We start from the raw sequence: 144,179 nt of genomic DNA on the forward strand, positions 1-144,179 counted from the left end.
TGGCTCTGTGCTCAGTTGGGAGTCCACTTGTCCCTTTCCCTTTGCTCCTCCTCCCGCTGGTGCTGTCTCTCAAATATATAAATTCTTTTAAAAAATGTATATACCTTAATTAAAAAAATACTTTACTGGGGATCCCTGGGTGGCTAAGTGGTTTAGCGCCTGTCTTTGGCCCCAGGGCGTGATCCTGGAGACCTGGGATCGAGTCCCACATCGGGTTCCTTGAGTGGAACCTGCTTCTCCCTCTGCCTATGTCTCTGCCTCTCTCTTTCTCTGTTTCTCATTAATAAATAAATAAAATCTTTAAAAAATACTTTATTGCTCAAAAATCCTAACCATTAACTTAAGCTTTCAGTAAATCATCTTTTTTGCTGGTGGAGTCTTGCTGCAATGTCAATGACAACTGACTGATCAGAGTGTTGGTTGCTGAAGGCTGGGCCGCTGAGGCAATTTTTTTTTTTAAAGATTTTTTATTTATTCATAGAGACACACACACAGAGAACACAAGCAGAGAGAGAAGGAGGCACCATGCAGAGAGCCCATTGTGGGACTCAATCCAGGGTCTCCAGGATCACGCCCTAGGCCACAGGCGGCGCTAAACCGGGGCTGCGCCACCGGGGCTGCCCTGCTGAGGCAATTTTTAAAAATAAGACAATGGGGTGCCTGCCTGGCTGGCTCCGTCAGAAGAGCATGCAACTCTTGACCTGGAGGTTTTAAGTTCAAGCCCCACGTTGGGTGTAGAGATTACCTAAAACATTTTTTAAAAACTTAGATAAAAAAGACAAAGTTTTTTTTTTTTTTTAAGACAACAAAGTTTGCCACATTGACTGACTTCTCCTTTCACAAATGATTTCTCTAGCATGTGATTCTATTTGATAGCATTTTATCCACAGTAGAACTTTCAAAACTGGAGTCAATCTTCTCAAATTCTGTTGCTTATAAACTACAGTTATGTAATATTCCAAGTCCTTTGTTGTCATTTCAACAATCTTCACAGCATCTTCATCAGGAATGGACTCCATCTCTAGAAACCTTTCTTTGGTCATCCCCGAAGAAGCAGCTCCTCATTCCTTCAAGTTTGATCATGAGATTGCAGCAATTCAATCACATCTTCAGGCTGTACTTCTAATTCTTGTTCTCTTGCTGTTTCCACCACCCTGCAATCATTTCCGCTTCTGGTCTTGAACTCCTCAAGGTCATCCATGAAGGTTGGAGTCAGTTTCTTCCAAACTCTTGTTAATGTTAATTTTTGACCTCTTCCCATGAATTATGAATAGTCCTATGGCATCTAGAATAGTGAATCCTTTCCAGGCAGCTTTCAATTTATTTTGTCCAGCTCCATCACAGGAATCACTATGGCAGTAATATCCTTATGGAATGTATTTCTTTGTTTAAAAAGATTTTATTTATTCATGAGAGACATAGAAAGAGAGGCAGAGACATAGGTAGAGGGAGAAGCAGGCTCCCTGAGAGGCGCCTGATGAGGGACTCAATCCCGGGACCCTGGGATCATGCCCTGAGCTGAAGGCAGACACTAAACTGCTGAGCCACCCAGGCATCCTGTATTCCTTAAATAATAAGATTTGAAAGTTGAAATGACTCCTTGATCCATGAGCTACATACAGAATGGATGTTGTGTTAGCAGGCATGAAGACAATATTAATCTCATTGTACATCTCCATCAAAGCTCTTGGGTGAGCAGGAGCATTTTCAATGAGCAGTAATATTTGAAAGGAATCCATTTTATGACCGGTAGTTCTCAAAAGGTGGGCTTTGTTTCATTCTAGAGGATGGGCAGAGTAGATTTAGCATAATCCTTAAAGTTCTAGGATTTTCAGAATTGGTAAATGAGCATCGGCTTCAACTGTAAGTCACCAACTGTATTCGCCTCTAACAAGAGAGTCAGCTTATCTTTGGAAGCTTTGAAGCCTTGATGGCTTCTGCTTGCAGTGACTTCTGCTTTCTAGCTATGAAAGATCTAGGTGAAGTCTTCTAACACAAGGCTGTTCCATCTACATTGAAAACCTGTTTAGTGTAGCCACCTTCATTGATGATCTTAGCTAGATCATCTGGATAACTTTGCAGCTTTGACATCAGCACTTCCTACTTTATCTTACACTTTTATGTTATGGAAACAGCTTCTTTCCTTAAATCTCATGAACCAACGTCTGCTAGCTTTAAACTCTTTGGCAGCTTCCTCACCTCTCTCAGACTTCACAGGAATGAATAGAGTTAGGGCTTCGCTCTGGATCAGGCTTTGGTTTAAGGGAATATTGTGGCTGGTTTGATCTATCCAGACTACAGACAGACTACCACTTTGTCCATATCAACAAATAGGCAGTTTTGCTTTTTTATCATTCATGTGCTCACTGCAGTAGCACTTTTAATTTTCTTCAAGAACTTTTTTTTTTTTTTAAAGATTTTATTTATTCATGAGAGACACAGAGAGAGGCAGAGATGTAGGCAGAGGAAGAAGCAGGCTCCATGCAGGGAGCCTGATGTGGGATTTGATCCTAGGACCCCAGAATCACGACCTGAGCTGAAGGCAGGTGCTCAACCACTGAGCCAGCCAGGCATCCTTGCAGACAAATTCTTTTTTTTTTTTTTTTTTTTTTTTGCTGACAAATTCTTAAAGGAATTCCAAAGGCAGAAGACGCTCAACCACTGAGCCACCCAGGCGTCCCTCCTTCAAGAACTTTTCCTTTGCATTCACAACTTGGCTAACTAACTTGGCTCTAGAGACTTAGCTTCTGGCCTATCTTGGCTTTTGCTATGCCTTCCTTACTAAGTTCACTCATTTCTAGCTTTTGATTTAGAGTGAGAGACATGTGACTCTTCCTTTCTTATAAGTACTGAGGGGCCATCGAAGAGTTATTGATTGGTCTAGTTTTAATTTTATTGTGTCTCAGGGAATGGGGAGGTCCAATGAGAGGGAGAGAGGCAGGTGGATGGTTGGTCAGTGGAGTGGTCAGAACACCTGCAACATTTATAATTAGGTTTGCCATCTTACATGGGCATGGCTTATGGCACCCTAAAACAATTACAATAGTAACATCACAGATCACTATAAGAAAAATAATAATACCGAAAAAGTTTGAAACATTGTGTGAATTGCCAAAATATGACAGAGATACGAAGTGAGCAAATGCTGTTGAGAAAATGATGCCAATAGACTTGTTCAATGTAGAGTTGCCACAAATTCTACGATTGTAAAAAATAAAGTATCTTTGAAGCTTCATAAAGTGAAGTGCAATAAAAATGAGGTATGCTGGAATTTGATGCTTCAGTGGCCATCATTTTTCATATTCAGGATTATTTTTTCTATTTCTTTTTTGGGGGGTTCTATGCTCTATTTTTTTTAATAAAAATATTCGATTTCATTTTAGAAATTCTAGTTAGTTAATATATATGGTAAAAGTGTTTTCAGGTGTAGAATTTGGTGATTCATCATTCACATATAACACCCCAGTGCTCATCACAAGTGCCCTCCTTAATATCCATCACCAATTTAGCCCACCTCCCTCCATCAACCCTCGGTTGTCTATAGTGAAGAGTTTCTTATGGTTTGCTTTTCTCTTTCTTTCTTCCCTTCCCCTATGTTCTTCTGTTTATTTTTTTCCCCCTTAAATTCCACATGAGTGACATTGTATGATATTTGTCTTTCTCTGGCTGACTTATTTCACTTAGCATAATAATAATACACTCTAGCTCTATCCACATCATTGCAAATGGCAAGGTTTCTTTTTTTTTTTTTTTAAGATTTATTTATTTATTCATGAGAGACACACACACACAGAGGCAGAGAGACACAGGCAGAGGGAGAAGCAGGCTCCTGGCAAGGAGCCCAATGTGGGACTAGACCCTAGGACTCCACGATCACACCCAGAGCCGAAGGCAGACACTCAACCATTGAGCCACCCAGGTGCCCAAGGGTTTATTTTGATGGCTGAGTAATATTCTTGTGTGTGTGTATACCACATCCTTTTTTTTTTTTTACAATTATTATTTATTTATTTTAGACCTAGTGTGGGGAGGGGGAGGGAAGAAGCAGAGGGAGAGAGATAAGCACACTCCACATTGAGTGCAGAGCCAACATGAGACTTGATCCCACCACCTCAGAACATGACCTGAGCCCAAATCCAAAGTCTGCTGCTCAACCAGTTGAGTCACCCAGGTGCCCCTATACCACCTCTTCTTGATCCATTCATCAATCGATGGACATTTACGCTCTTTCCATAATTTGACTGTTATTGTTAGTGCTGCTATAAACATTGGATGCATGTGCCCCTTTGAATCAGTGTTTTTGTGTTCTTTGGGTAAATACCTAGTAAGTAGTGCAATTGCTGGATGGTAGGGTAGTTCTGTTTTTAACTTTTTTGAGGAACCTCTACAATGTTTTCCAGAGCAAGATTATTTTCTTTAGATTGAGTTCCTGCAAATGGAACTGCCATTCTGAAGAATACAAACATTTTTAAGGTTCCTGATATATTTTGACAAATTGCATACTAGAAGGGTTTGTCCCATTTACAATTCATCGTATGTGAAAGGGCCCATTTCATGACAGTCACCAGCACTGAAGTACTCTTTTTTTTTTTTTCTAAATTGAGGGACAAAATGTTATTGTTTTAATATCAATTCTTTGGTCACTATTATTCAGTATGAACATTTCCTGATATTTATGGCTATTTTCTATTTATATTATAATTTACTTTGCTATTTTCTTGGGTTTTTCTTTTTTTTTCTTTTTTTTCAGGTTTTTCTTATCAGTTTGAGTTCTTATGTATTAAGTAAGACATTGTTAATTTTATTTATTTATTTATTTATTTATTTATTTTCATTGTTAATTTTTTAAATGAATAGTGTTGATAGTTCCTTTAATATTCCTTTAAACACCAATTTTCAACATTAAGGTTTTTTAAAAAATATTATTTGAAGAAAACATTTAGTTTAAATGCTTTTATTTTTTATTTTTTTAATAATAAATTTATTTTTTATTGGTGTTCAATTTGCAAAATACAGAATAACACCCAGTGCTCATCTGTCAAGTGCCCCCCCCAGTGCCCATCACCCATTCACCCCCCCCCCCCATCCTCCCCCTTCCACCACCCCTAGTTCGTTTCCCAGAGTTAGGAGTCTTCATGTTCTGTCTCCCTTTCTGATATTTCCTACCCATTTCAGTGCTTTTAGGTGCTCTTTTGAACTGCTTTCTTATATGGTCAATGGATGTGGGCCCAATTTCTACAAAAAAATGTAGGAAAAAATGCTTTTGGAAAAAAAATGCATTTGGGAATATTTACTTTGGGTTATCTTCAACTCTTCAGAGTTGGTTGCATGTGAAGATTTTTAAAAAATTAATTTATTGAGATGCAATTTACATATGAAAAGATTTTTAGATTCAAATTTTGGAAAGTTGTATTGTTTGATTTGGAAAGGATGGATGGGCTATGCACCTTTTTTTTTTTGTTTTGTTTTTGTATCTCAAAACCTGAAGAGTGCTTTATTGTTAATTCCCAGTGCTCAGGGACTGACTTTCTTTCTTTCTTTTTTAATTAGTGCTGGTTTTAATTAGTGGGTTGCAGACTTTTCTCCAATAGCTGAAAACAGAGACTTCTGGGTACTTTTTCATTTCTTCTTTCTTCACAGTTTTTAAAGAGCCCCTTGCCTCCACTGTTTGTCATTATGTGTCCTGAAGTACAGAATAGAAAATGCAAAACAAGACAGCTGTACAGGAGGTTTTTCTTTTTAAAGAAGTTGATGGACAAATAGCACAAGGTTCACTGTTCTCGCCAGCTGAGAGCTGAGCTTCCAGAAAGCGCTACTTTAGGGGAACAAGTGAAGTAGTGTGGAAGGTCTGAAAGGCTTCATTGACACAACAGCCGGGAGTCTCTTGTACCATATTGTCTGGTATTCACTGCCCTTCGGAAACCAGCTCTTGAGACTTCCACGCCTCCAACATCTCCCAAAGCTTAAAAAATTAGGTGTTTTTTTTTTTTCTGTTTTTTTGTGTATGGGTATTTTTCTTTCTTTCTTTTTCTTTTTTTTTTTGCCATTGTAAGTGGTTTTCTAGGTGAAATTCCTGAAAACGTGTTTGTTTTTGTTTATCTTTGACCTTTGGGTGTTGTCAATGATTTACATAATCATGTGGCTTACCTGGTGAGAACAGTGGGAGTCTGGGCAGTAAGGCATGTCTCTGACAAATCAGTGGTCTAGTATTTGTTTTCTGAGCCAGAGTCTAAGGGCTGCAAGCAAAAAGTAGTACCACAGTGCGGGGGACATAAGGCAAATCTGAAGGTGATGATTAAACCATTATTGATAGTTTCTCAGTTCCCTTGAAGGTTGATGTGGAGAGATTTAAGTTTGTTTTAAGAAATAACTTTCCAGTGGAACAAGATACTAAGAGTTATTAGGTTTGTATCAGTGAAGCTGTACTCATTTGTAAACGTAGACAGCCCTTCAAGGAAGATACAGTCATCTGTAGCATGTTGGTTTGGTATCGAAGGGCTGGGGCCAGGCAATCTCTTCATCAATGGCTTTCATTCAAGTCTTAATAGAGCTTCCATTATGTGTCTTGGGAAAGGATGTGGCCTGTGCTCCTGAACTTTGAGGAGCTCAGTCATAGACCCACAGACTGGAAGATCCTCAGAGATCAGTACTCCACCCTTATTCTGCAGGGATTACTGAGGCCCAGAAAGGTGATTTGCTCTTGATTACACGGAGAGTTCGTGGCAGATTCTTGACTCTCTGGAAGCTAAATCTTTTTACTCCCAGCTTGGTATTTTTCCATTCACCTTTTGTTTAAAGTGCTTTGTAGCTGTTAGAGAACAATTCAGAGAATAATTAGCTGTAAAATTTTAAGATTTTATTTATTTATTCATGAGAGACATGGAGAGAGAGGCAGAGACATTAGGCAGAGGGAGAAGCAGGCTCCCCGTGGGGAGCCTAATGCGGGACTCAATCCCCGGACCCAGGGATCATGACCTGAGCCAAAGGCAGATGCTCAAACACTGAGCCACCCAGGTGTCCCTAATTAAGCATCAATTGAATAATCAGTTGCCATCGCATATGGGGAGAGTTCATTGTTAATTGGAGTTATCTGGACGGATGACAGATTTTGAGGAATGGGTGTGGTGTGGACATTACAAAAGAACCAGAGAAATCTGGTCTCTGTTCTGTGCTGCTGGGGGACATACATGAAGAAATGTATATCCTTAAGTATGATTCTGAAGCCTTTGCAAATAAAGAGAAATAAAAAAGAAAAAAAAGAAAAGAAAGGAAAAGAAAGTAGATTTTACCTCAAGGGCAATGGAGAATATTAGTATCATTTAAATTTTAGAATGTTCAGGGACACCTGGGTGGCTCAGCAGTTTAATGCCTGCCTTTGGCCCAGGGCATGTTCCTGGAGTCCCAGGATCGAGTCCCCACATCGGGCTCCCTGTATGGAGCCTGCTTCTCCCTCTGCCTGTCTGTCTATCTGTCTCTCTGTGTCTCTCATGAATAAATAAATAAATCTTAAAAAACAAACAAACTAGGGGACAGAATATTTACTACTTGGAGTGGGAAGCAGGGGTTTTCTGTCATAGCATCTGCCATCATGGGCCTGTTTTGATTCAGCTGTTGGATGCTGCCAGGACAGGCCTCTCACCTTCCTGATAGCTGCCCATGATTTCCTCATTGCTGACTTCCAGGCATCCTGTTACAACCTAACTAGCTGGCTACTCTAATACAGGCATACTTCAGAGATATTGTGGGTTTGGTTCCAGGTCACTGCAATGAAGCAAATCAAATGAATTTTTTGGTTTCCCAGTGCATCTAAAAATTATGTTTACACTAAACTGTAATCTATTAAATGTGCAATAGCATTGTGTCTAATATAAATTGTACATGTTTTAATTAAGAAATACTTTCCTGCTAAAAAAATGCTATCTGAGCTTTCAGAAAATTGTAATCACTGAACACAGATCACCATAATAAATAGAATAATAATGAAAAAGTTTGAAATATTATGAGGATTACCAAAGTGTGATAGAGATGTAAAGTGAGCAATGCTGCTGGAATGATGGTGCCTATAGACTTGCTTGATGCAGGGTTGCCACAAACCTTCAATTTGTAAAACAGGCAATATTTGCAAAGCACAATAAAACGAGGTATGCCTGTTATTTCTAGTATTTTTGCAAAAATAATATTTATTCATATTAAAATGAATATTAAAACATTTAATATTTCTCTTTTTATAAAATGGGAACATACTATGCACCTTGCTCTTCCCTTTACGAATTCACCCAAGCATTATATTGTGGCAGTTTTGCCACATCTACTTTATTCTTTTGAATGATTCCTTAATGGTCCATTGAATTAATGTGTTATCATAATTTACTTATATTGGACTCCAAACTTATGGACTTCAGGGCGGTTTCCAATTTTTAATATTTGAATTAGATTTTAAATAAGAGCAGACACATAATGAAGGAAGAATTCATAGTGAAAAGAGGTTTATACATAAACAGGGACCTCCTAGCATTTTTGTGACCAAGGAGCTGTTCTTGACTTGCCTAAGCCTTAAGATGACAGATTTATGAGGGTGGAGGTGGGAGTGCAGTGGTGTTTATGCAGACCTTCAAGTCTATGTGTAGAATTGGAATGTGACTTAAGAGCTGGGCATTCTAACAGTACGCACTTCTTCACCAGTTAAAGGTCTTTCAGGGGAGGAGGTGTGAACACTGACTGTATTCCCCTCCTGTAGAAATGCCTTGTTGCCCATCCTTAGCTGTCACCTCATTGCATTCTAAATCTGCCTGGTATCATAATTGTTTCTCTGGGCACCCCAGCCATAGTGAGAAACACGAAGTATTTGTAAAAGACAGAAAATAGGCTTGATGGCGTGAATAGAAAGTTATGTCAGGGAAGAATGACAAATGGGCCATTTGTGTGAGGCCACCTCCTTTCATCTAAGCACATTTGTCCTCTCCCACTGCTGTGGGAAGAGTCCATTCCAGATGCACTCATTTACCAGTTGCATGATTCTGGGGATGTGCCAACATCTCTAAGCTTCAGTTCCCCTATCAATAAAATGGGCATAATAATTCCTGATTGGCACAAGTACTGGGAAGGTTGAATAAGCTAATGGATATGGAAGGGCTTATTTTATTTTTCCCAAGGCCTTCACAGAATGGAATTTGTAAGGCAATATGTGATCCAATCCAAGACAGCAAGGCATAATCTGTTCTTTTCTGGGATGTGCCTGCCAGGGGCCAGTGTAATCCTCTCATACCCTCACCTTGTGTACTTTATTTAAACTACTCCTGAAAATTCACTGCCTTTAGGAAAATATTACCAAATTTCTTTATAATTGCATATCACTTTGTGACTGGCAAAAAGACCTTAGCAACAGTGATCTAATATAAGCCTCCCAGCAAACTGTCCAGGGTAAGTAAGACGTGTATAAGTCCCAGGTAACAGGTGGTATAATAGGCTCAGAGAGGTTGATACAAAGAAACTGAGACTCAGAGAAGACAGAAATAATAAACAGCAGAGAGCAGGAATAGGTCCTCTCTAGACTACTTACAGGACTGATGAGGTGAGAGATAACTGCCCTGCTCTCAATCTGCCTAGGCTAGCAATGCTAGTGTCTGCTTCCCCAATTTTCTCCAATCATATTTTACATCCTAGTAAAATGCCTATCACTTAAAAAAAAGATTTTATTTATTTGACAGAAGGAGAGAGAGCGAGCATACAAGCAGTGGGGAGCAGCAGGCAGAGGGAGAAGGAGAAGCCTCCTCTGCAGGGAGCCTGATGTGGGGCTCAGTCCCAGGAGACTGGGATCATGACCTGAGCCACAGGCAGATGCTCAACTGACTGAGCCATCCAGGTACCCCTGCATGTTACTTTCAAAACAAATTTTCATTGAAAAAATAAATACTATTGGCAAGATATTTTACAGTTTGCAAAACACCTTAAAATCCATGGACTCGGGATCCCTGGGTGGCGCAGCGGTTTGGCGCCTGCCTTTGGCCCAGGGCGCGATCCTGGAGACCCGGGATCGAATCCCACGTCGGGCTCCCGGTGCATGGAGTCTGCTTTTCCCTCTGCCTGTGTCTCTGCCTCTCTCTCTCTCTCTCTGTATGACTATCATAAAAAAAAAAAAAAAAATCCATGGACTCGTTTGATTCTTGACAATAATGCTGTGAGGTAAGCAGAGCAAATAGGAGTAATTCCACTTTGCGGATGAGGAAATAGATTTAGGAAATGAGACCTTCCGAAGGTTAAACACCCAGTAAGGAACAGAGCCAGAACAGGAACCTGGCTTTTTGGTCAACGGTATCAATGCCTTTTTTTATACTTTCATTATTGTTATTAGGCTTTTATTATGCCTTTGTGACTATCTTTTTCTGAAATTCAAATTAGATAACCTTGTGTAGACATTTATTACAAAACATTTATTGAGCACTTTTGTAAACTACTCAGCAAGTTGGGAAAAAAGTAAATAAACAGTTACAATCAAAGATAAAACATATTTTGAAATTTGGAGATTTAATAAATGGTTTTTAATGATACATGGTGATAGTTTTTTCTCAAAAGGTAATAATCACAATTGACTTTTGTAAAAAGTGGGAGAAAGGGGCAGCCCAGTGGCTCAGTGGTTTAGTGCCGCTGCCTTCAGCCCAGGGTGTAATCCTGGAGACCCGAGATGGAGTCCCATGTTGGGCTCCCTGCATGGAGCCTGCTTCTCCCTCTGCTTGTGTCTCTGCCTCTCTCTCTCTCTCTGTGTCTCTCATGAATAAATAAATAAAATCTTAAAAAAAAGAAAAAAATAAGTGTGAGAAAGAAGCCACACACATACATACTCATGTGTGTGATGCATAGCCCCCTGCCCCATCAGTGAAAATCATCTGAATTTTACATTCCAGTAAGTAACTGGCATTTTCTTGGCATGTTAATCTGTAGGAGATTTTTATTTTTATTTTTTTATTTATGATAGTCACACAGAGAGAGAGAGAGAGAGAGAGGCAGAGGGAGAAGCAGGTTCCATGCACCGGGAGCCCGACGTGGGATTCGATCCTGGGTCTCCAGGATCGCGCCCTGGGCCCAAGGCAGGCGCTAAACCGCTGCACCACCCAGGGATCCCCTGTAGGAGATTTTAGACTGCAGTGCTGTAGCGTATCATCAGAGAATGTCAAGTAGATTACAGTATTATGTTACTTTGATGTCACTGCCCAGCATTGTTTTGGTCTTATCCTTGCTAACAGATATCACAACATCATGTGATAAAAGAGAATTTGTAATAATTTCCTTTGTAAACAGCATATTTCTTGCTTGATAATAAAGACTTACTTGGGCAGCCCCGTTGGCTTAGTGGTTTAGCGCCGCCTTCAGCCCAGGGCGTGATCCTGGAGACCCAGGATGGAGTCCCACATTGGGCTCCCTGCATGGAGCCTGCTTCTCCCTCTGCCTGTGTCTCTGCCTCTGTCTCTCTCTGTGTCTCTCATGGATAAACAAAATCTTAAAAAAAAAAAAAAAAAAGATTAGACAGAACAGTACCTTTAGTGCACTAGATTTGGAATTTTAAAAAAGAAGAGCAAAACTCCCCTGTATAGTGAAGAATTAACTTTACCCAAAGTAAAGGGAAGAGTTGAAGCAGAGGTATGGCTTTTGCCTTCTGCTACTGGGAGGTGATCTCTAGGCACCTAGAATGTCCTACTTCATAAGGGTGTCTTTGTTTGCTCTTGGGGTGGGATTGGCCACTGGACAGTGTGATTTGTGATGGCTCTGGAATAGAGGAGCTGGAGACTATGGGTCAGCAGTGTGGGCGGTGCGAGATAGAGCCCCAATAAAAACTTTGGACACCAAAGACTTGGATAAGTGTCACTGGTTGGCAACACTTGAGTATTGCCACACATTGTAACCAGGAGGAGGTAATGCCATCCAGGACTCCAAAGGAGGTGATGAGAAGCTTTGTGTTTGGGCCCCTCCCAGATTTCACCTCATCTGTCTTTTCTTTTGGCTGGTTCTGATTTATATTTTTTGTTATAATAAAACTTTAACTATGGGACGCCTGGGTGGCTCAGTTGGTTAAGCATCTGCCTTCGGCTCAGGTCATGATCTCAGGGTCCCCGGATGGAGCCCTGTGTTGGGCTCCCTGCTCAGTGGGGCTCCACTGCTTCTTCTTCTCCCTCTCCTTCTGCCCCTCCCCCTACTCATGCACGCACACATGCTCTCTCTCTCTCAAATAAATAAATAAAGTCTTACACCCCCCCCCCCCCTAATTGTAAGTAGAATGCTTTCCTGGGTTCTATGAATAGTTTTGGCAAATTATCAAACTTCAGGAGGCAGTGGGACCCCTGAACTTGTGACTGAAGTGAGGGCAGCCTTGTGGGGACTGTGCCCTTAACCTATGAATTTTAGTCTACCTGTGGTAACTGGTGTCAGACATCATGGCGTTTCCCAAAACCTGATTTTAAATTTAGATTCGGGCACTCTCTAGCTTGATTACTTCTGTCAGCTTCAGGGTGGTTTTTTTTTTTTTTTTTTTTTTTTTTTTTAACCCTTCTGTTTTCCTCACGGGGTTAATTCTTAATGTGAGTAAAATAATATGCTATTTAAATATCATGATGGGCCATCAAGATCTATTAATATTACTACAATGGAAGTAAATGGTGGGGATGACTGTAGCAGAGGTGTGGGTGGGATAGGAAGACTATTCAATCATTCATTCCACACGGATAATCATTGTGTTTGTATATTGTGTGCAGAATGCTAGGGAGACAACTGTGAGTGAGTCAAGGCCCTGCCCCTGTGGTTCCCATATTCTACTCAGGCAGAGGGAGAGAAGGAAAAGGCAAAAGTGGAAAATGATTAGACTGTGGTAACTGTTGGAAGGACTTGAAGGAGGCAAATAGTGATATGTCAGGAAGGAATCGGAAGGGGTGCTTCCACTGGAAGAGACAGAGTGACCAGTAAAGAGCTCTCAGAGGAACTGACATTTGAATAAAGATTTTCAGGAAGAGAACTAGAGTGTTGTTCGGGCAGAAAAATAGCAAGGGCAAAGGGCCTGAGGTGGGATTTTTATTTTATTTAAAAGTGATGAAGCTTAGACGATTTTAAGTAGGCAAGTTACATGAATTGCTTTAAGAAGACATTCCAGCTGCTGAATGGGGAGGAGTTGAAGCAAAGAAGAGAGGATGCAGTTATTCAGGTGAGGGTCTGGCAGAGGAGAGCTAGAGAAATGGTCAGATATTAGATATGCTTTTAAGTAGAGCCAAACACCTTGCCGATGGAGTAGATGGTGGTGCTGGGGAGGGCAGGAGGACACAAGGTGTGCTGGTTGCATCCTCTGAGAAGCAGATGTTGAGGAGTCTCACTCAGTCCCCACTCGAAGCTGCAACTTTGTGTGTCACCCAGGATATGGGCCACGATGAACATGTCATTTCCAGAACAAAGAAGTCCACGAGGTATTGTGTTTCCTTTGTGGATGCAATATACAGCAGTTTGTCTTTTCTTCCTAGGAGGTATCCTAGCATGCCTCTGACTGCTGGATCCCCCAAACTACTGACAGGAGGAGGTCCTTAGAATCTTCGTAGAGTTTATTTTATTTTATTTTATTTATTTTTTTTCGTAGAGTTTATACAGCACCGTCTTGAGTGAGTGTGTCTTACCACGGCTTTCAGATGCTAGCCACCTCTTGCTTGTTCTCGCCAATCAGCATAATGTCATTGATGCAGTGGATCAATACAGAGTTCTCTGGGATGTCCACATGGGCTAGATCTTTTCTGAATATATCATGACATAGATTGGGAGAGGTGTAATAGCCTGGGGGAAAAGGTAAATAAATGCTGTTCAGTCCATGTGAATGCTGCTTCTGTTTCCTGATTGGGAAAAAGAAGAATGCATATATGAAATCATTGGCCACTTGGGCACCTGGGTGGCTTAGCCGGTTAAGCAACTCAGGCCATGGTCCCAGGGTCTTGGGATCAAGCTCCCCATCAGGCTCCCTGCTCAGTGGGAAGTCTGCTTCTTCTCCCTCTGTCCCTCCCCGCTGCCTGTACTAGCTCTCTCTCTCACTCTCAAATAAAATTTTAAAAATCTTAAAAAAAAAAATCTATGGCCACATGTCATGTACTTGAAGCCATATTTATATGCTGTAGCCATGAGACCACATCCTGTATGGTGGCTGCAATCAAGGCTTGAATGGAGCTGGCTGTAGTCTACCATTCTCCAGGATCTATCTGTTTTTTGTAGGAACCAGACTGGATAATCAAACAGAGGTATGATAGAGACCACTATCCCTTGAGATCCTTAAAGGTAGTCCTGATTTCTGTCTTCCCTCCAAAATTAAATATATATTTTAAATTGAAGTACATTTGACACCAGTGTTTCAGTATACAACATAGTGATTCCACAACTCTATATGTATGTTATGCTCGTCGCAAGTGTAGCTACCATCTGTCACCATAAAACACAATACCATTGACTATATTCTCTATGCTGTACCTTTCAGCCCCATGACTTACTCATTCCATAATTGGAAGCCTATACCAACCCTCCCCCACACAACTCCCCTTCACTCTTTTTGCCCATCCCTCCCACTCTCCTCCTCTCTGGCAACCACCAGTTTATTCTGGGATATTGCCTTTTTTTTTTTTTTTTTTTAAGATTTTATTTGTTCATGAGAGAGAGAGGCAGAGACACAGGCAGAGGGAGAGGCAGGCTCCATGCAGGGAGCCTGACATGGGAGTCGATCCTCCGTCTCCAGGATCACATCCTTGGCTGAAGGTGGCGCTAAACTGCTGAGCCCCCCGGGGCTGCCCTGGGATGTTGCTTTTTATTTTCCATCTTGCCTTAGAGATGTGACAGTGCAGGGGAGAGGCACAATTTCAGAAGCTTCCCCACTGTGACAGCTCTTATCAGATAAACCAATGATCCAATGTAGGGGCTTTCCTAACAGCCAGCTATATCGTCAGTTCCAGTTACACATTCACATTCAGGAATTGGGGCAGTGACCACCAGGTGGGGCCATGGGCCCGTGGAGCACCTTAGGATGGACTTCAGCCAGGACTCCATTTTGATGGGCCGGTAGTCCATCAACTCTAATCCACAGAGTAGTCCATGTCCACGATGACATTTCAGGTCTCAGTATCAGTATCATTTCAGGCTCCATGTCACACAGGATACCTGCCCTCCTCTAGCTTACAGGTATTCAAGTAAATGGCTATAAGTCCCTTTGGGAGAAGGACTGGAGGAATTCCTCTTGGTGTCTCACCCCCTTTTTCATTCAATAGATTTCAGGTCTGAAAACAATTTCGGGTGTAGGAACTGGGCGAGGGATCATGACATTTTTTAAGTGTCTTTAAAAAATTTAGGGACATCTGGGTGGGTGGCTCAGTGGCTGGGCGGCTGCCTTCGGCTCAGGTCATGATCCTGGGATCCAGAATCGAGTCCCACATCAGGCTCCTGCTGCTGAATGGGGGCTCCTGCAAGGAGTCTGTTTCTTCCTCTGCCTGTGTCTCTGCCTGTCTCTTTCTCTGTGTCTTTCATGAATAAATAAATAAGTCTTTAAAAATTTTTTTATATTTAACTGTGGTTAAAAGACCTATAATGGAATTTGTCGTGTTACTCATTTTTAAGTGTGCAGCTTAGTAGCGTCAAGTATAGCCACAATGTTGTGCAGCCCAGCTCTAAAACTTTCTCATCTTGTAATAGCGAAACTCTGTACCCATTAAACAACAACCCCCCTTTTCCCCCTTCTCCCAGGCCCTGGAAACCACCATTATGCTTTCTGTTTCTATGAATTTAACTACTTTAGATACTTCATATAAGTGGAATCATATGGGGCAGCCTGGGTGGCTCAGCGGTTTAGCGCCTGCCTTTGGCCCAGGGCGTGATCCTGGAGACCTGGGATTGAGTCCCACGTCGGGCTCCCTGCATGGAGCCTGCTTCTCCCTCTGCCTCTCTCTATCCTCTCTGTGTCTCTCATGAATAAATAAATAAAATCTTAAAAAAAATAAGTGGAATCATATGGTAGTTGACTTAACATAATGTCCTCAAGTCAAGGTTCCTGTGATGGGCTCCATACTAGGTGTGCAGTCTACTTAAAAAAAAAAGTAAAATAAAATGTCCTTAAGGTTCATTCATGTTGTGATATGTGACAGATTTCCTTCTGTTTTTAGGCTGAATACTGTTTCATCATATGTATATAGTACATTTTGTTTATCCGTTTATCCTTTGATGGACACTTGAGTTACTTCCATCCCTGGCTCATTGTGAATAATGCTGTTATGGACCTGGGTGAGCAGTTATCTCAAGATCTTGCTTTCAATTCTTTTGACTGTATACTGGGAGTAGGACTGCTGAATCATGTGGTGATCCTACTTTTATTTTTTGGAGGAACCACCATGTTGTTTTCCATAGTGGATACACCATTTTACATTCCTACCAACCGTGCACAGGGGTTTCAATTTCCCCAGTGTCTTCTGGATGGAGACTGTTCCTCTTTATTATTTTTTCCTCAAATGTTGCTTGCAAACTGATTCCTTCTTTAGTTCCTTTCTTTTTCAATACCTTAATATTTACAGCTAAGAAACACATTGATATTGTTAGCATTCTGTTTGGAATTCCCCTAAGCCACCTCCAATAAGTTTGTTACGTACATTTTCTATTTTCCAAGTACCACAGGTAATGGTTTCATAAATGATTCCACTGCTGTATAACACAGATGACGCTATTCTGTAAGCATCCAAAAGTGGTTTTCTCCCTGCTCAACCAACTTGTACTAATAGTCTTCTTGTTACCTGCCTTTTTCGTCTCTGTTTGCTCCCAGGTCCCAGGGCCATTGCCATGTGTTTTAGGTTTTAATTATGGCAGTGTCCCACTTCCACATACCAATTTCTGCTCAGTATGTATTGCTGAATGGCAAATCACCCCAGAACTTAGCGGCTTAGGACAACAATAATTTATGAATTTCTCACAATTCTGTGGGTTGACCAGACAGTTGGCCTTCGGGTCTTGCATGGTGTCCTACGTTTAGCCAGTGTTTGTGTGGAGGCTTGGATGCTGGGAAGATTCTGTGTGGTTTCAGGACCTCTTTCCCCATGTGGTCTCACATCCTCAAGAATGCTAGTCCAAGCTTCTTGTATATAACTGAATTTGAAGAAGCGTGGGCTTCTTACATGCGGTGACGGGACTGCAGGACCTTTTAGGGTCTAAGCTCTGCAACTTACACAACAGCACATCATATCGATCAAAGCAAGTTACGAGGCAAACCGAGATTCAAATGGCAGTTGGAGATACAGAGATGCCTCTTGAGTGGAGGAACAGTAAACTCACCTTGCAAAGGAGCTTGCGGGGAGGCTGAGAGATTGAGGACCGTTACTTAAGGATTTTCCACATTTATCTAAGATGCCTCTTAGACACTGAAGTACAGCCACATGCTGTAAGTGCCTTGATCTCAGAGGTGGGTTGGGGCTGGAAAGTACATTTGGGAGTCCTCGCCGGGTTGCTGTGATGCTTCTTGAGTTGTCCTGTCCACCAGGCTCCTGGCTACTGCGTGTCTGGGCTGTGGTGGGGGCAGGGTGCCAGCAGGGTGCAGCCCACCATAGCCAGGAGGCTGGAGGCTGGGGGAGGAGAGACCTTCCTTCTTGGTCTTGCAGCGGCTCCAGGTCGTGTTCCCCGCCAGGGCAGAGAGCACTTCGCCAGCCTTCTCCTTCCCTTCCCACCTCAACAGTGTCACAAGTGCTAGGGATGAGGTTAGGACAACTGGCCTGCATGTCGGGGGATGTAGGACAGGAAACCATTCTAGAATCTGCCTTGTTTTGCCACCTAAAGACGGGAACTCCGGAAAATGAGAAGCACGCTGCCCTGCTCCATCTTCTTTCTGTTGTGTTGCAGTTGCTGCCAGGTAGGAAAGCTGCAAAAGCAACCAGCTGCTACCACTTCTATTTCTTCTTAGTCTTCATCTAGAAGACAGTCATGTGGGCATCATTGCAATACTTGGTTAACCCACACCTGATCACCTTTATTCTACACTTTTTTGTGTTTCTTGGGAAGAAGGATCTGTTCCCTCTCATTGTTTTAATATCTGGAAGAAGGAAAAGCAAGAAATGAGGCTGAAGCTAGCATTTCTGAAAGAAAGAAGTGATTTCAGAGTTATTCCAAACCATCAGGAAAGACAACCCCAACTTGTCCAAAGCAGGAGGCAAAGAGGAAGAGGCATTAAGAGTTGGAGACTGAGGTGCAGATCCAGATTCTAGTGCTGCCCCCTCTTCCACGAGTTACTCTTCTCCATTTTGTCCTTGAGAAAAGGAAAACTGCCTTATGTCCCTCATTTCTGTTACTGCACCAGCCCCTACCCAACTGATAACTTAGGAGATGCTGTATTCTTTCCAACCTTAACGCAGTTTTCCACACATTTGTTAACTCTCCAAGATCCTATTTTTAAACTGGTTCTGCTAATTTTTGCATTCTCCCCCTGCCTGCTTCCAGGACCAGGGTTGGGTTGGGGTTGGGGTGAGGCAAGTACAAGAGTTTCTGGCTCATCTCTCACTTCCTGAGCTGAGCTGGGTTGTACTAATTGACCTCAAGGGTCTCAGCTGTTCTAAGTTGGGTGTTTGTTAGATCTCGTTAGGCTTGTAATTAGTGCAGAAAATCTGGGTCAGAGGCAACTGGTTGGGAGTGATGGTCTCAGGGGGCGTGAATAAAGGCGAGGAAGAGCAAACAGGTTCCTGGTTCTGTGGGTGGGGTGAGCCTGGGACAGGGAATGGTGGGACTGGTGTCATACACATGGTCGAACAGACACAGGGTCATGTGCAGAGAGGTGCTCAAACTCTTGGGTGTGTGCGCATGCGAGAGAGAGAGAGAGAGAGAGAGAGAGAGAGAGAGAGAGAGAGAGAGAGTGTGTGTTTGCTCTCGCTTTTACTCCGGTTTCTTTCCAACCTCTCCTTATATGGTGTGGCTCCAGAGCAGGCTGGGGATTGGCTGCTGCGGTTGGGAGACTGGGAGCTTGGAAGAAAGGAGGAAGGGAAACGAACCACGCAGGGGCTGGGGGTGAGAAGGGGAGGAGGCTGGAGCTGGGCTTCTAGGGCTGTGCTACAGGGCTGCGTCCACTTGCCTGGGCGGGGTAGAGGAGGAGTGATGGGGGGTGGGGCTGGTTTCTGGGGAGAATATGGTAAAATATACGTTGACAGAGGGGCTGGGACTAGGGTCAGAGCTCCAGGCTCAGCATGGCAATGCTTTTGGAAGGCTGGAGCCGGAGTCAGAGAAACTCGTGGGCTTCTCCTCTTCTCACCCTAAACCGCCTACCGGCTGTGCGGAACAGCATGCCTAGGAAGCCGTCAGCACTTCAGGTCAACACTTCAGACATTGGCCTCCTGTTCCCCAAACCCCTACTTACCGAGTGGGTGGGGAAGAACAGGCAAAGTGGGTAAAAATGTCACTGAAATATGGAATTTCAGGCATTGAGTTCTTCACCTGTCTCCACTCCTGACCCTTTCAACTGCGGTCCTGGAGCTCCTCATCTCCCCATCCTAGGGCCTCCCCAAAGATTCTCCCTTCTCCAGTGCATTTGTGTAAGAAAAGAAGATAGCACAATTGATGGGAGAGACCAAGGGAGGAGGAAAACACACACAGATACAGGTGTACTGGCAACGGGGTAGTAAGCAAGTTGGCTCCTGTCCCCCTACTCGAGCTACCTGTTTACCCCAGAACCCAGCAACTGGGCAGGAGTGGAGGCAATATGGCAGGTAGAGAAACTGGGATGCTGGAAGGAGGGGAGAGATCTGGGAGAGGGGAGGCTAGGCTCCCATGCTGTGGGTCCCTGCCTGCCTCCCATCCTGCTGCTGCCTGGGGTGGGGCCCCCTCCTTTCCTGAGCCGTGCTGGCCACACACCTTTGGGGTAAGCTTGCAGCTGGTGTCCTTGGCTGGTGTCCTCGAGGGAAGACTGCAGCTCCCGGAGACAGGAGACCTTGTGCTGCTCCTCTGTCCCGGGCCTCAGCGCATCCCTGGTGCCCGCTGTCCTCAGAGCAAGGGTGTGGGCCCTGCGTGTGGGGTGTGGTCGCGGCTCCCACACTGGAGCATGGTGGTGGGGACCCCGGCCTGGTTCCGGAGGCCTCACTGCCCCGGCCTGCCGCTGATCACAGCGGCCGCAGCCACGTGGCCAGGCCCCGGGAAGTGCCAGCAGCCCTTTACTGATCTCCTGGCCTTCAGGCATCTGTCTGTCGTCTGCCCAAGGAGAACTCTCCATTTTGCAGATGAGAAAACCAACGCGCAGAAAGCTGGTGCCTCGCCCAGGGCCTCGAAAGTAAATCTGAACCCGCATCTGTCTGGTTCCAAAGTGGGGCTCATTTACTGCCCTGTGGCCTGCTTCTGGTGCCCAGGAGGCCGCAGGAGCCCAGTGCCTGGTCCTCCATCTCCCAGGGGCCTGATCTTTCTTTTCTGCTCCCCTCACCCACCTCTCCTCCCAGCGTCTCCCTCTGTCCTCTAGCTCCCCTGGCAGCCACAGATACTTGGCACGTTGGGATATATGTGTCCTTAAACTTTTGTCTTTTATCACGTGGAGCAGAAAGGAATAAAAAGAGGGAAAATGCTGGTAAAATAAAATACAAAGATGGGGACTTCTACAAAGAAAGTAACTATTTTAACCTGGATTTTCATGATTTGGCAATGGGTGGGTGTGCTGACCATGCTGAACGCAGGAGAGGAGAAGTCTGCAGACCCAGATTTCTTCACCTGCCACCCCAGGAAACCCTGGGAGGACACTCAGGTGGCCTCTCCCTCTTGAGTGGGGTACTGGGGTATGTATTCCTCAGGGAGGAGAGTTGTTTAGAGAACTACGGGCTAGCTCTAGGGACAATCCTCAGGGCTGCATGCAGGGCTACAGAAAACGCAGCACCTCCCTTCCATGCAGACCCTTTAACGTGGAGACATTGCCCATCTCGCTTATTTGGGATGTGGAAGTAACAGCAGAGCAGAAGAATGGGAGGTGAAGGGTCGGCGCTTCACCCAGAGGATTTCCCTTCTCTCCCTCCTACTGAATCTTCCTGAATGTCCCATGAGGGCAGCCTCACTGCCAGTGCCCACACAGTCTGTCCCCATGGTCTCCCCCATCTCCCCTCTCACCCCAAGAGAAGTGCCAGGGCTTGGCTATTGGAGGCAAGTGGAGAGCTAGGGAAGGGGCCAAGGGGTGGGAAGAGGTGCATATACTTCCAAGTGGTTTCTAACCCTGTTAGTTGACATAAGACTCTGTCTCCTTGTCAAAACCTACTCTGCTCTTGCCTTCACAACTTTTCTCTGGACCATGTCACTGTTGCTAACCTGTTCTCAGGAAGTTCAGAGGGAAGACGCCAACAAAATAGTGTGAGATCTGCCATTGACAAGAATGCAAGGGAACCTGGCCAGGAGGGTGGTGGTTCGAGCATAAAGATGTTTTGCTTAAGTTGGGGCTTGATGAGTATTGGGAGAGGTCTGAGGAAGGAGAGGGAGAGGCTACAGGAAACCCTAGCTTGGCCAAAAGAAGAACCTGGGCACATGTTTGGTTTCCCCCCAATCTTGCCCAGCTTGCATTGCAAATTAGTTTCGTTCTTAGTAAGTATGCCCGAAGTTCCCCTGCACCGGGCCCCCTCACCTAGGGACCAGGCCAACCCCAACTGTCCAGCACCATATCTCTGAGTCAGGGTTGGGAGAGATGTGGGAAACGAGGGATGAAACGCGGCAAGTAAGAAATCCAGGCCGCTCAATGTCATTCAGAGGATGAGCAAGAAGCTGGTGCACCTTGTGGGATCCCACAACTCCCACTCTGGGCCGGGATGGATGTCACTTCTGTGTACACAGGCAAGTGGCTATGGTTTCTATATCCCTAGGACTAGAGCTGGGCAGCTGAAATTGCACCCTCAGACTGAAAACCTGGACTGGGACCTCAGAGCAAAAGCCTTCTCCCCAAACTTAGCTTATCCACGTCCTTGGGTCCTGGGGAACAGCAGGACATTCCCTGCCATGTCTAAATGGCTAGACTATGCCTTTATTCCCTTCTCTCTTCATCTAGGTGAAAGCTTCTTACCACCACTATAGGGGTCACCTCCCCAAATCTGAGGCAATTTAGGCGTCAGAGAGACAGACCCAGAAAAGGGAGGCGAGGAGGGCAGGAAAGGAGGATGGGAGGAGGATTGGGGAGCAGCAAGAGCAACAAGTTGTGTGTTTTTCCTTTTTTTGACTGAGGTAAATAAAAAAGCTTTATCCTGCAACACTTGGAGGTAAGAGTCCGAGCCCCCCGAGTTCCAGATGCCAGCCCCTTCCTTCACATGAGGCTCTTGCGGTACTGACTGTGCTGAGCAGCTGGTCTGAGGTGGGAGTCGGGGCTGTGCAGGTCCATCTGTCTGTACAGGTCCCTCAGCTCCCGGACCTCCTGCAGCACCCTCTTCGCCTGGCTCCAGTTCGACGACGCCTCTCCCAGCAGCCGCTCTGTCTCTAGCAGCAGCTGTTCCGACTCGGAATCAGGGGGAGACCAAGGGGGGTCCTTGGCCTTCCGCTTCCCGTCTCCCAGGCCCTGAACCTCTGCCAGCAGCTCCTGAGTCTTTTCCAGTTTCCTGGCTACCAGGTCCTGGATCCGGGACAGCTGGGCCGGATGGGGCGGGAGGTGGGTGGGGGGGTCCTCGGGCAGCGGGAGGGTGCAGGGGGGGACAGCGTCCCGCCGGGACAGGATCTCCTCCAGGGAGGCACAGCGGCCTTTCTCTGTAGGGGTCAGCTTCTTGGGTGCCTGAGGGGTATAGGTGGCCCCTTTGTCTGGCTTCTCCCAAGACCGGGGAAGGCCGCCAGCCCGCTCCGAGGAGGGCTGGACGTGGTCCGAGTCTGCTCTCCGCCGGCTGCCCGCTAGCTGGGCCGCTGACTTGTCCAGGTCCACCCTGAAGCTGTCGGCGCAGGAGGTGCGCTCCTCGGGGGAAGGCTCCTCCTCCTGGATCAAGTCCAAGGTCAGCATCCCATCCGAGGTAGAGGTGGAGGCCTAGAGGGGGAAGAGGATGGGATTGAAGGGGGTGGACTGCCATAGGGGGCCTCTTGGGAGTGACTGCCAGAGAGAGAGAGAGAGAGAGACACACACACACACACACACACACAAACACACACGCACGCGCACAAACTGGCCATTTCCCCCTCAACGCGCTTCCCCTAAATGAGAATTGCTCCATCCTAATAACTTTCTGACTTGTTTTTATGATTTCTTATTCCTTTGATAGTGATTTGAACTTTTCTCTTATTCTTCTGTGTCTTAAAGTAACTTCTGCTTGTTTCCCATGTTCTCCACTTTCCTACAGACCTCCCCAAGAGTGCCTTTCTCCTCCATCTCGTGGACTCTGAGCATCTTTTGGGGTCTGGCACACACGGGATGCTCCACAGCACACAGTAATCGGTGCCCTCCCAGCCACACACCTCAACCGCCTCTGCTCTAAAGAGCCACAACCCCTTGCCTTACATGAAAACTTGTTCTACTTCCAGAATACCGTAATAAAAAAAATAATACGGGTATTATTCAGCCCCTCATGCATCCTCGTACATATGTGGCTTGAGTCGTTCATTCCTCCCAGCAGCCCTTCAAGGTGGGCATGATGACTGCTCTACTCTACTGCTGAAGACATAGAGCCTCAGGGAATCACAGGGAGAAGAGATTGCAAAGCTGGGTTCCAACCTGGTTCTGTCTGTTTCCAAAGCCTATATTCTTTCCACTCTACCCATCTGCCTGCCTCCCTAGAGACTGAGCGCTTGGACAGTGAAAGGGACCAGCACTTGGCTTGTCACGGGGCTGCATGGTGCAGAGCCTCGTGCTGTTCCCCCTCAGGACAGCCGGCCAATGCACAGTAACAGGCCCCACGGCACCGCAATCACTGCTGCTATTTTTCACTTTCCTTGTGGGTAGATCTCATTTCCCACAGGGGATGATAAACTGATAGAGGGCAAGGACTTTTGAACTCATAGTAGGTACTAAATAAATATTTCTGCTTGGAGGAATTGGGCTGGGGGACGGGGTGAAGGGGCTTCCCTAGCCTTTGACCTTGGTATGGCAAATGCCTCTGGTGGGCCGTCTCAGATAGTCTTGTGTGAGACAGACTAATGTGGAGTTGGCCCTTCAATAAGTTTTACACCCTTACAATCTTACATACCACGGCCATCAGGTGTCCTCGAGTTGGGGGGCGGCGTGAGTGTTGGATTTTTGCCCTGTCTCGAGTGGGGTGGACGAGATAGCTATCCTCCTCCACGGTGACCTGAAGAGATGCACTGTGATGAGTCATGGGTGTTCTTCACAGACCCATGTGAAGCAGCCCCTGAGTCCTCGACTGGGAAATAAACCCACCCATTAACTGCTTCTGAGAAAATTCAAAGACAAAGCCTTTATGGCGCCTGTGAGGGGCAGTGGGGTGTGTGTGTGTGTGGTGTGGGGGGGTTCCAAGGCTGGCCCCATGCATCCAAAGCACAGAAAGAGTTGGCAGAAAGACGTAAAAGGTGGGAGAATGGGGTTTGCAAAGGGAGCTAAAGAAGTGTAGCTCGTGGGGGTAGCAGGTTAAGTGTGGTCCACCCATAATCTGTCCCTTTAGTGAGTCATGGTTACTGCCTCTGCCCTGCTGTTCCTCCTCCCCAAATGAGCCCCCCTGACCTCATCCAAGATGCGGTTCTTGGCTCGGGTGATAGCAGAGTTGAGGGCATTGATCCATGATTCCTTCTCTTCTGGACTCACTGCTAGGAAGATCAGGTTGGGAGCCTGTGAGGGGAAGATTCTTGGTTCAGCCAGGGTTTTAGGGTGGGTGCCTCACTAGGACAGTAAAGAAATAAGGAATTATCATCTCATTCTCTTAGACTCAGCTCGTAGGAGAGTTTCTGCTTCCAGAGTCACCCACAGAACTAAGAAAACTGGCCCCTATTCCTAGAAGATGCCACAGCTTAGAGGTTCCTTTAGAAATGACCAAGGACGAGCTAAGAAGGGTAATGGATATACATCTGTCACTGGAGATAATTATAAGGAGGTTTGATAAATAATAAAGGACAGAGACTAAAATAAAGATCTTTAATGTCTCAGTAAACAGAATGTAACAGGATCTTCCCCTGAATTCTCTCAGACAAGAGAAACTGGGTTCAGAACTTCAACCATCTATCAGGTACAGGGAAAAGTGATTTTCTTCCAAGAGATGTGTGATGTATATGTGCGTGTATGTGAGAGAGCGAGCGAGAGAGATGATCTTTGTGACTGGACAGTTTAAAAGCTGCTTTGCCTGCAGGGAAGGAAATGGCCACAATATTCTCAGGTTAAATAACAAAAGCTGGTAGAAGAGCAAGGCCATCTGAGCCAGGAATGGGGGATGGAACCCACAGGGGGACGGTGTTCTTCACCCCCAGCACTCCCCCAACCCATGCAAGCGGCAATGTTCTAGTGGCCAAGGAGGCAGGACAAACCTACCGTGTTGCCGGGCTGTTTGGAGTGGGCAAGAGTAAACTTGCTATGATTTTTCTTGCTCCTGCTTTTGGATTTCCGGAGCTCTTCACACTTCTCATAGTCACTCAGGTCAAACACCTCTTGAATATTTTTCTCATCTTTTACCTAAGGGAGGGTTAGACGTGAGGTGCTGAGGATAAAATTACTTCATGCCTTCCCTCAGACTGTTGATTTGGACCGGTCTTGGGAAGCAGGATAAGCCTAAGAAGAGGGGAGGGAGAACAGGATAGGAGAGCTGTCTCACCCAAGGCCCACACAGGCCGGACAGGGACACAGCCCTGGGGCAGCCCTCAAACCCCGGACTCCTCAAGTGGGCTTCCACGTAAACCCTATCCACATGCTCTCCAGCTAAGCTACTGTTTCCAGAGCCCCAGGATGTCTCTCTTCCTTATGACCCCCATTATGTCCTTCAAAAGACAAGGCTTACATGGCTAACAGGTTAATCCTATCATCATCCCTGGACTGCTGTTGATCTCCCAAGGGAGGAAATAAAAGCACCGTCAGTACTGGGGGATGTCTTGAGGCAAAGGTCTCCCCCATCTTATTAAACGTGTTGGTTATTTATTTATTATTTTTTAAAGTAATCTCTACACCCAATGTGGGGCTCGAACTTAGAACCCCAAGATGAAGCGTTGCCTACTCCACTGGCTGGGCCAGCTGGGCTTTCTTACCTGACCTGACTCCCTCCTCAAATATATACTATCAAAAAGAGTCATCTACCTCCTTCATTTCAGGAACTTCAGCATCACAAAAACAGCAGTTCCCTGGATCCATGTGTTGAATTTGTTCAGAAAAGGCCGAGAAACATGCCTGTACTTCTTACTCTCCTTCCTCCCTCCCAGGAACTGGGACAACCCAGCCTCGCCTCTGCAGGCCTCGAAGGCCACTGAGGGCATCCATCCACCTCTCCCTTGACAAAGATGCACTTATTCTGTCCCTGGAGGACGGAGGATCAGATCTGCGCCCTGCTACTTCCTTGCCCGGTTCCAGTGAGAGCCGAAGCCCCTTCCTGCTTGAAGTTTGTCTAAGCGTGGCCCTCCCCTGCCCTGGTGCCTCCCCCGCACCTGGTGCTGCCCTTCCCAGCTTCAGCCGGCACTTGGGCCCTCACCCTCTTGCTCAGTGTCTCACCGGAGACCCTGATTCTGTCTACATCCCCTGACGCCCACCAGCCTATGCTGAGCGCCGCAAAGCCAATTCCAGTAAGATTTCTGCCGAGGTCTTTTTGAAATCTCTCAGTTGTTTGTCCTCCCCACAAAGGTGACCCCCCGCCATCCCCGGACTGGGACTGGGGGTGTTGGGAGGCTGTGACACCCGGACTGTGCTGGCTCACAGGAAGAGAGGGCCTCAGACACCAGCAGCCTGACATCCGCAAGCCCTCTGGCCCTCTGCCGCCTCCAAGGACCCTGGGAACGCGCTGCTTGTGCTTTCCTGGGACGAGTGATGAAAAGCACCAGTGCCTGTCTTGTTAAAGCTAAACAAGCAGATAAAAGTAGTCTCGTGTCTACTTGGAAGTCACCCACCCTCCCCGACTGGAATTACTTCCCAAGCGCCACAGCGGGAACTGGGTGCCCAGGTGGCTTCATCTATTCTCTTGGCTCTCCCCAGCTGTGAAGTAGAGGAGCGCTTTTCTCTTCCACCCCCAGCCCATCTCTGGTCTGGCGTCTCTCTGTTCTTCGGACGGGCTGCTGGGCCCAGAGGCAGACACAGAGGAGGAAGGCTGATCACACAGCCTCGTGTGGGTCGATGGCTGCCCATCCATCTGCCCATCTGCCCATCTGCTCTGGCACGACCGGCCTCCTCCAGGGCCCTCCCCCTTCCAGGGCTCCCCGGCTCTGGGCCAGGCAGGACTGGGGATGGAAGCAGAGAAGATGTCGGCAAGGGGTATCTGAGGACAATTCCCAGAAGCATGGGGGCAGGGAGGGAGGATGATGTGCTGTATCCTCCCGTCCTCCTTCCTCAGGCTTGAGACTATCAGCAGATGCCAGAACTCTTAAGAGAGGAAAGTGCTGGGTGTGTGTGCGCGGCCAGGGGAGGAGAGGTCCTTGTTCTGTTTTCCTTACAGGAAGGGAAGTGAAGGGAGGGGGCATTCTGCCCTGGACACGGGTGACAAGGAAGGAGGAGGCAGGGACAGAGGTTAGGCCTTGATAGGGCAGGGGCAAGACAGGCAGCAGGACTGGTAGATTCCAATTCCCACGGAAGGTACACAACTCTGAGACCTTTGCTCTCCACTGTATGGTTTTTCCTCCACCAAATTCCCAAAGCCTCATTTATAACTACCCATTTTCCAAAGCTAACCCCACCCTCTGCTGGCCCACAGACAGAGCTTTTCCCTTGCCAAGAAAGATGCCCAATTTCCTCTACCAGATCTCCAGAAGATCAAGTTTCTGTTCCAACACATCAACCTCATGATCATAAGGTACCCTTTGAGAATGAGGAAAATGATTAATAACAAAAAATACAGGAGGATTTCTTTGATGGGTGGGAGAGCCTGGCTTTATATGGAGAAGCAACAAAGAAAATTTGAGGGGAGAGGGTTACGAATATTCTTTTTTTTAAAGATTTTATTTGTTTATTCATAAGAGACACACAGAGAGAGGCAGAGACACAGGTAGAGGGAGAAGCAGGCTCCCCATAGGGAGCCCGATGTAGGACTCGATCCTGGGACCCCAAGATCATGCCCTGAGCCAAAGGCAGATGCTCAACCGCTGAGCCATCCAGGCGTCCCATGGGTTAGGGATGTTCTTGCATTACTACATAAATTACAAACATCATACTTTGCATTAAAAAAATATCTTGAGGGACGCCTGGGCGGCTCAGTGGCTGAGCATTTGCCTTCAGCTCAGGGTGTGATCCCTGGGTCCTGGGATCGAGTCCTGCATTGGGCTCCCTGTGGGGAGCCTGCTTCTCCCTTTGCCTGCATCTCTCATGAATAAATAAATAAAAACTTAAAAAAATTAAATTAAATTAAAAAAATTTTGAATCTGTTAGCTCTAGAGCTTGTGGGAAGTGAAGAGAATAGAGCATAGAGTCCTCCAGTAGCTTCATCCTTAGTCCAGGGCTGCCTGAGCAGGGGGACGGGCTCCAAAGAAGAGAAGTAAGGGTAGGCCTGTGCCCACTGCTCCTGCACCCCTCTCAGCAGGGGGCAGCGGGCCCCATGACTGGTCAGATGCTCCTGACTCATAGGACACCAGGCCTCGGAGGCTGAGGTCATTCATCCTTCCCCCAGTCTCTGTACTCTCTCCTCCACAAACAAGGAGCAAGCACACTTTTGCTCCAGACTCTGTTCTCTGGACAAATACAAATGAGAAAAGATCTCTTGTTCCTTCTACCCTTTCACTGTTGACATATGGGAAGTTCTCTCCAATTGCTCACCAGAGTTTCCTGCCATTATGAAGTTCGGGGAAGACAGGAGATACACTTTGACACTTGCTTGTTGTTATTATTATTATTTTTAAATTGGAAAGCCAGAAAATTGGAAAACCTTCTACAGGATTTGGGGTTGGGTGGAGGTAGCCCTTAAAAATGAATCCCATCAAAGGCTTCTCTCACCACCTACCATCACCAAGTTCCCGCCTGGTGTCAACAGTCAGGTCGAAACACCCCGAAGACGGATTGCTCTGGCCCTGGCATGGCTTAGTTCTTACCTACTTGCCTAGCTACATGTTCTCTTGAGATGATTACTTTCTCTAGGGCTGTGTCTGTGTCTGTTTCAATACCATAAAAGGATTTATTTACCTCAATATAGTCTATTGCAGAAAGCAGAAGAGGTTAGAGCTCAGGGTGGACTTCCCAGTTAGCTCTGGGGTGAGGGAACACGGGGCAGGAGGGGCCGTGCCACCTGGGGAGCACAGGACAGTCTCCAAGCTAGTGTTGACAGCATCTCAGAAAGAGGGACTGAATGTCTTTCACCTCATGGAGGCCAATGTCAGTTTCTCAAGTGTTAAACGAGCTCCAGAAATAAGAGAGAAAAGGGAGAAGAGTGTGGATTCAACGATCTGGGCTTAGGTTCTGAATGTAGACTGTGGTTTTCATTTTAATTACCCAGAGACAGATAAGGGGTTGGTGACTCCATTTGTCTCCTTTCTGATACAAATGGGAGAAGTTATGAAGAGGGTGGTGAATGAGTTCCTTGCTTCTCCTTCTTCTTCTTTTAATGGAGTGGGAAGCGTACTGGTTAGGATCATTGGCTTCAACAGAAATAACTGCCACTCACAGACACTCTGCCTGAGGCCATAGGAGACTGACCCAGGGCTGTGTATGTGTTTTCTGTGATTGGGGCAGCTGTACTTGCAATATGACCTGCATCTGCCCCGGGCTAGAGACAGGAAAGAGGTTAGCTGGCTTGGGGTAGGGGAGCGGGAAGAGGTGGAGAAGAAACCCAATAGAGTTTTTCAGCAGCTCTGGCAAAGAAAAAAAAAAACAAAAAACCCCTACCTCCAGCTAGCTTGCCAGGATAGAGTAGGGGGCAGCAGGGGACACTTAGAACTTTTGGGACATCCTGGGAGGGGGGTTATCATCCTTGTCAGAAAGGTGTTGGCCGAGAAAAATCATTAAATAAGATGGACACTCAACTTGGAATTCTGGATAAAGGGTGACCTTTCTCTGCAGATGCGACAGGGGCCGAGACCAGCTGAACTGCTGAACTTGCTTCTGCACAAAATGGGGGAGGGGTGAGGGCAGGGGGACACGGAGGCAGGCAGGTCCCCTGTGGAGGGACAGCACGGGAACAGGAGGAAACAGAGACGGGAGGCGAAGGGCACCTACCTCCTTCTCCGAGATGTACAGCTGGTCCCCCTTCAGCACCACATAACGGTTTTTCCAAATCTCCCTGAAAATCCCTTTCCCGCAGAATTTCCGGACCCAGCCGACCTTCTCCGGCGGAGCGCACGGGTGGCTGCCATCCTGAAGCCCCTGCCCCGGGCGAGAGCACAACCGGCCGTCAGCGGCTGCCGCTATCCGCCCGCGTCGATCCGGCCCTCACGACCCCCCTCGGCGGCCCGGTCCCCGCGGTCCTCGTGACCGTCCCCCCGAGCGAGGCTGCGCTCCCGGCGCCCCGGCGTCCGCTGCCCGCGCCCCCGAGGTTGCCACCCCGGGCCCCCTGCCCCGCCGGCCTCGCCCTCCGCACGACCGACGGGTCCCGGCCGCGGCCCGGGCGCGGCGGCCTCGCCCGCCCGGCCCCCGCCCCCTCCCGCGGCCCCGGTCCCGCCGCGCCGGCATCCGAGGCAGCTCCCTGGATTCCTCATTGTCTCCCGGCCGCTGCAGCGCGCCCGCAGGCGGCCGGGGCCGGGGCCGGGGCCGGGGCCGGGGCCGGGGCCGGGGCCGGGGGGAGGCAGCAAACTCAGCCAAGTGCGAGCCCCCGGCCCGAGGCGACGCACAACAGCTCGAGGGGCCGGCCCGGGGTCCCGGGCGCGGCGGGCACACTCACCCTCTTGGTGGGATGGTTCTTCTTCATCGTTCCCGGAGGCGCGGGCGCGGGCGCGGGGAAGGGGCCCGGCCGGCGGAGCTGCCCCCGCCGCCGCCGCCGCCGCCGCTCCGCCCTCCCTCGCCCGGACTCTCCCCTTCTTTGTAGCTCCGGTTACACTAAAGGCCTCCCTCCCTCCCTCCACTCGCACTCGCACTCGCACTCACTCGCACTCGCACGCACGCCCGCTCCCCGCCCCTCGGCGCCCTCCATGCCGGCGCCCACGCGGCCCCGGCCCCCGCGCGCCCCCGCCGCCGCCTCCCGGCCCGCGCCCCGCGCCTCCATCCACGGCCCGCTGACGTTGCGAGTTCAGAATAAAGGGCGAATCGCGGAGCCGGAGATGGTGCGCTCCCCCACCCCCTCCTTTGTTTCCGACTCGAGGAGGGTGAGGGAGACAGACCTAACGCCCGCCGGAGAGCGGCTCCCCGGGGCGGGGGCGCGGGGCGCGGGGCGCTGGGCCCGCGCTCGCACCTGCGGCCGGAGCCGGGGGCGGAGCCCGCGACCCAGACGGCCGGCGGAGGCGGCGGGAGCGGATAGCGGAGAGAGATTGCGGAAGACCGAGATCACCTAGATCGAGATCGGCTCCCTCCCAAACAAACAAAAACAAGAGCGGGAGGTGGGAGGGCGCCCGCCTCACCGACAGCGGGCATCTGGGACGCACACGCCCCGGGTGGTAGAGACCGTGGCCTGGGTGGGTCGTGTTGGAGAAAAGTTTTAGGTGTGTGCAGGGGGTCGCGGGGGACGTGGAGTTAATGATAATACACGTTTCTACCCATTTACAAAGCCTCGGGCCTTCTTGGAGCCTCCTAAGTACGAGGTGGGTAGTGTGCTCTCTCCATTGCACAGAGAAAAGTGAGACTCAGGATGGCTGAGAGATAAACAGACACACACGGTAAGTACTGGCAGGAGTGGATTTCTCTGTCGCCAGAGGCCTTGTCCAGAGGACCATGTGGCTTTAAATAGAAGCTTCAGGTGAGGCTTAAACTTCCTCTTACCTGCGTGGCTCTTCCTGCTGCATGGAGGTGGAAACATCCGATCCGTGGAAACATCTGATTCGAGTCCAGTGAAGGGAAGGGGTCAATGGCTGGGGGTTGCCCTGACCCGAGGAACCTCTGCTCATGCCTCCTACACCAGATCCGCCTCACAGCTTGCAGACCAACATTTTAGTGACTTCATTTTTTCCCCAGTACATATTTAACGGGAGGAGGGGAGTCAGGAAACCTAGATTGGGGGAATAGTTTCATCATCACTACCTTGTGGCCTTTGGTCAAGTCACTGAATTTCTTTTTCTTTCTCTCTCTCTTTTCTAGATATTATTTATTTGAGAGAGGGAGGAGCAGAGGGAAAGGGAAAGCAGACTCTACACTGAATGTAGAGCCCAGGTGGGGCTCCATCTTACGACCATGGCATCATGACCTGAGATGAAACCCAGAGTCCAGGTGGGCACTTAACAGACTGAGCCACTCAGGCGCCCCAAGTCACTGAATTTCTTTAGGACTCTGTTTCTCCACATACATATTAAACGGTGAGGGATGAACTGCCGATTCCATCAACGAGGAAGGTTAGCAGAATACAGGAGATGACCTATGAAAGTCCTATGAAAATACACAAGTATTACCTTCCAGTGCTAATTATTGAACAGTAATAAGCTAACAAACACATTGCCTAGCATATGATAGACATGCAATAGCCACATAATGAATACAAATTCCTGGCACACGAGCAGGAAAAGAGAACTCTTTTTTCTGGAGACGTCTTAAGATAGAGTATTCCCCAATTTTGTGGTTTCAGGAATAGGGTGGTCTTGGCTTTTTCTGGCATCTGTCAAATGGCAGAGGGGCTTTTCTCCTTCTTTCCCAGACACCCCCTTTCCTCCTAATTCAACAATACTACTTTTAACCTCTTTTCATTTACTATAGTAATTAATTCCCCTATTATAGAAATTTATCCTTTCAAAATGCTCTTGTATATCATTTCTTGAAATCTTTAGTGCCACCTTGTGAGGTGTATATAATATTATTCCCACTTGGAAAATGAGTAAACTTTATGGCAAATCAATTGACTTGTCCAAGTTTACACAGCAAGTTACTGGCTAAATGGCTTAGAATCCAGGTGTTCTGACTCCAGTCTACTGTTTAGGCTTTGCGTACACACACACACACACACACACACACACACACACACACCTCTCTTTCTCACTTTCTGCTTAAAAGGTGCTTTAAAAAGAAGTAAAAATCGAAGGTATCTTCATAAATGAGGAAGCAGAATGTCCCAGTATACTGGGGAGGAAAAATTAGCCTGCATGATCTGCTGGCCAGGCAGATCAGAGTGGTTTGGAGTCATAGTTTAAATAGATTATGGTTTATGGGAAACAATTTATGATCTGCCTCATCTTTCTTTCCCCTCCTCTTAAAAGTCAACAAATATTTGAGTGTCTTCTGTATGCAAGGTAGTGGGGTCCTTGCACAGGAGCTTTGTGGAACATCAGGCAGAGGGACTGCTAAAAAATCAAAACCCTCCAAAGTAATTTTCAGATTCCAGAACAGATGCATGTGGGCTGGAGAACCTTTCCTGCCTATTTGCTCCTTAAGATGTTATATAAATCTCTGGGCTTTTCTCTTTCACTAACCTGCACCCTTCTACTGCCTTATCTTACTATCTTGCCCCTACCTTCCCTCACTTTGCCTCCCTTTGTCTGTTACATCTCTGCCTGTGCCATACTCTTCTTGGGCCTATTCTTCAACTGATTTCTCTCTCACCAGGTGAACTTCATGGCACCTGAATTGGGATCTTTGACTTAGGACTGTTTCCAAAGACCAATTCTTTTTTTTCTTTTTTTTTTTTTTTAAGATTTTATTTATTCATAGAGACAGAGAGAGAGAGAGAGAGAGAGAGAGAGAGAGAGAGACAGAGACACGAGACACAGGCAGAGGGAGAAGCAGGCTCCATGCAGGGAGCCTGACGTGGGACTCGATCCCGGGTCTCCAAGATCACACTCCAGGTTGCAGGGCAGTGCTAAACCACTGCGCCACTGGGGCTGCCCCAAAGACCAATTCTTAAGTGAGAAATCTCAGTGAGAATTTATGGGTTCTCTTACACGTTTCACAGCACTGTCTCCTGAGTGAGCTTGACACCACTATTCACACAAATCACAAAAATGACTCAAGCCAATTCCTCTCTTTGGTGGAGATAAGATACTGGGAGGACTTGTGATGGGGTTACCTCCCTAACAGCATCACCATGGATAAGACACAACTGCCAGTAACTTTATTCTTCAGCTGTTTTATAAGCCACTAAACTTGAGGAAGAAAGGAGCTATCAGCGATAAGGACTGAGTTGCTGCCTGCAAGTTTACTGAGGTCAAACAGTTGTTTTGGTAAAAAAGTGCCTCGGCTTTTGTAGAGTAAATGGGACATTTGACTAGGACATTTTAATCTATGGAAGAGAGGTCATTAAAACCACATGAAACTTTAACTAAAATACTGTTTTTAAAGGGTAAAAATTGGGCACCCTGGGTGGCTCAGCGGTTTAGCGCCGCCTTCAGCCCAGGACGTGATCTTGGAGACCTGGGATCGAGTCCCACGTCAGGTTCCCTGCATGGAGCCTGCTTCTCCCTCTGCCTGTGTCTCTGTCTCTCTCTCACTCTCATGAATAAATAAATAAAATCTTTGGGGGAATAAAGGGTAAAAATAAAGGGCCACTAATAATGTAATCAGCTCTGCAAGTCCTAAATAAAAATGCCAGTCTTGAGGCATCTGGGTGGCTCAGTTGGTTAAATGTTGGACTCTTGACTTCAGGTCAGGTTGAGACCTGTGTCATGAAATTGCGCCCTGACTGGGCTCTGTGCTGGGCATGGAGCCTACCTGGGATGCTGTCTCTCCCTCTCCCTCTGCCCCTCCTCCCAACTCACTCGCATGTGCATATGTTCTCTCTGTAAAAAAATTTTTTTAAATTATAAAAAATATATGTAAGGCTTTGATCCTTAATAAAGAAAGGCCAGCTTCTGGCATCACACACTGAGGGTAAGGCTCATTTTTTAGACTTCTTGGTATTGTTAGTTGAAGAGGCTTAATGGAAGCAGGCAAATAATAGGAGAAATGTAAGAAAAGTCTCTTCCTTTTTGTTAAAAAATATTTATTTATTTTAGATAGAGAAAGAGAGTGCATGCAGGAGGAGAGTAGAGGCAGAGGGAGAAGCAGAGACTCTCAAACAGACTCCCAGAGTGCGAGGAGTCCCAACTCTGGGTTCAATGCCTCAACCCTGAGATCATGACCTAAGCTGAAATCAAGAGTTGGTCACTTAACGGACTTAGCCACCCAGGCGACCTGAAAGTCTCTGTTTTTATTTTTTTAAGATTTTGTTTTGAGAGAAAGAGCAAGTGTGATAATACAAGCTGGGGGGAGAAGGGGTGTAGAAGGAGGAGAGTCCCCCTGAGCAGGGAGCCTGATATAGGGCTCGATCTCAGGACCCTGAGATCATGACCTGAGCCAAAATCAAGAGTTCGATGCTTAACTAACTGAGCCACCCAGGCAACCCTATAACTCTTATTTTACAGATGAGAACACTGAGCCACAAAGAGACTAAGTAACATTCCCAGAGCCTAATAACTGTGACAGATTTGAGCCTAGGCTATAGGCTAGAGAATATTTTATGTTCAACATAAAAGGAAGGTTAAAAAATATATAAAGGGCTTACAAAGAACCACAGAGGGATGGTGCTGTGGTGTTTTTGCTATGATTTGAGGATGCCATAACTTCCTGGCATTAGTGATATCACCACTTTCCACTGCTTTTAAGAGAATAGAAATTGACACCAGAATCTATTGTTTGCCTTGACATACTTTAAATATCCTTTGGATAGAAGCAATGCCTTCTCTACATTTGGTGTAAAGCCAGCTCATGCTTGCCTCATGAATTCCCATAAATAGTTATTAACCCCAAAGAAATACAAACTTGTGTCTTTTCACAAAATGGATTTTTATTGTAGTCATACATGGTTTCTCAGTGCCACAGAAAAGTGCAATGTAGGAACAATTTTTGGATGGTTCCTTAATTACAGAAACATGATGAGTTCTCAAAAATGAGGTGTTCAGGAATGTGGTTAATGAAAAGTAAAAGTGGTCAAGAGAAGAGAGGATGTGTAGCATGTGTATCAAATGATTACTTTTTAAACTTCTCTGAGCTCTGATAACTCTTTTCTCAAGTAAGATCCCAACAAAATTCATCAGAAACTAAAGTGATTGTGCTGCCAAGTACAAGGAATACAAGGTTTATCTGATAAGGAAACCATGAGAAAAGTGGATTGGGATGGGCACAGACTTATTCTCAACTCATCATTGCTCAGAGTCTTGGTGTCTGTGCCAACAGTTTGGGAATTAGCAGGCTACTTGGAGATGGGTTATATAAAACAAGCACAAAACCCAAGGCTCTTCTCCAGTACCTCTGGTCAGCGGGGAAGCCCACAGCAAGGCTAGAAGGGAAGCTGAGCCATTCTCTTCGCCTTGCCATCACCATTTCATCTTCTGCTTGCTGGCTTTGATGTAACTTGAGAGCTCTCCTTGCTTCGGCTGTGTAGTCCAGAGGCCAGAACTTCCTCTAGGAAACTGAATAGATTTGAGGTTACTCAAAGGAAAAAAAAAAAAAAAAAAAGACCATCTCCAAAAATAGAATATCTTGCCCATGACATTTAACTGGATAAAGGGTATCATGATTAGTATGCAAGAACTACTGGTCTGATATTTGGGTGCAGCAGAGAAGCATCAGTTGAACCCTCAAACATCTGGACTAGGAGCACCCCTTCGTGATCTTCCCGGGGTTCTCACTGTGGTTTTTAGCACTAAACCTGTAAGATCAGTCAAGACTCAGATTTCCAATTTGAAATTTTTAGTTCAGAACCCAGAATTTAAAAAAATTATCTATTTTATTTTATTATTATTTTTAAAGATTTTATTTGTGTGTGAGAAAGCATGAGTTGGGGGAGGGGCAGAGGAAGAGGGAGAAGCAGACTCCTGGCTGAGCAGGGAGCCCTACGTGGGGCTCCATCCCAGGACCCCAAGATCATGACCTGAGCTGAAGGTAGACACTTAACCAACTGAGCCATCCAGGTGCCCCTATCTATTTTATTTATTTATTTTAAAGATTTTATCCATTTATTCATGAGAGACACAGAGAGGCAGAGACACAGGCAGAGGGAGAAGCAGGCTCCCTGCGGATCCCGATGTGGGACTCGATCCCAGGACCATGACCTGAGCCAAAGGCAGCCACTCAACTGCTGAGCCAGCCAGGTGCCCCGCCCCTATCTATTTTGGAGAGAGAGAGAGAACATGAACAGCAGGCAGAGGAGGAGAGGGAAGGGGAAAAGTCTCAAGCTGACTCCATGCTGAGTGTGGAGCCCAATGTGAGGCTTGATCTCATGACCTTGAGGTCATGACCTGAGCTGAAATCAAGAGTCCAATGCTTAACGGACTGAGCCACCGAGGTTACCTGGAACCTAGAATGCAAGGCTACTGCATTAACTGAACCAGGTTACATCAGTACCTCTTATTTGTACTCTTGAAATGGCCTCAGAACTTGGACTGTGCCTCTAGTCTCCTCTTTAGCCAGGGAACTTTTGCAAAGTGGCACCAGAGTTGATTTTCTATAACACAGATGATACCCTATTGCATACTTTTGCCTCTTCTACTTTAAAGCCTTTCTTATGCTTATAGAACAACGTATAGATTAAAATTCAAGGCCTTCATAATGTATTCTCATAGTAACTAATACTTGTATTTATTTTGTTCTGAGAACTGTTTTAAGCTACATGTTTATGTATATATATGTGAGATAGATGCTATTATCCTCATTTGAAAGATGATGAAACCAAGCTACAGAGGTCAAGTGACTTGCTAAGTTCACTACAGCCAATAATCGGCTTAGCTGGGATTCAAACCCAGGCTCTGGAACCTGCACCCCTGGGCACCACACAGAGTGCTCTGGCTCCACCTCCCACCATGCCACCTAGCAGTGTCCAGCCCCTTGCTCTCCCCTGAACACCTCCTGAGCTTTCCCACCTGTATGCTTTTGTTCTTATGTCCTGTGTCTGAAATGACAAACAGCCCTTCTCTGTCTGATGAAATCCTTTTTATTCCTTAAGGCTGAGGATTAAAAATCACCTTTTCTGTGAAGCCTTCTCAAACTCCTTCAGGTTGGACAGATCCCTCCCATGGCTATAAATCTCTTTGTTCTAGTGCTATTTTAGCTCTATTATTATTATTATTCATTAGGTACTCTCCATTTTATTGCTGCCACACTAGACTGTGAACTACTTAGGGCAGGTCTAGGACTTTTCAGCTTGGATTTCTAGGGCTTATAGAACCTAGGCTGGTATCTGGTAGGGACCCAGTGAAGGTATACTGAATAAATGAACTCACTAAAAGAGCTACACTTTGGGGCACCTGGGTGGCTCAGTCGGTTAAGTATCCAATTCTTGGTTTTGGCTCAGGTCATGATCTTGCAATCATGGGATCAAGCCCCAAGCCAGGCTCTGTGCTCAGCTCAGAGTCTGCTTCAGATTCTCTCTCATTCTCCCTCCCTCAAATAAAATAAAATCTTAAAAAGAAAAAAAAAGATGAAATAGTTACATGTTGGCAAGGGGGATAGTCTTTGCTATCACACAGGAGTTCTGGGACAGTATTTGTTAAGTGTGCTACCCTCTCTCAGGAGACGGGTCTGTAGCAGAGGGCTGGAGGGATGACCAGGCACCCTAGTATCACCATTGTTTTACAGCTTTAGACCTTGCCAATTCTAGACTCAGAGGATTTAAATTCCAAATTCCTTTGCAAAAGAAACAAAATGAAGTAGAAGGAGAGGAGTAGAAGCTAAATTTATTTATTCTCCTACTAAAAGACAGGCACCTCTGTCTGGCCTTGTTTCTTGGCCAGTTGGACTGGAAACACTCAGAGGGCAGAGAACAAGTGTCAGGAAATGAGGTAGCATTGCTTTTTTGAAAGATAACACAAGAACTCCTTGATTAGTGACTTACAGTAAGAATGAAACAGATGTGCTGGGAAAGCCTACAGGAATTTATCAGGTGATCTCTGCTTCACTTCAGACTCTGCTACCAGTGCAAAGAAAAGAAGTAACTTAACTGAAATTATACTTAAAGATCCTCCTCTGTGTATCAACAGGACCCCACATTCTTAACTGAAAAGAGAAAATACTATTTATATTTGCCAAGTCTAATTTTGTTTCCTAGGGCTATTGTGACTTTTAAAAAGGATCTATTTGAGGACTTTGATGAGTCACTGCAGAATGCTTTAAAAATTATGGGTGATGAACATATTGGTATCTATACCCCAAATTTAGACTATGTATAAAAACAATAACAAAATAATGATTTTTCTTTTCTAGCTTTGTTTTAGATCAATTTCACTTGAAAAGCAAACTCAAAAATTCCCTTCTCCTGTGATATCATAATCTAATTCAATTCAGTTCACTTCAATTCAACTTAACAAGTGTTTTACTGAGCATCGATTACCAAGCAGACACTGAGCTAGGTGCACTTATTATGATTCCTACCTGTAAGGGACTCTTAGGAGCAGATACACAGTTACAACTCAGTGTGAGACAAGATGTAAACAAAGATGGTAGGAGGAACTAACCTAGGGGATGTGTGCTGTCATCATTCCTAACTTTATGAAGAGAAGCAAAGTGGGCAGGAATAAAGCCCCGATTTTATTAATTAATTAATTTAGAGATGGGGAAGGGCAGAAGGAAAGGGAGAGAGAGAGAATCTTAAGCAGGTACCCAGCACAGAACCCGACATGGGGTTTGATCTCACAACCCTGTGATCATGACCTAAGCCGAAATCAAGAGTCAGCTGCTGCTTCACCAACTGGGCCACCCAGGAACCACCAAAGCCCTGAATTTAAAAAGTCAACCTCAAGGGGTGCCTGGGTGGCTCAGTTGGTGAAGCATCTGACTCATGGTTTTGGCTCAGGTCATGATCTTATGGGTCATGAGATTGAGCCTTGGTCTAGCTGTGCACTCAGCAGGAGTCCGCTTGAGATTCTTTCCTCCTTCCACTGCCCTTCCCCCAACTTGCGCCCACGCACACACATTCTCACTCTCTCAAATATATAAATAAATCTTAAAAAAAAAAAGTCAACCTCAAAAACTCTTACATCACACATTGAAAAAAAAACTTTTCAGTCTTTGGTAAGGAAGTAGAGACTAACACTTAAAGGATTTTAGATTTTAATTAATAAAGTCATTGAGTTGAACAACTGTGCTCCTAAACAAAGCTATATAACAAGACTATTTATCTAGTATCTATGTCTTCCTCCTTTTAAAAAACTTCTTTTTAAAAGATTTTGAGAGACACAGTGAGAGAGAAAGAGCAAGAGCAGTGGGGAGGGGGAGAGGGAAAGGGAAAGGCAGACTACCCACTGAGCAGAGTGCCCGACACAGGGACTCGATCCCAGGACTCCGGGATCACAACCCGAGCCGAAGGCAGATACTCAACAGACCAAGCCACCCAGGTGCCCTAACTTCCTTTTTTTTTTTTGTAATTCCACAAATAGAAGTTATATGTGAGTTTCTTCATAACAAAAAAGCAAAGACACAAAAGCAAGCCAGAATCAAATGTGAAGTGGCATAATGAAACAAAATGAATGGAATTTATGGAAAGCAGGAACCTAGAAGAAGACTTTCTGGAAAATAATGAGAAAAAAACCCCACAAACATTTGCCTTAATGGAGTAATAATCTTCTAATTACAGCCAAACACTTAGCTGAATATGCTGGAATAGAGGAGTGGGTGAGATAAAAGGATGATGGAGCAGTTACTAGCCTAGAACACTGACAAGTCCTCTCAATTTCCACTGCTTAAATCTGTCAGAGCTGCTATTCTGTTTCAGACCTCTTTGCTTTTGCACATACTATTCCCTCTGCCTGTAAGACTGTCCCATCCCTCTTGTACTTTATCTGAACTGTGCATCTGTTACAATTCAATCTCACATCAATCCTTTAGGAATTCATTTGTCTACATGTCTTTTTTCCACATAAGCCTATAAGCTTTTTGAGGACACAAGTAAATCATGAATACATTCTTTCGGTAAAAGTTTTAAATAGTACACACAGAACTGTAGTCCTTCTGGATCCTTCTTTTCCTCATTACTCTTTCCAGAGGTTAACAATGTGATTAACAGATTATTTATTAATTGCCTACTATGTGCCAGGCACTGTTCTAGAAGCTGAAGACAGAGCAATAAGCAAAGTAAAAAAACAAAACAAAAAACTTCCCTTATGAGGTTTACATTCCAATGGGAGAAGGAGAAGATAAATGAAATTCATAAATAAAATATAATAACACAACAGTAATAATAATGAACTATCACTGTACATGAGAGTCTCATGAGGTAAAAACGACTCCACTTTATAAAGAAATTGAGGCACAGAGAAGCCAAGGCCTTATATGTTGAAAGTGAAAGAGTTAGGATACAAACCCAGGCAATCTGCCTTTAGAGTTTGTCCTAAGCATGATGCAGCACTGCCTCTCTACCATCTGTAATATGAAGAAAGTGCTGTGGAGAAAAAATGCAGCAGGTTTGAAAAAGAGTTGGAAGTGGTGGTGGTGGTCTCAGACTTTAAATCCTGTGGCCAAGGAAGGCCTCACTGAGAAACTGACATCTAAGCCAAGACCTGAACGAGGCCAGGGGAACATATCTGGGGGAAGGGCAAAGACAAAGGGACCAAAGCCTGGTGTGCTCAGGGAACAGAGAGGAGGCTGGTGCAGCTGGAGTGAAGTAAATAAGGTACTGGTAATAAGAGATAAGACTGGAGATGTTAAGAAAGGGGAGGGAGGGGAATATGAAGATGAGATCACAGGAGGCCTGGTAGCTTACTATAAGGATTTTGATTTTTACTTTGAGTGAGATGAGTAACAGCTGGAGGTTTTTGTGCAGAGATGAGACACGCCCTGAATTATGAATTTTCATAGGGTTACTCTAGTGATGTAGAGAAGACTGTAGGGTTAAGGGTGAGGCAGTTGTAACAATCCAGGTAGGAAATGATGGGTTTCAGATTCTAAACATATTTTGAAGGAAAGGATCATAAGATTTACTGATGAATTGGATGTAGGTTTGAGAGAAAGAGGGGAGTCAAGAAACCACCAACATTTTTGGCCAAAGCAACTAGAAGGATAATATGCAATTAATTGAGATGGAAAGTCTGAGGGAGGATTGTGTTTAGAAAGATATATCAGAAGCTTGGTCCTGATCATATTAAATATGGAGAGACATTCAAATAGAAGTGTCAATTAGCTGAATATACAAATCTGGAGTTTGGGGGAGAAGTTCAGGCTAGAAACAGTGGTTCTTAATGGGGAGGGGTGTGAGAGAGATGTGATATTGTCTGCAGGGGACATCTGGCAATGTCTGGAACATTTCTGGTTGTCATAGCTGATGGAATGCCACTGGCGTCCAGTGTGTAAAGGCCAGGGATGTTGCTGAACATCCTATAACACACAGGACAGTTCACCCAACAAAGAATTATCTGGTCCTAAACACTAATAGCGCTGACATTGAAAAACTTTGGATGAGAGATATAAATTTAGGAGTCAGTAGCAGACAGATTTTAAAGCCATGAGCCTGAATGAGATTGCCAAGGAAGTGAATATAGACAGAGAAGAGAGGTGGTCTAAGGACAGAGTTCCAGGGATTCCAGAAATAGGAGAAATGAACAAAAGTGACAGAGAAGAAATGGCCAATAAGGTAGGAAGACTGGGAGACTATAGTTCCTGGAAGCTAAGAGAAAAAGGTGCTTCCAGATGAAGGGACTGATCAACTGTGTCGAAAGCTGCTGATAGGTTAAATAAAATGAGCGCTAAAAGTTGACTCTGGATTTAGCATGTGGAGGTCCCTGGGGACCATAGTAAGAACAATTCCAGGGTGATGGGGGTGAAAGCCTGAATACAGTGAGTTTTAAGAGTATGTGGATTTAAGAGAATATGTAGGAAGAAGAATCAGAGACAATAATTAGAAATGGTTCTTGAAGAATTTTTGCTATAAAAAAGAACAAGGGGAATGACAGAATGATACAGAACCTGGAAAGAGATAGGCTAATAGAGGGTTTTAAAGGTGGGGGGAAAGTATGTTTCTATGCTTCTATGAATGATCCACTAGCATGGGTAAAACTGAATGAGGAGAGAGGAATCAGTTTGAAGGGATATCCTGGAGTAGGTGAGGGATAAGAATTGGTGCCCACATGGGGGCTGAGCTAGGCTATGAACACTGGTCACAGCGGATGGGACAGATAGCAGAAGGGGTGGTGGCTGTGAGAGTTTGGGGGAGTTCTAATGGTTTCTGTTACCAGTTAATGTACATCTTGACTAATATCTTTTTGATCTGTGTATCCGCAGTAAAAAATAGCTGAATTAAGAGTTTGCTGAGTAAATACCTGAATCAGATTCATTTTTATTTGAGAGAGAGAAAAAGAGAGCGAGAGAGAGAAAGCACAAGTGAGAGAGCACAGGCAGGGGGAGTGGCAGAGGGAGAGGGAGAAACAGGCTTTCCACTGAGCAGGGAACCCAAGGTGGGACTCAGAGATCATGACCTGAGCCGAATGTAGACGCTTAAGTGTGACTCACCCAGGTACCCCTGATTCATATTTTTTAAAAAAGTTAAGACTTCATCTTAAATATTACCTGTCATGCTAAACATTTCCTAAATATCCAACAGCAATTTTATCAGGAGCAAGGAAAACCACATGACATTCAGCACCGATGTCTGAAAATCATAGGAATCTTATATACAGCTCTTCAATGCATATATAATTTACCCATAAAGAACTTATTATTTCTTGAATGTGGCATTCCTTTTTTTTTTTTAAGTTCCTGTCTTTAACTATGCTGTTCCCTCTGTCCTGACTGCTCTTCCTATGGAAATCAACTTATTTCTTAACGTCTAGCTCAAATGCTATCTTCTTGGGATACCTGGGTGGCTCAGTTGGTTAGGTGTCTGCCTTCAGCTTGGGTCGAGTCCCACATCAGGCTCCTTGCTTGGCAGGGAGCCTGCTTCTCCCTCTGCCTGCCCCTCTCCCTGCTTGTGTGTGTGCTCTCTTTCTTTCTCTGACAAATGAAAAAAAAATGCTATCTCTTCTGTGAAGCATTTCCTGATTACTTTGCCTGAATTAATCATTTCTATTTAGGGCACATTTTACTTAAGTTACATACATGAACACTTCTCACATTTTTGTGCCTGAAAACCTCTAACAACAGAAGATAATGAATTTATTATTATTATTATTTTTTAAAGTAGGCTCCACGCTCAGTGTGGGGCTTGAACTCATGATCCTGAGTTCAAGAGCTACATGCTCTACCAACTGAGCCAGCCAGGCACCCCTGAATTTAGTAGGTCTTGAGGGTATAGTCCAAATTGGTTTACCACCTTACAGCTTTCATTGAGGTCCGATATGTTGTTTGAAAACTCCATAAAAATTTTATTTTTCATAAAAGGACCTTTTAAATTTTGGTGTAAACATATTTTAAGGTGCTTCTCAGTTATTTAATTCTACCTCTGAACATCTCCTCAAATTATAAGAAAATCCAAAATATATATCATTTATTTTGTGCCTTTTTGTGTCCCAGGATTAATTATATCCTGATTTGAGAAATACAAATTTTTTTGATCTCCAGTCACTGGACCATACAATCATTGAAGATAAGGACATCTTATCTTATTTATATTTTATTTTTATTTATTTACTTTTTAAAAAGATTACTTATTTATTCCTGAGAGACAGAGAGAGAGAGAGGCAGAGACATGGGAAGAGGGAGGAGAAGCAGGCTCCATGCAGGGAGCCCAATGTGGGACTCGATACCAGGACTCTGGGATCACAGCCTGAGCCAAAGGCAGATGCTCAACTGCTGAGCCACCCAGGCGTCCCATGTTTGTATTTTATTTTTTTTAAATATTTTATTTATTTATTCATGAGAGATACAGAGAGAGAGGCAGAGACACAGGCAGAGAGAGAGAGAGAGAAGCAGGCTCCATGCAGGGAACCTGACATGGGACTCGATCCTGGGCCAAAGGCAGGCGCCAAACCGCTGAGCCACCCAGGTGTGTCCCTCTTGTTTGTATTTTAGACTTTGACTTGAGTCAAAGTCTATCTTTTTTTTTTTTTTTAAATTTATGATAGTCACACAGAGAGAGAGAGAGGTAGAGACACAGGCAGAGGGAGAAGCAGGCTCCATGCACCAGGAGCCCGACGTGGGATTCGATCCCGGGTCTCCAGGATCACGCCAAAGGCAGGCGCCAAACCACTGCGCCACCCAGGGATCCCCTTGAGTAGTATCTTGTATAAAGCAGTGACTGAGTACATATTTTCTCTCTTGTTCCAAAACAATATAATCATAACATCTGTCAGTATCTTTGACTCACATTTCTTCTTGCTGCTCTTAGACAGAAGCAATAATAGTAAACAGGACAACACTAGCCTAAACAAAAAGCCAACTCAAATGTAGATGGACAGGTGAATGGAGAAGTAAACTGTGGTATATTCATGCAATAAAATGTTACCCAGCACTGAAAAAGGAGTGAACAAAGGTTACATGGTACAATAAAGATGAATCTTAGAAGCAGTGTTCAATGAAAAAAGTATGAAACCATTTTTTATAAAGCCCAAAAACAAGCAAGGCTAAATAGTGCATTGTTTAGAAATATATGGATCAGTGATAAAAATCTCTCACCAAAGGAAGAGAACTTAACACAAAATGTAATATAGTGCTTACCTGTTGTAGGGAGGTAAGGGATAAAATTGGAGAGGAACAAACAGACCTCTGTTATTGGCAATTTTCTAGTCTTTGGGTTAGGGGAAGGATTCAAGGGTGTTCATTATATTATACTTTCTAATTTGTATGTTACATATATTCATTTATAAATTTAAAAAATTATATTAAAATACAATAAAGGGGGAAAAAGCTGAATGGGTTTCTTTACTCTGGAGTTTCTCAGAATCTTTAACATACTAATGTAAATTGTGACTTTTCAAGAAAAGGATGCAGTACTTTCTAAATTTAGGCAGCTATAGAACCTTTTTTTATCAGACTATCTATCAGTACCTAACAAATACCAAGCCAAATACATTTTCTATAGGACAGACTTGGGAAACACTGAATTAAGACATAAAATATTTCCTTGATTATAACCAATTCCACTGAGGCTACTTTATCCTATAACACTTTCTTACAAACAGTATAACTGTCTATTAAAAAATGTAGCTACTTTCCCAATTCCCACCTTACCACTGGACACCTGACATATGAAAACAAAATAAAACAAGAAGCAAAGCAAAAAAACAAATAAAAAGGAGCCCTCAGCATAGGATTACCCTCTTAGTCCATGAGATGAAAGATGGACTTCTCAGGGACAGAACTGCTTGTAATATCAGTTATACAGAGGTCTGAAAGGAAGTTATCATCTGAAAACAAAGAGAGCTAGATATGTATTTTCTCAGCACTGAGAACATTCAAGATGATATAACTTGTTAGAGAGACCACAATTACAGGAGTAGAATGGTGACCACCATAAAAAAATACAAGAAACAAAGCCCCAAATAACCTACCTGTAGCAAGCGTGGCCGCTGAAGACTCTGCAGGCTGATTAATTACAGAGATGCTGACTCTGGAAGCTTCAAAGGGGACATCTGAAGTGCGCACAAATGGAACTTGAGCTACTAAACATTTTTGTCCTCATAGACCACAAAGATCGTCCGGCATTGGTTACCTTCATAGTAAACTGTATCACTGCCCCACTATATTCCTCCTTGGGATAATAATATAATTCTGCTCTTGAATTATGTTGATCATTTTCAAAACAAGTGACTTGTAAGTGTGGGTTACGACAGAGGTGGTGATGATGAATAATATCCAAGGTCCCTTTCACTTTGTCCCCCAAATATAACAGCAGTAAATAGTACCAGTGGCAGCAATAGAATGCTTACCCTGTGCCAGATTCTCCTCCAAGCATTTTATATATATTCTATTATCCAGTCACCACAACAATGATATGAAAGAGCTATTATGACCTGTATTTTACAGTTGAGAAACTGAGGTGCAAAAAGTTAAATGGTTTGCGTGAAGTCATACAAGTGGACACATGGCAAAGGTGGAATTTAAAAAAGGTAGGCTGAAAAAAAATAAAAATAAAAATAAATAAAAAAGGTAGTCTGGCGCTGGAACCCATGCTTTTAACCGCTATACTACACTGCCTTTTAAAAGACCAAAGAGGGCAGCTCGAGTGGCTCAGTGCCGCCTTTGGCCCGGGGCGTGGTCCTGGGGACCTGGGGTCAAGTACTGCATCGGGCTCCCTGCGTGGAGCCTGCTTCTCCCTCTGCCTGTGTCTCTGCCTCTCTTTCTCGGTCTCTCATAAATAAATAAATAAAATATTAAAAAAAAAATACCAAAGAGTATCATGTCATCTGTGAAGAGAGTGAAAGTTTGACTTCTTTGCTGATACAGCAGCAATGTCCACAATAGCCAAACTATGGAAAGAGCACAGATGTCCATTGACAAATAAATGGATAAAGATGTGGTATATAATGCATAATGGAATATTATTCAGCCATAAAAAATATGGAATCTTATCATTTACAACTACATGGATGGAACTAGAGGGTATTATGCTAAGTGAAATGAGTTAATCAGAGAAAGATAATTATATGATTTCACTCATATGTGAAGTTAAGAAACAAGACAGAGGATCATAGGACAAGGGAGGGAAGAATAAAATCAGACAAAATTAGAGGGAGAAAAACCATATGAGACTCCTAACTCTAGGAAACAAACTGAGGGTTGCTAGAGGGAAGGTGGGTGGGGGGATGGGGTACTTGGGTGATGAGCATTAAGGAGGGCATGTGACGTGATAAACACTGGGAGTCATATGCAACTGATGAATTACTGAGTTCTACCTCTGAAGCTAATAATACACTATGTGTTAATTAATTAAATTTAAATTTTAAAAAATATATTAAAAAAAAAGAAAGACCAAAGGGTACCAAAAGGTGATTTGTAAGTTACAGGTCCCACTCAAGCCCAGAAGTTCTCATGATAATCCTAGTGAATGAACAGCTGTCCTGATGGATATATCACTCAGTTGGGGAAGGTAATACAGTTTTGGTGGAGAAATGACAACTCAGGATTGTGCTGAGGATAACCAAATACTTTAGTACTTAATAATCCCAATGACATCAAATTGGTGACTTTTAAAAATCTGTAGAACATTTTAGTATTTTTTATCATGAGAAACAGAAATGTAGCTAATATAGGAAGTAAACAAGTCACTCTTATGTCACTCACAGAGTTATTTTGAATTTTTCCTTCCACTTTTAACCTTTTCTTGTTTAACCTAACAAAGCCTGAAATAAATATGCAAATATGTATTGAGTCTTACATACTACACAAAAAGGCACATCCTATAAACCTATAAGAGGTTGAGAACATTTTCCTAAAATGCAACCTTCTAGCTACAAGAAACAAACTATTTAACCAAGTTCATGCAAAGGAAAAAGGTGTACTGGGGCCTGGGTGTGAACTAAAGCAACATGGGAAGGAGAGGAGTACTGCTGTGTGACCAGACAATATCTACCTCTGACTTCTCTTGTCTCTGTGTCTATTTACTTGTCTCTCAGCTTCACACTGCTTCTTTCTTTTTTCTCTGCATTTGAATTGAAATAAAATGTTCTTTTTTTTTGTTGTTATCAACCTTTTCCATATACATTGATGATTTTTTAAGTTTTTAGGTTTATTTTTAAGAATCAGGAGCAGCTGACCTCAGTGTTGTAAGGGTATGGTGTAAAGGTTGAAACTGGTAAAACTTTTCTGGCTGGCAAATTAGTAATTCAGCATCTTAAAAATGTTTATTATCTGTAATTCTTGATCTTGGGTTGTGAGTTAAAGCCCCACATTGGGTTGAACCTACTTAAAAAAAAGATCTTTATGCTTTCTTTCTTTTTTTTTTTTTTATTTACGATAGTCACACAGAGAGAGAGAGAGAGAGAGGCAGAGACACAGGCAGAGGGAGAAGCAGGCTCCATGCACCGGGAGCCCGACGTGGGATTCGATCCCGGGTCTCCAGGATCGCGCCCTGGGCCAAAGGCAGGCGCCAAACCGCTGCGCCACCCAGGGATCCCATCTTTATGCTTTCTGAGGCAGTAATTTCATCTCAACATTGCTAGCAGTGCATGAATTTAGGATCACACAAATTTGAACTTGAATTCTAGCTTTGTACTTCCTTGCTGTATGACCTAAGACAAATTACTTCATTTTTCTATGTTCCAGTTTCTTCATTTGAAAAATGGAATCACAATATTACCTCTTGGATCATGATTAAATGAGAAAAATATATGTAATGAAGTCCAGACTGTCTGGCATATATAGTATATGCTCAATTATTATTATCCCAAGTGAGCAACTAGACAAGTATGTAAGGAGGATGTTTATTGCAGCACTATTTAGAAGAATGAAAAATTATAAACAATTAATACCAATTTTGTTAACCCCAAGATAGCTCCAGGAATACAGTAGGTGCTCAGTAAGTGTTGAATGAACAAAAAACTGAGAATTGGTTGAATAAATTGGGGCACAACTGGACAACAGAATGCTATGCAGTCACTAGAAAATGACATATATGAGTATTTTCTTTTCTTTTTTTTTTTTAAAAAGATTTTTATTTATTTATTTATTCAGAGAGAGAGAGGCATAGACACAGGCAGAGGAGAAGCAGGCTCCATGCAGGAAGCCCAATGCGGGACTCGATCCCAGGTCCCCAGGATCATACCCCGGACTGCAGGTGGCGCTAAACTGCTGCACCACCGGGGCTGCCCTATATAAGTATTTTCATCGAAAGTACATAAAAAAAAAAAAAAAGTACATATATAGTATATTCCCTTTTATTTAAAAATATATGTGTACACATTAATAGAAAAAGGTCTAAAAGGCTATATATACATCAAGATGTTGACACTTCTCAAGGTGGGATGCTGGCAGTGTGGATATTTCTATTACCTTCTTTTTGCTCAGCTGTATTAAAATGCTTCCTACAAGTATTATGTATTGATTTTGCAATGAAAAGCTATTTTTAATTTTAAAAGCATATGTTCCAAATGCACAAATAAATTGGAGTCAAGAGACAGACCTACACTTGAATCTTGGGTTAAATCCAGTTCTTTAAAAAAAAGCATCTTGTTAGAGTTATTCATTTATATGTCTATTTTCCCATTAAACATTTAAATCCTTACAAATATAGAACATGCCTTCATCTTTCTAGCACCTTGCACAAAACCTTACACATAATCAGCACTCAATAAATGCTCCTCAGTGACAGGTGATACACTCCATTATGGCTCTTTCAATGGTGGCTAACACTCTTGTCACAGCCGGAAAGTAAACTACCCCCAGCATCTCTACAGAGATGGTAATGATTCCAGCAATTTCAAAACCGATCCTGAAATGCCCATAAGTGAACAAGAATGTCCTCTGGATTCCTCTTCCCTTGAAATGCAAATTCTGTTACAGGATCCTAATTTTTCTGTAAATAATTCAGAGATCAAACCAACTCGTGGTTACAGGAGAAGGCCTAAGTTTCTAGTGTTACTCGTTTAGGTAGAAATCTATAAAGTACCTGTTGATGATATGAATCAGCCTCTTCTCAGCTTCAAATTTATTTATAGAAATTCAAAATGCCAACTGTTTTCTAAGCCCTAAACTGTACTTTCTACAAAAAACTGTACTCTCTATACTGTTACTGACTTTGTCTGGATTATAGTATTACCAACACTTAGGCATCACGTAGGTAGTGATGAAACTAACAGCTGCAACTCATTAATCAAGTTAACCATTTCATTCATTCATTCATTTATTTATTTATGATAGACACAGAGGAGAGAGAGGGAGAGAGAGAGAGAGAGACAGAGGGAGAAGCAGGCTCCATGCCGGGAGCCCGACGCGGGACTCCAGGATCACGCCCTGGGCCAAAGGCAGGTGCCAAACCGCTGAGCCACCCAGGGATCTCCACCATTTTTATTTAAAGGGCAACACTGTCTTAAATCTCATTCTTAATTACATTTGGATGACAAAAATCTTAAAACAACACACTATGTGATTCCTCACTTTTGTACTATTTTCCCCCCTCCTTTGGTTTACAATATTTCTTAGTAGGCAGAAAGCTTCATATATTGTCCATTTGGTAAAAACAAATTTTGCCTACCTTATAAGTGACATTTACAAGCGAGAGATTAAAATAATCATAGCTAAATAAATCTTCTTAAAATATTTCAACTGAGTGCTTAGGTGTCCAGACTGGAAACAGATTATCTGAGTTCAAGTCTAGCTTTGTCACTTATTAGCTCTATGATTTTGGACAAGGTTTTCACTTTCCTAAAACCTCAATCTCCTCCTCTGAAAAATGAAATTGATGATAATAATAAAAATATCTCCTTTGTTGCATTATGAGAATGAAACAAAACTGAATGGGTAAGGCAGTACAATCCAACAGAAACGTAAAGCAAATTACAAATGTGAGCTGCTGTGCAATTCTAAATGTTTTAAACTATATTAGAAAGGTAAAAAGAAAGCTAAAATTATTTTTAGCATATTTGACTTAACCCATATAGCCAAAAGATTACCAATTTCAAAAAATTATTAATGAGATATTTTATACTTCCTTTTTTGGTAGTAAATTTTTGCAATTTGATATATATTTTATACTTGTAGCATACCTCAAATTAGACTAGCTGCATTTCAGGTGCTCAATAGCTACATATGACTAATAACTACCTTATTGGATAGCACAGGTAAAATGTATTAAAACAGTATCTAGCACACACACACATATATATAATATGTGCTAAATAAATTTTAGTTCTGAGTATCATCATGACATCCTTTTTAGAGGAATTGTTCAGTGTTTCTCCAAGTATGTGACTCATAACACTAGTTAATATCAGGTAGTTCTAGAGCAATGGCATTAAAAAACACTGAATTACATAGTAAGAAAACTATTCCTTTGTGCTTTTTCATCTTTCACTATAGCAAGGAAAAGTGTCTGTTTGATACTACAGTACTTTGTTTTTTTAATTTTTAATTTCTTATTGATATATAATTTATGGATGATAAAGTTTACCAATTTCAAGGGCATTGTGTGATGATTTTAACAAATGTATACAGTTATGAAACCATTTCCTTAATCAAGATATAGAACATTTCCATCACCGAAGCCAGGGCTTCAGAAAAAAATCAGGAAACTAGCATACTACTCAACAACCTTGAGAGCCCTGAAGTCAACCCCACATCTTTGAACATGTAAAGTCAAATTGCTTTCCAGGAAAGTTATACTATTTATACTTCTAGTAGTAATATTTGAGACTGACCACTGCACTTTTCTCTTAAGGAAATAATCAGAGATGCAATAAGGGTTTATCAATATACAAGATGTTTTATCGACATTATATCAAACAAAAACTGTAAATTAAATGTCTAATAGTAATAGTTAAAGACACTTTTTTTTTTTTTTTTTTTTTTTTTTAGAGAGAGAGAGAAAGCACAAGTGCATGTGAGTAAGTGGTGGGGGAGAGGCAGAGAGAGAGAGAATCCTAAGCAGGATCCATGCCCTGTGTGGAGCCTGACATGGGGCTTGATCTCCTTACCCTGAGATCATGACCTGAGCCAAATCAAGAGTTGGACACTTAACCAACTGAGCCATCCTCGACATCCCTAAAGACATATACTTAGGGACGCCTGGGTGGCTCAGTGGTTGAGTGTCTGCCTTTGGCTCAGGGAGTGATCTTGGAGACCCAGGATGGAGTCCCACGTCGGCCTCCCTGCATGGAGCCTGCTTCTCCCTCTGCCTGTGTCTCTGCCTCTCTCTCTCTGTGTCTCTCATGAATAAATAAAGTCTTAAAAAAAAGACACATTCTTAAAATTAAAATTATACAGCCTGTGAGATTATTATAATTCATTTTTTAAAAAGATTTTAAAAGCCCCCACCAGGGCTGTCATTTTTAATAACATGGGAAAGTGTTCTCAATATAATTAAAAGTAAGAAAACAAGTAGAAAACTATATAGACAATATGATCCTAATTATGTGAAAAACAAAATAAAACTTGTGGTGCCATCTTTGCTAGCTAGAGAGAAAATAACTGAAAAATGGGACCATTATTTTGCAGGCATAGAGCTAGTGAGAATTTAATTGAACCCAATACTATTACAGAGAACCTACTATGTATAATCATTATTACTGCTTTGAAAGGGAATCTGGCAGTAAGAAGATTGTTGATCTGCGGTCACCTTCTAGCAGGGTACTCTTTCTCCTTGTCAAAATTCTTAGGTACGAAACTGATAGCACTAGGGACTAAAGTGCTCTCTTTGCCTAAGTTTAGGTGGGATTCAGGCAGTGGCAGCCCTTTTGGCTAATACATCTACCTAGCTTCCCTCTTCCCTTCCACTTCTATCCTGAATTCTGAGAAGACAGAGGGATTTCTTCTATTGGGAGAACAATTTCATCCATATGGATCTGGTTCTTGGCCTCTCAACTCAAACAGCTAACTTAAAGTATCAATTGCGGCCAGCAGGGACTAGAACTCTTTAATATTGATTGACCTGTGAAGTGATAAGGCAAGCCAGCTCAAATCCCTAACCGAGATGCTCATTTATTTGCAAGATAGGATCATGTGCATCAGAAACACAACTAGAACAGCAGATCAGTCTATTGTAGGTGAATAAACAAGGGGTATCATTCATTTAAATACACCTAGGAATTTTCATTTTTATAATAACATATTTATTTTGAACATTTAAGAGAAATAATACTTCTTTTAAGCATATTAGTTTTGATAACCAGAGTGATCCTAATAAAATATAAGTCATATGTCACAATTTTGCTCAAAAATCTACAATAAACACAAAAACTTGTACATAAATGTTCATAGGAGCATTACTTATAACAGCCAAAAGGTGGAAACAGCTCAAATGCCCATCACTGGAAATGGATAAACAAAATATGATGTATACATACAATGAAATATATTCAGTGTTAAAAAGGAATGAAGTATGGATATAGGTTACAACATGTATGAACCTGGAAAAAATTATACTAAGTAAAAGGAACCACTCACAAAAGACTATATATTATATGGTTCCATTTACATAAAGAATTCAGAACAGGGAACTCTATAGAAACAGGAAATAGATTAGTGGTTGCTTAGACGTGGCAGAAGGGAAATTCTTTCTGAGCTGTTGAAAATATTCTAAAACTGACTGTGGTAATGTTTGCACATATCTGCAAACATACCCCAAACCACTGAATTGTACACTTTAAAGGAATGAATTGTATATAACATAAGTTATATTTTCAATAAAACTGCTAAAAAAAAACCCCACCACCCTACACTGCTCTCTAACTCATAGTGAAAACCAGTCCTTGTGGGACGCCTGGGTGGCACAGTAGTGGAGTGTATGCCTCAGGCTCAGGGCGTGATCTTGGAGTCCCAGGATGGAGTCCCACATTGGGCTCCCTGCATGGCACCTGCTTCTCCCTCTGCCTGTGTCTCTGCCTCTCTCTCTGTGTCTCTCATGAATAAATGAATGAAAAATAAATCTTAAAAAAAAACCCAAACAGTCCTTGCAACAGTCGACAAAGCCTCCCACCGTGAGGCCCCCCCCCCAATATCTCTCTGATTGCATCTCCTCCTTTTCCCAGCCTCTCCAGTCTCCCAGCCTTTCCTAGCCTCCTTCTTGGTCTCCACACTACATGATTGTGTGTGCCTCTGCTGTGCCTGGGACGGTCTTCTCTCCATCTAGTTGGTTCACGTCCTCAACTCCCTTCAAGTCTTTCCTCAAATATCTTAGTGAGGTCTTTCCTGCCTTCATACTGAGTAGTGTAACTTATCCCCACAACCCCACTCAGTACCAATTTCCCTTTGCCTTGTGCTGCTTTTTTCTTCCATAGTATTTATTACCTTTCGAATTACTATAAAATTTACTTATTTTTTAAGTTTATTGTTTATTTTCATCTCCCTCTGAATTAAAATGTAAGCTTCATGAGGGTTAGGATCTTTGTTTTATTCATGGAGGTATCCCATGGTCAATAAATATTTGCTAAGTGAATGAACTATTAACTTTATGTTGTTCTCATGTGTTCAAATATATTTATTTATGTATTCCAGAATTTGTAACTTGGGCAATATGACTTCTGACTCTTCAACTTAGATGTTGATGAAAATATCTGTCATACGATAGAATAACTCACATCATATGTAATTCCTAGAAGTTGAAATTTGATGTATTCCTCTCTCCTTCCCTGCAATTGAGGGCCAGTATGACTAATGAAACAAATGAAGAAGGAAGTGGGGTGGGGGGGAATAATTCCATAAGAAGGGCAAACATTAAGACAGGAGACTACAGCATCCACACTGCAAACTTGCATGGACCCCACAGACATAACAGACTAACCACTTAGGGCAGGCACCGGCATGTGTTCAGATCCCTGCTAAATCCACTACCCAGGGCAGCCCAGGTGGCTCAGCACTGCCTTCAGCCCAGGGCCTGATCCTGGGGTCCTGGGATCGAGTCCAACATCAGGCTTCCTGCATGGAGCCTGCTTCTCCCTCTGCCTATGTCTCTGCCCCTCTCTTTCTCTCTCTGTGTCTCTCATGAATAAATAAATAAAATCTTAAAAAAAAATCCACTACCTAGATACTTTATCAGGTCAGGTTCCCTGCCATCAAAAAAGCATTACAATTATGCCTTTAAAGAGGTCTCTGTGACTGGTTAATATCTTTTTCATTTTTCTGTTTCATTATGTACAAAAGGAGAAGGGAAGGCAATACAAAATTCATATTAAACTTCATATGGCTTTGGAGAGAAGAAAATATTGACTGTCTCTTTATCCAGAAGGCAATTTTATTAAGAATGTTGGGACGCCTGGGTGGTTAAGCGTCTGCCTTTAGTCCAGGGTGTGATCCTGGAGTCCCGGGATTGAGTCTCACACTGGGCTCCCTGCATGGAGCCTGCTTCTCCCTCAGCCTATGTCTCTGCTTCCCTCTTTCTCTCTGTCTCTCATGAATAAATAAATAAAATCTTAAAAAAAAAAAAAAAAAAAAGGAATGCTGCTAAGGAGGTAATTAGCTTCTGCAAAATTCCTTGGTGTCTTTGCAGTATATACATGTCTTCTATTTTTTAAAATTTTTTAAAAGATTTTTATTTTTATTTATTTATTTATTTATTTTATTTTTTAAATATTTTATTTATTTATTCATTAGAGACACACACAGAGAGAGGCAGAGACACAGGCAGAGGGAGGAGCAGGCTCCATGCAGGGAACCCGATGTGGGACTCGATCCCAGGTCTCCAGGATCACGCCCTGGGCTGAAGGCAGCGGTAAACCTCTGAGCCACCTGGGGTTGCCAGATATGTCTTCTATTTTAAAAAGTGTTTAAATCTAAACAAAGATAATTACTATTACACCTACTCAGAGCAGGCCCTATAGAAACAAATTATATAGCTACAGAAGGCCTATAGAACTTTGCTTCATTGTAATCAATACTGGAATCACTGAAAAATATTATCACAAAGAACTGTTTTGTTTATTTATTTACTTATTTATGATTTTATTTATTCACAAAAGACAGAGAGAGAGAGAGAGAGGCAGAGACATAAGCAGAGGAGAAGCAGGCGCCCGATGTGGGACTCAATCCCACGACCCTGGGATCACGCCCTTGGCCAAAGGCAGACACTCAACTGCTGAGCCACCCAGGTGTCCCCCAAAAGAACTGTTTTAAAGAAAGAAGATACTCATATACTACATTAACAAAATGAAAGGTAAAAATTATATGATCAATTACCTTGCTAGATGCAGAAAAAGCATTTGACAAAATTCAACAACAATTTTGGGTAAAAAGTCTCAGTAAAGTAGGTACACAGGAAATGTACTTCAACATAATAAAGGTCACTATAACAAGCTCACACCTAACATCACACTCAATGGTAAAAAGCTGAAAACTTTTCCTCTAAGCTCAGGAACAAGACAAGTATGTCCACTTTCACCACTTTTATTCAACATAGTATTAGAAGTCTCAGCCAGAACAACTAAGCAAGAAAAAAAATTAAAGGTTTTCAAATTGGGAAAGTCAAAAGTAAAACCGTCACTATTTGGAGATGACATGATATTATATATAGAAAACCCTAAAGACTTCACCAAAAAAATATTAGGATAAATGAATTCAGTAAAGTTGCAAGATACAAAATCAATATACAGAAATCTATTGCATATGTATACATAATAATGATAAAGAACTAATAATAAACTATCAGAAAGAGAAATTGAGAAAATAATCCCATTTACAATTGTATCAAAAAGAATAAAATACCTAGGAATAAATTTAACAAAGGAAGGGGAAAGACCTATATGCTCAAAACTACAGGATAATGATGAGAGAAAATAAAGACACATATAGATGGAAAGATAGTCCATGCTCATGTATTAGAAGAATTAGTATTGTTAAAATATCAATACTACTTGAAGAAACTTACAGATTCAGTGAGATCCCTATCAAAATTCCAATGGTGGGACGCCTGGGTGGCTCAGTGGTTGAGTGTCTGCCTCTGGCTCAGGTAGTGATCCTGGGGTCCTGAGATTGAGTCCCCTGTCAGGCTCCTCATAGGGAGCCTGCTTCTCCCTCTGCTTATGTCTCTGCCTCGTTCTCTGTCTCTCATGAATAAATAAATAAAATCTTAAATTAAAAAAAAAGAAAAAAAAAAGAACTTCTACAACTCAATAGAAAAAAAAAAAACAACAAACAATCTGATTAAAAACGAGCAGAGGATCTGAATAGACATGTTTCTAAAGAAGACATACAGGAAGCCAATAGGTAATTGAAAAGATTTTCCACATCAGTAGTCATCAGGGAAATGCAAATCAAAACCAGGATAAGCTATTAGAATGACTATTATCAAAAAGACAAGAAATAACAAGTGTTGGCAAGGATGTGGAGAAAAGGGAATTTGTGTGCATTGTTGAGGAAATGTAAATTGGTGCAGCGACTATGGAAAAAGTATGGAGGTTCTTCAAAAAAATTCGAAATAGAACTCCCACAGGAGGCAGCCCTGGTGGCGCAGCAGTTTAGCGCCGCCTGCAGCCCAGGGCGTGATCCTGGGGTCCCAGGATCGAGTCCCACATCAGGCTCCCTGCATGGAGCCTGCTTCTCCCTCTGCCTGTGTCTCTGCCTCTCTCTCTCTCTCTCTGTCCCTATGAATAAATAAAATAAAATTCTTTAAAAAAAAAATTATCTCTTAAAAAAAAAAAAAGAACTCCCACAGGATCCAGCAATTTGACTTCTAGGTATTTACCCAAAGAAAATAAAAACACTAGTTCAAAAAGATATACACACCTCCATGTTCATTAAGAATTACTTTCACTACCAGGATAAGGAAACTGAAGAGTCCATCAACAGATGGACGGATAAAGAAAATGTGATGCATATACATACAATGAAATAATAGCCATAAAAAGGATGGAATCTTGCCATTTGTAAAGACACAGATGGACCTTGAGGGCATTGTGTTCAGTGAAATAAATCAGAGAAAAAGACAAATATTGTATGATCTCACTTATGCGTGGACTCTAAAACAAAGTAAAACAAAATAAAATCAAAACCAAGCTCACAGATACAGATAACAGATTGGTACTTGCCAGAGGCAGTGGGTGAAGGGGTGGGTGAAATGGGTGAAGGGAGTTGAAAAGTGCAAACTTCTATTAATAAAATAAATAAATCATGGAGATATAATGTAAAGTCTGGCAACTATAGTTAATAATACTGCATTGTATATTTGGAAGTTGCTAAGAGAGCCTTGAAGGTTCTTATCACAAGAAAAAAATTTTGTACCATATGTGGTGATAGATGTTAACTACTTATCATGGTGATCATTTTGCAATATATACAAATACCAAACTATTATGCTGTATACCTGAAACTAATATATCAATTATATCTCAATTAAAAAAAGGTACTTAAGAAAAAGAGCAGCTTAAATCATAATTTTGGTTTTTAAAATATTTTATTTATTTATTTGACAGAGTATGCAAGAGAGCACAAGAAGGGGGAACTGCAGAGGGAGACGGAGCAGGGAGCCCAACTCAGGGCTCAATCCTAGGACTCTGGGATCATGACCTGAGCCTAAGACAGACACGAGGCTGACTGAGCCACGCAGGTGCCCCAAGAAATCTGTAACTTGCTATGATCAATTAATTGTAAATACCACTGCACTTGGACCAGCCTTAAATTATAACTTTGAATGGCAAGTTGAATTTCAGATTCAACTACTGTATATCTCCTTTTAAAATCTAACAGACAAATATCTTCAGATACTTTTTGGCTTATGATGAAGCTTACACAGACCTCATTCTCTCAACAAAAATTAATTTCTGGAAATATATAAGGGAGAGAGGAAAGAACTGATTTCTGTCCTTTATTTTTTGCCTACAACTAAGATTTTTATTTTATTTTATTTTTTTTAAAGATTTTGTTTTAATACACAGTAATAGTGATGTATTTTTTTTATTAAAAAATTTTTTAAAAAAGATTTATTTATTTATGATAGACAGAGAGAGAGAGAGAGAGAGGCAGAGACACAGGCAGAGGGAGAAGCTGGCTCCATGCCGGGAGCCCGACGCGGGACCCGATCCCGGGACTCCAGCATCGCGCCCTGGGCCAAAGGCAGGAGCTAAACCGCTGAGCCACCCAGGGATCCCCTATTAAAAATTTTTTTAAGTAAACTCTATGCCCAATGTGGGGCTCAGACTTATGATCCCGAGATCAAGAGTTGCATTCTCTATCAATTGAGCCAACCAGGCACTCCCAATCTTGATGTATTTTAGAAATAGAAGGTAACCTAGGATGAAGGTTACTAAAATTGCTACATCAGAGGTAAGGGTACATGTAATTTTCTAGGATGCAAGAGACCAATTTTGACCTATCTACCATTACATTAAGTATCTTGCCCAAAATCATAATAAGTAAGTGGTGGTACTGGGATCTGACTGCAAAATAAACCTGTAGTGGTCTCAAGTTTTACTTAAGAGATCAGGGAACTCAAGTGGCCTGCATCTCAGAAATATCCTGCAACATACATTTTCCCACTCCAGAGGGATAGTAGTTTCTTTCTTTCTTTCTTTTTTTTTTTTTTTGTTTTTTTTTTGTTTATTTATGATAGTCACAGAGAGAGAGAGAGAGAGAGAGAGAGAGAGAGAGAGAGAGAGAGGGGCAGAGACCCAGGCAGAGGGAGAAGCAGGCTCCATGCACCGGGAGCCCGATATGGGATTCGATCCCGGGTCTCCCGGATCGCACCCTGGGCCAAAGGCAGGCGCCAAACTGCTGCGCCACCCAGGGATCCCCGGGATAGTAGTTTCTATATCAGTACATCATACTCCCAGCTATGAGACGTGATTTTTTTTTCCTGTTTATTGGGAAATCCAATATTCCTACTAAACCATATTGTTGTGGGGGCAGCCCATATCTCATTTTACATGATTCCAAGTATGAAAGGAGGGCACTCAACGCTCCTATCTAAAAGTATACTGTTTCCTGATCACCAATCTCTCAAAAGAATACTTCTGCGCTATAGAGCTCTTGGGGTCAATGCTGTGTGTCGCTTATTTCTTTGGACTTTTCCTTAAGAAACAACGCACATATTACATAATTTGGAATTGTACAATAAACCCCTTGCACAAAAATTAAACCCTAACAACTCAGAGAAACAAATTATTAAACTTTCTCTCTCCCGAATCAAGGTTATTTGCTAGCTCACAGTAGCCCCACTAAATCCAGTTATAAAACTAATTTAAAAAAATCTTTTTACTTAGAGTCTAAAATTTCAAAATATATTGAGTTGTGAACTTACTTAATATGCTAGTAATGCCCAAGGTAGCCTACATTCATCATGAAAATGGTGCCCTTCCATTAGAAGTTGAAGCTAAGTTGCTTTCGATTACTTAAGCCTTTACAACAACTTGTCTCTGAAATACAAATTGCACTATTTTTTTTTTACAGATAGTGATACATTTCACTATTTACTTATTTGCTGGAGGTTATATCTTCATAAAAATAAATGATAAACACCCGATTTTGGATGATTTATGTATTGCAAACATTAACTAAAGTTTTTCCAGGGTGACAATTACCATAGTAGCTCCCTCCTTCTTAAAAAGTTTCATCAAAAAAGAAAAAAAAGTTTCATCGTTAGGGCCAGTGAACAATCCTGTCCAAGATTTTATCAAAACCTCTATTGCTAAGGCTATCAGTTCAAACATAATTCAGTGTACTGCTTAGCATACTGTTAGGTCAAAGAAATACCAAAGCTGGCTAGTTGGAAGAATCTAGTCTAAAGCTTTTGCTTTGCCTCACTTTCTTCCTTTTACACAAAAGATTATTTAATTGCTCAGGAACTGGAAAGTGTTTTAGAGTATAGAATTAATGTGATCAAAGAAAAATGAAGGATCTGGAAATGTGAGGATAGAAGAAATTAATAAAAACAGGCAAACTTAAAAAAGAAGCAAAACGAAATTACAAGCATAAAAATATAACTTTTGAAGTTAAAAACTGAATGGGTAAATTAACAGAGATGGAGACAGAACTATTAAACTGGAATACTGATCTGAAAAAATTACACAGAAGGCAGCATAGAGAGATATGGATGGATAATATAAATGAGAGATTAAGAGACACAAAGAATAGATGAAGGCATAACGTATATCTTTACAGGAGTTCCAGAAGGAGAGAACACAGGAAATAGAAAAGCAGCAATGTTCAAAGAAATAATGACTGGAAAATTTCCAGTAATTATGCCAAACATGAATTTTCATACCAAGTAGCATAAATAAAAATAAATGCACATTTATATACATAATACTAAAACCAGAACACCAAAGACAAAAAGATAATCTTAAAAAGAATTAGAGGGATTCCTGGGTGGCTCAGCAGTTTAGTGCCTGCCTTCGGTCCAGGGCATGATCCTGAGGACCCAGGATGGAGTCCCATGTCGGGCTCCCTGCATGGAGCCTGCTTCTCCCTCTGCCTGTATCTCTGCCTCTCTCTCTCTGTGTCTCTCATGAATAAATAAATAAATCTTAAAAAAAAAAAAAAAGAATTAGAGAAGAATATACTGCCTATAACCCAAAAAGACAATTATATTGAAAGTAGACTTCCTAACAGCAACAATTAAAAGTAGTATTCCATTGTCTTCTGACCTTTAAGTGCTAAGAATAAATTATCAACCTGGATTTCTAGACTTATAAACTAAGATATTTTTATTTTATTTTTAAAAAATATTTTATTTATTTATTCATGAGAGACACAGAGAGAGAGAGAGGCAGAGACACAGGCAGAGGGAGAAGCAGACTCCATGCAGGGAGCCTGATGAAGGACTTGATCCCGGGACTCTAGGATCACACCCTGGGCCGAAGGCAGGCACTAAACCGCTGAGCCACCCAGGGATCCCCTAAGATATTTTTAGGAAAAAAAAAAAATCAAGTAGCTGTAAGAACTACTAAAGAATGTTTTTAGTAAGAAGATTGGATCAGAAAGAAGGGCGAGGGTGAAAAAGTAGGAGGGTGGGGAAAAGGCAAATACATGGGTAAATCTAAACAAATAATGATAATTGAAAATAATGATGATGACTAATTTGGAGATTATAAAAACAAAATGGAACCAAAATGCTGGACAATAATAAGTTGTCAGTTGGGAGGAAGCTGATTACAGATCCTTCACAGGATCCTTCCAAGATCCCTTTATTATTTGTGAGAAAGGCAGAAATAGATTACTTTTAACCTGTTTCTTCATTCTTCTAACAAATATCTTTTAAGGGCAGGTAAAACTAATCTATAGTGACAAAAGTCATAATAGTGATTACTCTGTGGGAATTGTGACAAGGAGGAGACATGTGGCAAAAGGGAGACTTCTGGAGGTGCTGGTAACATTCTACTACTTGGTTTGGGTGGTGGTTACATAGTTATATATTTATTTTGTCATATTTCATTGAACAGTCTGCTTATCATTTGTATGCTTCTCTGTATGTAATAAAATATGTACGTATATGCAGTATTTCTATAAATTATAAAAGGAAACTACCACACAGTTTACAATAAAATAAAATTTTGATAGATGGTAAAGCTATAACTTTATTTAAATGCAAGTCCTAAATATGATGGGACAAAGAGAGGTTAGTATTTATATAATTTTGGCTGGGAAAGAACTAAGCATGACACCAAAGCAGAAATCACTGGTAATTTTGACCACAGAAAAGTAAAAAGTGAAATATAATAAAACTTTTATACAATAAAATACTGTGAATAATATAAAACAAAAACATCAAACAAGGAAAAAATATTTGTAAAACTATGTAACAAATGGTCGATATCCTTAATTATGTAGGTAATAAATAAAAATTATTGGGAAAAAGAGGGAATGCTCCAATTGCAAAATGGACAAAGAATATGAACTGGCAAATCAAAAGCAAATACGTAAATATATAAAATATAAATTCCAGTAAGCCCTGGAAACTGACAAAGACATTAACTAATTTGCCTAAATTGATAAATAGTAAGAGAAAAAGTCAGGATTCAAACCCAGGTAATCTTTTTAAATTAATATTTGTTTAATGAATGAATGATTACATTTTTAACACTAAAAGATGTTTATGTTTAATCACAGACTACAAAATTCAGGTCAAAAACAGAATGTACAAGAAAGAGATTCCTTTCTGTCGACACATTCACATAAGTGTTTATACACTTAGGAAAAAAGGTCTGAAAAGATCAAAGTATAACAATGATGAGATTAGGGGAGCTCTTTTTCTCTTTATATTTTCTGAATTAAAAGAATTTCAGAGGGATACCTGGGTGGCTCAGTGGCTGAGCATTTGCCTTTGGCTCAGGGCGTGATCCCAGGTCCAGGATGAGTCCCACATCAGGCTCCCCACAGGGAGTAATACACAGTAAAATGTGTATTACTTCCATAATAAAAGGGAAAAGTTATGTTAAAAAGCCTAATAATAGGGGCGCCTGGGTGGCTCAGTCGGTTAAGTATCTGCCTTCAGCTCAGATCATGATCCTGGCATCCGAGGATGGAACCCGGAGTGGGGCTCCCTTCTCCATGGGGAGTCTGCCTCTCCCACCCCCTTTGCCCCTACCCATCCACCTCTGCTAGTGTGCTCTCTCTCAAATGAATATCTTAAAAAAAAAAAAAAAAAAAGCCAAGTAATAATACAAAAGGAAAAAGTACACAAATACCTCTAATGACTCCCAATGTATCCATGTGTACATGGCTCAGTATGGATCTCAGGGTCTCTAATCATTAAATTCAACTATCATGCCACACTTCTCCAGTCTCCTTCTCCTGTGTTCTCTAGCCTTAGTTTCCAAATTAATCTTCCCAAAATACTGTGACCCTTTTGTAATTTTACTGCTTAAATAACTTCCAATGATTCTTCATATTCTACACTAGAAAGTAAAAATTCCTCAGCCTCGAATTCAAGGCCTTTCACAATGATGGCATTCAGTCAACTTTCTCACTTATTATTGCACATTCCAACTGGGTGACTATTTGCTGTTCTTTTTCTATGCTTGTTGCCTACAGCCTCAGTAATTTGTTCATGTGGTTAAGTCTGCCAATATGTGCTCTCCCTCCTTATGTCTATTTTCTGCCCAAGGTTCAGAATATGCACTATCTTCTCCATGAAACATCTACTAATTTTTCTTAGTCACTCTGATAATCCATGGCTCTATGGTCTGTCTCTTCAGGTACTTATTTTGTTATTTTTTATGTTCTAGCTTTCCTTTTTTTTTTTTTTAAGATTTTATTTATTTATTCATGAGAGACGGGGCGGGGGGAGCAGGGGCAGAGACACAGGCAGAGAAGCAGGCTCCATGTAGGGAGCCTGATGTGGGACTCGATTCCAGGACTCCAGGATGACGCCCAGGGCCGAAGGCAGGCACTAAACCCTCAAGCCACCCAGGGATCCCTGTTCTATCTTTCCTAATAGACAATGACTTCCTAAAAGTAGGACTTTATCTTACTCATCTTTGTATTCTTCTTACTAAATACTAACTGAATAAATGTAATTAATAAAAAAGAAAAAACTCACAGAATTCAATTACGTTTCAGTATTTTCAGAGTGTCAGTCTGTGGCTATAAGATTAATATTACAGGCTGGTCTTTACTCTTCAGGTCTTTGACCTTAATTAGGTGATTTATGAACCTCATGGAGTTAGAGCTCTCATCTCACACAATTTATTATTACACTATGAACTGATGCACTGGTCTACAGCAGTTTGTTCAGCTTTACAAATTTAAGCTTTATCCTCTAGGAAAGGGAACAGAGTTGTAGGACTGAATTGCTCTCCCTTACCTTTTCGTGTTATGCACTGTGGTTCCTCCCAGGACAATCCTCACTCCAGGAGTGGTACGGTTCAGATTATACACTGTTAGAGCCTCTTCATAGGTGGCTCCTCCAATGATAAACACAATGATATCCTGAGGTCTGCAATAATGAAGAAAGTTAACATCATAGGATAAGAAGGGAAAAAAAGCAAAGATTTGGTGTTACTATTATATGCAGTTTTAATTTCTAAATCTTTCATTTTTGGTGGAGGAAGCAGAATTAAAGCAGAATAGAATAAAAGGCTTAAAAAAGTTTTAATTATCTGAAATTGGCAGGAAACAGAGCAGGAAATGCTGAATAGTGATTTGCTTTCTGTTTATGAGCGGATGTCTTATAATTTCTGTGCTGTGGATTTCAGAATAGCACAATAGTGTTTGCTGGAACCAAATCTAGAAATGTACTTTTATATTCGAGAGGCTGCCCAAGTACTTCACTGTGCCATGATATCAATATAGCAGTAATTTATACTTGTACTGCACAATTCCTTTCATATAGAAGTCCTTTGTCAAATACTTAATACAGTGTCATTACAATAGCCTCTGTTCAAGGACTTAACGTATTTGGGAAACTATAAGTATATTAGGGTGTTCCCATAAGATGGAAACTAGAGGGATGCCTGGGTGGCTCAGCGGTTGAGCACCTGCCTTTGGCTCAGGTTGTGATCCCAGGGTCCTGGGATTGAGTCCGCATCAGGTTCACCACAGGACGGAAGCTTCTCCCCCTGCCTGTGTCTCTGCCTCTCTCTGTGTCTCTCATGAATAAATAAATAAAATCTTTTTTTAAAAAAAGATGGAGGGGCAGCCCGGGTGGCTCGGCAGTTTAGCGCCGCCTTCAGCACAGGGCATGATCCTGGAGACCAGGGATCGAGTCCCACATTAGGTTCCCTGCACGGAGCCTGCTCTTCCTCTGCCTGTGTCTCTGCCTCTCTCTCTATGTATCTCTCATGAATTTAAAAAAAAAAAAAACTTAAAAAAAAAATAGATGGAAACTAGAAACATTAGTACTTTGAGTATAAAAAGAGAATGGGATACATAAATTAATGGCACTTCTAGGAACTCCACTTCTTAAAATCTTTGTTCTCAAATCCTTTGATAAACCAAGGAAAAAATACCAACCCTGAGAAAACAAACAAAAAACTCTTGAGTATAGTTTTGTTATTGGACATACTAAACTTCAGCTCAGTCACTTGCCTCATTTGGGTAGCACTGTGTAGTTTTACTGTGTTCCAATCATTATCAAAATGGCTTCAAAACAAAAGTAAGGGCCTTCTATTGGCCCCTTCTGTAGATATCAATAAGGAGGGACGCCTGGGTGGCTCAGCGGTTGAGTATCTGCCTTTGGCTCAGGGTGTGATCCTGGAGTCCTGGGGTCCCACATGGGGCTTCCTGCATGGAGTCTGCTTCTCCCTCTGCCTGTGTCTCTGCCACTCTCTCTCTCTCTCTGTGTCTCTCATGAATGAATAAATAAAATCTTAAAAAAAAAAAAAATGAGACCGTATCACTTCAAAACTGTTAAAGTGGGATCCCTGGGTGGCGCAGCGGTTTGGCGCCTGCCTTTGGCCCAGGGCGCGATCCTGGAGATGCAGGATCGAATCCCACGTCGGGCTCCCGGTGCATGGAGCCTGCTTCTCCCTCTGCCTGTGTCTCTGCCTCTCTCTCTATCTCTCTGTGACTATCATAAATAAATAAAAATTAAAAAAAAAATTAAAAAAAAAACTGTTAAAGTTTACCTGTTTTTCTTTTCTCATGCCATCAAAAGAAGATAAATTACTTAATCTTAGCAAGTAAGTAATTTTATTAAATGACTTATTGGACATTATTTAAAACTGTATCAAAGAGAAGCATCCATTTTGGAGGTTATAGCACAAAATTAAATAGAAACCTCCTTAATTATACAGGCTTATGTATAAATCATGAAAAAAAAACCCCACCCTACATTTCTTTTCTGTTAGTTTGTCTCTTTCTAAAACACCTTAAAGGAATTAACGAAGAGTATTTGTTTTTATCACACTTCATGGAAACATGGAAACAGAATCAGATACCACGGCAAAAATTAAAAATGTTCAGAGTATCTCTGAATTGCAGATTACCCAATAAAAGGCTCCCAATGATGAAAAGGTGGTTATTTTGCAATGAATTAGGTAGTCAATCATGGCATTTCTGTATGAACCTAGAACTTAAAATCATGCTTTTAAGCATTACTTTTTTTTTTTTTTTTTTTAAAGAGAGAGCATGAGCAGGAGCAGTGAGGGGGAAGGAAGAGAGAGAATCCCAAGCAGGCTCCATGCTGAGCATGGCACTTAATCCCACAACCCTGAGATCATAACCTGAGCTGAAACCAAGAGCCAGATGCCCAACCAACCAGCCAGGCACTCCACAAACTTACTTTTTAAGACAAAATAAGCATTTTAGACTAATTCACCTGAAACAATGTATTTAGCACTACCATGCTTTAGGAATTACCTACTGTTACATATTCTATCATTATTTTTGTTATTTTAAAATATACTATTTTTGACTAGATAAATGTTTGCATATAACATAAAATACAAAAGGGGTGAGTTTCCCTCTCACCACAGTGTTCTTGCACCTCAGTTTCTCCTGAGAGGCAAACACTACTACTTGTCTCTTACGTGTCTTTTCAGAGATATTATCTTTGTGTACATATATGTAAATATATGCATATATACATATTTGCATACATATACATATATATGTATAGTGTGTGCACGTGCGCGCGCCTCTGTGCGCGCGCGCACACACACACGCATTTAATGTGCATTGTTCTGCTCCTTGCCCTTATCTTGGATCTAGAGTGCATTTTAAATTTTGGTAGATATTGCCAAGATACTCTATAGATGTCATTCCCAGCAACTCAGAAAGTGCCTATTTCTCCACCTCCTTTCAGCACCATGTATTATCAAGACTTTTGGTCCTTTTGGGCAGCCTGGGTGGCTCAGCGATTTAGCGCCACCGTCAGTCCAGGGTGTGATCCTGGAGACCCAGGATCCAGTCCCGCATCGGGCTCCCTGCATGGAGCCTGTTTCTCCCTCTGCCTGTGTCTGTGCCTCTCTCGCTCTGTGTCTCTCATGAATAAATAAATAAATAATCTTAAAAAAAAAAAAAAAGACTTTTGGTCCTTTTAAGTTGATTAAGTTGATTACTTGTTCTTCTTCCATATACTTTCTTCACTTGGCTTCTAGGATATCAGATTCTTGATTTTCTTACTTCATTAGTTGTTCTTTTTCAGTGTTCCTTGATGGCTTCACCTCATCTCCCTGACTTCTTAATGATGGAGTCATTGGTCTTCCTTTCTTCTTCACCTACAATTACTCTCTAGATCTGCTTTGCCCAATGTAGTTGCCATTAGCCACATATGGCTATGTAAATTTAAATTAACTAAAATAAAATAAAATAAAATAAAATAAAATACTCAGTCCCTCAGTAGAACTAGCCACATTTCAAGTGCTCAATAGTCACATGGCTAATGACTGACTACCTTATAAAATAGCAGAGATAGAGTACATTTCCATCATTGTAGAAAGTGCTATTAAACTTACTGATTATCCCTAGATGATCACACCCAAGTTGTATGGCTTTAAACACATCTCTCTGCTGATGACTCCCAAATCTCTACCTCCAGCCCAGGTAGACCTATCTCCTAAATGCTGGGCTTAAATATCTATCTACTAGATACTTCTACTTGGTTGTTTTATAAATTTCTCAACTCAAATGTTTAAATTCTGCTCCAAGCTTGTTTCACCTATAGATTTCCCCATCTTAGTTGATGGCCAGTTTATCTTTTCAGTTGCTTATGATAAAAACTTTGGAGTCATCCTAACTCCTTTGGAATAAAGCAGATAAGTTAGAGACATAATGAGAGAAAGAGAGGGAGAAATAAGCAGAGGCCAGACCATGGAAGGCCTTGACTCTTATAGGTCATGGGGGAGTCACTGAGGGGTTTTAGGTTAGAGTGATCAGATTTGCTTTTTTGAAGGGCAATTTTGGCAGCTGTGTGAGAATGAATTGGGGGAGGGGTACAGGTGGGAAAAGCTGGAGAACAAAAGGACACTGTAAGACTTTTAGAAAGAGAAGATGAAAAATGGGACTAAAGAAATACCAGGAGTGGAGAGGAGGGGCTGTATATATAGGAGACCAAAAAAAAAAAAAAAAAAAAAAAAAAAAAACCAAACAAACCCCCAAACCACCCCCCACCCCCAAAAAATGAGGACTCTTCAGTATTTAGTCAATGATTAAATGTGGAGGATGAAGATAAAGGAAGAGTCCATGATAACTAAGTTTTCTGGTTTAGGTTTGAGAAAAAAAAGCAAGACTGATTTCCTGAAAGTAAGACAAAAACATGTGTTGGAGATACCTGTGGAACATCCCAACAGAGATGTCCACACTAAGCATCTATCTGGACATTTAAGCCTAATGATTTCCTCAAATACTGGTGACAGCTGAAGCTGGGGAATAGATGAGTTCAACCTAGGGAGATTGTATAGAATGAGAAGAGAATCGAAAGACAGAGCTTTGGAGAGTCTTTAAGCAGCTGCAGGATAAGCAAGATGAATAGCCAGCAAAGGCAACTTAGAAGGAAATTGTCAGAAAGGTAGGAGGAGAACCAGAAGGTAGAGGCCAAGGGACAAGTGACTTTTAAGAACAGAAGGGTTAACAGTGTGAAATACACAGCGGGGTAAATAAGATGAGAATTGAAAGAGACCGCTGTGTATGCTGTTGTATAATGAATTTGTAAGAAAAGTCTCATGTATTATAGTGGAGTAAGAAGCCAGGGTGCATGGATTGAAGAGGACAGTGGCTTCATCCAGGAAGTTTGGCTGTGAAAGAAAGGACGCAGGTTAGAGAAGAACCCAGGTTCAAGGGCTTTATACTTATTGCTTGTTTAACAGGAAAAACCCAAGTATGCTTGTAGTCTGTGGGAAAGTACTTAAATGAAGAGAAGCTGAAAATATATTAGACAAGGAGAGAGAGGGAACAAGCAAATAACCATTACAGGAAGGCTTCAGAAGAAATGGTAGGAGTCTAAAACTAGAGTGCTGACAGAATGATCAGCTCTAAGTACCAAAAAAGGATGTATTTCCTTTAGAATGGAGGAAGGACATAAAGGTAGGTATATATAAATAAGTTTATAAATACAGGAAAGAATAAATAATTATGGGGGCTAGACACCGAGGGAGTTAATGTCTGACATTCAATTTTTTTTCTCTAGGAAACACTGCTGTGGGCTGGGGTGGGTTAGGTGTTTGGCGAATGGAAAACATTCAAAACTGCTGTGGAGAGAGACAAAGACTAAGCATGCATAAAAGTTTGACTGAGTACCCGGGAAGGCCCAAGTGAGTTTATAAACAATGAGTTTGTAGTGGCACTAATCTATAATTTGTGTGATTTCCTCTAGTATCATGGAGTAGATAAAGCTAAGTTATTAATCCAGTATTAATCTAGTGCTTTAGGCTGCAGGGAAAGAGGCTCTTTGTAACTTATAGGAAAGCATGACTTGAATCACTAAAATTCTCTACCATCAAGATTTTTTTTTTCTTCAAGTCCTTGCCTCCAGTTACATGTCAGCTTTCTCTTGTTGAGAAGGGTCATTTGTTTAGGAAATGCTGCATGATTATGATAGTAACATTTTGCTACCAAGTATGATGAACTCTTCATTTTTCAAGGACTGAATATTCAGGCAAAAATACAAGTTCTCTTCTTTTTTCTTCAACTGAGGGTATTGTTTCAGTTCTGACTAATATTTCTACAGAAGGGGGAAAGGAACTTAAGTTCAGATCTTGTCAGATTCTTTAGGAATAGACCAAAAGGATCTACCAAACTACAGTTGGCTATAATTTTAAATACTGATATGAGTCTCTGTAACTTTTATCACAGTATTACCCTCATGGGTATAGACAATTTCTTTTCAACACCAAATTTTGAAGAATATAAATTTTTAATTCTTCCCACTATATTGGTTCTAGAAGTATGAATGAGCTGATAATGGCTTCTCAAATACTGTCATACTTGGTTTAATATTCATTAAAGAATACTGATGAAGAATGAGTTCTATGGAGAAAAAAATCCAATGTTATAAGAATGTGCCACCAAGGAGACAGAAGACATTCTGCCAATTGTTTGGTCTATGTAACTATCTGGAGGCCAGCCCAGGTAGAAACAGGAAAAAACAAAAAACAAAAAACAAAAAACAGTTGCAGTGTTCAGAAGTAATAATATCCTCAAAGCTGAAATGAAATTCTATTCTCAGAAAATGTGTATTATTTTTATAGTGAGATTCCATACGTAATACTCTTTATGTTGAGAGGCAACCCTAGATTGACACTTGTTATGCAGTTATCTTGAGTAAATACTCATGAATTGCATAGATTATTTCATTAAGAAGATGGGAAGGAAGTTTCTTCCTTGCAAAGGTACAGTGACCGAGAGGAACCAGACAGTAACATTTTTGTCTTGGGCACCTGATCTGCTAAGTCAACTGAAAAAGCAGCTAAGCAAGGATCATTCTGGAGATGTTTCTTCCCTAGAGCTGCCCTCTGCCCATAATTTGCCTCAAGAGTACACCTGTCTCTGTGGAAAAGAAAGGCAAGAACTGGGAAGGAATAAACTCAACCAGGCACTTTTTTTTTTTTTTTAAGATTTTATTTATTTATTCATGAGAGACACAGAAAGAGGCAGAGACAGAGGCAGAGGGAGAAGCAGGCTCCCTAAGGGGAGACTGATGTGAGACTTGATCTCCAGACTCCGGGATCACAACCCGAACCAAAGGCAGATGCTCAACCACTGAGCCAACCAGGCATCCCTCAAGCAGGCTCCTAGAAGAGCGTTAGAATACTATCCTAATTTAGTCTGATAATTTCAGGGTACCAGAGTATTTTCTGGAGTATTACTGGAGAGGGAAGAAAATGTCACAGATGGTAACTGTGGGTGTAGGTTATATTAATATAAGGACAAAACTTAGATACTGGGATAGACTCTTATAGCTTGACTTAATTGTGTACCTAACAAAGATAACTATGTCACATTTGGTTATGAAAACATTAATAAATGTTTTCCTGAGCCTCCTACTCCTTATTCAAGCTGGCTTAAGGAGGAACAGTGATGGGGAAAAAAACAAACAAACACCCTGACATTTTTCCTTTTCATTCCCTTCCCTGGCGAATTTTAAAAGTAGATGTTCTGATGAGGCCAAAAGGAAAATACACAATGAATCATTTTTATATGATGGTTGAAGCTAAGTGGAATATACAAGTGCTCTGTAATTCACCATAGCAACTAAAAGCATTAATTAGTGCAGGCAGCAAACATTAGATAGAAAACAGCAGCCAGTTCATGCTGCATATACATATACAAGAACACCTTGAGAACTCAATTTACATATTATTTTACTAGAAAAATAAACATTTTTCACATATAGTATTTCTGGAAAGCATTACTTCTGTACATGAATAAACGAAGTAGAAAAACTTTTAAGAGGCAATATTTTATCTACTTTGTGGACCATTACACTTATGGCTAAAATTCAAATTTTTGAGTACTTATAGAGTATAAAGATCTTATGAGCATTTACTATAGGAAAAAAGGCCACTGGAAAAGGACTGCTGCGGTTATAGAAACAAAATGAATTGCTACCACAAGATTCCAATAAATTTGTGTAAATGTGAAAAAGTACTTCCTTTTTGAACTGATTGTGGAATGCATGAGCAGGTAGCTCCATTTTCTCACCAAATGTTTTTAAGTTGCTTGTTTTTATCAGAGACAAGAAGCAATTCTGGAGCAAGAAAGAAAAATGAGCCTACTAAATAGGAAATGGGGGTGTTTCATCTGCAGGGGAAAGATCAAAACTCAATTTGTAGATATGGCTATACTGCCAAACAGGTTAACCATGAATTTAATAGCTCAGGAGTAAAACAATTCTACAAGCATTCCTGGTTTCAAAGTTGTATTCTTGCCACATCTCCTTTGATATTTCCTAATAATGATAAAACCAAGGACTCCTATCATGATAAGACTTAAATTATCATAAAGATGATTAAAATGAATGACTCTTCTCAGTATGATGATCCAAGATAGTGGCTAGAACTGAGAGCGAGGCCAAGATGATGTAAAGCCAATATATTGTAGAGGGATACCGGCAAACTATAAAATCTAAATTTTCTGGTAACATCAACCAAATTTATTCTCTAGTTTAAATTTTCCAACTATAAATCTTGTCATATCTACTATTATAGATGCCTACACAAGAAATTTGATACCTATTCAACACCAATTTGTAAGGCACTGTGTCAAATATTGTAAAAAACCCAAGTATTAATGAAACACAGTTTTTACTTCAAGATTATGATACTTAAAACAGTATCAATATCTACTGGGAAAGACAGATATATATCTAACTAACTACTGTCTCAATATTTAGAGGTAACCATTATTAACACTTTCTTATCCTTTTTGAAATATTTATTGTATACATGTGCATATATGTGCTTGCATATATATTACACACATATTGTATATATACATATAGTTAAGCAGACTTGTTTATATACACATATGTATATAATCACATTTATGCTTAGATATGGGTTCTTTTTTCTACACAAAAGGGATATTATAGCATTTTGCTTTTCTACCCAATATATCTTAAAAAGTTTTTTGTATCACCTCATGAAGAGTTATACCATTTTTTTAAAAGGTTTTACTTATTTATGAGAGACACACAGAGAGGCAGAGGGAGAAGCAGACTCCCTGTGGGGAGCCCAATGTGGGACTTGATCCCAGGATCCCGGCATCACAACCTGAACCAAAGGCAGATAGATGCTCAAGCACTGAGCCACTCAGGTGCCCCAAGTTATGCCACTTTTTAAGAAGAATGAATAGCAATGTACTGTAATTTAGTAACCAGTCCTCTATTGATGGACACTTAGTTTCTCTCTTTTTTAAACTATTACAAATAATGTTTCAGCAAACAATCCAATTAATGGGCAGAAGACATGAGCAAACATACAAATGGCCATAAACCACATGAAAACATGCTCAACATCACTCGGCATCAGGAAACCTGATCAAATCAAAACCACAATGAGATCCCACCTCATACTAGTCAGAATGGCTAAAATTAACAAGTCAGGAAACGACAGATGTTGATAAGGATGAGGACGCGAAAAAAGGGGAACCTTCTTATACTGTTAGTGGGAATGCAAGCTGGTGCAGCCACTCTGGAATATAGTATGGAAGTTCCTCAAGAAGTTGAAAATAGAGCTACCCTATGACCCAGCCATCGCACTACTGAGTATTTTCCCCAAAGATACAAATGTAGTGATCCAAAGGGGCAGCTGCACCTCAATGTTTATAGCAGCAATGTCCACAATAGGCAAATGATAGAGAGAGCCCAGATGTCCATTGACAGATGCATAAATAAAGAAGATGTGGTATACACACACACACACACACACACACACACACACACATATATGTATATGATGGACTACTTACTATTCAGCCATCAAAAACAATGAAATCTTGCCATTTGCAATGACATAGATGGAACTAAAGGATATTATGCTAAGCAAAATAAGTCAATCAGAGAAAGACAATTACCATATGATTTCACTCATATGTGGAATTTGAGAAACAAAACAGGATCACAGAGGAAGAGAGGAAAAAATAAGATGAAATCAGACAGGGAGACAAACCATAAGAGACTCTTAATCATAGGAAACAAACAGGGTTGCTGGAGGGGAGGTGGGTTGAGGGATGGAGTAACTGGGTGATGGGCATTAAGGAGGGCACATAATGTAATGTGTGTTATATACTCTAGATGAATCACTGAACTCTACCTCTGAAAGCAATAATACATTATTGGTATTGGTATAATACATTATACATTAACTGAATTTAAATAAAATTTAAAAAATTGAAAAAAAAACTCCAAATGTTTCAGTAAGTATCCTTGTTTATGTCTTTGTGGACTTGCACAAATATATCTAGAAAGAAAGCTTTTAGAAGCAGAATTGTTCAGTAGGTCTTTTCAAGGCCTCTGTAGTCTACCTGATGTTAAGCAGGGCCAAAAGGTGGTGTAGGGGTCTTCTGTGCCCCCTCCTATTGTTTTGTTCCAACTTCTCTGCCTTCTTCACCATCTTTCTTATGTTAGAAACTCATGAGGCAGTTGCACTGTTTTCTCCTGACCTCCTTTCCTGGTCACTCTCTTATTCCCAAAGACTTTAGGTCTGGTTTAGTGTCCTTTTCACTGCTGCTCCTTTCAGGATTTTCAGTGACTTTCACATCAACATGGATTACTCATATCACATCCTGGTCTTCTCACCCAGAATGATCTGTTCTTCCATTCATCGTAATCAACATCCATAATTATAACATAAACTTTTTACTATAAGTATATGTACTGTGAAGTCTTGAATTCAAGATCTTTTTCTCTAATAATCACCTCCTCAATTTCTAATTCACTTACACTAATACTTCTATCTTAATAATTCTTTGACTTAAGACTTCCAATCCACAAAACAAATACTTTATTTACCATCCAATACCCTCCTTCTGTTTTTAATTCCCCAAATCCTGGTTGGGCCTAGCTACCAGCCTTGCCCTCATTTAATCTAGTATAGCCAAAAGTTGCTGGAGAAAACCACACAATTAGACCTTAACCTCTATTTTAAAGATTTCATTCATTCATTCATTTAAGGGGGAAAGTGGGGGGCAGGGACAGAGGGAGAGGGGCAAGCAGACTCCATGCTAAGTGCAGAGCCCACACAGGGCTCGATCTTAAGACTCCAGAATAGTGACCTGAGCCAAAGTCAAGAGTCAGACGTTTAACCAACTGAGCCACCCAGGCACCCCTCTATTTTAGTTTATTATTATTATTATTATTTAAAAGATTTTATTTATTTGAGAGAGAGAGGAAGTGAGAGAGATAGAGAGCACGAGCAGGGGGGAGAAGGAGAGGGAGAAGCAGGCGCTCCACTGAGCAGGGAACCCAACGCAGGGCTCAATCCCAGGACCCTGGGATCATGACCTGAGGTGAAATCAGATGTTTAACTGACTGAGCCACCCAGGTGCCCCTCTATTTTAAATTAATGACTATAAAACTCTAATGGGCACTCAATTTGGCTAGAAGTCCTAATTATATTTCCCTAGTAAATCTGATTCCTGGCCTGCAAGATGACAGTTTCACAATGTTTTCTCTTTTTACCCACTCCCTCAGCTGATAACTTGACATCATATTTTACTGAGAAAATAGAAGCAATCAGACAAGATGGTCCCATACTCTCACCATCAAAATTGTTAAAAAGAAAAAAGTACTTCTTAAAAAAAAAAAAAAGTACTTCTGTTTCTATCTGGATCCCCTAGACTTCACTTCTGCAGCTCTTCCTCTTTCTCTTCTGTATTTTTGACTTTACTTTCTTTAGGGTAATTCTCATCAGATTACAGTCTCATCAGATATGCTCTAGAATCTCTTTCCCTTGAGCTCACACTCTCTCCTAGCTACCATCCCATTTCTCTGACAGCTTCACGCAAAATTTCTTTAAAAGTGTGATATACATTTGTTATCTCTATTTTATCTTACATCCTGTAACCCTGATTTGGTTTCCAATCTCACTGAAACTAGGGAATAGGTCACCAAAGACCTTCATGTTGCCCTATCTGATTCTGTACTGTTTTCACCTTTACCTCTCAGAAGACTAGATTCAGGTTACCACAGGTTTCTTGGTCTTTATGACACCATGCTCCCCTGGTTTTCCTTCTACCTTTCTGTCTCTTCCTCGGTCTCCATTTCTGGCTCCATGTCTTCTACTCAGTGCTCGGTCCAGGGCTCTTTTCTTTTTTTCTTTCAGTGATCTTATATATTTTATATCCCATAGCTTTAAATATCACCAAAATCTTGTTGACTCCCCATTTATTATCTAACATTTCTACTTGGTTATCTAATAGGCACCTGCAACTTTGCCCCCCCAAACCCGAGAATTATTCTTGATTTCTCTCTTATGGTAAGAGGGTAAGAGTAGATACCCCCTTTAATGGAGTAGATCCATTAAACAAGTCTATCGATTCTTATTCTCTCAGGCCCCTTAACCAAACCTCTTTTATTCCTTACCTAGACTATTACAACTGCCTCCTAAGTAGTCTCCCTGCTATTTTTGCCCTCAAAAATCCATTCTCAAAAACAAAAACAAAACAAAAAACCAACAAAAAAACATTCTCCCCACAAGGTGATCCTATAAGTAATTCAGTTCATGTCACTTACATGCTAAATTCTTCAATGGTCTCCTATGACATTTAAAATTTAAAACCCCTCTTAACCAGGGCCTTTAACACCCTAAGTAATCCAGTCCCTACTTATTTTTTCAATTTATTTCCTCCTTACTCACTATGCCCCAACCACACTGGGCTTTTTTCTGTTCCATGAACTTGCCAAGTTCTCTCTTTCTTCAAGGCCTTTGCTCTGGTGTTCCTTTTGCTTGGGATGCATTTTAATTGTTATGTGATTCGCTCTGTCTTGTAAATTTTTTTTTAAAGATTTTATTTATTTATTCATGAGAGAGACAGAGAGAGAGAGAAAGAGAGAGAGAGAGAGAGAGAGTGAGAGACGTAGAGACACAGGCAGAAGGAGAAGCAGGCTCCATGCAGAGAGCCTGATATGGGACTCGATCCCAGGTCTCCAGGATCACACCCTGAGCTGAAGGCAGCGCTAAACCCCTGAGCTACCCGGGCTGCTCTCTGTCTTGTAATTTAAAGCTCATCTTAAATAGCATTTCCTCAAAAGAAATAAGGATTTCTCTTATTATTATTTTTTTAGCTGATACTTTAACTTTTTTTTCTTTAAAAAATTTTTCATTTAAATTCAATTAATTAACATATAATGTATCCACCTCCCCTCCAAAGATCCTTGGTTTGTTTGCTATGATTAAGAGTTTCTTAAGGTTTGTCTCCCTCCCTGATTTCGTCTTGTTTTATTTTTTCCTCAGTTCACTCCATTTAAAGCAATGCTCCTCACCTCTACAAAGTTATGTTGTAGGTTATTACCCTATTTATTTCCTCAGTAGCACTTAATATCCTTCAAATTTTATTCTTTGTTTATTTGTTTACTGTCTTCAGCATGTCAGTTCCTTAAGGGCAGGTAACTTGTCTTTCTTGTTACTTCTATTTCCCCAGCCTCTATCATGTAAAAGAGCCATCTTTTCCTTTCAGAAGTTTATTACAGTTATAAATATACTATTTATATACTATTATAGTATACTAATATATACTATTCTTTCAAGACTCTTAGGTTAAGATTAGCTGAAATGATAGAAGAATTCTACCAATAGTAACAATTCGCATATCAATCTATCCAACAATGTTCCATTACATATATTAAGCTTTTTATAATATGTGGTCCCAGTAAAAAACACATAAGAATTTATAACAAAGTAGACTTTGTGTATATTTAAAAGTTCAGGCTGATCTAAGTAAGTTGTTCTGGATGAGTTAAGACTAACAGACTACTGGATTAAAATGACAATTAATTGCTTCCTCTGGTTAATACCCCAAAAGCAAGCCTTTACAACAGTTTTTGACATACTGAAGACACTCAATAAAAAAATATTTGTTATATAAAAGGATAGAGCAATTGAATTATTAACTATATTTGTACTTAGGTAATAATGCAAATGCTACAGATTGCTGACAACTGATAAATGTGCATTTTGCTGGAAGAGCATCATTTTGAGCTTTTGTTGGAAATGAATCACCCAAATTAGAAAGGTATGCTGTTACGAACCAACCATAAATAATATACTCTTCTGGTGGTCTCTGGTGTCCCTTTAGCAATAAGTAGCTAACTCCTTGTTCAATAATTCTTAATTGAAATTCATAAAAAAGTAATATTTTTATTTTTATCATACTAATTAGAAGGCCATTTAATAGAGTTACACTGGTTTTCAAAAAGCCTCTAAGGCAGGTGAATAGCTTTAGGCTGGTTTGCACAGTTTCCACTAAGCTGACATTTCTGAATCTTGATACCAAGGTCCTTAAACATTTTATCTGAATGAATGTACTGTCTGAAATTAACCCCAGATATTCTGCCTCTCAACCTTGGATTTTTTTTTTTAAAGATTTTATTTATTTATTCATGAGAGACACGGAAAGAGGCAGAGACAGAGGCAGAGGGAAGCAGGCTTCCTGCAGGGACCCCGAAGTGGGACTTGATCCCAGGACTCCAGGATCATGCCCTAGGCTGAAAGCAAGCTCTCAACCACTGAGCCACCCAGGCATCCCACAACTTTGGGTTTTTTAATTTTTTTTTTTTTTTTTATGATAGTCACACACACACACACACACACAGAGAGAGAGAGAGAGGCAGAGACATAGGCAGAGGGAGAAGCAGGCTCCATGCACCGGGAGCCCAACGTGGGATTCGATCCTGGGTCTCCAGGATCACGCCCTGGGCCAAAGGCAGGCGCCAAACCGCTGCGCCACCCAGGGATCCCAACTTTGGGTTTTTTAAAAAGATCTTTTTCTTTCTGTTGTTACCAAATTACAGAGGTTTTTTTTTTTTTAAGAACAAAATAGAAAAAAATACATTTTATCATGTAAAAGAGCCATCTTTTCCTTTCAGAAGTTTATTACAGTTATAAATATACTATTTATATATTATTATAGTATACTAATATATACTCTTCTTCCAAGACTCTTAGGTTAAGATTAGCTGAAATGATAGAAGAATTCTACCAATAGTAACAATTCGCATATCAATCTATCCAACAATGTTCCATTACATATATTAAGCTTTTTATAATATGTGGTCCCAGTAAAAAACACATAAGAATTTATAACAAAGTAGACTTTGTGTATATTTAAAAGTTCAGGCTGATCTAAGTAAGTTGTTCTGGATGAGTTAAGACTAACAGACTACTGGATTAAAATGACAATTAATTGCTTCCTCTGGTTAATACCCCAAAAGCAAGCCTTTACAACAGTTTTTGACATACTGAAGACACTCAATAAAAAAATATTTGTTATATAAAAGGATAGAGCAATTGAATTATTAACTATATTTGTACTTAGGTAATAATGCAAATGCTACAGATTGCTGACAACTGATAAATGTGCATTTTGCTGGAAGAGCATCATTTTGAGCTTTTGTTGGAAATGAATCACCCAAATTAGAAAGGTATGCTGTTACGAACCAACCATAAATAATATACTCTTCTGGTGGTCTCTGGTGTCCCTTTAGCAATAAGTAGCTAACTCCTTGTTCAATAATTCTTAATTGAAATTCATAAAAAAGTAATATTTTTATTTTTATCATACTAATTAGAAGGCCATTTAATAGAGTTACACTGGTTTTCAAAAAGCCTCTAAGGCAGGTGAATAGCTTTAGGCTGGTTTGCACAGTTTCCACTAAGCTGACATTTCTGAATCTTGATACCAAGGTCCTTAAACATTTTATCTGAATGAATGTACTGTCTGAAATTAACCCCAGATATTCTGCCTCTCAACCTTGGATTTTTTTTTTTAAAGATTTTATTTATTTATTCATGAGAGACACGGAAAGAGGCAGAGACAGAGGCAGAGGGAAGCAGGCTTCCTGCAGGGACCCCGAAGTGGGACTTGATCCCAGGACTCCAGGATCATGCCCTAGGCTGAAAGCAAGCTCTCAACCGCTGAGCCACCCAGGCATCCCACAACTTTGGGTTTTTTAATTTTTTTTTTTTTTTTTTTATGATAGTCACACACACACACACACACACAGAGAGAGAGAGAGAGGCAGAGACATAGGCAGAGGGAGAAGCAGGCTCCATGCACCGGGAGCCCAACGTGGGATTCGATCCTGGGTCTCCAGGATCACGCCCTGGGCCAAAGGCAGGCGCCAAACCGCTGCGCCACCCAGGGATCCCAACTTTGGGTTTTTTAAAAAGATCTTTTTCTTTCTGTTGTTACCAAATTACAGAGGTTTTTTTTTTTTTTAAGAACAAAATAGAAAAAAATACATTTTATCATGTAAAAGAGCCATCTTTTCCTTTCAGAAGTTTATTACAGTTATAAATATACTATTTATATATTATTATAGTATACTAATATATACTCTTCTTCCAAGACTCTTAGGTTAAGATTAGCTGAAATGATAGAAGAATTCTACCAATAGTAACAATTCGCATATCAATCTATCCAACAGCATTCCATTACATATATTAAGCTCTTTATAATATGTGGTCCCAGTAAAAAATACAAAATAATTTATAACAAAGTAGACTTTGTGTATATTTAAAAGTTCAGGTTAGTCTAAGTAAGTTGTTTTGGATGAGTTTTGTTTTTATTAAAACTAACATACTACTGGATTAAAATGACAAATTAATTGCTTCCTTTGGTTAATACCCCAAAAGCTAGCCATTCTTAGCTCCTGTATAACAAATGGCCTTTGTTAATTAGGTCTCAGTTTGTATGCTGGCCACATTTGGCAAAGTCCAGTCCTCACCAAAAATAGTAACAACCTGTTCTGGATGGCAATCAAGCAGCAAATCTATTTTTGGCTTTAATGTTTGAAACTCCAAATGTTAAATGCCATGGAACCGAACCTTAAATGGCATAAGTAAACTCATCTGAAACTAAAGGACAGAATACAAGTATTTGGGATACTCCAAAATACCTGTTTCTTTATTCCAAAAGAAATAATCTTTCAGGCTTAGCAGATGAATTTAATCCTGACACATGTAAAACCAAAAGAATCTCAGAACTAAAATAACAGAGCAATATAATCTTAGTTGTAGTCTCTTACAACACTCTACATTTCCATTTTCTTAGTGTTTCTGGTTTTTATTATTAATATCTTGGTTATCTTACCTGTCTCTGAGTGTGCTGGGGCCTAGATAAGGATACAAATTTTCCTTAAGCTTTCCTTTGATGAGATGGTCCAGAGTCTCATGTAGGAAAGGTTGATGCTGAGTATACACATTTTCTACTCCCTAAGGGGAAGATGATTCTTATATCATTTTTGGGAAATTTGCAATATAACAGTTAATGATACTCATCAGAAAAGGACAAGCACTCAACAGGGATTTCATGGGATAGATTCCAATAGGGATTTTATGGTTAAATAATTTTTTTTAAAGATTTTTTATTTATTTATTTATTCATAGAGACAGAGAGAGAGAGGCAGAGGCACAGGCAGAGGGAGAAGCAGGCACCATACAGAGAGCCTGACATGGGACTCGATCCGGGGTCTCCAGGATCACGCCCTGGGCTGCAGGCAGCGCTAAACTGCTGTGCCACCGGGGCTGCCCTGGTTAAATAATTTAAAAATTTCTTTTCATCAAGAGAAATGTTCCAATCTCATAAAAATGCTTTGTAATTTAAGCCTAGCTATTATAAAAGAATTTCAAAAATGGAATTGCTTAAATCCTTTATCATCTCTTTTTGTGAAAATGTGATATGATACGCAGAGCAAATAAAAGGAAAAGACCATGTAGAAAAGGAGTCTAGAAACACTCAGGAAAATGGAAATACTTCAGGAAACATAAGAAAGGCTTGCAGATTAAAATTATTATTATTATTATTTTTTTACTATTTTAAGAAAATATTTTTATTATTTTTTATTATTTTATTTTTATTTTTTAAGATTTTATTTATTTATTTTTGAGAGACACACAGAGAGGCAGAGACCCAGGCAGAGGGAGAAGCAGGATCCATGCAGGGAGCCCGACATGGGACTTGACCCTGGGTCTCCAGGATCACGCCCTGGGCCCATGGCAGGAGCTCAACTGCTGAGCCACCCAGGGATCCCAAGAAAATATTTTTAAAAGATTTAGAGTGGTTTGCTTCATCTTTAATTTCCTTCAAAGAAAAACTACCAAACAAATCTTAAAAATGATAAACAAGTGGAGTAATACAGTTATGACTAACAGAATCGTCCGTCATTTTACTCTTGGGTATTTCCTGGAAATATTTCATTATTCCCTGTTCAGCTGCTTGGTCCAATGCTGATGCTGCTCCAATATAGAAAGCATTTGAAGAAAAAGCTATCAGGAGGATGTCTGCTTTAATTTCATTTAATTGACATAGTACTAAATCAGCAACAATCTTAAAGTTACTTTGAAGATCATTTTTATTCACTGTTTCTCATTTAAGAAAGCAGAAGGGACATGCCATACCTTCAATCCTTTGAGGAACTGTTTGGTAATAGCCACAGCATCTTTGGGGCTGAAGAGGTCACTTCCTCTGACCCGTTTACCACCATATTCAACTACTGCAGACACGAGCTAAAAGGAAAAAAGAGAAACCACCTTTTACTGCTTAGGGATCAGGAAATTAATTTCATAAGAAAATACCCTTATTAAGGAAATTAAGACATGAGAGGACAGAATTATACATTTCTGTAAGTAAAAACAGCAGGACTTCTCATTTGTCAGAACTAAGAATATAATAATAAAGTTGCTACCTGTTTGGTGGGATTAATATATAAATTTGATTACCTTTCGATACTTCTCAGAAACACCTTTGTTCCTGAGGTCCATCATTAGTCCTGGTAGGCTATTGCTGCTGTGTCGCTCATAATGTAGAGCATAAAGCATCACCAGGCGGGCAGCATCAAACTCTGTCACTTTGGGGTTCTGCAGGAGCCTCTTTACATTCTGAAAAAAGAAAGAGCTGATATTTCTCTCCCCTTCACCTGCGTGATATATAATATCTTAGGTCTAATAATTATTGAATGGCAGTGATATATCTGAGTTCATGAATAAGATTACAACTATGGCAATGTACGGGTCCTAGGTTTAGCAATTTTTTCAGCTACAGAAAATTAAATGCCTTTGCCTAAGACAAGAATTAAATAAGGAAAAAAATTCCCACTGCAATTGCTTTAGGACAAAAATGAATTTAACTCCTTTCTTTCCTTTGATGAGATGGTCTATGGTCTCATGTGGAAAAGATTGCAATTTCCTTGCTAAAACAAGGAACACAGATTATTTCCACTATTTCAATCAATACAACACACAACAGAACTGATCTGTTGACTTGTAAAACTATTGCTTAGTGTTAGTGACTGCCAGAGATATGGAGACAAGTTGGTAGAATTTTATGTAGGAAGACTAGGCTTAATCTCCAAGAAGCATCAGATGTAACAATATGTCTCAACATGGCTTTCAGAGATATGAGTATGTAAAGCATGTAATCTCTAAATTGAATACTTAATGATCTTAAGAGGACAGGTACTGACAGCAAAGGCTGCTACACAAAATCATTTAGGTTCTGTCAATCCTCACATTAAGGGACTTCCCTAGAGTATGTATTTATATTTATTATGCAGCAGAACAAATTAATTCAAGCCGAGAGATACTTTGTGATCCTCCTCTAAACATAAAGCACCATGCCAGGCACTGGAGGGGATGCAGAGGTGAATTAGACACAGTTTATGTCCTCAGTGAGTTCACAGACAAGGAGGTGAGGAGAATGAAACAATTACAGCCTATTCTGCTACAAAGCACATTTCTTGAATGCATTTTAACTCCAGGAGATCATTGAATATGGGAATGGTGTCAGTTTAACATGCAAACTATATTGATTTATATGTAGTTTTTCCAGCATGTTAGTATTAAGAAGGAAATAGGGATAAGCTTCCTCTTGAAAGAGGAAGCTTTAAGACTATGTTAGGAAAAAAGGATGTAAATCCTATACCAGTGTTTTCTGCAAGAAGTAGCTGGTTTTGGGTTGTCTGGGTAGCTCAGTGATTGAGCATCTGCCTTTGGCTCAGGTGATGATCCCGGGATCCTGGGATTGAGTCCCACGTCAGGCCACCGACAGGAGCCTGCTTCTCCCTCTGCCTATGTCTTTGTCTCTCTCTGTATCTCTCATGAATAAATAAACAAATCTTAAAAAAAAAATTAGTAGCTGGTTTTATACCTTTAAGGACTGCTGTATTTTCCACAGTATTAAGCTATCTGGGGAAAGGGCAAGTACAAACGAAAAGGATGCAAAGATATTTCTCTGAGTTAAAAAGCAAAAAAAATGACAGCCAAAAAACGGACGGATATCCCCATATTATATTTTTAATTTTGGTGAAACTAGTTTGTATGAGAAGCAAAAGTTTCTGTGACCCTACATCCTGAAGAATAACCAGGAATAAGGAAGGCTACAATGGATGAACTGAGTATATTTCTGGGTGCAAATGCCTATGGAGATTTAACTGTGCTAATATTTTTATTAGGCTTATCATTATTTTTATGAGGGCACTGAGTACAAAGTTATACAGATTTTTTTTAGCTAGGTAGATTTTAAGTGACCTGCTTATAACCCTATTTTCCCATAACACTTTTTTATTTTTCGTACATGATTTTGCAGAATAGGAGATTTTTCAGAAAAACATATGTGGTATTATAACAGAAACATGTTTGCAAAAAACAAAACAAGAAACAAAAACTGAGAAACAGTGCAATGCGGGAAAGGGGAGAGAGTGAAGAAAAGTACACTTGGTTGCTGAGGAATCCAGAAGGATTTCATAAAGATGGTGACATTTGCAAAAGGCCCTAAAGAATCAGTAAGTGTTAGAATTAGCCTGGGAGACTCTCTGAACAGGAACATGGCAGGGATCCCTGGGTGGCTCAGCGGTTTAGTGCCTGCCTTCAGCCCAGGGTGTGATCCTGGAGTCCCGGGATCGAGGCCCACATCGGGCTCCCTGCATGGAGCCTGCTTCTCTCTCTGCCTGTGTCTCTGCCTCTCTCTCTCTGTCTCTCATGAATAAATAAATAAATAAATCTTAAAAACAAAACAAAAAAACCCAGGAACATGGCAATCAGAGAAAGAAATGGGTTCAGTTGAAAGACTGATAAGAGCCTTGGAAGGCACTAGATTCTGGGGACATAATAACATCCAAATGAAGCTTTCCAACTTACAAGATGCTTTCCTGTACCTTATCTTTTCATGCTTCACAACAACCAGGTCTAATGTTTAAGAACTCTTCTGTTCACACCAAAGAGTACTATGATGACATGGGGAAGCTCCCAGGTGGCTCTCAAGTAGGAAGGTCTCTGGGGAAGATTCCTATTGTTGCTCTTCTAAGTGAATATTTCACTAGCATCATCTTTAAGGAATCAAAAGGGAAGAAATTTCTCTTCTATAGATTTAAGCCTTGTAGTCATAAGAATTTCCTTACTTTTTTTTCTTTTGTGGTACCCTTTCCAGAGCAATCACAGAATACAGACTATTTAGAATATCTGTTCAAATTCGCCACTAGTTTCTAGGACAATATGAAGAAATTTCAGAGTAAAAATTATTACCAAGTAAGAACACCCTATTTCCTATGTCTCTCAATCAACTTAGCCTAAGTTTAAAACATCCATCTGGGATCTCTTTTTATGGGCACGATGTTTCAATTTCTGCCCTTGGGGTCACTCTTTTACCTTAAATCTACTCAATTTCTATATTTTTTAGCAAATCTGAGATTCTCAATTAACTATAAAAACCACAGAACTGGTATAGGTGGGCAGCCCTGGTGGCGCAGTGGTTTAGTGCCGCTTGCAGCCTAGGGCGTGATCCTGGAGACCCTGGATCGAGTCCCGTGTCGGGCTCTCTGTATGATGCCTGCTTCTTCCTCTGCCTGTGTCTCTGCCTCTCTCTCTCTGTCTCTATGAATAAATAAATAAAACCTTAAAAAAAAAAAAAGAACTGGCATAGGGACAAAGACTGCTGCAATAAGCCTGTACCCTCCTCCTTTGTAGGTTACTTTTACTTGCATCTTGACTCTTGGCTCTTTCCCATTAAAGAATCCACTTCTCTTCCTTGAGATTTGGTGCTTGTTATTTAGAGTTCCTGGTCTGACTCTTAGCTCTCCCTTGAGGACGTGGCCCAGATGTGAACCAAGATTACTTTGAGTAGATTATTTCGCTTACTTTTGAGCCCTTAGAACCCAACCCATGACTCAGGTCAGTGTTCCAGTGAGGCTTATCTATTTCTTCATGGAAGGAAACACGTAGGTAACAAGGTAAGTTCTTTCTTCTCTTTCACTTTATGTAAGTTCTTGAAGAAGAAGGGCATTTTTGTCTGCCTAGATCCCATATTATCCTCTGACTTGATTTTGAACATTTCACTCATGGCTACTTGACTCATCAACTTGATTGATAGTGGCATACATTACATTGAAATTCCAGGGTACTAACGAGGGAAGAGGAGAAAACAATCTGAGGGACTTCTAATTACACAGCAGGTATCTGCTACGTGGCGGTACTTATGTGTTGGAAATATGAGTGAATTACATAACGAACTTCTGACTTCTATTTTCTTAATAAATTTTCCATAAACCTTGAGACTTTCAAAAGAGAAAAGTATACTTCACATAATAACAATGGCTGAGTAGAGTGAAAGAAAACTCTTGTCCTCTTAAGAAGATAGGATTCAAACACAGAATTCAATGAATTCTAACATTCATATAGGCCTAATCAAAGAACAGGAAAAGGAAAGCAAACACACTATCTCTGAAGGTCAAGTTTTAAAAAGAAGCTAATGGTCACTCAAAAAACATCAGTTAAAAAATAGTTTTTTTCTGATATTTAAGATCTTTTCATTGTTTTGGGCTACTTTTCTATTTTCTTCTACCAAAACTATGATGAAGCAGCACAACAAGAACACATTTTTATAAAGACATAGTTACACCACTGTATAAATTACAGATGAAGTCAGCAACCAAAAATAGTCTTTATTTTTTGTTTTAATTTAACCTAAAGAACAAGAACTCTACCTTGGTATGTACTATCACATTAATGTAGTAAAATCATCAATGAATAGCATGATAATAAGCCAGCAGATTAGAACAGCAGGATGAAATTGGCAGAAGCCTTCAACATGCTGATATGATAAAAAAAAATGAGTCTAATCTAACAGTTTGAAATAAAAGTGTTGTGGAACGATTAAGAGGTTAGCTAGGAAAAATGACAGAAAGTAGGTAGGACCAAATTCCATTGACTGGTAAATATATCTGTCATATTCCTTTCCTTAATGACTAGTCAAAAGAAGAAAATTAAAATACTTAGCTTTGCTGTAGGTCTTCTGCTGGTCAACACTGTCTGAAACACTGGCTAAATGTTGGGTTAGAGAGAAAATGATCATTTTTATTCTTAATTGGTGAAAGTAAAATTGTCACCTCGATGTGTCCCAAGCAATTTTCCTATAATTTTAATGAGAAGCAGAAAACCCTTCTCAAATCAGGGAGAAAGAGATCCGAGGTGATGAGTAGATGAGAAAACAATGTCCTGGTTGCCATAAAGAAAATAGAATATATTAACAAATAATAGTACAGATAGATAATGGTGACAGTTCTACTTATTGAATGTTGTTAAGTACCAGGTACCATATTAATTGCTTTACATGTACTAGCTCACTGGACCCTCACAAAAATCTTTAAGTACTATGATTTTTCTCCATTTTACAGACAAAAAGACTAAGACTTAGAGTGGTTATAATTTTCAAAGCCAAGCCATCAAATTCCCAAACTCTCAGCCACTACTCTATACTGCTTAAAACAGAACTCTTTCTCTTCATTTTCCTAACAAGTATTTATTGAGTCTTTACTATATACCATTAATAGGACGATTTGAGGTCTTTTACCCAAGGTCAGGAAAGAAGTATATAAAAATAGAGTAGGGATCCCTGGGTGGCGCAGCGGTTTGGCGCCTGCCTTTGGCCCAGGGCACGATCCTGGAGACCCGGGATCGAATCCCACGTCGGGCTCCCGGTGCATGGAGCCTGCTTCTCCCTCCGCCTGTGTCTCTGCCTCTCTCTCTCTCTCTGTGACTATCATAAATAAATAAAAAATTAAAAAAAAATTTTTAAAAATAGAGTAATTCTTCTTTCCAAACAAGAAGCTATAATATGACACATGGGGGAAAAAACTGCTTACTTTCTGAAGATATTTCTCTTCATGGCATTAAAAAAAAAAAAATTCCTCACTAATCAAATGAGTCTTTTCCAAGGCTATGGATAGGTTTTAATGATAGTACATTGCAGTTTGGTTCTTATGAAAATTCTTCTAAATCAGATTTTTGTTAGTCTGTAGGGTAACTGGTTAGAAGTGGCAGCAATTTATAGGTTAATTTTTAGCAATAGAATTTTTTTCCCTTCACCATGATACAGTTACTATTCAATAAAGCAAACCCCATCCCTACTAAAAAACCTCAATTCATTGCTTTATGACATATTATCATCTAAGGTCAGGCCAAGGAATGCTATAACCAATCTAGGGGTCAGGCCCCTGGCACATACTCACTACCAGACAAAAGCTCCATTTATAGACTATTTAAATCATATTGCCAAAGAAATCCTTTATGGTGGGGGAGTCCAAGTCAATTGCTCACTGTAAAACCCTAATTAACATGGGCAAGAAAACCTTCAAAGGATAACTTTTAAAAATACCATGAATGGATCACAAATGGAATTCATATTTTAAAGTATCTATTTTTTTCTTTTAAAGTGAATAAGAAATAAGGTTTCTTTTTTTTTTTTTTCTTTTTTATTCATAGAGACACACACACACAGAGAGGCAGAGACACAGGCAGAGAGAGAAGCAGGCACCATGCATAGCCTGACGTGGGACTCGATCCAGGGTCTCCAGGATTACGCCCTGGGCTGCAGGCGGCGCTAAACTGCTGTGCCACCAGGGCTGCCCAGAAATAAGGTTTCAGGCAAGGAATTATAGCAACCTTGTCTGCTTTCCATACATAGAGAGATACAAATAAAGATACTGGAACTGGCTAGTGGTTAAGTTTGGTTCTATTGTTTCAAAGGGAAAAATAAAATGATAAACAGAAGGAAATTTACATTTAATTATAGAATAAAATTTTGTTTTTATTTAACAAGAGAAGAAAATCAATTTTCTTGGGAAAGATAAAAAGTTTTCACAAGAATACTTCTATGGGCCCAGAAAACAACTGCAAACTGTGATGAATAGTACTGTTTCAAGTAGGTTGGTCACTAAATAGATTGTGATACATCTTTACAAAGGAATGCTATTTAGTGACTGAAAAGAGTGAGTGTTTAGGTTCTGATCTGGAACAGTCTCTGAGATAAATGGTTAAGTAACAAGGCAAAATGCAGAACTATGTGTATAGTATGGTATCGTCTGAATTAAAAAAAAAAAAAAGAATGAGGGGGGAGGGAGTGAAAGGGAGAGATACACATATCACACAGACTTGTGCAGATACAGGATAACTAAGGATGCATGTGAGACTAGTAACAGACTCATTTTTTACTACATATCTCTTTCACCAAGTACTTATATTACCTATTTAAGAATTAGAATTCAAGGGTGCCTGGGTGGTTCAGTCGTCTAAGTGTCTGCCTTTGGTTCAGGTCATCATCCTAGGACATCAAGTCCTGCATCGGGCTCTCTGCTCAGCTGGGAGTCTGCTTCTCCCTCTCCCTCTGCCCTTCCCGACTGCTCATGCTCCCTTCCTCTCTCTCTCTCTCTCCCATAAATAAATAAAAAATGTTTTAAAAAACGAATAAGAGGAACGCCTGGGTGGCTCAGTGGTTGAGTGTCTGCCTTCGGCTCAAGGCGTGATCCCAGGGTCCTGGGATCGAGTCCCACATCGGGCTCCCTGCTCAGTGGGGAACCTGCTTCTCCCTCTGCCTGTGTCTCTGCCCCTCTCTCTGTGTCTCTCATGAATAAATAAATAAATCTTAAAAAAAAAAAAAGAATTAGAATTCAATACAATTGAAAAAATAATAAAATCAGCCTAAAAGTTCTTTGAAAGGATTAAAGAATATAGGGATAAAATTCAGTGATGACTGAAGCCCTTTTCATAAATATAAAGCAAACAGCATCTTAAGAAACATTCAAAAGTAGCAACTCTAAATCCCAGTAAGGACCTTGCTATAACTAGAGCAATCACAGGTAGGTGGATTTCCTTGTTTTAGTTGTACCATATATTTAAAGCATTATGCTTAGAAGAAGGGAACCAATATTTACCAAGCACCTATCATATAAAAAACATTTTACATATCTCACTAAATCCTAGTAACAATCTAAAGTTTGAAATCTTTATCTGTGAGGCTTGGGCAAAATAAGTAATTCTTTCCCCCCAAAATTCTGATATGTAGAGACAGAATAAAGGTCAGGACAGTCTGGCTCCAAAGCCTGTATTGTTTCCATTATACCATTTTGGCTTTATTTTGTAAAGTCAAGTTGAATTGCAGGAGGGAAAGAAAGAGATTGGGTTGTAGAATATAGGATCCTAGTATAAGGACATGTACTTCTTATGGTGAGTGCCTGAGAAATGTAGACCTCTCAAAGGACCCTCATTCCCAAGTGACTTCTTGCCAGTGATACCACATTGTCATTTCTCAGGAAGCTTGGAATTATCAGATTTGTTCTGTCTTGTTATCTTTATATCCAATCTGTCGCTAAATTGTTTTTTTCCCTTTGAACTCTCAGATTTGCTTTTACTGAGCATTTTTAGTACTATCACTGTGAGTCTACTGGCCTGACTTCAGTTTTTTCACCTCTAAAGCATCCTTACTAGATTAAATTGCCTAAAATACTGCTTTCATTATATGGATTTTCTGCATATGGCCCTACAATGGATCTCTTTGCTTATCTCAGCAAGTGCAAATTCCTCTCCCAAGTTTCTTCATAAACTGGTTCCTGTTTACAAATTCAATTTTATCTCCTATTTCTCTTCCACACCCACTCTCCAACAGGTCGCACTGTTTATTATTTTCTGCATATTTCTACCTCTTTGCTTTTGCTGTTATCCCTGACTGAAATCCTCCTCCAGATTCTATTCATTCTTGGTGGTCCATCTTAATATCGCCTTCTCTAAGGAACTGTCCTTAATAGCCTCAAATCTTATTTTGAGGTTATTTTGACTAATTAAATATTACCTTGAAATACCACCTATGTATTTCTTGTGCTTTAGTTTTGTCGCTTTGACAATGCTGTACATTTCTTGAGGCCAAGGTCTGATTATGTCTCTTCTCTTCTAAAATGCTCTGGTTGCTCTCAACATTTTAAGATTAAAGCCCAATCTCCTTTTGACGGTCATAATCAGGCCCCAGGCTGTCTTTCTGGCTTATCTTAGACCATTCATCTTGTACCCTGCACTAGCTACACTAAATTATTCTCTGTTCCTTTCATTCTCTGCCCCCGCCACCCCCCCATCTCCCATCTCTGTGTCTGCATTCTCTCTGCCAAGAATTTCTCCTCTCCTCCCTGGTTGGTGCACTCTACTCTGTTTAGTGCATTCCTCCCTGTTTGTCCAGACCTAAGTCTTATGTCTTCTTCTTTAAGAAGCTTCATCCTTAGGGGAAATAGCTGTCCTTCCTCTGTATTCCATATCCCTTTGTAAATATATCTAGTATATTAGCACTTATAGCATGATAATTCCTGGTTTAAATTTCTTTCTTCCTTACTATAATGTGAGCTCTTTGAGGAAAAGGAAAAGAGGTCTTCTTCTTTGTACCTCTGGATCCTTATAGCACAATGTACACGTGGCAAGCATTTACATGTTCATGGAATAAACAGCAGGTGTTCAATAATAAAAAACTTAAGATAATGCATTTTAATATATATTGTATCTTTAAAATCATCCTTACAACATGAGATAAATGTCACTATATCTATTTTACAGATAAGGAAACTGGCTCAGAAATTAAGCCAACAGCTCCAGGTCACTAAGCCAGTAAGTAACAAATGGTTAAATCCAGATCTTCTGATTTTAGTTTAGTATTCTTTCTAGCAGACTAGGATGCCCTCCTCAATAGTCAACTGCCTGAACCTTTTGCTACTGCATATTATTCTTCTCCTGTGGTACTTGTATCTATCTTAAATAAAATTAATCTGTGTTCTTGTCTCAACTCCTTGTTAGATTATAAATTCCATGTTGGTGAAGAAGAATTACTTGCCTTTGTATCTCTTGCTCTGCCTGGTACAGTGCCTTACACATAGTAGGTGCTCATCAAATTGGACTGAATAGATACCTGGAGAGCACTAGAATGGTCATTTTGACAGGCCAGTTCTTGCTCAACTTCTGAAACCTCCAGCAGATTCCGCTCACTGACCAACCGAGACAGCTCTCCAACCACTGTCACATGCTTTGATACAGTCCCAGACATCTTCTTAAACTGTGGATAATTCTCAACAAAGGCCTGCCATGGGAAAAACACCAATTGGGGGTTCTGTTATTTCTTGACTGAGGACAGACATGTATGAAGGGAAAAAGCAAGCAAGAATTGTTCTGCCCAGACAAAGGCATCTACAACTTTAAATCCCATGGCATTTTGCTTATGTTTAAAAGGAGAAGAACTGGTATATGTCAGTAGACTGACTCTTTACTCCAAATGTGACTGAAGAATGGAAAGAAGCACATGGCTTGTTATGAAGTTTTCACTATATTGTTTCCTAAAGAGAAATAGTATAGAAAATTATCTCAAACCAAACAAAATGAATCAAGGCAGAAATCAGACTGAGAATATTCCAGAAATGTTGCTTACATGAAGAGTTCCAAAGTCTTGCATGTTAGTCATCCATGAACATGTTCAATTTACCTTCATGTCTGCTATTGATTCTAGTTTTTGCTGTTCTTTTGGTTTCTTCTTCTGAAAGTCTTCCATGAGATTCTTTATATTGCTACCAATCTCAGCAAAGTTCAGGTACATATTCTGTGAAAAAGGAAGGTGGAAACACAATTCTATCAATGAGTCTGACTTTCAGACCATTTAAAAGAAGTGAAATAGAATTCTGAAGGCAGAATTGAAGGGCAAGAAAATTCCATTATAATGACCAAATCTGGACATTGGCCAGGACTCTGGTGATGAATACCATTACTATTCTCATAAATGGTTACAGAAGGGAAGGAAGTAAATACATTGGGTTCTAATTCTAAAAGTACAAAGCTAAAAATGTGATTTTGATGAAAAAACCCCAAAACTGTTAAAGTGTCAGAATCCAAGTCTTCCGCCCTCTCTTGAGATGCAGTTTATCTACAGGATGCCTCTATTACCCTTCCACATGAAATCCCATACCTGTTCTCATTCAAACAAGACAATACTGGCCTTCTTACATTAAAAAAAAAAAAAAAAAAAAAAACTGAAAATAATTAAAAAAAAACTTTAATCACTTACGTTAGCATAGAATTCATCATTTTCAGCAGACAGGACCACTTCTCTTAAGTCTTTACTGATCCCTGGCACTCTGGAAAGATCAATCCGATTGTTGTTTATGCCCAGTAGTTCGTGAACCATGGCCTGGTATGTCCACTAAATGAAGAATTATGACAAAAAAAATTGGTAACTGACAAAGCATGGAAATAGTAAATCTTCAGGAAAACAAAAACTGATAATATTCTTAGCAACTAGTCTTCTTTACATAGAGGTTCTTTATTTAATTCAAGTTTTATTAATATTTTGTGTTCTACTAAGCACTGATTCATGGTAATTGGTTAAACTAAAAGTCAAAATACTTTTAGATTTTACACTTTCAGAAGAAGAGCAGCAAGATTAATATTCCTGATAGAAAGAAAACAAATTAGATCTATCATTAGCTCTAGTTTTTGCCTGTGAATTAAGAGTATATTTTTGGCTTCACAGATAGGGCTATATTGGTACTGCAGTTACAAGCTGTACCATTTCCTGTACACTTCTGTGGTTTTCTGCAGCATGAGAAGTGTGTTCTTGCAGATCTGAGTGGTGCTATATTTATCCTGGGAACACTAATACTATCAGAAACAACCTTGTGAGTTGATCAACACACACATATTCAGAAGCTTTGCCTCTGAATCCGTTTTATTTCATATATTTACTTAATAGAATTATGAAAAAAAGGATTGGTTCCCATTCTTATAAAATATGAACTTATTTGGTGAAAATGGAATAGAGAAACCCCAAATTCTGCCTTCTCACTACTTATTGGAGAATGGGTTACTTTTAGTTATAGGTCCATTAGACAAAACTAAGTATTTTCTAGCAAATTACCTTCTAAATCTAGAATGTAAATGATAGAAATATTTTATATATTTTTACTTCATCTTAAGTAATCTAGATTTACTAAGAAAGAACTTAAGGTTACAAAAGAAGGTGCTTCATTTCTTAAAATACTTGCCAAATGAATCCTTAAAGCAAGTTTCAGGGGTGCCTGGGTGGGTAGCTCATTCAGTTAAGTGTTCAACTCTTGGTTTTGGCTCAGGTCATGATTTCATGGGTTGTGAGATTAAGCTCCAAATTGGGCTGTGCGCAGCGAGGAGTCTGCTTGAGATTCTGTCTCTGCCCCTCCCTCTGCTTGCATGTGCACATACCCTCTCTCTCAAATAAAATCTTTAAAAAAAAGCAAGTTTCATGGGGGCACATAAAATAAGTACAACAAAATAGTTATGCTCCCATAGACAGGATCCTGTGCATGCTTCTAGCATTAGCACTTACTCTATAATTAAAATGATCAGTTTACTTCTCTCCCCACTGGATCATGAGCTCTTTGTGAGCAGACATTGCATCTTTTAACCTTTACCTCTAATACTTTAAAGTAGGCTCAACACTCAGTATGTGGCCCAACACAGGACTTGAACTCACAACCCTGAAATCACGACCTGAGCTGAGATCATAAGTCAGATGCTGAACTGACTGAGCCACTCAGGCACCACATTACTTCCAATACTTAATATAATACCTGGCACATAATAGGTCTTCAGTGAAATCAGTTGAATGAATGGTTGTTTTTCTTTGGGAAACAGAACTACAAGCAATCATTTTCCTTTTTTATATTATCAAAACTTAAGTAAACATGTATTAATTTGTATTTTAGGAATAGAAGGCTATCCTATCATAGAAAAGTTGCACTCCACTGCTACAGATTTCTCCTATCATTAACGTGATTTTAAACTAGGAAGAGACTGAAATATAGGCTATGCCTTTCCCCATGAATTCAAAGTCACTATTAATAAAGCCTCTACTTTGTATAAGGTACTATTTTTATACTTGCAGAAGAACACATGTAAGACACAGTCTACCTTGAAGGAATGTGTGAAAATAATCAAAGGTCCAACATGGCAAGTGCTGCACAAGACATAAGAGAGACACAAAGTTCTGGAGTAATTTTATGCAAAAAAAAAAAAAAAAAAAAAAAAAAAGAACTGACCAAAACAATGAAAGGTTTCAAGGAGATGTTTTGAGTGGTTTTAAAGGAGAATGTTGATAGGTGAAGAGAGAAGGTATTCCAAACAATCCAGCATTTAGACAGAGGTTGCAACATGAAAAAAATGATGGCTGGAAACCATGCGGCATATCTGCACAGTAGTGAGCTGTAGGTTAAGGTTGGGCCATGCTGTGAGGGCTCTTGGATGCCAAGTTCAGGGATCTGTATTTAAGCCAGTAGGAAAATGGGAACCAAATGAAGATTTTTTTTTAAAGATTTATTTATTTATTTATTCATGACAGAGAGAGAGAGAGAGAGAGAGAGAGAGGCAGAGACACAGGCAAAGGGAGAAGGGGAGAAGCAGGCTCCATGCAGGGAGCCCAACGTGGGACTCAATCTGGGGTCTCCAGGATCACACCCTGGGCTGAAGGTGGCACTAAACAGCTGAGCCACCGGGGCTGCCCCAAATGAAGATTTTTAAGCCAAGAGTAGTAAGATCAGGACTGTGCTTCAGGAAAAGTGATTTGACAACACTGTGCATATGAAATATATTAGAATAGAAAGAAATTAAAAGTGGGGAATCAAGGCCTGTTTCAGCCATCTTGGAGCTGTGGAGGCCTGCTGGGAACAGGACTGCTAAAATGATAAATATGCCTGGAAGGCTGTGGTTCAAGGCCATCTTTCCTGGCTATAAGCAGGATCTCCAGAACCAGAGGGAGCACACAGCTTTTAAAATTGAAGGTGTTTATGCTCAAGATGAAACTAAGTTCTCTCTAGGCAAGAGATGTGCTTATGTGTACAAAGCAAGTAACACAGTGACTCCTGCTGGCAACCTGAACAAAACAAAAACAAAACAAACCAGAGTAATCTGGAGAAGGTAACTCATATAAATAGTGGCATGGCTCATGTCAAATTCTGAAGCAATCTTCCTGCTAAGGCCACTGGATATAGAACCCCTGTGATGCTGTACACTCAAGGATTTAAATTTACTGAAAAGTAAACAAACAAAAGTGTAGATTTGTTCTCTTATAAAAAAATAAAATAAGGATGCTTGGGTGGCTGAGTCGTAAAGCGTCTGCCTTTGGCTCAGGTCGCAATCCTGGGGTTTTGGGATTGAGCCCCACATTGGGCTTCCTGCTCAGCAGGGAGCCTTGCTTTTCCCTCTCCCTCGGCCTGTGGCTCCTCCTGCTCTCTCTCTGTCAAAGAAGTAAATAAGTAAAATTTTTAAAAATAAAAATAAAATAAAAAATAAAAATGAGGAATTGGTAGATGACTATTTCAGTATTCCTATGAGAGATTAGGGTCTACACAGAGGTAATGACAGTAAGAATGAAAAACTGCAGGCAGACATTAGAAAAGGAGAAGCTACAGAACCTAAAAGTTGCCTTGACAGGGGTGAAGGTGGTGGCAGAAAGGGACAGGAAAGATGAGGCAGAAGAGAGAGTCAAAGATGACTGTGGCTGGAAGAATAGTGATACCAAAACCTCAGGAAATACAAAGCAAAAAAAACAAAAAACAAAAAACAAAAAACCTGAAAATAAGGAGGCAAATAAGTGGACCACACTGTTCATTTCCACATCTGCATTTTGATGAATACCACTTGAAATCATGCTTCTATTATGCTAATAAAGGGTTCTGCACCTGGTTTAGCAATGGGGTGATGGCATCATCACAACGATCTAAAATAAGCAGCAATGGAGGCACCTCAGTCCGCCGGAACTCAAACAGTTCATATTCTTTAGTTATTACTTGCTGTGGATGAGAGAGATAGATGGTTTGGTCAACCAGTTAGTTGCAGACAAAAATAATAAACAAAATTAATACATAAAAAACACATTTAACAACAGTTCTTTGCACCTTCATAGGCCTTCAGAAAAGAATTCAAAAGCTTGACAAAGTTTGGTAGCATCCTGTTTAAGAAGTTAGCATCAAAATAAGTATTTAACTTACTTAGCTTGCAAATGTTTCCTGAGTTAAGCCTAAGCATTTTAGTTCTAATGTGTTGCTTTTGATTTTTTATTACAAAGATCTACCTCTTTGCCAGTAAACCCAACACATCACCTCCTTGGTTGTAGATAAAATATTGCTATAGTTTCTGAAATACGATAAGGAAATGAATGGTCTTAATGTTTTGGTACTGGGGATAGGGGAAGCCATACCTTAACACATTCTGCAAGTCTCTTTGCTGCCTCTGATGAAAGCTGATAACGAATCATGGGACATTTCTTCAGAGATAAAAGGAGAGCTGTCAGTCCTTGAGTTGTTCTGGATAGCTGGACTGGATCCCAATTTCTACCCTTTTTGTTAAAAATGTATATTCAGAGAAAATATTTGAATTTTTTTCTTACAAGTCCAATACTTGCTGAATTAATTCCCACCTGATAAATAAACTTATTTTTTTTATCCTTTCCTTCCATACCTGGCAGCAACCCAAAATATTGAGGGAAAACAAATGTGGATTCACAGCAATATAATCACCATAAAATTCCTGCAAACAAAGCACCAAGATCAGTCAGTTATTTCATAAATTCCAGCTGTATCATAACAGTAATATCTTCATATGCAACATAATACTATATGATATAATCAAATTTGAGGAAGTACAGGTGTCAAAGACATACAAAAATTGATTAATAACTGAGTAGCAATAGTTAATGTGGGGGAATAAAATAATTCTAAAACAGTAACAATAGTAATAAATCTTTTAAAAAACAAAAAGCAAAGTTGTAGAAGTATATATATTACATTTCTGGAGACCTCTGTGAACACTTAACAATTAGTAAAAATAAGACACTGCTATAGGGTATACATTGTTATACAAAGATGAGAAAGAACGTTGCTGTCTGGTGTTTTTTTTTTTTTTTTTTTGGTCCAGTGTATTCTCATGAGGGAGAATATGACTTAAAATAGGTCATTCCTTTTTTTATTCATTTATCATCTAGCACATCCTTCTGAAAATCCAAAACTTATTTATTTGCTGCCCTATTCTTCACTTAAGTGATAAATATATTCAAACATCTATATAAATGTATTCAAGAACACTAAAGCATTTAAGAAATAAAAGGTAACATGATACGTTCTGATGTGATGTACTATATAGCATGCAGGATATTTAGGAGTTACCAAGTTTTAACCTAATGACAAAAGTCTGCTTTATAAACACAAACAGAACTTTAACAAACCTCATTCATATTCTTTACTTCCTATTCTTTTCCAATCAGACATAGCCCTGTAGATGAACATTCTTATAATGTGGTTCATAAAACTAGCATAGAATACATCTGACTCTGTTCCCAACCCTGTGAAACCCTCCCTATCCGTTAAGTAGGATCCAGTACCAATCCAATCTCATTTCCACTGAATCCTTTAATTCTGTTCCCAATGTGATACTTCTTACAGAGTTTCTAAATATGAGTATAGTTTGGTGCAATGCACATTTATGTCTGACCAATTTATATCTGATCCCTTCTTCTGAGACAGCACCTTTCTAATTGTTAGACTCAAATCTTTAAAAAGGGCCAATATAAGAGATGTGCTAGAGGACCAATATGTTTACCTGAACCTCAGCCACAACTTCTTGTTCATCAGCTTCAGCTAATGACTTCACATCACTCTTGCTGATCACATTACTGAAATCTGAAACAGACATATGAGCTGTGGCTGACTCAAAGGAGATCACTTTTGTTGCAATTAGACATAAAAGAGCCTAATGTATACATTGTGGTATATGTCAAAGTTGAACACCTTCAAAATAAAATGAGTAGCACAAATATATTTAAATCTGTAAGTTCAAAATAATACTTAAAAAAAAAAGACCACCGTGAAGGTAATGGAGGATGCCAGGGAACCACGTCATTATATTGAAAATAGCAAATAAAAGGAAAGAAGTAAGCTTTTATTCTTTTATTTATTTTATTTATTTTTTTTATTGGAGTTCAATTTGCCAACATATAGCATAACACCCAGTGCTCATCCCATCAAGTGCCCCCCTCAGTGCCCTTCACCCAGTCACCCCAACCCCCTGCCCACCTCCCTTTCCACTACCTCTTGTTCGTTTCCCAGAGTTAGGCATCTCAAATGTTTTGTCACCCTGACTGATATTTTCACTCATTTTCTCTCCTTTCCCTTTATTCCCTTTCACTAATTCTTAATTCCCCAAATGAATGAGACCATATAATGCTTTTATTCTTTTATATACAAAACTATACAACAGATAACCAAATAGTAGATGAGGGGAAATTTCTCTTTATGGAAATATTCCAGCTAAAAACCAAAGAAGGAATGAAAATGATGATTGAACATCATCATTTTTATCAACCCCTAGTGCATCAATGGATGAACCTAGGCATTAAGCATCAACTGATGCTAATATCACAGTAAGAGACCATCAATGAAAGCACACAACACTGACAATGAAATATTCTTGCCAAAAAGAAATCAAATCTAAATCTAATTAAGCTTCTATATCCAAGTACCAATTTACAGAACTAGAGGCTAGAGGAATATTTTATTTATTTACTGATTAGATTTATTTATTTCAGAGAGAGAGAGAGCAAGAGAGCCTGCATGCACATGAGTAGGAAGGGCAGAGGGAGAGGGCGAGAGAATCTCAAGCAGACTCTACACTGAGTGCAGAGCTGGAAGTGGAGCTCGATCCCATAACCTTGAGATCAAGATCTGAGCAGAAAACAAGAGTTGATATTTTGATGTTTAATGGACTGCATCACCCAGGTGCCCCATGAGTATTTTAAACTACAAAGAATATGTTAAACAATCCTATGGGGATGCAATCAGCAAGAGGCAGGGTGTGAGAAACTTTAACAGAACAATATAGTTTTTTCAATAAATAAATTGCACTTGAGAGAGAGAGAGAGAGATAGAGAGAGACAAAGAAAACACCTATAGAAGATTAAAGAAACTTAAACAACATATCAATCGATGTGTGGCTATTATGATCATAATTCAAATCCAAAGCAGTGAGAAAACAAAACAAAACAAAAAAACATTAAGGGAATCTGAAATTTGAACATTGAGTATTTGAAAATAGGAACTATTTTTTATTATTTAGATATAATAATGGTATTTTAAAAAATGAGTCCTTGCGTTTTAGAGATGTATACTGAAATATTTAGGGATGAACTCCTAAGTCTTAGATCTTCAAAATAATGTTGGTGGAGGATTAGGTGGCAATATAGCTAAAACAAAATAGGCCATGGCAAAGTAACTTTTGAAATTGGGTGATGGGCACATTAGGATTTATTATACTATTTGTATACATTTGAAAACTTCCATAATAGAGAGTTCTTTTTTTAATAAAGGGAGAAGCCTATTATACAATATTTTTAGTAGACATAAAAATACAAAAATTATAAATAAGTGAAGTCAGCAGAAGGCCAGGTTAGTGATGATATAAATTGTGCTGAAAGGTTGTAATGAGTAAAATCACTACATACAAACTCATTTAGTTTATTTTAATCAAATAAAATTGTGAAATTGATTGCTTTATCCAAGTTCCAAGAGTCTGTATTTCCTAGGCTTTAATGCTACCTTTATATAATTTTTATCTTCTACTTCATAGATTCATAGTGCAAATCAAATAATCTTTAGAACCAGGAGAATAAACATTAGATTATTGGTTACTAATCTCAACTGCTGCATCAAAGAACTCTCTTTAGAGGAAAAAGGAGTCTTTCATCTTATGACCTACTCAATTTTTAACTGAGACTCAGCACAAGAAGTGATTCCATTATATGTCTTAAATTTGAAACACAGGGAATTTCTCATATATATGTATCTATATATCACTAAGTACAAGTTTCTACATTTTTCTAAGTACCTAGCTTATGATCAGACTAAAAATACTTCAGTGACTACATACTTATCAGAATGGCTAAAATAAAAACTAAGAGCAACACCAAATGCTCATAAGGATAGAAAAAAACTTGAGGCTCTTGGGTGGCTCAGTCAAACATTTGCCTTCGCTCAGGTCATGATTCCAGGGTCCTGGGATTGAGCCCCACATGGAGCTCCCTACTTTGTGGAGAGCCTGCTTCTCCCTCTCCCGTTCCCCACCCCCTCCCGCTTATGCTGTCTCTGTGTCAGATAAATAGTCTTTAAAAAAAAAAAAAAGGATACAAAGAAACTGGATCACCTGTACATTGCTGGTGGAATGTAAAATGGTATGGTCACTCTAGAAAACACTTAGCAGTTTCTTAAAACACTAAACATGGAACTAGCATATGGCCCAGCAATTGCTCTCCTGGACATTAACTACAGAGAAACGAAGACTCATGTTCACTTGAAAACCTATACACAAATGTTTGTAACAGCTTTATTTGTAGTAGCCAAAACTGAAAAAAACACAGATGTCCTCCTATGACTGAATAGTTAAACTGCAGTACATCCATAACACGGAATACTACTTAGTAATATAAAGGAATGAACAATTGATACATGTCACAACCTGGATGAATCTCTACAGAATGCTGAGTGAAAAAAGCCAATCCCAAAGGGTTATATATTATATAATTCCATTTGTATAACATTCTTGAAATGACATTATAGAAATAGAGAATAGGTTAGTGGTTACCAGGAATTAATGAGGGAGTTGGGTTGGAGGGAAGTGGATCTGGTATAAAAGGGCAATATGAGGGATCGTTATGGAGATGGAAATGTTTTGCATCCTAACTAGAACAGTGTCAATATCCTGGATATGGTGTTGTACTATAGTTATGTGAGATGCTTCACTCGGGGAAATGGGTTTAAGAATAAGTGGGATCTCAGTATTATTTCTTACAACTAAATGTGAACCTAGACAATTGTCTCAAAATAAAAAGTTAAATTATAAAAGCAAGCCTATGGCTATTAGCCAAAAGAAAAAAAACCTACTAGGATTACAGAAACTAAAAAAATTGCCAATTTTTACCTCTTGAGGTTGTTTTAAGGGCTGAATGAAATAATATGTGAGAAAGTTCTTTATGAAATATAGTCTCATCACAAATATTAATTTTTGGTACCATTATTTAATTTTGGCATATAGTGTAGAAAGTATATATATCTTAGAGTATAATCTAAACCTTAAAACTCCAGGGATCCCTGGGTGGCGCAGCGGTTTGGCGCCTGCCTTTGGCCCAGGGCACGATCCTGGAGACACAGGATCGAATCCCACGTCAGGCTCCCGGTGCATGGAGCCTGCTTCTCCCTCTGTCTGTGTCTCTGCCTCTCTCTCTCTCTGTGTGACTATCATAAAAAATAAAAAAAATAAAAATAAAAAAAATAAAGTAAACCTTAAAACTCCAAAGCCTTCAAGTAAGCTTTAAAATTTCTCAAATGCGGGGATCTCTGGGTGGCTCAGTGGTTTAGCGTGTGCCTTTGCCCCAGGATGCGATCCTGGAGTCCCGGGATCGAGTCCCGGAATCGAGTCCCATATCAGGCTCCCGGCATGGAGCCTGCTTTTCCCTCCTCCTGTGTCTCTGCCTCTCTCTCTCTCTCTCTCTCATAAACAAACAAACAAACAAATAAATAAATCTTTAAAAAAATAAAAACTAAAATTTCTCAAATGCCCTCCATACTGAGAATTAAGGTTTGTCCTTGGTTTTGGAAATGGCACCAAATAAAATACACCAACTAATCCCATAAGGATCAATAATGACATCTAGAGGAGAATACATGTAACTTAAACAGAATGTATTACATAAAAAAAAAATCATATAAAATGTATAGTAACCACAAACCTAATTTATTTCCAGGACTCTGCCCGCCCCCCCCAAAAAGTTATATACATAAGAGATACCTACCAGATGACTTGTACTTTCAAGTATTAAATAAAGTGGCAAAGGGAAGTGGAATGTTTTCATCTGAAATGTAAGTAAATCTCTGCTTTTCCAACAAATTCAAGCATATCCTCCTCCAAGTAAATAATCAGCTTCTATGCCTCAGTTCATAAAAGTATAAAATACAAATAAATAAATGCTTTTATCTTTTTTTTTGCAGAGGTAGGATGTGAAATTTGGCTACTTATAATTTTTGACATACAAAGAATCTTGATAGGTAAAGTAAAACTTAAAAAAGCAATTTTCACCTAATCAATCAATAATGAAAAAAAAATCACACTTAGTTCTCTAAAATAGAATGGTCAAAAAAAAAAAAGAATGGTCACATGACTTTTAATATTTTGAAAGGATATAAAGAAATCAGAATTGTATAGTAATGAATTCAGTTAACTTATTGATGATATGTAGTGCCCAATAGAACAAACTAGCTAGGATACAGTTACATGATGGAATGGGTGAAATAATATACTTACAAATAAAGTATATACTGTATTTTGGTCTCCGGAGCTCTTGAATCAGATAATCCACATTCTCCTAGAAAAAATAAACAAATAATATGTGAGAATTGTTTAAGTGAAAGAATAATAAATATTGTCTTTTGACTTATTTAAGTATTTATTGAGAGTCCATGGAGTGCTGAGGTCTAGATTTATTTTTTTTTTTATTTTTTTTTTATTTATTTATTTATGATAGTCACAGAGAGAGAGAGAGAGAGGCAGAGACATAGGCAGAGGGAGAAGCAGGCTCCATGCACCGGGAGCCTGATGTGGGATTCGATCCCGGGTCTCCAGGATCGCGCCCTGGGCCAAAGACAAGCGCCAAACCGCTGCGCCACCCAGGGATCCCTGAGGTCTAGATTTAAATGTATGTTGTGAGGATGAAGGCTGGCAGAGAAAAAGAGGTATGTTAAATATAATGATCGGAATCATCTATAAAATTATGTAGCTGCATCACCTTGGCCAAATTAAGATGTAAAAATATTAAAAACACAAATGTTGAAGTACAACATAAAATTGATAATAACTATAAATTTGCCTCAGGCTGCTTGTCTATAAATTACTCATCTAATCAAAATTCTTAGAATATCTAGATGTTTCTAGTTCTTTAAAAAATCAACATTCAGGGATGCCTGGGTGGCTCAGTGGTTGAGCATCTGCCTTCAGCTCAGGGCGAGATCCTGTGATTGAGTCCCACATAGGGCTCCCTACATGGAGGCTCTGCCTCTCTCTCTGTTGTCTCTCATGACTAAATAAACAAAATCTTAAAAAAAATCAATATTCAAGAGAAAATACACTTAATTGTATTCACTTTGGCTTTTAATTTATCAGGACCTATAAGACTGCACCACTGTAATGTTTATGAAGATTTCTGTAAAAAGCAGGCTGACCTTTCATATTATTATTTATTTATTTTTCAAAAATATTTTATTTATTTATTCATTCATTCATGAGTGAGTGAGTGAGTGAGTGACAGAGAGAGAGAGGCAGACACAGGCCGAGGGAGAAGCAGGCTCCATGCAGGGAGCCCGAAGTGGGACTCGATCCAGGGACTCCAGGATCACGCCCTGGGCTGAAGGTGGCGCTAAACCGCTGAGCCATCCCAGCTGCCCTCATATAGTTATTTAAAAATAAAAAATGAGTGGCACCTGGATGGCTCATTTGGTTAAGTGCCTTACTCGTGATTTTGGCTCAAGGTCACAATCTCATGGGTTATTAGATAAAGCCCAAGGTCAGGCTCCACACTCAGCAGGGACTCTGCTGGAGACTCTCTCTCTCTCTTTGCCCCTCCCCCCCCACTCACACTTCCTCTCTTACTCAAATAAAATAAATAAATCTTTAAAAAGAATAAAAATAAAATGTGAAATTTAGAAGTAAAAAGTTGATTTTTATATGGTCAAAACATAAGCATTCCAATTACAGAAGATCATAATGCAGGTTTTAATCTATTTTAGATACCATTAACACATAGTTAAATTTCTATATGAATTTGGTCCCCAGTCCAAACATGAAATACAATTTTGAATGTTTAAAAAAATACAATTTTGAATGTTTTAAATGTTTAAGGAAACATACATTTCCTTAAAGAATTAAAAGTAGTTTAAGCAATGCACATTGCTTTTTAAATAGGAAAAAGGTTTTTAAAATTGCCATTTAGGTTAAAAAATACATTTAAATTAACTTTATAATATAATCAAAGAAAATAATTTTTAAGGAACACATTTTTAGTTTGAGAGAGTATATGTATATAATTGTGAAAGACGTTTCTCTAATGAAAAAATCTTAGGAAATGTTGGAATAGATAATCTCTAAGATCCCTCTCAGCAACAAAATTTCATATGAGCCACAAATGTGAAACTGGAAATAACTCTAACACAGTATTAATATGTTAATTAATTCAGGAATTATTTACTTTGGTCCACTATGTAGAAGGCATAATAGTGTGAAAAAAACAGATACCATCTCTGCTCTCATTGAGCTTATTGCTAGTAAGTAAGATAGGCATTAATCAAATGATATAAAACTTCAACTATGACAAGCAACAGGGAGAAGATATTGGTGCGATAAGTACTTATAAGAGGGGGGTTTGACTTGGTCAACAAAACCAGGGAAGATTTGCTGAAGGAAGTAAAGAAATTTCAGAGGGAAGAGCCTATGCAAAGGTCCTGGAGCATGATGGAATAAAGTGAACTGAAAGATTAATGTGGCTAAGAATAAAAGGGGGAATGGTTTGAAATGAGGCTGTAGGTATGTGGAACTAGTGGAACTAGATCACACAGAACCATAATTAAGGAGTTCTGCCTTTAGCATAAAAACAATGAGAAGTCATTCAAATTTCAAGTGGTGGTAACATGGTCAGATTTATATTTCAGAAAGTACATAATATACAAGCATCGTCAAAAGAGTGCAATTGGAGTTGAAGATCATGAATATAAAGAGAGTATACAAAAATAAGATTGAAATAGTACAGGATTTTTACAGGAAGACTCAAGCCAGACTTAGAAAATGATGGATGAAATGGATAGAAGGCTAAAGAACCTTTAATTAGGGGAAGAGTACAAATAGAGAAGAGGATTGAGCATGTAGAGGGGTGAAAAAAGGCCTAGTTGGCTATAGTAGAGGAGCAGAGATTGAACAGAGGAGGCTGGATACATAAGGGCAGACCAAACCAGCTCAAGGAGGGATTCGAGGGCTGGACTACTAAATATTGATTTAATTATGGCAGTAAAATCAAGCCATTATGTTCCTGTGCATAGATGTGAATAAAATGATATAAACTCAAGATATTGGTGTACATACATAAGTATATAAGTATATAGGATTAAGCGGCAATGGTGTTCAGTGTGATAGTATGGAGGTTAATCCAGGAATAAAGTGATGTGGTCTCTGTTAGAACCAAGTAGCCATGAACCTAGAAGGCATCTTGTAGGAAAAATTGACTGAAAGGAGTAAACTGAAATGTGGAAAGAAGGGGAGTCAAGGTTATAACTCTGATGAACCAGGGTAATTATGATGCCACAAATGATAATACAAATTTATTTTGCTTTCTTCATGCTTTCAGATCATCATGTTCTGTATTTGCCTGGGCAAATGACAGCTCAGTACCTTCGTAGGTCGAAGAAAACAAATTGCTTTCAGGTGTTTCATGATCTCTCGATTTTGAGAATCAATGCGTTCAAAAAGGTAAACTTCCTTCTGAAGAATCTCTGATTGTGTGTAGACCATACTCACTATGCCAGTCTGTAAAGAAAAATAACTCATATTATACTAGTCAAAAATAACATAAACAAGCAGCAACATTCAAGACTTAAAATTTTTTTTTCATTTTACTTGGCTGGATAACATAAATATTAACATATGTAATAACATTTACTGAGCATCCAGAACATGTAGGTATTGTACCGGAATGAAAAACATGTTCTCTCTGAACGCGGAGAATCCATAAATTTCGAAAAAAAATTTTCCATCACCTTATAGTGTTTTTTTAAAAAAATAATTCTTTGACCAACAAATAATAGCCTATCGTCTCAGCTCGAGCACTAACAGCTGTATTTTAGAAACAAGCCTGAGTAGAAATAAAAGTCTTCCAAGTGCCCTGTCTCATATATTATTTTTTGGCAGAGACATTTAGGAAAGGACTTCTGATTCCAGTAAGTCGTTGAGGGGGCGGGGTGGCGGGGGAGGAAAAACCTCTGGCAATAGTTAGAGCCATTTACATTGACAACACAGTAGACAAGCTGCATACAACCTTTCAGTTTCACACAGGACCGACCCTCGCTTCAAAATTCTTAGTTAAATCCTAAACCCTACGGTGGAGCGGGAGTAGCTATGAGGAGGGAGGATTCCCTCACACACTGAGCAAAAGCAAACTCACCGTCTCCTTATCCATGAGAAGTACCTTCATACCCGGTCCGCTGTCCTCTATCATTTTGGAAATGTACTGCTTCACAGCAAAAACCACGTTCATGGTGGCGAACGGACGGCGGAGCCCCACAGCCCTTCTGGTCCCCTTTTTTCTTGCTAAATTAACCCCGGGCCTCTTGGCCGGCTCTCAGCTGCTTCCTCCCCGCTGGGCTTCGGCTTCCGGAAATCCGGGCATCTCCTCGGGTGCTGGGAGTTGTAGTTCCGCTGCGCCGGGCCGGTGCCACCGGAGACCCGCCTCCCCTTCCCTCTCGGAAGTGAAACATGCCCACCCCCAGCCTGGTGGTGTCTTGAGGCCTGGCTCCCGACCGCTATGGGCCTGGGTCCGGAGTGCCCGGCTGCGGCCGAAGCCTGTTCTGCTGGCTTGGGGACCTGGTACCCGCTCGCCGGGTGGAGGAACTGGACATAGGGCTAGCTCGGAGGCAGGAACGGCAGAGGGTGACCGCGGTCACTATTTGCCATGAATACTCGGGTGGCCCGTGAGGAATTAAGGGAAGAGGGATGGTGTGGTGCTCCCGGCCGCTCGGTAAGGTGTTGGCTAAGTAATGGTCGGATTCGCCCTTCCTGGCTTCACCGTGTGGTGAACAAGGCCAGGACAGTTCTGCCAAGGGAGGCCCGAGTTGGTTTTCTGCAGACCGAGGGCCTCCTGAAAGGGAATATTTGTTGGAAGAGCGTACAAAAGAGAATGCCTTTGAGGGATGTTTCTGGGGAGGCCCCAGACCCCGCCCAGGGCAGGGAGCTGAGTCGGCCCCCGAAGGCCTGGAGGGGGGGCGAGGGAGAGGGTGAGGCGGTGGGGCCCCGGGTTGGGCGCCCTGGGCGGCTGGCCTCCGCGGTCTGCCGCGGAGCGGGTGCAGTGACCTGGGGCGCTGAGCCTGCGGGCAGAAGCCCAGGCGAGAGTCAGAAATGGTCAGGGGCACGTATCAGGGGAGCTGAGCAAAGTAGCGTGAGAATTTTAGGGGGAAACTCACGTTTTGGCTTAAGGAACAACAAAAACGTAGCCACAAAATGAATCTTAAGGTCATCAACTTCTAAATGACTGCATTTGTGTTTAATACCCCGAAGGTCTCTCCGTTATGCCATTTCTCGAAAAGGAGGGAAAATGTTAGTTTTCCTACACCTTTACCCTACGGAATTAAAAAATCAGGAAGATAATAAACTTCTGGGTGGCTCAACGCTTCAGCGGTTGAGCGTCTGCCTTCGGCTCAGGTCATGATCCCCCGATCCTGGGGTCAGTCCCGCATCAATCTCCCTGCATGGAGCCTGCTTCTCCCTCTGCCTGTGTCTTTGCCTCTCTCTGTGCCTCTCGTTAATAAATAAATAAAATCTAAACAAAACAAAAAAAACCACAAATCAGAAACTAAAATTGCTTGTAAATATTTCCACTAAAATAATGACCAGTGTTTGTTGGGGTCACTTTAATCAATAGGTTCGACCTTACCAAATCATTCTTTCATTATATTTTAAAAAGTATACAATTAAAACTAGACCCAGACCATATTAACATTAATCCGGCTGTTAAGATCACTTTATATACAGTTATCAAATCCCTTAGCGGAGCTCAGAAGCCACTTGAAATATCATGGATTTTTGTCACCTCTGAAATTGTGAAGAATGTGTTTCTTTTTGCTTTTTCTACCGTGTAAATAAAACTTCCCATTGGGCTTTTTTAAAATCTATTTTTGAATTATATTTTAAAAGAAAAGTTATATTAAAATGAAAATGTAGGGGCACCTGGGTGGCTCAGTGGTTGAGCATCTGCCTTTGGCTCAGGGTGTGATCCTGGGGTCCTAAGATCAAGTCCTGCATTAGGCTCGCTGCCTCCCTCTTCTTCTGCCTCTGCTTCTCCCTCTGTGCCTCTGCCTCTCTGTGTGTCTGTCATGAATAAATAAATAAAATCTAAAAAAAAATAAAAATGTGAACTTTAAAGTGGTTATAAATGAGAAAAATGTAATTGTATAGAATTCTAATATTAACTTAAAATATTACTTAAAATTTAAAGCATATTTAAAATACATTACGATTTAAAATGAACCAGTAAAACACCTGGAAATCCTGTAAGTTATCAATATTTGAAAATTCACCTCTACTCTCCTGTGTCACTTGGTCTTTTTCTTTTACCTATAATTTAGATTTCAGTATAGGATTGTTTTTCCATTTTACGCATTTTTTTTAGAAAAAACAAGGCAAGTCTTGTCTATGAAATTTGTGCTTTTCTAGACAGTAGTCAGCCTGTAAATAATACATGGCAAGAAACTGCATTCTTTTATTTATAGTTGGACAATTATAACACTTTAGAAGAACAGGAAAATGCCTATTTTGATAAGGCTTAGTAATTTATTCCATTGCTCAGGAAGTTCCATTGATGTCAGTGGCAGTGTTATTTTGTACATTGATAAGATACTTCCATAAACATTTTGTACAAAATAGTTATAGATTTAAAGGATGCTGTGATAGTTCTAAAGTTTGCCAGCCTATTGTGTGAATTAAATGAAATAATGTGCAGAAAAAATGTGCCTGGCACATACTAAATGCTCAGTAAATATCAGCTTTAATTAGTTAATTAAAAATATTTTATTTATTTGAGAGAGAGCAAGAGAGAGTGAGAGAGCATGAGTGAGGGGGTGGCAGGGGGACAGAGAGAGAGAGGGAGAAGCTGGCTCCCAGCTAAGCAGAGAGCTCCATGTGGGGCTTGGTCCCAGGATCCTGGAATCATGACCTGAGCTGAAGGCAGACTCCTAACCGACTGAGCCAACCAGGCATCCCTCAGCTTTAATTATTTAAAATCAAAAGGTAGGTATAACTTTTAGCTTATTTTTTACATATGACATTTTATTCCCCTTCGACAAGAAAAATTTTAAATATAATCCAATTTCAGAATTTGTAAACTACAGTTTCCCAATATAATTTCCAGAAGTTTATCTTGCATTACTATACAATAATAGAAGTATTGATGGGAAGAATTGGGCTGCTCCTTCATAATTTGTGAACCATACGATTTTCACCAAGACAAAACTTAGGAGAAATATGCTTCAAGCTACTTCAGAGGCTTAGTGAATACCCAACCTCAAATCAAACAGGTTTTGTTAAGCTTTTGTCACAGTTGGTGGTTTAGTACTGAACTTTATGGTAGCAAAAACAATTACCTTAAAACATAAAGGAAAAATTATTTGCTGGGTGCCTGGGTGGCTCAGAGGTTGAGCATCTGTCTGCCTTTGACTAAGGACGTCCTGGGGTCAAGTCCCACATCGGGCTTCCTGAGTGGGGCCTGCTTCTCCCTCTGCCTGTGTCTCTGCCTCTCTCTCTCTATGTCTGTCATGAGTAAATAAAATCTTTTAAAAAGATTATTTGCATGAAGGATTCTGCCTGCACATTCAGTAGTTTGGGTGGTTTCATCTTTCTGATGGTGATGTTAACTTTGATCGTTTGGTTAGGTGGTGTCTGTTGGGTTTCTCCTCTGTAAAATTATTTTTCTCCTTGTAATTAATAAATATGTAAAAACAGATAAAGAGGATTAAGAGGTAAAAACTTTCAGTTATAAAATAAGTCATGGAGATGAAAAGTACAACATAAGGGATATAGTTAACAATATAATAATAATGTTATATGGTGGTGAGTGGTGACTTACTCTTTTTGTTTGTTTGGTTTTTTTTTTTTTTTTTTGAAGATTTTATTTATTCATGAGAGACACAGAGAGAGAGAGAGAGAGAGAGAGAGAGAGAGGCAGAGACACAGGCAGAGGGAGAAGCAGGCTCCATGCAGGGAGCCCAACGTGGGACTCCATCCCAGAACTCCAGGATCACGCCCTGGGCTGAATGAAGGCAGGCGCTAAACCGCTGAGCCACCCAGACATCACAGTGACTTACTGTTATGAGCACTGAATAATGTATAGAATTGTCTAATCAAAATGTTGTACACCCGAATGCAAAATTGTATGTTAATTATACTTCAATTAAAAAATGTATACTTAAAGCAAAAATAAAAATATCATATGGAGAGATGCCTTGATGTATTGCAAATATCCCAGTTCTCATCATACTTGTTATACCTGCAAATTTTAACTGGAATCCAGTATTAGTTCTACCTGAAAGCATTGGTGTTTACCTGATAGTAATTATTTTCCTCATTTCTTCTGCAGTTATTGTGTGGTATTCTTCTGTAAAAAAGAGTGATACTCTTCCTCCCGTGTATTTATTTAATCATTTATTTATGTCAGATCCATGGATATTTAAGAGGATTAATTTTAAGTAATAGGAAGGATATATAGAGGTTGAGAGTGCAGGCTCTGAATCAGGCAACATGGACTTGATTTTGCTGAATACCAGTGGGACTTTGGCAAGTTACATAACCACTCAGTGTTTCAGTTTCTCATTTGTAGATGGAGAAAATAACACCTACCTCAGGTTGGGATGAACATTATTAAGTGAGATAATACATGTAGTTGTTAGCCTAGCTTTAGTTACTTTTTTCTTAGCAAATATTTTGAATGGTGTTAAGTTTTACTGTTTTAAGTTTCCCCAATTACAAACTGAATATAAAAATACTTGACACAGAAATGGTAACTGTGCTTATACTGAGCATAGCATATAGACTTGTTGATTTACTATGTTATACACCTGAAACTAACATAATGTGTGATAGATAATACCTCAATTAAAAAAAAAAAGGAATAAGGACGTCTGGGTGGTTCAGTCTGCTAAGCATCTGCCTTTGGCTCAGGTCATAATTGATCTGCAAGGGGCTCCCTGCTCAGCGGGGAGCCTGCTTCTCCCTCTCCCTCTGCCTGCTCCACTGCTTGTGCTCTCTCTCACTCTCTCTCAAATAATATCTTTTAAAAAATAGCAATAAACAAATACATTTTCACATGCTTGCCTTCCCAAGAAATTATTAAAATTCACAACATCAATTTAGAAGTGTAATGTTAATGAAATGCATAATAAGTCATTTCAAAAAAAAAGATTGAACTAGAATTTTGCTAAGATCGCTTTTATGATCATAATTCTGTTCTTGGGTTACTGTGTCAGAAACATAAATGAGCATGAAATGTGATGAAATTATTTTTAACATTTTAGATGTTTCAAGAGAATAGGCAAGCCATATGAAGTGAATACCAGAAAATGCATATTTTTATAAATCCTTACATTTCATTAGTGGTAAAGGAATTTTAATTATATTTTTAATATCGAAATAATCCCTTTAGAAATGGCTCATTATTGACTTGATCAAGCATTTGATCAAGATTACTTGTTTTTCTTCACTAGAAAGAATATTTAGTGATAAATATTCAAATATCCTATTTGAAACAAATTTAATGTAGGAGGATATTCAAGATTTCTCTTTATATATATATATTTTTTTAATTTTTGTTTATTTTTTTGAAAGAGAATAGAGGGAGGAGCAAAGGGAAAGGGACAAGCAGACTCCAGCTGAGCCCTGGAGTCCAACTCTGGGGCTTGATCCCATGACCCTGAGATTATGATCTAAGCCAAAATCAAGAGTTGGATGCTTAAGTGACTGAGCCACCCAGGCACCCTATCTCATAATAATATTAATAAAGAAAAGCACCCACCTTTTACTGAGCTTTTAGCCGACCCCCTTTACAAATATCCCAGCTTTTGCAACTTTCCTTTGAGGTATCATCTCCATGTTACAGAGAAACTGAGGTTCAGAGAAGTTGAATAACTTCTCTAAGATGACACAGCAGCGAGTTTAGAGAAGCATATCTTTTTTAAAAAAATTATTTATTCAAGTAATTTCTACATCCCACATGGGGACTCAAACTCTGAGATCAAGAGTTGCATCCTTTTCTGACTGAGCCAGCCAGAAATCCCTAGAGAAGCATAACTTTTTCAGTGGGCATTTTACCATGTTTCTTTATACATATCCCTTCTGCACATCCTTTTTTAGAAACAATTGTCATTTCTTTGAGGATAGTGATTTGTTGTTGTTGTTTTTTTCTATCCTTTTCACACAGAAGTTACCCAGTAAATATTTGATGTTGGTGATACTCATTACTGAGCTAACTTCTACAATGGCACGTTAAATAAAATGTGGAGTTTTACATGGACAGTATAAACAAAGAGATCAAAATATGTATCCAGATGATTTATGCCAGTAGTTTTATTGAATGATATTGGATACATTCTGGGAAAAATATAATGGATTTTCTTTCCAAATTCCCAGGTAAATTTACGGAGATGTAGACTTAACTGTTCTGGCGCTCTCATAACAAATGACATGACTTTTATTTCTTTCTACCTGCTAGCCATGATTAGAGAGAATTAACTTCCTAAAATTGTTAAGTATTTACTTGAGAAAGCATCAGCTTTCTAAAAGTATTTGATTTAGCTTTGAATTTTTTCAGTAGTCAGACAGAGGGCGCCCTTGGACCACCATGAAGTTATAACGAGGCTTTTTAACTTTTGATGCTGGCAGATTGAGTGATGCCTACAAAATTGGGGGAAAATGTATTGTTTTGGTCAAAATAGATTAGAAAATGGTTTAATGTTGAGTTTAATGTTGCTGGTTTTTGCTTTAAATCTTATTGAATTGTTGCACAAATTGCTTTCCACTTTTTTCATTTCTTAAGGAACTAGACAAAAGCTGTAAGGTTTAAATCAACAAGAATTCAATTTGGAAGATTTGTTTGATATATATAATGTCACATCTAAAATTTGAAGGGTGGAAATCTGACTATAACTTCTATTCATGTCTGATTGCAATTGACAGATCTGTCCCTATGAATATGTAAGTGTTAGGCTATGTGCTGAGTACTTTCCCTGCATTATTCTTATAAACAATGACTAAGTAGGGCTGTTACCCTCTTTTTAAAAAGGAGAAAATTGAAGCCTAAGGAGATAAGAAGATTTCCACTAATAAGTGACAAAACTGGGATTTAAATCTGGAGGTGTGAACACCAGCCAGAATCCATACTTCTAGACAGAATACTATACTGCAAATGATAATTTCCTCTGTTCGTGGCACAAAATATACAATTAATGGTGAAATTGTGATTTCCCTCCTTTAATTTCCAATTATTATTGAAAGAATACAACAACATCCAGACTCACCATGGCTTAATTTAGGAATAATTTTGGGAAATTAGACTCTTTATTTCCTGGTGATATAGTAATTTGAATTCAGATGCTATAGATGGATTCAATTCCTGGTCAGAAGAAAACTCAAGTTTGCCATGGTAGAATAAAAAGAACACTGAATTGAGAACCAGGTAATCTGATTTATAGTATATTTTACTACTAATATCTGAATGAGCTTCAGAAATGATTTAAGCTTACTAGACCTCTGTCTTTCAAATGAAGGGAATGGACTAGAAAACGTCAGTTCATAAATCCTTGTGTTGTAGATTTTGCATACAGAAATCATTCTCTTGTTTTATATACACATACTGTACATGCCTTGTTCAATTTCTGGGAGCAGTATATTCATATAAATCTAACGATGTCATGCATCTGCTTTAGCACTGGTACGAAGCCCCACCACCAATAGATGCATCTGTGGAAGCAGCTAATTCTCAACACTGGTTACTATCGAAGATTTGTGGAGGGTATTTGTTCTTTAAACTAACATTTTCTGAACACCTACTATGTGCTAGTTATGAAAATACAGCATTGAATAAAACAGACAAAATTCCTAACCTCATGAAGTTTACAATCTTAGGACAGTCAGACAAAGAAATAAGTAAAATTTATGGTAATTAGATAATGATAAATTCTACAGAGAAGAGCAAAACAGGTTTAAAAAGGGAGATGGTGGCTATAGGGATGTGTAAGATTTGCAGTTATAGATAGGATAGTCAGAGAATCATTCACTGAAAAAAAAAGTAGACGTTGAGCAAAAACCTGAAGGAGGTTAAAGGAATAAGCTATGTGATCTCTAAATAAAGAATCTTCCAAGTAAAAGGAAGAGCAATTGCAAAACTTTTGAGGTAGATGTGGCCTGTTCATAAAAGCTCAAAGTGGCCAGTATAGCTGGGGCTGAGATGGTGAGGGGCAAAGATAGATTATTGGAAACGGTGTGTTCAGGACTCTATTGTCAGGGCATTGACTTTTATTTTGAATGTGATGGAACTCCCTGGAGAGCTTTAAGGAGAGGATCAGTTTGGCTATTGGGTTGAGAATAAACTGCAGAGGGCGAAGGTAAAAAGCAGGGAGCCTAGTTAGGAGCATTTACAATAATCCAGTTGAGCCGTATGAGGTTTTAGCCAGGGAGATGGAAATACCGAGGGAGTGGTTGGGTCCTGGAGACTGTGACAGTATTAGCTGAGGTTAAAATAAAGGATATGTGAGAGAGGAGTCTCAGCAAGACTTAGCCTTAACAATTGGTGGGATGAAGCTGCCATTAACTGAGGAAAAGTAGCCTTTGCTTCTTCATTTCATCTGTGACTACATCATGCATATACCACACATCTAAAACACTGCAATAGCCAACTTTTAGCTTCTTTCTTTTCCAATCCATCCTGTGTGCTATAGGAATTAAGAACAGGTTGTTTGGATTGGGGAAAGGGGAAGGCTAGAACAATATTCAAAAGGTAAACATGCTTTGCATTTATTGTTTTTCCATAATAGGGATTTGCCTCTAGAGTAACTCAGAGTAAAACTACAAGCAACACAATTATTTCCTCTGCTTTATTAGAAATGCTTTTATAATCATGTTAATTAAATTACCTTATATCTCTTTGTAGTTGGTGTTTATACCTTCTGTAAAATAACTAGAAAGCTTTTTTGTTTACATTTTTATATGCTTGAAGACTTACTGTAGGATTGCAGGAAGTTTAAAAATTAGCAGTGAAGTGGATTTGTATTATTAGTCTGATCTTAATGTTACAACATACTGATTATGCAAGATATATAATTAGATTTTTTTGTTACTTAACATAGGCAGAACTGTAACAAGTCAAATTGCAGATGATATAAGGTATAAGGTGAAAGCGATTAAGTTACTATCTGATTAAAACATTTAAATCTAAAAAAAATTAAAAAATAAAACATTTAAATCTAATATTGGCAGAATTCTCTAGAAAATTCACAATGCGTTTTGTCTCCTTTTCCCAAAACTTTCCTTCAACTTTGGTATGTATCTGTTGAATACTATTTCTAATTTTGAGAACAAGTGTTAACTTCTTTCGACAAGAATTTGAAATCTGAATCTAAAAATCCTTGATGTTATTACTGATAGCCCTTGGCACTGCTGGATAATTTTTGTTTAAGGAATCATAGCTACAACTACACATAAATATAGTGATATATAATTTATCTATTGTAATACTGAGTTTTTTTCTTTTTAAAAATCACTTTAGGGACCGACGCCTGGGTGGCTCAGAGGTTAAATGCCTGCCTTCGCTCCGGGGCATGATCCCGCAGTGCCAGGATCGAGTACCACCCAGGCTCCCTGCATGGAGCTTCTCTCTCTGTGCTTCTCTGCTTGTGTCTCTGCCTCTCTCTCTGTGTCTTTCATGAATAAATAAATAAAATCTTTTTTAAAAATCACTTTAAAGGCACACAATGGAAGTACCATTTTCACAGATTAATACATCTTGTCTCTACTTCAAATTTTATTTATTAAAAGTTTTATTTAAGTAATCTCTACACCCATCATGGGGCTTAAACTCACCACCCTGATTTCAAGAGTCCCAAGCTCTTCTGACTGAGCCAGCCAGGTGCCTGGCCCGGTCTGCTTCAAATTTTAAACTTACATTTTTTCCCTTTTATGAAAATGGAAAGAGTATAGATGAGTTATTTTATAGACAGATAGTAATATTGGGTTGTTCTAAGTAGTTTTCTTTGCCACACATCCTTGACTTTCAGGTAAGCAATGAATGAGTTTTTTTGGTCACTGCACACCTGATTTTGATAAGTTTTGTGTTTTTAACTCTCAGAATGAGATTAGCCATCACATATATGTGCAGAAATATGATCTAAATTAAACCTTTAACAACTCTCAAATTTGAAAAAAACATAATTGTGTGAGACTTCTTTTTTCACACCAATTTTTGTATATGTTGTATTAAATCACCAAATGTTTCTGGATCCTTCACTATGAAGAAACAGGCTTGCTGTATCATTTGGAAATGTTATAATGATTATAACTCTTACTGAGCTCATGAACCCAAAATTAGAGAATCTTAAGAATCCTAAGAAGTGAAAGGGAGTGTAGAAGTCATCTGGTCTGATATAAAAGTCTCTTTCATCTCTGGCACAAAGTCATTTATTACCTGCTTAGATATGTCCAAATCGGAGCGAACTCACTAATCCATAAGAAGGCTATTCCATTTTTGAAGAGTTCAAATTGTTAAAAATCTATTCCTTATGTTAGAGCCAAAATCTGTCTCTGTCTAATTTTTACCCTTTGGACTTACCCTTTAAAAGCTATATGGAGGAGTGCCTGGGAGGGTCAGTAGGTTAAGTAGCCAACTCCTGATTTTGGCTTGAGTCATGATCTTAGGGGATAGACCCTTGTGATGGGCTCCATACTCAATGGGGAGTCTGCCTGAGGATTCTCTCTCTATCTCTCCTGATGTCCCTTCCCCTATTCTCTCTCTCTAAAATAAATAAATCTTTAAAAATAAAAGCTATATGAATACAATTAAAGTATCTTCCATATGAGTAGCATCTCTTGTGTTCTTCCCATTAAGTCCTTTTTTTAAGAAGACTTTATTCACCTATTCATGAGAGACACAGAGAGAGGCAGAGACATAGGCAGAGGGAGAAGCAGGCTCCCTGCAGGTAGCCTGATGTGGGACTCAATCCCAGGTCCCTAGGATCACCACCAAAGCCAAAGGCAGATGTTCAACCACTGAGCCACCCATTTGCCCCCCCACCAAGTCTTTTTTCTAGCTTTAAACATCCTGGATTTCTTCAATATTCTTTATATGACATGGTTCTTAGAGTCTTCCTACCTGGCTGACATACTCTGAACTTGCTGAAGCTTAGCAGGGTATCATATAGAGCAATAGTTGTTAAACTTTAATGTGCTAGAATAGATGCACTTGGGATGCTTGTTAAAAATAGAGATTCTGACTTAATAAATCTGAGATGAAGCTCTGGAAACTCTACTTTTAATTAGTATCACATGATAATTCTGATGCAAAAGTCCTCTGGACCTCCCTTTGAGAAATACTGTTTCAAAACGTTGTGTAACAGATCTCTGAAATCCTTCCCAAAAGGCCTCAGCTGGTGAGAAAGGCAAATGTTTAGAATGACCCTTACAAGACAGAGCAGGGTGAAATGAATGTGAGGTCCACAGGCTGGAGAGGGTATGCAGATCTTTAGGCCAACAGATGGGGCAGGTGTTGGGAGTAGTTTGCTCCAAAGTGGGGGAATGGATCTCTGGGTGGAAATGAGTGTGAGGAGAGGGTGGAAGGATATATATATATATATATATATATATATATATATAGCCAAAAAGAAGTAGCTAAAAAATACCCTACAATACTATCTGCTTGCAAGGTAAACAGAACCCTTATAATAAGTAACTTTTGGGTTGAAAGTAAAAATTGAAATTGAAGACAACACAGAGAATATTACATAGCAAAGCCTACAGCATACAGGAAGTAGTATTATAAAGAAAACATTCAACTTTAGAAATGCACTTAGAAAACATGAAATATTGATGTTAATCAATGAACTAAACATTGAACTCAATAAGCTAGGCAAAGAACATCAACAATAAACCTAAAAAAAGCAGAGCTATGGAATGAAGAGATGATGAAGTAAAAAACAATTGGGGTGCCTGGGTGGCTCAGTCGGTTAAGCATCTGCCTTTGGCTTATGTCTTGATCCAGGGTCTTAGGAAAGAAATACTAGTCCAGTCTGGCTCCCTGCTCAGTGGCAAGTCTGCTTCTCCCTCTCCCTCTGCCATTCCCCCTGCTTGTGTTCTCTCTCAAATAAATAAATAAATAAATAAATAAATAAATAAATAAAATCTTAAACAAACAGTCAAACATATACTTGATTAGTGTATCCAAACTGATTTCCTGGAAAGACCAACAAAACAGAAAAGTCTGATGAAAAGAGAAAAAAAGATGGAGGAGAGGAAACCAAAAAAGCAACAGTGGTGATGGAAAGAGGACATAATCACGGAAATAGTGAAGACTTAGAAAGCATAAGAATTTACTGTGTACTGCTTTAGAGCAATACATTTAAAATCTGGGAATTTCTGGGAAATACAAGCCAGAGGTAACCCCAAAAAAGAGTTAGAGAATCAAAATAGCCCACTAACCATAGAAGCAGTTAGAAAGTAAAAGAAATGTATTTAAAACAAGAATAGTGAAAGGAATAGTAAAATAAATGTATTTGAAAGGAAAAGAGCACAATGATGTGAATATACTTCATTGAACTGTACACTTAAAGATGGTTAAGATGGTAAATTTTATTTGTGTATTTTTTACCACAATTGAAAAAAAAATTTAAGGAGAAGAAAAGACCCCAAGTCTCAGTGATTTTACGGGCAGGTTATAGAAAAGCTGTAAGAAAGGTATTAATTCATCTGTGTCTTACACATTCCTATAGCATGGAAAATAAAGAAACATTTGCAAAATATTTCTATAAGGTTAACCTAACCACAAGACAAGGAAAGGAAAAAGTATAGCACACACAAAATAACTGACATCAATCTTATTTATGAATATAAAAATAAAAATACTAAATCAAGTATTAGCAATTTAAATTCAGCAGTGGGCTAAAAGGAAAATAGATCATAGACATCTGCTAGACCATAAGCTCAATGAGGAATCATTGCCGGTTCCCTAACACATGTCAAGTGCTTGCCATATATTAGGTACATACATTTTTGTTGAATTGAATGAATTGAATTAACCAAATAGATTTAATTCCAGGAATGCAATGTGGAATATGTGGTTGATATTAGGGAATACATTCATTATACTGGAAGAATAAAAAATAAAAAGATAATCTTGTAAGATGCTGAAAGATTTTTTGATAAATCTCAACTCCCATTCCTGATAAAAATTGTTCTAACCTAGGGAAAGGAAATTACCTTAATTGAGGGCCATTTGTTAAAAACTTAAACTTCACACTTTATTATGAAACATTAAAAGTTTTTCCATGGATAAGACAAGAATGGCTGCTATACCTGCTATACTATTCAACAGTGTTCTAGAAGTCTTAGCCAATGTAAAAAAAAATAAAGAAATAAAAGAAATAAGTACTAGAAAAGAGGAAACAAAAATCATTATATGCAGGCAATATAATTGCCTATTTAGATAATGTAAGGCAACTAATGAAACACTAATTAGAATTAATGAGTGAAATAAAATGGTTCCATACAAGGTAAATAAATCACATCTTCCTGTATGCTAGCAATAACTAATGAAAAAATATAGTGGGAAAAAATTTCATTTATAGGAATAACAAGAGCAAAACCCAACAAGAAATATATGACTTCTATTTAAGATACTGTAAATATTTCCTGAAAGACAATTTAAGGCATTTTGAATAAATGAAGAGATAATAAAATCTTGAATGGGAAAATTCAATTTTATAATGATGTCAATCTCTCCTATTAATCTCTAAATTTGATGTAATCTCCATCAAAACCTTGATTGGAGTTTTTGGGAGGGTAAGGACTTGAAGAAAGAATCTAGACAAGAATAGACAATTAAGAAAAAATTTTTTTTCTTTTAGAGAGTAATGAGTAGCAGATGAAGCTCCAATGTGTTGCTCTGTCAAATATTAGACTGTCAAGGATAAGTAAGATAGTTTGGTAATGGCAAAGGAAAGACATATAGATTGGAATAGAGTAGAATGTACAGAAATAAACCAATGTATAAATGGAAATGTACTCTATGATAAAGTTTATATTTTATTTTTATAACAGATTTTTTAAAAAAGATTTTTAAAAAAGATTTAATTTATTTATTCATGAGAGACACAGAGAGAGAGGCAGGCTCCCCATGAGGAGCCAGACGTGGGACTCCATCCCAGAACCTCTGGATCATGCCCTAAGCCAAAGGCAGACGCTCAACCACTGAGCTACCCAGGTGCCCCAAGGATTATTTGTTTATTTATTCAGGAGAGACACCCAGAGAGAGGCAGAGACAAAGGCAGAGGCAGAAACACGCTCCCTGAGGGGAGCCTGATGCAGGATTTTATCCCAGGACTCCGGGATAAAGACCTGAGCCAAGGGGAGACACTCAACCACTGAGCCATCCAGGTACCCCATAAAGGTTATATTTTAAATCAAATGGGGGGAAAATGGACAGTAGAAGAGGCGTTGAGACCATTAGCTATTCATTTAGAAAAGAAAGGTAGATTCCCACCTCAAAAGCCTATATAAAAAGAATTACAGATGAACTAACAATCAAAATGTACAAAAATTATAAAAGTACTACAAGAAAATAAAGAGTATTTTTATTCTTGTACTGGTAATAGCCTCCCTAAGCAAAACTTAAAAATAAAAAGCCATAAAGCACTGGTAATTTTAGACTTTGTAAGTTAGATATGCATGATAATTGTTAAGTAAAACAATTTTAAAAAATGGAAATAGAATGTATAACTTAGAAACTAAACCAGGAGATAAAAGAAATAAGGAAAACCCAGTCCATACAATAGAGAACAGGAAGTGAAAGAAAAATGGTATGAAAAAAAGTCTAAACAGCAAAAAAAAAAAGTCATGGAAAAATAACCAAAATATACTAGTGATTACAAAAATCAAAATAAATAAATCAAACTCATATGTTTAAAAACATTATTTTCATATTATATTTATACTATTAAATATATTTAAAAGCACATTAACTTATTAGATTTTTAAAAAGAGCTATATAATGTTTACCATAGATACATGTAAAATATAAAGATTTTATGTTAAATAATAGCACAGAATGTTTCAAAGGAAAACTATAGGAAAAACCACAGTAGGCAAACACTAACTGAATTAAAAGCTACACAACGTATTCTAAGGCAAAAAGAATTAAGACCCTAATGTGAAAAATAGGAAGTAAAACTTAAGGGATATCTGGGTGGATCAGTGGTTGAGCATCTGCCTTGGTCAGGGCCTATTCCCCAGGTCCTGGTATTGAGTCCCTCACCGGGCTCCCTGCATGAAGCCTACTTCTCCCTCTGCCTATGTCTCTGCCTCTTTCTCTGTGTCTTTCTCTGTGTCTCTGTGAATAAATGAATAAGATCTTAAAAAAAAAAAAAAACTTAAAACTTAAAATTTTGAGTTCAAAATGTGGAAGATCTGTTTTTAAAACAAAGACGGGTTCTTAAACCAAACACCAAAAGCACAAACTTTAAAGAAAAGGAACGATTAACTTTACTATATTAAAATCACACCTTCTCTACAACAAAAACACCATAAGCAGAGGAAAGACAGCCAAATTACTAGAAGACACTTGCATGGACTGTGTTTGAGGGTGTGTGTATGTGTTTACATCTTAAAGGGTTAGTATCCAGAATACCTAAAGCACCTTATAAAAACAGATAAAATTTAAAATGGGTAGATATATAGAATTCTCTGCTTAGTTTAGTTGGCTCAGGATGGGGGAATAACTGATTTATGAGCAATACTTAGGTAAAGACCATAAGCTTAACTATGAGGCAATAATTTGATCTGGCTCATAAAAGAGATACAGATGCCAACTTTAGTCACAGTATGAGAAGAACACTGTTCAGAACTCTATTCTGTCCAGATTATGACCAACATATTTTTCCATAATTAGCAAATATTCATTTGCTAATATGAATATTCATATTCAATATGAATATTCAAATATTCATAATTTTTTAACTAAAAAGAAGGAAAATGTATGATTAAGTTTGAAATCGATGTGATAAGGTGTCAAGGTGTCCGCAAAAATAAATACTTGTTATCCAACTTCCAAATTTTTGTTGCTGTTATCTTTTCTCCCATTTTTTGTTCTTGGAGGTATAAGCCTTTATTGTCACTTTAGTGGAGTTTACACAAGGTAAATAATTGTGTTCGATCCACCATCTATAAACAGTTTTTTGCTTCAGGTTAAGGATGAAGCTATAAGATAAAAAAACTTTTATTAAAAAAAAAAAAGAGGGGTGGCATTTCATGCTACTTCTTGAGTATTTTGAGATCTATTAGGTTACAGCTAGCATACTTTCTTAGGAACTAATCTGCAGGATTATTTTCATTATTAAAATGTTGAGGGATCCCTGGGTGGCGCAGCGCTTTGGCGCCTGCGTTTGGCCCAGGCTGCAATCCTGGAGACCCAGGATCCAATCCCACGCCGGGCTCCCGGTGCATGGAACCTGCTTCTCTCCCTCTGCCTCTCTCTCTCTCTCTCTCTCTCTCTCTCTGTGACTATCATAAATAAATTAAAAAATAAAAATAAAAAAATAAAATGTTGAGCTGACTGGGCCATATCTTTTTTTTTTTTTTTTAAGATTTTATTTATTTATTCATGAGAGACACAGAGAGAGAGAGAGAGAGAGAGGCAGAGACACAGGCAGAGGGAGGAGTAGGCTCCATTCAGGGAGCCCAATGTGGGACTCGATCCCAGGACTCCAAGGTCACACCCTGGGCTGAAGGCAGATGCCCAACCATTGAGCCACCAGGCATCCCGGACTGGGCCATATCTGATCTAACTTTGCTAGCCCTTATTTTCTCTTATATTTCTGAAAATAGTCATAGCTAAAGAAAATGTCTTATTTAAAAATTAACTATTCTGGGGCACCTGGGAGGTTCAATTGGTTAAGTGTCTGCCTTCGGCTCAGGTCATGATCCCAGGTTCCTGGGATCAAGCCCCACATTGGGCTGCCGCTCAGTGGGGAGCCTGCTTCTCCCTCTTCTCCCTGCTTGTGCTCTCTCTCACTATTTCTGTCTCTTTCAAATAAATTTTAAAAAATTTTAAAAATTACCTATTCTGGTTTGTGTCTATAGGATGGGTAGGAGCAGTAGAAAAGCAGTTCACCTTTATTTTTTAAGGCCTAGACAGCACTGTTTATGTTGCTTCCATTTATATCTTACCTGATGAATAATTCAATTCTAGGAAGGAATTAAAGACATATGAGCTCAAAATTTTCAGTTTTGTGGATATTGCTAAATTGTTGTGGAACAAATATTTGTTAAGATGAGTTAATGACTTTAATCAATATAAAAATCACCTAAACCGTATCTTAATTTCATACTTTTTCTTTCTGGATTCATTTTTCTTGTGCACCATCCCATTAAAACAATTTTTCTTTTATTCACCACAGCTTTATGATTGAAACAAAAGTGATTGATTATATTATTGATATAACTTTGTTATAATGATGGAGAACATAGTTACATGGTAAAGTCTTGCAAGAGAACAAGAGATGGGCAAGTATCAGGCAAAGGTATTTCATGAGAGAGGCAGTGTGATGTCATACAAAGACGCTAACTTTGGACCCAAAGCAAGCAAGTTCTCAATCTCAGGTTTGCTACTGCACCAATTGTGTGGCTTGACTCCCTAGACTTCAGGTCCCTATCTGTCCAATGGGCATATTGTTAGCTACTCTGCAAGTGCATTGTGAAGATGTGAATTAAACCCCTAACTAACACAGTCCTTGGCACACAGTGATAATGTTAATTGAGTACCTATCACAATGACAACCATAAACCAGACTTAACCCTTAAAGGAAGACAATAGAAATATACACATATGGCAGCCCCAGTGCTAAGGATATAGTTAGCATGTTGTTTTTCTCTTTTCTAGAAACTGAAGCCCCAGCAGCTGACAGGTCTGTGTTAGAGGATATTGGATGTTCTAAATGTATTTTGTAGGTGAGGGTACCCATGTCACTTACACTTGTACCCTGTGTTCTTCTCTCTGGGGGTCAGGCTTCAAAGATTCAGGCTGCCTTTTTCTCCCCAGATGCTACATCCTCGAGCTTGATCCCTCCTGAATTAGCTCTGGACTGGAACACTGTGTCCCCCATTGCTCACTCCTCTCAGCCTTTTTTATGTTAAGGATGCTAATATAAACCACTTTAGGGAGTGACAAAGAATAAGCACTGAGAAATTACAAAACATGTGAAGGTTTTACAGAAGTGGCCTTTGGGCTGTGGTTTCTGCCTCCTTTTGACATGATAACTCAAGGGTGAAGCTCCCCGTGGTAGGCAGAATAATGCCCCTGTCCCAAAAGATGTCCAGATTAGGAATAGGATCCTTGGAACCTGCGAATATGTCGTGTTAGATGGCAAAGGATAATTAAGATTGCAGATGGAATTAAGGTAGCTAATCAGCTGACTTTAAGATAGAAAAGAGCAGGGGCACCTGTGTGTCTCAGTGGTTGAGCATCTGCCTTTGGCTCAGGTCCTGATCCTGGGGTCTTGGAATCGAGTCCCACAGCAGGCTCCTTGCACGGAGCCTGCTTCTCCCTCTACTTAAGTCTCTGCCTCTCTCCTTCTGTGTCTCTCATGAATAAATAAATGAAATCAGGGATCCCTGGGTGGCTCAGAGGTTTGGCGCCTGCTTTTGGCCCAGGGCACGATCCTGGAGTCCCGGGATGGAGTCCCGCGATGGGCTTCTGGCATGGAGCCTGCTTCTCCCTCTGCCTGTGTCTCTGCCTCTCTCTCTCTCTATGTGTATCATGAATAAATAAATAAAATCTTAAGAAATAATAAAAATATTGTATTATATATTTGAAAGTTCCTAAGAGAATATCTTAAAAGTTCTTATTACAAGGAAGAAGTGGAATTATATGAGATGATGGATGTTAACTAAATCTATTAGTTGACTTACATTGTGTAGTCATTTTACAATGTATATGTCATATGCAATGTTATATGTCAAATACATCTCAATAAAATTGGAAAAAGTAAAAATAAAATAAAAAAAAAAGATAGCAAGAATACCATTGGGGTGGACCCAATGTAATCCTAAGTGTCCTTAAAAGTGGATAACGGAAAAAAAAAGTGGATAATAGAGGTAGAAGAGAGGGTCAGAGAAAGATATGACAATGTAGGCAGGGTCAGAGAGTTGCTTAAGACAATATTCTGGTATTTTTTTAAAAAGTGGCTTTTTAAAGAAAAGATTCCAGTTATCAGAAAAGATTTTAGGAATGATTCTGATGAAATAACCAATAAAGTTAGCATGTGTTGAGTTAGTGTGTGATTTCTTTTTTCTTTCTTTTTTTTAGTGTGTGATTTCTTAAGCAAAATACTTTTGAACTGAGCAATAAATAGAGTAATGGTCCCTGGAAGGGTAAGGGACTTTTAGGGAGAGGTGCAAGGGTAAAAACTATTTTCAAAACACACTATTGGTGCAAAAGCAATGGTAGCTAAAACCACTAGTCCCTTAACACAACACAAATTAAACGTTGGCATCAAACTATACTATGTAGTGGTCATTATATTCACTGCCATCCACTTGCTGAAAGAAAGGGAGGGGGAAGGAGAAAAAAAAGAAGGAAGGAAGGAAAGAAAGAAAGAAAAAAGAAGAAGAAAGAAGGAGAGAAAGAAAGACAGGAGGAAGGAAGAGAATAAAAAACAGAAAGGCAAGTTTCACTTAAGACATATTGATGAAGCAGAAAAAATTATGTTATTATTGATCCCTGAGTAGGTGTGCTTTTGATATTCTGAGGGATGAAACAAGAACATAAACACTTCTGCTGTGTATTAAAGTATAATGGTTGTCTTGTGGAAGAACATTTATGCAGTTGCTTGGATTGTGAACTGAACTAGCTGCTTTTTTGACCATGGACGCTGTTTTTACTTGAAAAAATGACTACCGATGAATCTGTGGTTGAGACAGGTATATGGTGGATGTTTTCTTGAAATGAACAAAGTGAGCCTGCCACTTCAAGGTAAACAGCTAATCAAATCTGTTGCCAATGATAAAATCTGGGCTTTCAAACAAACATAGGAATTTTGGAAAAATCATACTGCTATTGTGAACTTGATGGCTTCCTAGTACTTAAAGATTTTCTAATTAGATCAGATTCATTAATGTAATATATTGTTATTATATACTGAAATGTGTTAATATTTCGAAGATCTGCATAATTCAGTGACCCAATATTTTTTAAAGGACCAATGTATGATGTTACAAAACAAGCATGAGTAAAAGATCCATTCCAAGAGCAGGATGGACTAATGATTTTTTTTTATTTTTAAGATTTATTTATTTATTTTTAAAGATTTCATGTATTTATTCATCAGAGACACACAGAGAGGTAGAGACATAGGCAGAGGGAGGAGAAGCAGGCTCCATGCAGGAAGCCCGATGTGGGACTCAATCCCGGAACTCCAGTATCATGCCCTGAGCTGGAAGCAGATGCTGAATCGCTGAGCCACCCAGGTGTCCCTGGATTTATTTATTTTAGAGAGAGATTGAACAAAAGAGAGAGAGAAAGAGAAAGCAGCAGGAGGGGGAGAATCCTCAAGCTGATTTCCTGCTAAGGCTCCATCTCATGATCCTGAGATCATGACCTGATCTGAAATCAAGAGTTGGACACTTAAATGCCCGAGCCACCCAGGTGCCCCTGGGCTAATTTTTTTTTTTAAGATTTTATTTATTTATTCATGAGAAACAGAGAGAGAGAGAAGAGAGAGAGAGAGAGAGGCAAAGACACAGGCAGAGGGAGAAGCAGGCTCCCCGCAGGGAGGCTGACATGGGACTCCATCCTGGTTCTCCAGGATCACACACTGGGCTGAAGGCAGAGCTAAACTGCTCAGCCACTCAGGCTGCCCCGGACTAATGGGTTTTAATGTAACAGTATGAAAAGTTCATTGATATGCTTTCAGATTCCACTTTGCAATAACATTTTAAAAACTACTGCTTATTAAGTTTTGTGGTAGTATCAAAGAAGCATATCCACAATTATTTGAAAATTCCATTAAAATATTCTCCTCTTTCTAACTACATATCTTTGTGAGGCCAGATTTTCTTCAAATATTTCAACCTTTCAAACAACATATCGCAACAAATTGATTGTAGAAACAGATAGGAGAGAGAATCCAGATATCTTCTCTTAAGCCATATATTAATAGATACAATCCTCATAATCAAAAGTTCTTTGAGGTCCTCAATAATTTTTTAATGTAAAGGGGTCCTGAGACCAAAAAGATTGAGAACCACCAGAACAGAGGCTTTTATTTCATGTTGATCTTATGATGAAAGGTGCTAAAATGAGTTATGCTATGAATCTTATTAATACTTTAAATCATGTTGACATTTTTATTTTTTATTTATTTATTTTTTTTGTTGTTGTTGACATTTTTAAAGGCAGTAAAGTAAATATAAAACAACAAAACTGCAGTATTTAATATATACTATTTCTGATAAGTCAAAGCCTACATTTATATCTACATTTTTGGCCTGATCTAATGCTGTAACAACCCCATAAAACTTATATAGAAACCCAGGAACTCGCATTCAAGCATTGGAAAACAGATTTCTAGATTATTCTAACAGAGTCCAATTATGGTAAAGCCAGAGGGATGAGCTGCTTCAAATGTTTGCAGCCATGATTTCTTTTTTAAAAGTAGCCCTGTCAGCTGGAGAACAGAAAAAGAACAAACTTGCTGAACGAGGATGGGTTGGAGTAGGCCAGAACTCCCATTTTAATTCTGTAATTGGCATTCCGGCTGCAGCTAGGAGAAGTGTAAGTGTGTGGGAGATCTATAGGGCTGTCATCTACATCAAACTCAAAGTGCTTATGTGAGTAATTTTCAAGTTTCAACTGCAAGTATGATATGGGTTATGACCTTAATGGATAGCAATGGATATGTGAGATTTTGTGTTTATTGTTAGACTTCAACAGACTCTTTCAGTTATCTAATCTATGAATTAATTGTTCATACTTCTTTGTCAAATCCCACTGACATAGTATCATCAGCCCCAAGGTATGTATATGAAGGCCTTTTGAGAAATGAAAAGTGTTAAATGAACGATTTATTATTAATAATAATATGCTTAGAGGAACACCGGGGTGATTCAGTGGTTGAGTGTCTGCCTTTGGCTCAGGGCATGATCCCGGGATCTTGGGATTGAGTCCTGCATCGGGCTCCCAGCAGGGAGCCTGCTTCTCCCTCAGCCTATGTCTCTGCCTCTCACTCTGAATAAATAAATTTCTCTCTTTTCTCATGAATAAATAAATTTTTAAAAATAATAATATGCTTAGAGACATTTTAATGCTGTGGTTTTGTACTTAGACTAGCCCAGGCTTAAATTCTGGCTTTGCCACTGATGATCATGTAACCTGAAACAAGTTTCTTAACCCATGTGACCCTCAGTTTTGTCCATTATAATACTTATAATACTACTTATCTCATGGGTTTCTGTGAGGATTAATGGAGTAAGGTGCTTACATAGTAAGTGTGCCTAATCATAATAATGCGTACAGCGAATGATAGCTCCTGCAGTTATCATCAACTACAAGAATAATTACACTAATGTTAATTTTATACCTTAATGATAGGAGTTAGCAGAGACTAAAGATATCACATATCTTATTCTGTTATTTACCAAGAGCAAGTTCTTTGAGGCATAGAGTCACTTGGGTAATATTGGATATCATTTGAGGACATAACTAGTATTTTTATCTTCCCTCCAACTATTGCACTTACTTGTCTGGATAGCAGGGAAAAGAATGAGGTTTGATGGCCAGAGGAAAAAAGTATTTTGTCCTCAAAAAGGCCATATTTAAAAGATGCATATTATTGTTAAGTAGACCTTTTCTGGGCAAAAGCTTAAAAGGTGATAATACCAGTACCCATAACTATTCAAGGAAATGAGCTGGCAGGAATTTAAAGCAGTATAATATTTTGTCAGGCAATTTAGCAATACGTGTTAATGATCTTAAAAATATTCAAAATTTGGCCCAGTGTTTCTATCTTGGGGAATTTTTTCTAAGGAAAAGAGATATATAAGAAAGATTTGTGTTTATGGATGTTCTTCACAGCATTGTTTACAATAGTGAGCTAGAAACAAGTTAAACGTGTAATAATAGAAATTGCTTAAGTAAAGTATAGCCCAGTCATAGAGTGAAAGAATATGTAACTACTAAAAGTCATACTGAGGGTAAATACCTGAAATGCCTTCAAATGCTTAGTCAGTAAATCAAATGTGCAATGTATCTGAGTCTAAGAAACTAGTGAGTGGTCTGTATTAAACTGGAGAGTTCATGCTCCAGCTAAAGGCATTACAATTCAAATATAGGGATGCCTGGGTGGCTTGGTGGTTGGGCGTCTGCCTTTGGCTCAGGGTGTGATCCTGGGATCCCGGGATGGATTCCCTCATCAGGCTTCCTGCAGGGAGCCTGCTTTTTCCTCTGCCTGTGTCTCTGCCTCTCTCTCTTTCTGTGTCTCTCATGAATAAATAAATAAAATCTTAAAAAAAAAAAACAATTCAAATTATAAAACACCACTTTGGTCAACAAAAGTCAAAGTCTGAATTCTGCCCACATGTTTATCAGCTTGAAACAGCTACAAATGGGGCAGCCCTGGTGGCCCAGCGGTTTAAGCGCCGCCTTTGGCCTGGGGTGTGATCCTGGAGACCTGGGATAGAGTCCCACATCAGGCTCCCTGCATGGAGCCTGCTTCTTCCTCTGCCTGTCTCTCTGTCTCTGTCTCTCTGTCATGAATAAATAAATAAAATCTTAAAAAAAAAAAAAAAGAAACAGCTACAAATGGAGAATATTAAAATGTGGGGAAATATACATGGTATATCATTAATTAATATATACATATATTTTATTTATTTAATTTTATTTTTTTAATATATTTTTAAAGACTTTATTTATTTATTCATGAGACACACACACACACACACACACACACAGAGGTAGAGACACAGGCAGAGGGAGAAGCAGATTCCATGCAGGGAGCCTGATGTGGGACTCGATCCCCAATCTCCAGGATCAGGCCCTGGGTTGAAGGTGGCGCTAAACTACTGAGCCACTTGGGCTACCCTATATACATATATTTTGAAGATTTTATTTATTTATTCATGAGAGACACAGAGAGGCAGAGACATAGGCAGAGGAAGAAGCAGGCTCCCTGTGGGGAGCAGGATGGGGAATTCAATCCCAGGACCCCAGGATCATGACCTGAGCCGAAGGCAGACGCCCAACCACTGATCCACCCAGGTGCCTCTATTTATTTATTTATATTAAGTAGGCTCCCAAGGTGGAGCTCAACACAGGACTTGAGCTCATGACCCTGAGATCAAGAACTGAGTTGTGATCAAGAGTAGGACACTTAACTGAAGGAGGCACCCAGGCACCCCTACATGGTATACTTTAAAGTGACAAAAGCAGGGGTGCCTGGGTGGCTCAGTAGGTTAAGTGCCTGCCTTTGGCTCAGGTCATGATCTCAGGGTCCCACATCTGGCTCCCTGCTTAGCAGGGAATCTGCTTCTCCCTCTCCTTCTGCCCCTCTCCCTCCATCCCTTTCCACTTTTGCTCTCTGCTCGCTCTCTCTCATGCTCTCTCTCTCAAATGAATAAATAAAATCTTAAAAAAATAAAATGACAAAAGCAAATAAGAAAAGTACAGGTAAAGGATGATTTCAGTATTTTTTTAATTTAAAGCAGGCACGTTTATAGACATATCTCTTTCCTGTCTGTTGGTTGGTCTGTCTTAATTGTCTGGAAGTACATTTGTCAAAACAATAATAGCAAAAGCTCACATAAACCTTACTATGTGCCAGGGATTGTTTTAAGCACCTTACACATGTTAACTCATTTAATCCTTAGAACAATTATAGATACTACCACTCCCCCCATTTTACAACTGTTAAAGCAGAGACACAGAGAGGTTAAACAATCTGCCTGAGGTCACACACTTAAAAGCAGTAGAGGTGGGATTCAAACTGAGGCAGTAGTCATGTTATATTAAAACCAAAAGGTTTCAACTTGAGTTTTTTTATAGTTTTTATTTTCTTTACTTTTTTTTGTGGTTAAAATTTTTCTCTAATGAGCGTGTACTTTTTTAAAGATTGTATTTATTTGAGAGAAAGAGTACAAGAGCACAAGCAGGAGGAGGGGCAAAGGAGGAGGAGGGAGAAGAAGGCTCCTCGTGGAGCAGGAACCCTTGATGTGGGGCTGGATTCCAGGACCCTGAGATCATGACCTAAGCTGAAGGCAAATGCTTAACCGACTGAGTCACCCAGGTGCCCAGAGCAGGTATTTTATAATCAGAAAAACCACCATGTCTTATGAAAAGCACAGATTTATTGCCTAGGCTCGTGTTCTCTTTGGCTTCTCCAATTACTGTTCTCTGTTAATGAAAATTGGTTTGTCCGATTTGCTACCTGAAAACTTAGGCCCCGAGGAAATAAAAAAATAGGACAGATACATTTTATGGAGGTGGAAGAAAGAGCGCGTCAGTAACAGGCTCTGTGGGACAGCAGAAGAGCATTGAGCCAGAAACAGCAAGACTAGGTTAATGAGTGCAATGCGGATAGCTGTCACTGCAGAAAAGTTTTATTTGGACCTGGCCCTATACCTCATTTAAAATATGGTAATATTATTTAATATATCACTTTCATGTCACCTAAAAATTTCTTTAACAAATATTCATTAGGTTCCTCCTTGCTAGGCACAAATGTTCAATGAAAAAATCATATAAGGCACCGGTAACTTAGTAAGGGAGATATGGGACTACTAGAATATGATCATTACCACTAAAGAAATACTGTGTACCTTGAGAAGTCAAAGTGGATAGGGCTTAATTATTTTTTCCAGCTTTATTGAGATATAATTGATATAAAACATTGTGCAAATTTAAGGTTTATGAAGTGATAATTTGATACACATATGTTGCAAAATACTTACCACAGTAAGGTTATTTAACACCTCCTTTACCTAATTACCATTTGTTTGTACATATGGTAAGAACATTGAAGATCTACTCTCTTGACGACTTTCAACTATATAATAAGTATTGTTGATTATAGTCACCATGCTATACATTGGATCCCCAGGGAGAACTTCATTTATCCCAAAAGGCTTTGACCCTCTGCCAGGTGTTAAATACTTGTTCTAGGTACTGGAAAGATAGCAAATGATGAGACAAACACGGTCCCTGCCCTCAGAGAGTTTATGTTTCAACACTGAAGACAGAGAAATAATCATAATGTAGCCTCAAATAAAAGCACAGAAAGAAAGAAAATGTTCCAACTCACATTATAACCTGGCAAAGCCAGGATACAAAAAAACATACTGATTTACCCCATAAAAGAACATTATAGGTAACTCTTCACTTATTAACACATGTGTCTGAAATATTAGCAAATAAAATCAGTGTTGTATTCAAAGACCAATCATCATGACCAATAAGATTTATTCCAGGTTTATAGAATGGTTTGATTTTGGAAAGTCTATAGATAGAATTCAATAGATTAATATACTAAAGAGGGAATGATCATTTTAAGAGATGGATAAAAAGGGTTTGATAAAATGCAATGCCATAAATAATAAAAATCCTGGGGTGCCTGGGTGGCTCAGTTGGTTAAGTGTCTGCCTTTGGCTCAGGTCATGATCCCAGGGTTCTGGAATAGAGTCCCATGTAGGGTTTCCTGCTCAGCGGAGAGTCTGCTTCTTTCTCTTCCCTCCCCATCCCCCTGCCTCATACTGTCTCTTTCACTCATTTTAACTAACTAAATAAATGATAACTCTTTAAAAAATAATAAAAATCCTTAGCAAAAAAAGGAATATAGAGAAAATCGCTTAACTTGATAAAGAGTTCTTAATGTAGAAGCAGACAATATACTTAATGGTGCAACTTTAGAAGAATTCTCAGACAAGGGAATCCATCAGCACTATTCAACATTATTATAATTCAAATCAATGTAGTAATATGAGAACAATAAGAGGTATACAGACTGGAAAAAGAGAATTGTCTTTATCTGAAGATGACGTGATGATCCACATAGAAAAGAAAACAAATGGGCAAACTATTGAAACCAGTCGGAGCAGGTTGACAAGATCAATGTACAAAAATAATGTTTCTCTTTACCAATAGTGACCACTTTGAAAATGAAAGAGTAAAAAAATTCCTTTCCCACCAGACATAAAGAAGTATAATATAATAATCTAGTCTAATAGTCTAACTCACATAATTTAATAATTAAATGAGCAGTAACCACTATGTCCACTAAAGAAAAAAAAAAAAAACTACATAAATTAACAATAGTAAGAATTGCTAGGGTGACAATTACAGAGCTGCAAATATTGGTGGCCTTTGGTAGAGCAGTTTCCATGACCTGGTGGGAATGGAAGCCACAGTTAAATGGGTTCCAGGGTGAATGGAGGTTGAAGAAGTAGGGACACAAGATGAGGTGTACGCTTTGAGAGACTTAGCTGTGAGGGAGATGCAGGGTCCAGTGAAGGTTTGTTGAGGCTGGTTTTAGTTTTGTTTGCTTTTAGATGAAGGTGGTAGGGGCTGCATAGAGGGATCCAGGAAAAACAGAGAAATGAAAAGTATGGAAGACAAGAGAAACGGGATCCTAATTGTAAAAGTTCCCTGAGGAGTCAGCAGGGGATGGGACTTTGTATAATAACAGGGGTGGGAATTAGGGGGATTAACCTTGAGTAGAAGAGGCATTTCTTGTAAGCCCAGAGGGAAAGGCTTTTAACCAGAAACTTGGGGAAGATGGACAGATTCAGCTGTACCTAGGTTTGAAAGTGCAGGGCCTGGAGGTTAGGGCAATGCCTTCCACTCATACCATGGCCTCAATTCTCTCTGTGGAGTGGGTAGTCTGGTCATCTGAGAGGGAGCAAAGTGATGGTGACAAAGGGAAGATGGTGGTGAGTGTTGAGGATAGTGACTGAAGGAATCAGAAAAGAATTATAACTTTAAGTTGATATTTAAGTTTTTATGTTGGCATCGGTCCACAGGTGTAATTTACTCCCACTGTGCTTAGAATGCAGTAGTAGAGAAACTAGCTCTTAGGGATTACATATAAAATAAGGATAAGAGGGAGCCAGTGAACCAACAGTTTCCTTTGAGGACCCAGGCTCCCTGGAAGAAAGTGTTGCTGAGAAATGTCTGATGGACTCAGAGGAAATGAAGACATTAGGAACATGAGATGGTTCTGGTGGCAAGGGACGGGTGTGGAGAGTACAGGTGGTGAGAGTACAGCTATGAGACAGCTGGAGTGATGAGAGATTGCTGCAGGTTGTGGATTACTAGACTTAAAGAATCCAGAGATGACAATTTGGTATAGTAAAAAGAACATAAGCTTTGGAGAACCCATTGCGGCTTCCTTGCTATATGGTTGAGGATAAGTTACTTAAATCTCTCTGATCCTGTTTCTTTATGTGAAAAATGGGAAGCCAGTAGAATGCTACCACCAAATTGCTTGTCCCCAGAGACTGTGGAGGCTGAAAGAATGAAGAACCTCTGCTGCAGGCAGCTGCAAATAAATATGTTTCTAGATTTGCTTTGGGGTAAACTATTGAAACTTCTGGAATCTTTAGTGAGTTCATTCTGAAGCTGTTGGTAGTACAAATCTAAAGCAGCCTTGAGTTATAGGATCATATCTGCAGTCCTTTGTTGCATTTATTTAATCTGCTGGAAATAAGTCTTTAGAATATTGAGAATAACATCATTCAAGTCACTGTGCAAGTATAGTTACAATTGTTAGCACTCCAGAGCCTGCCAGTATCAGAACTTGGAGCAATGGGTTTAATCAATCAATACTTTGTGAGTGGATGGTCACCTTCTCAACATGCCATAGAATTTATCAATGAAAGCTTCTTGCTACAATTTTGATAAAATTGTCTGATTCAATGATCTGTGTAAGAAATACATTCTCTTGTATCTTTTGAGACTTGAGAAGAAAGTCGAGTTTCCTAACTCATCATTATTAATTATTCACTATATTCATTGAATAAAACTGATACTAAAGATTATTAATACATAATTTAATTAATAAAAACAGTATAGTCCTAAATTTTTCTTTTACTTGACTTTTCTTCTGATCTGGCTTTGCCCAGGTTTTCTTGGGAGTCACAAAACCTTGCATTAGGCCAAATGATCTTGATAGAATTTAATCCAGTAGTTATTATAGTTCAAGCAGGAGTATATAGAGCTGCTAATGCTTGCTTGGATCCATGTGCTTCATTTTATGCTGTCTATTGTATTAAGGATATCATTGTCAGCTGTACCGTAGGGCCTTGCCAAACCTGTTTGATTTAAAACAGTTAACTCTTTGGGGCAAAATGGTTATGGATAGCTGATTTAGTGAGAATATGAATATTGTTGGAGAGTACCTGCTATGTAATAAATTAATATATTTTCTTATCTCAAGAAATTCAATGTCATATTATGGTTTTGTGACTTGGGTATTGATATATTATTTTGGCTACTTCAGAAAGCTCTTTTCCTTTCCATACAGGAAATTTTATGGAAATGCATCTGAGAAATTCTTTTCGTGTGTTAGCTAATTAACCATCTTAATAATCTGAACATACCAAATCAATTGAAAAAGTTTCTTTACTTTTCTACTCAAAATATCCCATCATTGAATAGAATATCATGGAATTTATATATTTCATAAGGAAGTAATAAAGAAAAGAAATATTTCCAATTTGGAATTTTAAGAAAATGTACTTTTTCTTGGCATTTATCCTTTTAGCACTAACGGATACTAGTAGAGTAGCCAATTAATTATTATAAGGAAATTTCTGTGGTAAATAAAGTTGGAAATGTTGAGCTGATCACTCTACTTTTGTGCCATGGCTTACCTATTACATATATCTATGGTATTGTCATTATTTATTTCCTCTCTGCCTCCCCTTCAGAGAATGAACACCTTACAATTAGGGATAATGACCTAATCTTTACTGCTAGAACCTAGCTAATGGGGTGCCTATCAGATACAGAATGTACTCAATACATTTGATTTACAATGCATTTGGTTTACCTATCTGAAGCCTGAAAGTCAAAGATTATTTAAGCAAGAGCACAGCACATGATTAATGGCATACGTTGGCTATGCACATAGTATAGCTTTGTCTAGAAGTTTTAAAATGTTAATACCTTAAATCTAAATAAATTTCAAATATTAATATGCTTTTGATTACAAATGACAGAAATCCCAGTGGAATGAACTCAGCAAAAAGGGGGATATATTTGGCTCATTTTGTCAAACTACAGAAAGGGCAGGAGTAGAGTTGTTTTCATAGATGACTGGCTCTATGAGCTTTGGTATCTATCATCTAGAATCTCATTTCTTTCTCAATACTTCTCTCCTCTGCCTCTCTGTGTTGGCTTTAATCTTTTAAATTGCTGTAAACATATCTCATCTATAGGCTTAAGTAGCCCTGAGTTTATATCCTTGGGACCTCATAATCTGAGAAAAATCCAGTTAGAAAATCCCAGGGAGGAGCTCTGATAGGTCAAATATGGGTTATGTGCCACTTTTTTTGTGTGTCATCTTTGAACTAATCACTGAGGTCAAGGTGGATGAGATGTTATGTTTGAAACAATCTGGGTCAGAAGCTCATCTTTGACTAGAGAAGTATCAAATTGCCAATAACTATTGTTATTGTCCCCAATTGGGACTTGCCAATAACACTGTGGCAAGTCCCTCCAAAATCACAGGGTTGCAGTAGGAAAGAGAAATTTCCCCAAAGAAAAAAGTACTGTTGTAGTCAGACAAAATAATAAATATTCATTGCACTAAATTCATTCACTAAATATTCATTAGTAAAATAATCTCTCATTTTAGTTTGGCAAGTGGCCACCTGAATTAAATAATACATTTATATACTTTCTTTGCAGTTGGATGTGGTCATGTGACCAAGTTTGGACCAATGGTGAAAAACAGAAATGTGTGCAACTTCAAGGAGATGTTCTAAAAGGCGGAACATGTCTTCTTCGTTCTTTCCTCCTCCCTTTGAAGAATACTGGAAGGCTCTTACTCCAGTCTCACTCAAAGCCACACTTGCTTCAGAGCTCTCCAGATCCCTTTGCAGCCCTGTAACTAGACTTGCTCAGCTTTGCTTCCCTATACTGCTTTTCCCAAGTATGAACACAAACTCTTGACCACATTTCCTTCTCCAACCATATAATTTTTTTTAAGAGAGAGACACGGAGAGAGAGCATGTGCAGTGGGGGAGGGGTGAAGGGAGGAGGGAGAAAATCTTAAGCAGGCTCCAGGCCCAGCATGGAGCCCAACCTGGGGCTGGATCTCAGGACCCTGAGACCATGACTGAGCCGAAATCAAGAGTTGGACGTTTAACTGACTGAGCCACCCAGGCACCCCATCCAACCATATAATTTTTAAGGAGGCTTCCATGTTCTTATATAACTCTATTTCTCTGGCCAGAGTCATTGGTCAGGGCAAGACAGCTGACCTAACCATAATAATTCACCATCCCCCACACTAGTCATAATCTATTGGTCTGGCAATGGTCACTTGACCCAATGTAGTTCAGTTAGAGCCCTTCCTCGGGATTTTTATTTGGACATGGAAAGCTGGTCTCAGGTGCTCTCTGGTGGAGAGCATTGAGAGATAGGAGGCTCTGGAGTTGCTATTACCTCTTGTGTGAAAGATACCAGTATTGGGTGAGAATAAAGCTCAAATGTAGATAGAAGTCATGATGAAGCCAGGAGAGATTTCTGGAAACATTTCAGTCTTTGGTTTCAGTCAGTCACTTCTTCCTCAGGGCACTCATATGTAGAGATTTATATCTCTCAATTACAGAAATTTGTTTTCAAATCTATTTATGTCTTTACAATTCTTGTCATATAATGTCATTTAGGCTAAACTCCCAAAAGATCAAGGACAATTTTTCTAACTTTTGTGAAGAGCACGGAAAACAGCATATAGATCAATGTCTTTAACCTCTTTAGTGTTCTTCACCAAGCCATCTGTTCCTAGGCTTTATCACCCTGTACTCAAATCCTTTATCCTCTTTATTGTTCTCTTCCTATTTAAGCTAATGTCCTCTCATAAGCCTGGGAGATCCTTTATTCCCCAGGGTGCAGAGGCAATAATCAGGACAGGCTCCTGCCAGAAAGACTGTTACCTCAGGCATTATAACTTGTCCTGGTCTCATCCTTAACAAAGAAAATGAAAATGGCTGTATTTGAAGGGGCTCAGGTGCTCAGAAAAGCTAAACAGAGACTAGACGTAACCTGTGGAATGGAATATTTATTCCACAACTTGAAAAGTGCTTTTAGGGGTACCTGGGTGACTCAGTTGTTGAGCATCTGCCTTTGTTTGGCTCAGGTCGCAATCCCGGGGTTCTGGGATCCAGTTCTGTGTCAGGCTTCCCACAAGAAGCCTGTTTTTCCGTCTGTCTGTGTCTCTGCCTCTCTCTGTGTCTCTCATGAATAAATAAATAAAATCTTTAAAAATAAAGAAAAGAAACGATAAGTACTTTTGTGATTATGCTACATAGTGGTGCTCCATCAAGAAATAATTGCTTTTCATATCCTTGGCACTGAGCACTAACTGATGTGTCAAAGCTAGGAAAGAATAGAAACTAATATAACATTATATGTCATCTATACATCAATTAAAATCAGGAAGGAGTAGTATTGCTCTCAGCTAAAGAAGTTGAATTCTGTCTTCACTCATTAACTCGCAGAGGAAGAAGTAAGAAATGTTGACGTCCCTCGGTCAGGTTACTATACCTTTTAGTATTTGAAGTCAATACTTCCTGATTCTGCTTTCAGAACACAGACCAGGAAAGAGGAGTTTCTCTGTCTTTTCTAGTCCCCCACTGCCGGCTATCATTTAATTGTGATAAACATCATGCCACAACAATGGCAAACAATAAAATCTTATTAGATGCTAATGTTCTTAGCTGTGGCTGCAATGTTCTTAGCTGTGGCTGCGTGAGAATGTTCTGGTCTTTCAGATAAGAGACTCTTCAGACTCTTTAATAAGAGGCCACCTTGAGATTTTTTTTTTTCTTTTGGGTTCTTCAAATTATATACCATGAGGGGCGTCTGGGTGGTGTAGTTGGGTGGCCAAATCTTGATTTTGGTTCAGGTCATGGTCTCGGTTGTGAGATTGAGCCCTGCATCAGGCTCCACGCTCAGCACAGAGTCCACCAGAGATTTTCTCTCTCTCTGCTCCTCCCACTCCTGCCCTCTCTCTCAAATAAATACATAAATCTTAAAAAAAAAAAATATATATATATATATATACACACATACACACACATACGATTGGACATAAGATGACTCTAATGAGATACAGAGAGGTGAATAAACCTAAGGGTAAATGGAGAGTGACTCCTAAGCTACTTGCCCAGAGGATAGTCTCTCATCTGTTGTTAGTGGTTTCCGGAGTCTATTTTAGAGGCCTGGTGATGTCATTATATGGCCTGTGGTTCTCTTTATGCCCACATGTCTACTGTCTGCATTTCTAATGGGCTTCAAAGTGATGTACTATTGTTGGTCTGAGAGCCACATGAAGTACTTGCTCTGCTCATGTGAGCCCAAGTAGATGTGGCTCTTTTAGACCATCCTAGTTACCAAGGGCTGCAATTGTTCCCTCAGCTAGATCAGCTGCTTTTCAGACTCAGGCATACAATTTTATAGCAGTCACGGGTGAAGTCTGTGGACTAATCCTGATCATTACTTCCACTCTGAGTTCCAGACTCAGGCTGGGAAATAAGAAGAGTAATACAGAGGGGGACGGAGGTGAGGGGACAGAGAGGCTAGATTTTTCTTCATTTTTTTTTTAATTTTTTTTTTTAATTTTTTTATTTATTTATGATAGTCACAGAGAGAGAGAGAGAGAGGCAGAGACATAGGCAGAGGGAGAAGCAGGCTCCATGCACCGGGAGCCTGATGTGGGATTCGATCCCGGGTCTCCAGGATCGCGCCCTGGGCCAAAGGCAAGCGCCAAACCACTGCGCCACCCAGGGATCCCTCTTCATTTTTTAAAAAAAGATTTTTATTTATTTGTCTGAGAGAGAGAGAGAATGTGAGCAAAAGCATGCATGAGTGGGGGTAGGGGGCAGAGGAAGAAGGACAAGCAGATTCCCCGCTGAGCAGGGAGCCCAATGCAGGACTCAATCCCCGGAATCTGGGATCATGACCTGAGCCAAAGGAAGATGCTTAACCAACTGAGCCACCCAGGTGCCCCTTTTTCCTTCATTTTTGGATAAGAAACTATTGTTGTTGCTAAATGGTCTATTTGGTGGTAAGAGAAAGGTCTAGAGAAACCACTGTGTCTTGTAATGTTGGTGAATTTTAAATGTCCACATTCACACCTTTCTCTCCTTCTGCCTCTCTTGAGAAAAGCTGAGTTTGCTGGCAATGTGCATATTTTAATAAGTCTTACATATTTTTCATAAATATTGTCGACAAATTAATAGATTGATTTCATCATCTGAAAAGTATTTATTGAGCACCAGAGTCTGAATTCCACCAGTCTGGTGCCGTCATGTGCTCTTTCACTAAACCTGACCTGGGCTTAGCTCATGTTTGCTCATCCCATAAAAGGGAGCTCTGGGACTTGGTAAACTCCAGTATAATGATTTAGGCAGGTATGAGGTGAAAGGGTCCAGTGCTACAGAGTGAAATAGACGGAATTCTGACCTCTGATGTCATCTTCTATTTCAGGCTCTGAATTTGACCCTTGGACTTGATGACAAGATTTTGCTTCTCTAGATTAATACTTAACCCCTGCCACACCTCCCCAAATATAGTTTTACACTCACCCTCTGGCTTCATTCCCTGCCAGCTGCTGTGAGTAAATACCTCACTTAGGTCCTCCCTGCCCTTAGGACCCTCCTGGGCCTGGCCTGCCTTCCTCCTCACCCCGTTGGAAAAAAAAATCAGACACTGAAACATTAACAAAACACTACTATTCGATATAGCAAAATGGAACGTGTTTTCTATTAAAGTATATGACCCAAAGGGTGGGGGAATCTGCATCACTTAAAAAAAAGTATTAGGGTCCCCCTCACTTTGAGAGAAAGGAATATAAAAGAGTCAATTCATTTGCTGTTGAATAAAAAATCTTTTAAACAGCATACTTGGGGCAACTGGGTGGCTCAGTCGGTTGAGTATCTGACTCTTGATTTCAGCTCAGGTCATGATCCTAGGATTGAGCCTCTGACAGGCTCCACCTTCAGTATAGAGAGTTCCTTTGTCTGCTCTCCTGCTGCTCCTCCCACTGCGTGCACTCTCTCACTCAAATAAATATTTTAAAAAATGAACTATGTATTTAAAAGCTGTATTAATTCTCATTTACTAGAAGGCTGGCTAATGGAAGTGGGAGGAGAGAGATTGAGGCCAAGCTGAGAAGAGGTGGGGAGGAGCAGCCCCAGCAGACAACAGAGCTCTGCCAGAGAAGCCCAACCAGAGGCCAGGATCCACACCCTCCTTTGGAATCTAGGAAATCAACAAATGCCAACAATTATTTTGTTACACCAAACATTTTTAAGAAAAAGTGTGATTTTTAAAAAAAAAAAGATTTATTTATTTATGATAGACACTGATAGAGAGAGATTGGCAGAGACACAGGCAGAGGGAGAAGCAGGCTCCATGC

At 39.8% G+C, this 144,179-nt stretch overlaps 2 protein-coding genes and 1 long non-coding RNA gene across 19 annotated transcripts; 1 reads left to right on the forward strand and 2 right to left on the reverse strand.

Moving 5' to 3' along the window:
• Positions 1-22,166: 22,166 nt before the first annotated feature.
• On the reverse strand, positions 22,167-32,509 carry PLEKHO1 (pleckstrin homology domain containing O1). Of its 9 annotated transcripts, none has more exons than XM_025983045.2 (6): positions 31,910-32,509; positions 30,218-30,364; positions 25,418-25,558; positions 24,620-24,724; positions 24,129-24,230; positions 22,167-22,975 (listed from the first exon to the last, which is right to left on the reverse strand). In XM_025983045.2, exons 1-6 carry the CDS (start codon positions 31,961-31,963, stop codon positions 22,274-22,276), a joined length of 1,251 nt encoding a protein of 416 aa, XP_025838830.1. In that variant the 5' UTR covers positions 31,964-32,509; the 3' UTR covers positions 22,167-22,273. The 9 variants fall into 9 exon arrangements, with proteins under 9 accessions (XP_025838830.1, XP_025838831.1, XP_072622758.1 ...); XM_025983046.2 differs by lacking the exon at positions 31,910-32,509 and adding an exon at positions 31,315-31,390; XM_072766657.1 differs by lacking the exon at positions 31,910-32,509 and adding an exon at positions 31,315-31,341 and having other exon boundaries at positions 25,418-30,103.
• Positions 32,510-35,873: 3,364 nt separating this feature from the next.
• On the reverse strand, positions 35,874-109,458 carry VPS45 (vacuolar protein sorting 45 homolog). Of its 9 annotated transcripts, none has more exons than XR_012003038.1 (16): positions 108,695-108,977; positions 107,926-108,060; positions 104,797-104,857; positions 100,048-100,127; positions 98,911-98,979; positions 98,651-98,788; positions 98,133-98,243; positions 94,490-94,624; positions 93,914-94,027; positions 93,347-93,514; positions 83,857-84,015; positions 83,536-83,643; positions 82,229-82,350; positions 65,346-65,477; positions 46,282-46,371; positions 35,874-36,516 (listed from the first exon to the last, which is right to left on the reverse strand). XR_012003038.1 is itself a non-coding variant. In XM_072766648.1 (16 exons), exons 1-15 carry the CDS (start codon positions 108,785-108,787, stop codon positions 57,496-57,498), a joined length of 1,782 nt encoding a protein of 593 aa, XP_072622749.1. In that variant the 5' UTR covers positions 108,788-108,977; the 3' UTR covers positions 35,874-36,516; positions 57,477-57,495. The 9 variants fall into 9 exon arrangements, 7 of the variants coding, with proteins under 7 accessions (XP_072622749.1, XP_072622750.1, XP_025838904.1 ...); XR_003232810.2 differs by lacking the exon at positions 46,282-46,371 and adding an exon at positions 46,516-46,596; XM_072766648.1 differs by lacking the exon at positions 46,282-46,371 and adding an exon at positions 57,477-57,652.
• LOC140599952 (uncharacterized) lies at positions 109,144-112,740 on the forward strand. Its single transcript, XR_012003039.1, has 2 exons — positions 109,144-109,267; positions 112,406-112,740. It is a non-coding gene; the product is annotated as an uncharacterized lncRNA (long non-coding RNA).
• The last annotated feature ends 31,439 nt before the right edge of the window (positions 112,741-144,179 follow it).

The sequence above is a fragment of the Vulpes vulpes genome, chromosome 8, assembly GCF_048418805.1.
Source record: "Vulpes vulpes isolate BD-2025 chromosome 8, VulVul3, whole genome shotgun sequence".
NCBI classification, from domain to species: domain Eukaryota; kingdom Metazoa; phylum Chordata; class Mammalia; order Carnivora; family Canidae; genus Vulpes; species Vulpes vulpes.

Excerpts from the sequence above, each read along its gene's own strand:
- PLEKHO1 (XM_025983045.2), bottom strand. The coding sequence starts at position 31,963 with ATGTTTCCACGGATCGGATGTTTCCACCTCCATGCAGCAGGAAGAGCC. Across the intron at positions 30,365-31,909 it reads CAGCAGGAAGAGCCACGCAG|GGGCTTCAGGATGGCAGCCA; the intron begins GTAAGAGGAAGT and ends CGCCCGGGGCAG. Across the intron at positions 24,725-25,417 it reads CCAAACAGCCCGGCAACACG|GCTCCCAACCTGATCTTCCT; the intron begins GTAGGTTTGTCC and ends TTCCCCTCACAG.
- VPS45 (XM_072766648.1), bottom strand. The coding sequence starts at position 108,787 with ATGAACGTGGTTTTTGCTGTGAAGCAGTACATTTCCAAAATGATAGAG. Across the intron at positions 83,644-83,856 it reads TTTCTGAGAAGTATCGAAAG|CTCGTGTCTGCAGTAGTTGA; the intron begins GTAATCAAATTT and ends TTTTCCTTTTAG. Across the intron at positions 65,478-82,228 it reads CCCAGCACACTCAGAGACAG|ACCTCAGGATATCATTGTGT; the intron begins GTAAGATAACCA and ends TCATTATTGCAG.